The sequence below is a fragment of the Oncorhynchus nerka genome, linkage group LG12 (assembly GCF_034236695.1).
Source record: "Oncorhynchus nerka isolate Pitt River linkage group LG12, Oner_Uvic_2.0, whole genome shotgun sequence".
Taxonomy (NCBI): domain Eukaryota; kingdom Metazoa; phylum Chordata; class Actinopteri; order Salmoniformes; family Salmonidae; genus Oncorhynchus; species Oncorhynchus nerka.
Genome location: NC_088407.1, coordinates 65,964,413 through 66,108,591, shown reverse-complemented (window position 1 = coordinate 66,108,591; position 144,179 = coordinate 65,964,413). Strand labels below are relative to the sequence as shown.

At 43.1% G+C, this 144,179-nt stretch overlaps 3 protein-coding genes, 1 long non-coding RNA gene and 2 pseudogenes across 8 annotated transcripts; 4 read left to right on the top strand and 2 right to left on the bottom strand.

Annotated features, from left to right (window-relative positions):
* The first annotated feature begins 19,941 nt into the window (after positions 1 to 19,941).
* Positions 19,942 to 20,861, top strand: LOC135574122 (lysocardiolipin acyltransferase 1-like; annotated as a pseudogene).
* A 5,740-nt stretch (positions 20,862 to 26,601) lies between these two features.
* Positions 26,602 to 29,156, bottom strand: LOC115138630 (protein yippee-like 5). Of its 2 annotated transcripts, none has more exons than XM_029675687.2 (3): positions 28,819 to 29,156; positions 28,333 to 28,525; positions 26,602 to 28,040 (listed from the first exon to the last, which is right to left on the bottom strand). In XM_029675687.2, the coding sequence occupies exons 2-3, from the start codon at positions 28,471 to 28,473 to the stop codon at positions 27,816 to 27,818; spliced, it is 366 nt and encodes a 121-aa protein (XP_029531547.1). In that variant the 5' UTR covers positions 28,474 to 28,525; positions 28,819 to 29,156; the 3' UTR covers positions 26,602 to 27,815. The 2 variants fall into 2 exon arrangements, with proteins under 2 accessions (XP_029531547.1, XP_029531546.1); XM_029675686.2 differs by having other exon boundaries at positions 28,333 to 28,491.
* A 2,978-nt stretch (positions 29,157 to 32,134) lies between these two features.
* LOC115138627 (b(0,+)-type amino acid transporter 1-like) lies at positions 32,135 to 39,044 on the top strand (annotated as a pseudogene).
* A 3-nt stretch (positions 39,045 to 39,047) lies between these two features.
* Positions 39,048 to 42,358, bottom strand: hs1bp3 (HCLS1 binding protein 3). Of its 2 annotated transcripts, none has more exons than XM_029675685.2 (7): positions 42,220 to 42,358; positions 41,677 to 41,842; positions 41,144 to 41,351; positions 40,509 to 40,719; positions 40,188 to 40,309; positions 39,844 to 39,904; positions 39,048 to 39,757 (listed from the first exon to the last, which is right to left on the bottom strand). In XM_029675685.2, exons 1-7 carry the CDS (start codon positions 42,243 to 42,245, stop codon positions 39,508 to 39,510), a joined length of 1,044 nt encoding a protein of 347 aa, XP_029531545.1. In that variant the 5' UTR covers positions 42,246 to 42,358; the 3' UTR covers positions 39,048 to 39,507. The 2 variants fall into 2 exon arrangements, with proteins under 2 accessions (XP_029531545.1, XP_029531544.1); XM_029675684.2 differs by having other exon boundaries at positions 39,844 to 39,979; positions 42,220 to 42,356.
* A 12,187-nt stretch (positions 42,359 to 54,545) lies between these two features.
* Positions 54,546 to 97,889, top strand: apoba (apolipoprotein Ba). 2 transcript variants are annotated; one of them, XM_029675682.2, is made up of 29 exons: positions 54,546 to 54,681; positions 56,110 to 56,154; positions 58,230 to 58,342; positions 58,476 to 58,621; positions 58,857 to 59,001; positions 59,089 to 59,241; positions 59,773 to 59,897; positions 64,629 to 64,705; positions 65,022 to 65,478; positions 65,885 to 65,993; positions 66,122 to 66,274; positions 66,446 to 66,657; positions 66,993 to 67,197; positions 67,399 to 67,578; positions 67,670 to 67,873; positions 71,548 to 71,715; positions 71,871 to 72,073; positions 72,347 to 72,529; positions 72,640 to 72,770; positions 72,884 to 73,094; positions 73,187 to 73,359; positions 73,470 to 73,645; positions 76,957 to 77,054; positions 83,887 to 84,260; positions 87,725 to 95,314; positions 95,398 to 95,509; positions 95,624 to 95,653; positions 95,926 to 96,112; positions 96,325 to 97,889. In XM_029675682.2, exons 1-29 carry the CDS (start codon positions 54,627 to 54,629, stop codon positions 97,414 to 97,416), a joined length of 13,107 nt encoding a protein of 4,368 aa, XP_029531542.2. In that variant the 5' UTR covers positions 54,546 to 54,626; the 3' UTR covers positions 97,417 to 97,889. The 2 variants fall into 2 exon arrangements, with proteins under 2 accessions (XP_029531542.2, XP_029531541.2); XM_029675681.2 differs by having other exon boundaries at positions 71,868 to 72,073.
* Positions 97,890 to 107,240: 9,351 nt separating this feature from the next.
* Positions 107,241 to 143,357, top strand: LOC115138625 (uncharacterized). 2 transcript variants are annotated; one of them, XR_003864976.2, is made up of 5 exons: positions 107,241 to 107,366; positions 108,020 to 108,172; positions 122,336 to 122,705; positions 137,374 to 137,543; positions 142,466 to 143,357. It is a non-coding gene; the product is annotated as an uncharacterized LOC115138625 (long non-coding RNA). The 2 variants fall into 2 exon arrangements; XR_003864975.2 differs by lacking the exon at positions 122,336 to 122,705.
* Positions 143,358 to 144,179: the final 822 nt, after the last annotated feature.

The following is a 144,179-nucleotide window of genomic DNA, read 5'->3' as shown; positions in this document are numbered from 1 at the left end:
CCGGTGCCACCACCCCGCTGACCAGAAGCTCTCGGGGTGTGCGAGCACGTGGGCGGACGAAGAGAGAGCAGTAGGAGTAGCGGTGTTGTCTGTGGTGATCCATGTTTCCGTCAGAGCCAAGAAGTCGAGGGACTGGAGGGAGGCATAGGCTGAGATGAACTCTGCCTTGTTGGCCGCAGATCGGCAGTTCCAGAGGCTACCGGAGACCTGGAACTCCACGTGGGTCGTGCGCGCTGGGACCACCAGATTAGGGTGGCTGCGGCCACGCGGTGTGGAGCGTTTGTATGGTCTGTGCAGAGAGGAGAGAACAGGGATAGACAGACACATAGTTGACAGGCTAGAGAAGAGGCTACGCTAATGCAGAGGAGATTGGAATGACAAGTGGACTACACGTCTCGAATGTTCAGAAAGTTAAGCTTACGTAGCAAGAATCTAATTGACTAAAATGATTAAAATGATAGAGTACTGCTGGGGTAGGCTAGCTGCGTTGTTGACACTACCCTAATCAAGTCGTACCGTTGAGTGTGAAGTTTCTACAATGCTGCTTATCGGGAGCTAGCTGGCTAGCTAGCAGTGTTGGTTACGTTACGTTGCGTTAGGAGAACGACAATAGCTGGCTAGCTAACCTAGAAAATCGCTCTAGACTACACAATTATCTTTGAAACAAAGACGGCTATGTAGCTAGCTATGTAGCTAGCTACGATCAAACAAATCACACCGTTGGGACTGTAATGAAATGAAATGAAAAAGTGATACTACCTGTGGAGCGACGCGGAATGCGACCGGAATGCGAAAGTTCTATTCAGTAGACGTTGGCTGGCTATTGGCTGGCTAGCTAGGAGTGTCTCCTACGTTAAGGACGACAAAATAGCTGGCTAGCTAACCTCGGTGAATTAAGATAATCACTCTAAGACTACACACTCTAAACTACACAATTATCTTGGATACGAAGACAGCAAAGACAACTATGTAGCTATCTAATACTACACTAATCAAGTCGTTCGGTTGAGTGTGATAGTTACTACAGTGCTACGGTAGCCGGTGAACGTATGCTAGCTGGCTAGCTGCTAGGCAGATAGGAGGGCGACGAAATACGATAATAACGCAATTATCACTCTAAGACTCCACACTCTAAGCTACACAATTATCTTGGATACGAAGACAGCAAAGACAACTATGTAGCTAGCTATGTAGCTAGCTAACACTACACTAATCAAGACGTTCAGTTGAGTGTGATAGTTACTACAGTGCTACGGTAGACGGTGAACGTGTTGGACAGATAGGAGACGACGAAATACGATAATTATGCAATTATCTTTGATACAACGACGACTATGTAGCTAGCTAAGAGGAAATTCATCATGATGTAACACTTCTCATCCTTCCCAGACGATGCAACCCCAGCTTTAGCTAATGCTCTCTTCATCTCAGCCAATGGAAAAGGGGCATTCAATGTTCTCCTCTGACCCTCTCTCTCCCACTCTGCTCCTCTTCTGTCAGATTATTTGAGCTGTGCACCTTCACATATTCCTGTGCTAACATCTCTGCCATCTCTCACTACAAGAATTCCCAACTTTTCAGCTCAGGGAGATCCCAATATTGTCTGACCCCACTCTTAATCCTCTTAATCATCCCCCATACCTCTCCCACAGGAGTGGTCCTACCTATGTTTCCACAAAAGCGGCACCAACTTAGCTGCCTGAATGATCCTCCTTACTGCTGCTTGTGCCTGTTTATACTGAATCAGGTGCTGGTAATTATGGGACCTTTTCAACATTCTGAAAGCCCTGTTCCTACTCTTCACAGCTTCTCTACTCTCTTCAGTCCACTAGCGTTACTGCATTACTCTTTCTCCCCCTGTACCCATAGGAATGACCTGCCTTGCTCCTTCTCCCCCCTGTACCCATAGGAATGACCTGCCTTGCTCCTTCTCCCCCCTGTACCCATAGGAATGACCTGCCTTGCTCCTTCTCCCCCCTGTACCCATAGGAATGACCTGCCTTGCTCCCCTTCCGCCTCTTCTCCCCCTGTACCCATAGGAATGACCTGCCTTGCCTTCTCCCCCTGTACCCATAGGAATGACCTGCCTTGCTCCTTCTCCCCCTGTACCCATAGGAATGACCTGCCTTGCTCCTTCTCCCCCTGTACCCATAGGAATGACCCTTCTCCCCCTGTACCCATAGGAATGACCCTTCTCCCCCTGTACCCATAGGAATGACCTGCCTTGCTCCTTCTCCCCCTGTACCCATAGGAATGACCTGCCTTGCTCCTTCTCCCCCTGTACCCATAGGAATGACCTGCCTTGCTCCTTCTCCCCCTGTACCCATAGGAATGACCTGCCTTGCTCCTTCTCCCCCTGTACCCATAGGAATGACCTGCCTTGCTCCTTCTCCCCCTGTACCCATAGGAATGACCTGCCTTGCTCCTTCTCCCCCCCTGTACCCATAGGAATGACCCGCCTTGCTCCTTCTCCCCTGTACCCATAGGAATGACCTGCCTTGCTCCTTCTCCCCCTGTACCCATAGGAATGACCCTTGCCTTGCTCCTTCTCCCCCCCCCTGTACCCATATGGATCACCTGCCTTGCTCCTTCTCCCCCTGTACCCATAGGAATGACCTGCCTTGCTCCTTCTCCCCCTGTACCCATAGGAATGACCCGCCTTGCCTTCTCCCCCTGTACCCATAGGAATGACCTGCCTCTCCTTCTCCCCCTGTACCCATAGGAATGACCTGCCTTGCTCCTTCTCCCCCTGTACCCATAGGAATGACCTGCCTTGCTCCTTCTCCCCCTGTACCCATAGGAATGACCTGCCTTGCTCCTTCTCCCCCTGTACCCATAGGAATGACCTGCCTTGCTCCTTCTCCCCCTGTACCCATAGGAATGACCTGCCTTGCTCCTTCTCCCCCTGTACCCATAGGAATGACCTGCCTTGCTCCTTCTCCCCCTGTACCCATAGGAATGACCTGCCTTGCTCCTTCTCCCCCTGTACCCATAGGAATGACCTGCCTTGCTCCTTCTCCCCCCCATATGGATCACCTGCCTTGCTCCTTCTCCCCCTGTACTCATAGGAATGACCTGCCTTGCTCCTTCTCCCCCTGTACCCATCCTGCCTTGCTCCTTCTCCCCCTGTACCCATAGGAATGACCTGCCTTGCTCCTTCTCCCCCCTGTACCCATAGGAATGACCCGCCTTGCTCCTTCTCCCCCTGTACCCATAGGAATGACCTGCCTTGCTCCTTCTCCCCCTGTACCCATAGGATCACCTGCCTTGCTCCTTCTCCCCCTGTACCCATAGGAATGACCTGCCTTGCTCCTTCTCCCCCTGTACCCATAGGAATGACCTGCCTTGCTCCTTCTCCCCCTGTACCCATAGGAATGACCTGCCTTGCTCCTTCTCCCCCTGTACCCATAGGAATGACCTGCCTTGCTCCTTCTCCCCCTGTACCCATGGAATGACCCATAGGAATGACCTGCCTTGCTCCTTCTCCCCCTGTACCCATAGGAATGACCCGCCTTGCTCCTTCTCCCCCTGTACCCATATGGATCACCTGCCTTGCTCCTTCTCCCCCTGTACCCATAGGAATGACCTGCCTTGCTCCTTCTCCCCCCTCTACCCATAGGAATGACCCGCCTTGCTCCTTCTCCCCCTGTACCCATAGGAATGACCTGCCTTGCTCCTTCTCCCCCTGTACCCATAGGAATGACCTGCCTTGCTCCTTCTCCCCCTGTACCCATAGGAATGACCTGCCTTGCTCCTTCTCCCCCTGTACCCATAGGAATGACCTGCCTTGCTCCTTCTCCCCCTGTACCCATATGGATCACCTGCCTTGCTCCTTCTCCCCCTGTACTCATAGGAATGACCTGCCTTGCTCCTTCTCCCCCTGTACCCATAGGAATGACCTGCCTTGCTCCTTCTCCCCCTGTACCCATAGGAATGACCTGCCTTGCTCCTTCTCTCCCCTGTACCCATAGGAATGACCCGCCTTGCTCCTTCTCCCCCCTGTACCCATAGGAATGACCTGCCTTGCTCCTTCTCCCCCCTGTACCCATATGGATCACCTGCCTTGCTCCTTCTCCCCCCTGTACCCATAGGAATGACCTGCCTTGCTCCTTCTCCCCCTGTACCCATAGGAATGACCTGCCTTGCTCCTTCTCCCCCCTGTACCCATAGGAATGACCTGCCTTGCTCCTTCTCCCCCTGTACCCATAGGAATGACCCGCCTTGCTCCTTCTCCCCCTGTACCCATAGGAATGACCTGCCTTGCTCCTTCTCCCCCTGTACCCATAGGAATGACCCGCCTTGCTCCTTCTCCCCCTGTACCCATATGGATCACCTGCCTTGCTCCTTCTCCCCCTGTACCCATAGGAATGACCTGCCTTGCTCCTTCTCCCCTGTACCCATAGGAATGACCTGCCTTGCTCCTTCTCCCCCTGTACCCATAGGAATGACCTGCCTTGCTCCTTCTCCCCCTGTACCCATAGGAATGACCTGCCTTGCTCCTTCTCCCCCTGTACCCATAGGAATGACCCGCCTTGCTCCTTCTCCCCCTGTACCCATAGGAATGACCTGCCTTGCTCCTTCTCCCCCTGTACCCATAGGAATGACCCGCCTTGCTCCTTCTCCCCCTGTACCCATATGGATCACCTGCCTTGCTCCTTCTCCCCTGTACCCATAGGAATGACCTGCCTTGCTCCTTCTCCCCCTGTACCCATAGGAATGACCTGCCTTGCTCCTTCTCCCCCTGTACCCATAGGAATGACCTGCCTTGCTCCTTCTCCCCCCTGTACCCATAGGAATGACCTGCCTTGCTCCTTCTCCCCCCTGTACCCATATGAATCACCTGCCTTGAGGCCCCTACTATTGCTCCTCTTATTCTATCATTCACTGTTTCTATATCTGAACTGATATCAACCTGAAACAGCTCCTGTTCACTCAACTCCTGAAACTGACCCCTCTCTGCTTTCCCAAATATCCATCTCCTACTGAAACTTCCACCTTCATTCCTACAGTACACATGATAGGATAGTGATCACTACCCCCTGTAGATTCCTCCAAAACCTCCCAACTACATCTGCCTGCCATTGAACTTGAGATCAGAGCAAGATCCAGTGCAGATTTATTTCCAGTTCCTGGGTCAATCCTTGTTCCCCGGCTGTCATTAAGACTCACAAGCCCTTTCTCATACAGTAGGTCCTCCAACGATTGTCCATTTACATCAGTCTGTACCCCTCCCCAGAGCGTACTATGAGCATTAAAATCTCCACACCACATTACCCGTCTTCTATCTTGACCTTCTACATTCCCAAGGGTAATCAACTCCAGTCTCTCACACAGGTTGGAAAAAATCACTATTACCATATTCCTCCCTCCCAACCACACCTCTACACTGACATACATTTGTTCAACTCCCTCTCATACACACCTATATGGGATCCCCCACATTATAACGGTAGCACACCCTCCCCCTGCCAGCCAATCTCTAAGGTCTGCAACATAACCTTGTATTACAAAATCTAGAGTAGGTTTAAGCCATGTCTCCTGGAAACATATCACATCAGGTTAGAATGGTAACACCTCAAGAAACTGTTTGAACTCTTGCCCATTAGTCATCAAACTTCTTGCATTCCATTTAAGGATTAACACCATAATGCAAATTAACGAGTACATAATTCGTCTCTGGACTGATTCTCAATCTTATTGAGGTCATCCTGTGCATTTTCCCATGTCAGTCCTGTGATCCCAAGATACTTCAATGGCTGTTCCACTATTATCTGTATCTTCTTATTTTTAGATTTAAATTGTTCTTTGCAATTGATTGCTGCTATCACAAATGTAACAACCTTTCTCATGTCTACTATCAGTCTTGTGTTCTCCCCCAATCTCAAATCAAGTCAAATCAAATTGGATTTATCACATACACATGGTTAGCAGATGTTAATGCGAGTGTAGCGAAATGCTTGTGCTTCTAGCTCCGACCATGGAGTATATATCTAACAAGTAATCTAACATAACAAATTCACAGCAACTACCTTATACACACAAGTGTAAAGGAATTAATAATAAAATATAAAACTTATTGAATGAGTGATGGCCGAACGGCATAAGCAAGATGCATTAGATGGTATAGAGTACAGTATATAAAGTACATATGAGACGAGTAGTGTAGGGTATGAAAACATTATATAACGTGGCATTGTTTAAAGTGGCTAGTGATACATTTATTACATCAAGATGGCAAGATGCAGTAGATGGTATAGAGTACAGTATATACATATGAGATGAGTAATGTAGGGTATGTAAACATTACATAAAGTGGCATTGTTTAAAGTGGCTAGTGATACATTTATTGCATCAATTTTTCTATTATTAAATCAGTTGAGTCAGTATGTTGGCAGCAGCCACTCAATGTTAGTGATGGCTGTTTAACAGTCTGATGGCCTTGAGATAGAAGCTATTTTTCAGTCTCTCAGTCCCTGCTTTGATGCACCTGTACTGACCTCGCCTTCTGGATGATAGCGGGGTGAACAGAGTGGTTGTTGTCCTTGATGATGTTTTTGGCCTTCCTGTGACATCGGGTGGTGTAGTTGTTCTGGAGGGCAGGTCTTTTGTCCCCGGTGATGCGTTGTGCAGACCTCACTACCCTCTGGAGAGCCTTACGGTTATGGGCGGAGCAGTGCTGCTGACACTGCTGCACCTTCTTCACCACGCTGTCTGTGTGGGTGGACCATTTCAGTTTGTCCGTGATGTGTACGCCGAGGAACTTAAAACTTTCCACCCTCTCCACTACTGTCCCGTCGATGTGGATAGGGGGCTGCTCCCTCTGCTGTTTCCTGAAGTCCACGATCATCTCCTTTGTTTTGTTGACATTGAGTGTGAGGTTATTTTCCTGACACCACACTCTGAGGGCCCTCACCTCCTCCCTGTGGGGCGTCTCATCATTGTTGGTAATCAAGCCACTGTAGGGTCGTCTGCAAATTTGATGATTGAGTAGGAGGCGTACATGTCGTGGGTGAACAGGGAGTACAGGAGAGGGCTGAGAACGCACCCTTGTGGGGCCCCAGTGTTGAGAATCAGCAGGGTGGAGATGTTGTTACCTACTCTCACCACCTGGGGGCGGCCCGTCAGGAAGTCTAGGACCCAGTTGCACAGGGCGGGGTCGAGACCCAGGCTTAATGACTAGTTTAGAGGGAACTATGGTGTTAAATGCTGAGCTGTAGTCGATGAACAGCATTCTTACATAGGTATTTCTCTTGTCCAGTTGGGTTAGGGCCGTGTGCAGTGTGATTGCGATTGTGTCGTCTGTGGACCTGTTGGGGCGGTAAGCAAATTGGAGTGAGTCTAGGGTGTCAGGTAGGGTGGAGGTGATATGGTCTTTGACTAGTCTCTCAAACACTTAATGATGACGGAAGTGAGTGCTACAGGGTGGTAGTCATTTAGCTCAGTTACCTTAGCTTTCTTGAGAACAGGAACAATGGTGGCCCTCTTGAAGCATGTGGGAACAGCAGTCTGGGATAACGATTGATTGAATATGTCCGTAAACACACCAGCCAGCTGGTCTGCGAATGCTCTGATGACGCGGCTGGGGATGCCGTCTGAGCCTGCAGCCTTGCGAGGGTTAACACGTTTAAATGTTTGCTCCCAATCTGCTCCCTACATCATGCCCAACCTGCATCCCTATCTGCTCTTCTAGGTGCCCCAATTGTTTCTGCGTGAACTGCCTTCACTGCTTCTGCATACTACTGCACTGTTGGAGCTAGGAACACAAGTATTTCGCTACACCCGCAATAACATCTTCTAAATATGTGTATGTGACCAATACATTTTGATTTGATTTGACATGAGATTTTACACTCACTCCACACCTGCTGCACTTCCACCTGTATTTTTATCACTGCACATATCCCCATATGCAATACTGTGGGCACCCCCACAATTAAAGCACTTTACTTGGACTCATCTTCACATTCCCCTTATGCATTACATTTACATTACATTTAAGTCATTTAGCAGACGCTCTTATCCAGAGCGACTTACAAATTGGTGCTTTCACCTTATGACATCCAGTGGAACAGCCACTTTACAATAGTGAATCTAGGTCTTTTAAGGGGGGAGGGGAGAAGGATTACTTTATCCTATCCTAGGTATTCCTTAAAGAGGTGGGGTTTCAGGTGTCTCCGGAAGGTGGTGATTGACTCCGCTGTCCTGGCGTCGTGAGGGAGTTTGTTCCACCATTGGGGGGCCAGAGCAGCGAACAGTTTTGACTGGGCTGAGCGGGAACTGTACTTCCTCAGTGGTAGGGAGGCGAGCAGGCCAGAGGTGGATGAACGCAGTGCCCTTGTTTGGGTGTAGGGCCTGATCAGAGCCTGGAGGTAGTGAGGTGCCGTTCCCCTCACAGCTCCGTAGGCAAGCACCATGGTCTTGTAGCGGATGCGAGCTTCAACTGGAAGCCAGTGGAGAGAGCGGAGGAGCGGGGTGACGTGAGAGAACTTGGGAAGGTTGAACACCAGACGGGCTGCGGCGTTCTGGATGAGTTGTAGGGGTTTAATGGCACAGGCAGGGAGCCCAGCCAACAGCGAGTTGCAGTAATCCAGACGGGAGATGACAAGTGCCTGGATTAGGACCTGCGCCGCTTCCTGTGTGAGGCAGGGTCGTACTCTGCGGATGTTGTAGAGCATGAACCTACAGGAACGGGCCACCGCCTTGATGTTATTTGAGAACGACAGGGTGTTGTCCAGGATCACGCCAAGGTTCTTAGCGCTCTGGGACGAGGACACAATGGAGTTGTCAACCGTGATGGCGAGATCATGGAACGGGCAGTCCTTCCCCGGGAGGAAGAGCAGCTCCGTCTTGCCGAGGTTCAGCTTGAGGTGATGATCCGTCATCCACACTGATATGTCTGCCAGACATGCAGAGATGCGATTCGCCACCTGGTCGTCAGAAGGGGGAAAGGAGAAGATTAATTGTGTGTCGTCTGCATAGCAATGATAGGAGAGACCATGTGAGGTTATGACAGAGCCAAGTGACTTGGTGTATAGCGAGAATAGGAGAGGGCCTAGAACAGAGCCCTGGGGACACCAGTGGTGAGAGCACGTGGTGAGGAGACGGATTCTCGCCACGACACCTGGTAGGAGCGACCTGTCAGGTAGGACGCAATCCAAGCGTGGGCCGCGCCGAGATGCCCAACTCGGAGAGGGTGGAGAGGAGGATCTGATGGTTCACAGTATCGAAGGCAGCCGATAGGTCTAGAAGGATGAGAGCAGAGGAGAGAGAGTTAGCTTTAGCAGTGCGGAGCGCCTCCGTGATACAGAGAAGAGCAGTCTCAGTTGAATGACTAGTCTTGAAACCTGACTGATTTGGATCAAGAAGGTCATTCTGAGAGAGATAGCGGGAGAGCTGGCCAAGGACGGCACGTTCAAGGGTTTTGGAGAGAAAAGAAAGAAGGGATACTGGTCTGTAGTTGTTGACATCGGAGGGATCGAGTGTAGGTTTTTCAGAAGGGGTGCAACTCTCGCTCTCTTGAAGACGGGAGGGACGTAGCCAGCGGTCAGGGATGAGTTGATGAGCGAGGTGAGGTAAGGAGAAGGTCACCGGAGATGGTCTGGAGAAGAGAGGAGGGGATAGGGTCAAGCGGGCAGGTTGTTGGGCGGCCGGCCGTCACAAGACGCGAGATGTCATCTGGAGAGAGAGGGGAGAAAGAGGTCAGAGCACAGGGTAGGGCAGTGTGAGCAGAACCAGCGGTGTCGTTTGACTTAGCAAACGAGGATCGGATGTCGTCGACCTTCTTTTCAAAATGGTTGACGAAGTCATCTGCAGAGAGGGAGGAGGGGGAGGGGGAGGAGGATTCAAGAGGGAGGAGAAGGTGGCAAAGAGCTTCCTAGGGTTAGAGGCAGATGCTTGGAATTTAGAGTGGTAGAAAGTGGCTTTAGCAGCAGAGACAGAGGAGGAAAATGTAGAGAGGAGGGAGTGAAAGGATGCCAGGTCTGCAGGGAGGCGAGTTTTCCTCCATTTCCGCTCGGCTGCCCGGAGCCCTGTTCTGTGAGCTCGCAATGAGTCGTCGAGCCACGGAGCGGGAGGGGAGGACCGAGCCGGCCTGGAGGATAGGGGACATAGAGAGTCAAAGGATGCAGAAAGGGAGGAGAGGAGGGTTGAGGAGGCAGAATCAGGAGATAGGTTGGAGAAGGTTTGAGCAGAGGGAAGAGATGATAGGATGGAAGAGGAGAGAGTAGCGGGGGAGAGAGAGCGAAGGTTGGGACGGCGCGATACCATCCGAGTAGGGGCAGTGTGGGAAGTGTTGGATGAGAGCGAGAGGGAAAAGGATACAAGGTAGTGGTCGGAGACTTGGAGGGGAGTTGCAATGAGGTTAGTGGAGGAACAGCATCTAGTAAAGATGAGGTCGAGCGTATTGCCTGCCTTGTGAGTAGGGGGAAGGTGAGAGGGTGAGGTCAAAAGAGGAGAGGAGTGGAAAGAAGGAGGCAGAGAGGAATGAGTCAAAGGTAGACGTGGGGAGGTTAAAGTCGCCCAGAACTGTGAGAGGTGAGCCGTCCTCAGGAAAGGAGCTTATCAAGGCATCAAGCTCATTGATGAACTCTCCGAGGGAACCTGGAGGGCGATAAATGATAAGGATGTTAAGCTTGAAAGGGCTGGTAACTGTGACAGCATGGAATTCAAAGGAGGCGATAGACAGATGGGTAAGGGAGAAAGAGAGAATGACCACTTGGGAGAGATGAGGATCCCGGTGCCACCACCCCGCTGACCAGAAGCTCTCGGGTGTGCGAGAGCACGTGGGCGGACGAAGAGAGAGCAGTAGGAGTAGCGGTGTTGTCTGTGGTGATCCATGTTTCCGTCAGAGCCAAGAAGTCGAGGGACTGGAGGGAGACATAGGCTGAGATGAACTCTGCCTTGTTGGCCGCAGATCGGCAGTTCCAGAGGCTACCGGAGACCTGGAACTCCACGTGGGTCGTGCGCGCTGGGACCACCAGATTAGGGTGGCTGCGGCCATGCGGTGTGGAGCGTTTGTATGGTCTGTGCAGAGAGGAGAGAACAGGGATAGACAGACACATAGTTGACAGGCTAGAGAAGAGGCTACGCTAATGCAGAGGAGATTGGAATGACAAGTGGACTACACGTCTCGAATGTTCAGAAAGTTAAGCTTACGTAGCAAGAATCTAATTGACTAAAATGATTAAAATGATAGAGTACTGCTATCATGTTCTGCCCCAAACTTTGGACATACAGTTGAAGTCGGAAGTTTAAACCCAAATGTGGAACTGATTCTAGTTGGGGACAGTACATTGAAAGATAATTTGTGTTGAGTGTAGGGGTCAATTTAGCCTGTGCCATCTTGTCCTCAGAATATTTTGTTATCAGTTTAATTTATCTGGTCTTTCACAATAGCTGATGTAAGGCATTAGAATAATTATCATCCCCTACATTGGGCTAAAATTACACAATAAGGCCCTAGGGGATGTGGTATATGTTCAATATACCACAGCTAAGGGCTGTTCTTAGGCAAGAGTCAAAGCGGAGTACCTGGACATAGCCCTTAGCCGTGGTATATTGGCCATTAATCACAAACTCCAGAGGTGTCTTATTGCTATTATAAACTGGTTCCCAATGTAATTAGAGCAGTAAAAATAAATGTTTTGTCATACCTGTGGTATACAGTCTGATATACCACGCCTGTCAACCAATCAGCATTCAGGGCTTGAATCACCCGGTTTATAATATAGAATGATTACTTAGTGTGGTTATTGCAGCAAAAACACTGTCATTCCCAATATTTTATTATTTCACTTCTTACCAATTAAATGATGACAGGCTATATTGAAATGGCCCTTCCTTTTTACCTTTATTTAACTAGGCAAGTCAGTTAAGAACAAATTCTTATTTTCAATGACAACCTGGGAACAGTGGGTTAACTGCCTGTTCAGGGGTAGAACGACAGATTTGTACCTTGTCAGCTCGGGGAATTGAACTTGCAACCTTCCGTTTACTAGCCCAACACTCTAACCACTAGGCTACCCTGCCGCTTCAAATATCCTGTTTTGTCATTTTAGTATTGTGCACAAGCTGCTAGGCAGAAACGGTAAGTGCAATTGCAAAAGATCTCGCCTATGTAGAGTAAGATGATGGCAAGGTTTTGAAAATCAGCCTCAAACACCTGAAGATTGATTTTTGGGATCATTTGTATAATGTCAAATGTCACATGAACATATTCAAGCCCGTAGTATTTGGGAAACATAGATAAGAGATGGGCAGCCAACCCTTTTGGAGAGTTACCTCTAGGCAGGATTTTTAATGGTCCTATTTAGAGGGATCGTTCACCCAAATGTATTAATTGTTTTGCCTGTTGGTTTCTTATGGACAAGGAGAAACTGCAATCTGTCCTATGGTTAGCCACTGCCACCTAATATCAATATTAGCTTATTCTAACCAAAAACAAATAGAATTAAATGTCCCCCAGTTAGCATTCTCTAAATTCCATGCCCAAATAATCTTCACACCAAGTCATCGAGTTTTGAGCGTGAATTCAACTTCAGAAATCCTGAATACACCTGACCTGTGATTTTTTTTAAATTCCACTCTGGGCCTAAGCCATGTGACAATATGTAACATTTCTGCAAATTAGCTTTAAAACAGATTTTTTTTTAATTGGGGGAGAGATACCGCACATAGGGGCATAATGATGGGAATGGGTAGAGACATAAAGGAGGGGTGGATGAGATCAGAGTAGTGCCAGGCCAAGAGAGAGTATAGCGAGAGGTACGTTGGCCAAAGGGAGCGAGCATAGCAATGAAGTACATTGGGCCAAGGGGTTCATCAACAGTCACGTGAATGATTTGGTGACGTACAAAGTAGGCCAACAAAGATAACATAAAGTCAATATAGGATAAGATAAGGAAGGTGAAGATTTGAAAAGATTACAGCACAGCAAAGGAGCTTTGTCACTGTATATTCAATCACTCTATGTTTGTATATTGTGACACATGATGATGTGATTTCCCCCCCAAAACATAATCCTTATTGACTGGAGCCCAGAGTAGAATAAACAGCCTCACCTCACCATTCAGAGAGAGAGAGAGGGAGAAAGAGAAAGAAAGAAAAGAAAGAAAGAAAGAGAGAGAGAGAGAGAGAGAGATGTGTAATGTTTAATGTTTTTTTCTCATTGTGTATTTCACTTTGGTTTATTATCTATTTCACTTGCTTTAGCAATGTAAACATATGTTTCCCATGCCAATAAAGCCCTTTGAATTGAATTGACATGCGGTAGAGAGAGAGAGATGAGGTAGAGAGGTGAGCGAGAGAGTTTAGATATAGAGAGGAAGGTAAAGAGAGAGAAATATGGGGGAGAGAGATGAGGTAGAGAGAGAGATGGAGAGAGAGTTAGAGAGCGATGGGGTAGAGAGAGAGAGATGTGGTAGAGAGAGAAAGAGTAACAAGAGAAAGACAGGAGATAAGGAAATTAGACAATTATGCAAGACCCAGTAAAAGGGGTGGGGTGAAAGGGAAGAAGACTTGAGTTAAATCATCCCTGTCTCTTTTCTGAACCCCATGCACCCCTTTCTCCTCCCCTCTCTTTTCTCCTGTGAAGCTGTCAGGGGCCCTCCAACCACGACCAGCACTACAAGTCAGGCGGTCAGCCTGAAATTCAGCTATCAGCGTGAATCCTTGGGATGGGTCATCATTGGTCCCCTGACGGCTTCCCTTGTGAGAAGAAAGGACTATGGCACCATGAGGGTCATCCACCTAATGTCCATGTCCTCACCAGCACCACAAACCAATCAGTCAGCCGGGAATGCGTACACTGGCTTGAAGATGAACAGGCATGGCTGACTTCAATAAACTCGTTAAGGGTGTGGCTGGCTACTCAGTCAGGCGCCACACTTATCAGCTGCTGATTTCCCTTCACGGGGAAGAGGACTGAGAGAGCAGGTAGCTCTAGTTGCAAGTTTTATTTGCTGAACATTTCTTGATTCTTGAAGAGATCGTTTAGGTTGGAACCTTATAAAATCTATTTTGTTTTGAATTTACCCTGCCTCATGAGCCTCTGTACTAGAAACCTAGCCTAGCTCTGGTCAGTGACATCACACCTCGCCACTGGCTGCCACATCTCCCGAAAAGTACAAGGGGTCAGAAGGGACAAGAATGTTTAAAAACAACAAACCAGAAGAAATGTTTTCTCTCCAATAAAGTCTTGTTAAAGCGCTATCTATAGACTCCTTTGAAAATAAACCCAAGACACAATGTCCAATGCCCGACAAAGACATCCTCTGTCTCTCTCACAGTCCGAGTCCGTCGCAGACAAAGTGAAATGACAATGTTCTTACACTGTTATGTGTTGAGTGTTTTCACCCTATTTTTTCACCCAGGTTCTTTCATTATGAATCTCTTATGAGAAATGGAAGCATTGAGTGTCGCATTGACATGTTTAATTAAAAGCCAAGTAGGCTATTTCAAGAGGGACTTGTAGTGTCACCTCTTCACGTGCTCCATTAACTTAAATACTCTTGTCAAAAATTATATGGTATCAAATCAAATCAAATGTTATTTGTCACATACACATGGTTAGCAGATGTTAATGTGAGTGTAGCGAAATGCTTGTGCTTCTAGTTCCGACAATGCAGTAATAACCAACGAGTAATCTAACCTAACAATTCTACAACTACTACCTTATACACACAAGTGTAAAGGGATAAAGAATATGTACATAAAGATATATGAATGAGTGATGGTACAGAACGGCATAAGCAAGATGCAGTAGATGGTATAGAGTACAGTATATACATATGAGATGAGTAATGTAGGGTATATAAACATAAAGTGGCATAGTTTAAAGTGGTTAGTGATACATGTATTACATAGAGATGGCAAGATGCAGTAGATGCAGCAAGATGCAGCAGTTTAAATGAGTACAGTATAGACATATACATATGAGATGAGTAATGTAGGGCATGTAAACATTATATTAAGTGGCATTGTTTAAAGTGGCTAGTGATACATTTTTACATCCATTTCTATCAATTTCCATTATTAAAGTGGCTGGAGGTGAGTCAGTATGTTGGCAGCAGCCACTCAATGTTAGTGGTGGCTGTTTAACAGTCTGATGGCCTTGAGAGAGAAGCTGTTTTTCAGTCTCTCGGTCCCTGCTTTGATGCACCTGTACTGACCTCGCCTTCTGGATGATAGCGGGGTGAACAGGCAGTGGCTCGGGTGGTTGTTGTCCTTGATGATCTTTTTGGCCTTCCTGTGACATCGGGTGATGTAGGTGTCCTGGAGGGCAGGTAGTTTTCCCCCGGTGATGCATTGATGCGTTGTGCGTTGTGAGGTGGTACTGATGATGGATAAGGTCATCACGTGTTTTCTTCTTCAGTTTGAGCTTGCAGGCACCATTCAACAGGAAGGATGCAGCAACGGCCGGGTGTGTGTGCTCATCTCATCTGTGTCTTTCTCTGTTGTCAAAAGTGAACTAGCAATGAAACAGAACTCGTTGAGGTTGTTTCACAGCATAGCTTTCAGTATCCTTCTGAAGTGATGTGCTGACCCTGGATATGTTAACTGATAAACCCATACAGCCCACTCAGACACTCAGATAATGTGCATGACACAGGGAGCAGGCCATGGAAAGTTGCTGAGAGAGAGAGAAATAAACACTTCACTGACTGCTGTGGTAATTTAGTAACAGAGGAACTGGTCACAACTTTGGGTAAAATAACAAAATGACACCAGCTTGATCTTTGTCATTCCTTTAAAAGGCTTGGAGCAGAGATTCCAGATCACAATCATTATGACATACAGTTGATTGCTAATTATATGCATCACAAATACACATAATCACCAACACTATCTTCTTCTCTCTTGTGCACTTGATTAGAGAAGGAAGTCTGATAAAGCTGTTCGAGTCCCCTTAAAGCCTTCAACACAGCAGGCCTGCTGTCCACTTTTCCTCACCCAGCCCACATAAACAGGGTCCCCTGATGGCATGTGCTTGGTGAGAGTAAAGAGTTGAGAGGTCATTTGAGTTAAAAGGTTAGCTAGCTAGCTATGGCGGCAGCAAAGCATGCATCCATCTCACATTTAACTTTCATAAATGCAATGTTAATATACAAAAATAGTATTTGTGCATCTACCAAGCATGCGTTCACAACAACCAGCGTGTCCGCAAAAGAGGTTTCGCTTCAGCAACTGGTTTTATGCTAGCTTGCTAATGCTAGCTGGCTAGTAGCTATGTTGCAACCAAGTTGTTGACATTTCGTCTTGCCCCACCCGACAGACAGGTGCTCATTTGTAGTGAAGCAAGCTCGCTAGCTTGCTAACGTTAGGCTAACTGTCTACCAGGACTGGCAAAGCTGAAGTAGCAAGCGAATCTTGCGTGCTAACTAAGCAGCTAAGATAAAAGCATATAACTAGTTAGTAAAGAGTATATTACATTTCAGTTAAAGCATTGCTTTAGTTTTTTGGGGGGGAAACTAGCTAGCTAGCAATTATGTTTACAGCTGACACTACTATTTTACAGGAACACACATTAAGACCTTTTTTATTTGTTTAGGGGTGGAGAACTAGCCTAGGTATTGCATGTGAAGGTGGAAAAGTTTTAAGTTTTAATGTCACGTACACCACCTAATTTAGAGGTCCTGGATGATGTACTGGTTCTGTCCGCACCACCCTATGTAGTGGCATGCGATCGAGGGCGGTGCTGTTGCCATACCAAGCAGTGATGCTTTCCACACTGCCAGGTCATTGCAGTAGCTAAAAAGGATTTAGCTGGTAACTTATATAATCCCTGTCATTGAGTTGAAATGAAGGTGTGCTGTTGGAATGTGAAAATGGCTCAGCTCATGATGAATAAATGAAGTCTACTAACTACTATGCTTTTCTTCCAGTTTAGACTGCAGCATCAACCTCATTAAACTGCATTCTCTCTGTCAAATTTAGTTATTTTCCAATAAGCCCATTTGCCCTCTATGTGTTCTGACACCAACACAAATCCTCACAGTGGTGATGTCCATTAGCAAAATGAGCAGGCTACCTCCTGGTCACATTCCAAACACTTCTAGGCCTTATCATTCTTGATGAGATTTTTAGAAAGCTTTACACACACTCGCACACACATTCTGCACAAGGTGTTTCTTTCTGGAGGAGGGATGGCATTGCTTTATGTGGGCCTCTGTGGGCACTTATCTTTCATATCATCGAGAAAGAATCTTTCAAATAAAAAGTATACACTTACTGTAGCCGGTTTGCACAGATCCATACAGTTGTGTCCCTAAAACCGACGAACTACACTTTCACTACAATTCCTCCCCAGTTACACTTACACAAAGGTGTTCGAGCACGCTAGATAGCTAATTAGCACAGGTGGTCGCCTCTGTTTCCTCTGTCTGTCTTCCGTAAACAAACGCTGTAAAATGGAGATATGGCTGTGTGGGAACACTAACCCCAACCTTATAAAGGTGTGTAGTAATTGAACCTTTTTATTGTTATTATTACTTGCTGATATGAAAAATATGTTCCTTATGTTTCCAAAACTGTGCCGCAAGAGATAAGTGTTAACAGAACTTCCCAGGCCAGAAGATACCTTTACTCATAGACGCTAAAGGTGGTTAGCATCTATGAATGGGTTACACTGGCCCCATTGTCCTATTCAAGTGCAATCAGTGTGCCCTGTCTATTACAGGCACAGTTCATATTGAAAGTAGGCTAACCTTACAGTATGTACTGACTAGGTCCACAGGCTGTGTATTGATCATTGGCACAACTAAGCCTTTTTACTGGTGTGAGTGTGTGTGTGTATCTGGGTGTGTGTTTGTGTTCTGGCTTTTGTTGTACTCTCCCTGATCTTTATCAGAGATCCAATGGGTAAAAGTTATTAAAGCGTTGTTCTTTTCCCCACTGACTAACCCTCACCCTCCCCTCCCTGCAAACTGCACCACTCATCACAGACAGCAGGCAGCAATTAGCTGTGAGCACAGTGGAGATGGAACCCAGGGGTTGAAGTCCTCTCTCTTTTTCCACTGCAACAAAGAGGGCTGTTCACCTAGCCTAACTCAGAAGTTGAATTACTCTGCCTAATGGTTTTGAGAGCAGAGAACCAAGAATGGGCACGACTCGGCTTGCTGTTTAGACATGGTTGACCTCTCATTTCCATTTCCTCTATGGTGACATTTGGTCTCCACTCAAAATGATTTCCAGATTATGCAGGGTCAGACTACGAGCAGATATATATGTATCATTGCAGTTGGGCTAGATCATATTTTGCTATGGTGATTGAATAAACATTTAATCAACCCTTGTTATATGGATTTAATCACATTTTCTATGATTTTATTAGTCCTACACCATTGAACATCGAAAGAAAATGTTTTCCGTGAGCGGGTGAATAGCCTACATCCCTTGTGTCCTGGGGGTTGGAAAAAATCATGATGTGATGACTTTATCACTTTTCACCTCTCATCCTCTGGGGACCATAAAGGTGTGTGTGCTCTAGCATGTTCCTGCCGACACGTGTGTGTGTGTGTGTGTTATGGGGGAGAGCAGTAACAGGGGAGGCGTAATTGTGACAATTGTGCTGAGCCAGCGTGTTCCTCACCTCTTCCGTGCTTCATATTTTCCATTGCTAAAAAACAACAACCCTTAAACCCCCATCCAAGCTCTGTATGACACACACACCTGAGTTGTTATTCCATCAACCACTTTGAATGCTGCTACCGGGAGACCTGCCGTGTAATGGTAGTGCTGTTGCTAAGCGTGGTGGTAATTACGTGAGGGGGATGGAACCGGGAGACTTGTGCGATTACAGCGGTAATGGAGGTGGAGGAGTGTGAACCACAGTTCAAAACCCCTGCTTGGTAGAGCAGAACTCCCTGTAGCCGAGCTCAGGTTCACTGCGTCAGCAAGACCAAGCAATAAAGACTAACAGCAAGAATAAAGCCATATGTTCTACTGATTTAGTGTTATGATTTGTTTTTTCTTCATAGGCTTATACCTTTATCCAAAGCCACATGCATAGCATACGTAGCCAAGATCCCCATTTTTAGGGTAATAGGTGACACTGACAGTAGTTCTGGGAAAGTTTGTCCTACCTGCTGGGTTTATACTTTTTGTTAGGATATGCTCATTGGTTCATGCTTGGCAATACTGAGCTGTTAAGGCCCAATAAACCTAAATACGATACACTCCTCCACTCAGCAACTGATTTCTATGAACACTAGTAGACACAAAGGGTCCCTGTGGGGCAAGACTAGATATCATCTGACATGATCATATGCAGATCACATGAGCTGTCAAAGTCTCTGTACACCTACTGTAATACAGTAGTAGCTTTGAAAAAAAAATGGGATATAGGCCAAGGCGTATGACAGTATTGAGTGGGCCCCAGATGGCATCATTCTCGAAAGCATGATCCAACAAAAGACAACTGTAGGCTGAGTTATATGCAAAAATATTTAGGCTATTCAGTGGAAATGTGAAATGTTCAGGTCTAAAAAAAGGTTGTCAGGCGAGCTGCATAAAATCCAGTCTCCCTGCTCACAGCATTTTAACAGTAAGAAACTCCTGGCTCCAACCCCTATTTACATTCCACAATAGGAATGTCTGCCTTGGTTTTTCCACTGTTTGTGTGGAAGTGTTTAGGAAGATGAACAGAACAGGAGGGTTTACTAGTTATGAGGACATTGATAACTCCATTTGTCTTACATTAGGCAACTCCATGATTCATCAAATCTTTCCTCGTTACTCCTAAGCTTGCAGTTCCATATCCGCCGAGAATTCTTGACAATTGATTAGCTTACTTTGGAAGTGTTAATGTCCTATGTAAAGTATATCTGCTTCATGATCAGTTTAACTGTTTTTACTGTAGTGAACTAACAAGTTCACTGACGCATTAATAAGAGAGTCCAAATATAAATGTGAAATCATCTCTCGCTCTCCCTCTCTCTTCCAGGTATGGCGGTGTCGGTGCAGGGGCTTTACTTTGTGGTGACCCTGTTTCTGGGTTGTTTCCTTGACAGCATGTTAATGCTAGTCCCTGTGCTTCCTCTCATGCTGATGTCACCCGCCTGGTACCCTGGATCACAGACTCTATCTTGGCCACCTGGCTCACCCTGCATGTGGTTCATATATTTACACCAATCTGTTTCTGTCTCTGTCTGTGTTCCTTATCTCTGCATCTTCTTACTTATGTCTGTCTTTTTTATCACCTTTGTTTGACCACTGTGGTTCAACTGCTGTGCCTTTTTGGTTTTGACCTCCTAACCTTCTTTGATGTGTTCCCTAGACCTTTCTTGATCTCTTGCCCTGATGTTTTTTGACCTCTCACTGACCTTGTTTTTTGTACTATTCTTGGCCTTTTTGTTTTTGTCGAGAGATGATGAAATGTATACGGGTGCTCTTGTGAATAAGAATGCAAATACATTGGAATACAGTAGGACCAAATTAAATGACAGTCTTCCTGTTCCTTCCTTCCTTCCCTCCCTCCCTCCCTCCCTCCCTCTGTGCAGGCCTTGCTGGAGCTGGTGTTTGGGGTAATGGTGGTGATCACGGGTGATGGCTTCATCCCAGGGGAGCATAGTGTGATCATCATGAACCACTGGACCCACCTGGACTGGATGTTCCTGTGGTACTGCCTGCTGAGGTATAGCTACCTGTGCCTGGAGAATATCTACCTCAAGGTGGGTATAGGCAACATACGCACACACACACATAAACATGTGCGCACAGACACACACACCTCAGCATGGGTTACACAGTGCTTCATCTTCATCAAGCGTCAGTGGGAGGAGGACCACAGCCACAAAGAGAACATGCTGGAATACTTGTGTAACATCAGAGAGCCCCTGCAGCTCCTCCTCTTCCCTGACCGGTAACAGCTTTTAATGACATCAGCCAATCAGGGCAATGATTGTTGAATAGGACATGAGCACCCTGCATCAACCGTTTCCAGCTCTCATCCCCAAGCCTGTTAACATCGGTTTTATAATGTAACTCCCTGAGTATGTATGTGGTCTATGTGTATGTGCATACAATGTTCTTAAAATTAGTTTGACTTACAGACCCAGGGCCAGATATATGACACATTAGGGTCAGCATCCACACAAACAGTGGGTTAACTTCCTGTTCAGGGGCAGAACGAGGATTTGAACTTGCAACCTTTCAGTTACGAGTCCAACGCTCTAACCTCTAACGCTCTAACCACTAGGCTACCCTGCCACCTCTTGTTCTTGTGTACCCCATTATCTCTACTTGCAAATCATCATCTGCACATCCATCACTCCAGTGTTAATGCTAAATCGTAATTATTTCGCCTCTATGGCTTATTTATTGCCTACCTCCCTACTCTTCTACATTTGCACACACTGTACATAGATTTTTTTTATTGTATTATTGACTGTACGTTTGTTTATATGTAACTCTGTGCTGTTTGATTTTGTTGAACTGCTTTGCTTTATCTTGGCCAGGTCGCAGTTGTAAATGAGAACCTGTTCTCAACTGGCCAACCTGAAATAAAAAATGTCAAATAAAATGACCCAGGAGCACTGGGCTAAAAGGGAGGTCCGCCTGAGTGACCTCTACACCGCTGAGCCCCTGGGCCCTCCACAGGGAGTGTGCCGCGTGCCCCCCTGGAAGACGTAGCTCCACATGGCTCTGATCAAAACAGCCTCTCTGTTCTACTGGAGCTCCTTCCTCACCTAACTTCACAGACCTCTGGCTCTGGGCCTTATCTGATTTGATTTCATATCATTCTTGAACCAGAGTGTCATAATAATAGCCAGAATACTAGTTCTTAGTTCAGTTATAGCTATGTGTTTTAAATGGATTGTATTATTGTTTTGTATGTTGTCCATTGGTTATGTATTTATTTATTTTAAGTGATGGAACAGAGCCATAGTATACAGCACTCATACATTAGATGTGTGTATTTTTGCCATTATTGTTCTGTGTTTAGCCAATGTAGATGATCCATTAGTCAAGCCAAATTAATCACTGTTTCTGCAAGCAATCATTAGCCAACAAAAAGTGATTACCGGTAGAACTGATTGCTTTCAGTCGAAGTGATGAGTCAATCGTGCACTAAAGTGTTTGCTGGCAGGGAATCTGAACAGTGTCTAACACATTAAGGCTACTGTCAATCCATTTACATTGAGCCTTTATAGACGAGGTAAGTTGTTTTCTTTGCTTACCTCTCGATAAACCTGTAAACCTGATCATTTTTGTATACATGCTGGAAGTAGCTTTTGCACCAGGAAATCCAAAGGCAAAAATCAGCCATGTAATATAAAAAGGAATCAAACGGAATGTAGTAGTCTGCCAAAACTGGGCAGGGCAGTTCCACCACGCATCGCTGCTAAGGTTCTTGTGGAATGCAGCAACACTTTCATGCACTCTTTATTGGAATGGGCGACTGTTCAGGAATCGAGATCTGAGACTGAGCAACTGCAAAGCAGCTTACAAAGAGAGGGTGGAGGGTGGAAGAATGTAATTTAGACAACACCCACAACATCCGAGTGGGACACAGAGGACCAGACTTGGAGTGGAAAGTTGGCCTTGAAGTCGCCCTAATCCAAAAAAGCCTCATGCCCACCTCTTTCTCTTCCCAGCAAACTTGCATCGATGCTCTCAGCGAGCTAAACTCAATTAGCGAATGACAGCTGAGAAAGCTCTACCGATTATGACAAAAAAAAACAAATCCAACCTTGCCATATGTAGAGTTCTGCCAATCCAGAACCATTTTTATGAAGGACACTGTTTGATCTACCGACCACCTCAATGCTGCAGGTCAAATTATAATTTTTGTAAGAAAAGAATGAGTCCTATGTATAAAGTCATAGATGGTTATCGATGTGTTTTTGATTCTTGAAATACGAGGCCCTGTGGTTCAGGTGTAATGGGCTGGTTCCAGTCACTGTGATTAGACTGCGTTAACAATTCTCTCATCAGGATGTCAATGGCTTACCAAATTACTACTCATCTCTCTATTACTAGAATCTCTGAAACAGCTGGAATTGACATATTTCACCCATCTCTCTCCATCTCTCTCTTATCTGTTCTCTTTGTTTTCCTTTCTCTATCTTTCTTGGTTTCTCAAAATTCTCTATTTCTCTGTTGGGTTGTCTCTGTGTTTTGTTATTATCCATAATAACGCTGGACTCATTTACAATCACTGTCCTCAGATAAATCTTTACTGGCCAATGTTGTCAGTTATCACGCTGTTCAATAAATATAACATTTCATCCCATGCAGATACCCTGCTCTGTGTGTCTTGTTTGAAAATGTGCAATGTAAAACTCATTCTTCACTGATTGGCGTTCAAGATGCTGACCCAACATTATATCAGCTCACTACCATTAGAATATTGTAGTTGTGGTCTCTTGGAGCAGTCCTAGTAAACATTTTAGTGAATGAATCAATAAGACCGTGCACGCTCATGTTACAGCCATAGTGAGCTCACACCATAGACCATATATATATAAACACACTCACCACACCAGTCTGCTGTGGCACTGACAGACAGAGGGCAAGAGATTTGAAGGTGAAGCAGTGTTGCCGTGGCAACCAATGTTGACTCATCCGTTCCCTAGCAACGTGATGCAGAATGATGTCAATGGAAGCATGCTATTTTTTCCTCTACTGCTAACGGTATGATGCCAGTTGTGTATGTGTCAGTGTGTGTGCAGTGCATGGGTGTTGGGTCTATGAGTTGTGTCTGCAAGCATGAGTCTCTGCTCTGATTTTAAATTCCAGCTGCTCATTAATGCTGGAGGTAGAGAGGGAGGGAGTGATGCTGACATCCTTGGCAATAAATGAGGGCGAATGCAGGCCAGGTTGATACAGGACTTTTAGAAATAGTCACTCCAGGGCAATTATGCATATGGCTCTAATTATTACCTTAATAACTGTTTTTTTCATCATCCTTGTGCTGTGGCCGAAATGATGTCCACACCCACTATGATAGATATTACAGTGGGTTGAAGGATGATGATACAGCTTCCAACATTCTGTTGGCTGGTTGCAATGACACATCACAAGACATGTTCCTATTCCTTCTCATCCCTGGAGGAACATGAAACCAGGAGCTATTTTTAGCATAACTTTCTTAATCCACAGATAAAAGGGGAAACCTAGTTAGTTTCTAGTAATCTCTTCCTTCAGTCTTCTTCTTCTTTTGTGGACTTTATATGGCGGTTGGCAACCAACTTTAAGGTGCATTACCGCTACCAACTGGACGGGAGTGTGGACCTCAGTTAAATCTTTCAATCACCCACGTGGTATATGCTTCTAAAAACCAATGAGGAGATGGGAGAGGTGGGACTTGCTGCACGTCATGCGTCAAAAATTTAACCACGTTCTATTTTAGCACCTGGCTACACAGTCGTGCGCAAGTGATTTGGATGAAATGATTGAATAACATGTATGTGTAAATGTATTTTGCAACGCTTGCACACGCAACACGGGCGATGTTGTCAGCATATCAGAGGGGAAAAGGATAACCAATACAATACATATTGGGGACAAGAAACTTGTTTGTTCATCTGATTGTTTCGTCTAACTTGAGTATTGGTGGAGCTGGTTATGTCTGGCACTCAACACGTTGCTATTTTAATCCACGCTCCTTTAACACCCTGACCCTCATCCTCTTTATTTCAATCACCTGAGATGCCTCACAAGTACACTACTGTGCACAAACCCCAGCTAGTTCTAACAAAATGGATCACACAGGGTAACCCATTCTGTCCCGCCAAACTTGTGCAGTTAATCAGGATTTGTTAGAGCCTGCCTGGTAAGTGATTGGTAGCACTCTTGCTTGAGTGATTGCAGACCCCTGCTGATTCTACCATCCATAACACATAAACACACTCAGACTACCACCCACAGACAACGATGGCTTCCAACAGGATCAACTCTAAAAATAACCCCCGTGTTCGGCTCTGTAATATGTATGGGTGGATTAGGAATGCTTTGTCACTGCCTGTTAATAAGCCAATTTCACACACCACCAAACCCCTTTATAGTGGTGATATTTGTGGCCTGTGTTGTCACAGAACAAATTATTGTGGTTGCTTGGTCTGTGTTCAGACAGCTGTGCCTGTTTGACTCCTTATCTGGGTGGACTTGGTTCCCATTCTCACATTTTCCACTACTCTTTGTACCCACCTTGACGTTCTCCACTATCAGTTCGATGTGAGTTAGTAGTTTTATATTGTAACGGTATTCTTCCTCCTCTTCTGAGGAGGAGTAGTGAGAAGGATCGGAGGACCAATGCGCAGCGTGGTAGGTGTCCATAACGTTTATTTAAAGACATAAACTGAACACTACAAAACAATAAACGTGAAACTAACAAAACCGAAACAGTACCGTGTGGCAACAAACACTCACACGGAAACAAACACCCACAACTCAAAAGTCAAACCCAGGCTACCTATGTATGATTCTCAATCAGAGACAACTAACGACATCTGCCTCTGATTGAGAACCATACTAGGCTGAACTCAAAATTCAGAACGTGAAATATAGGCTATATAGAAGTAATGACATTCAAATTGAAAATCATTCTACGAAATAAAAGTATCTAATAGATTACAACACATTCCTGTGTTCGAACCTGTAACAAGGCTGCATGGGATTATTACTAATGCGACTCGGCGCATCCAATGACAATGTCCGCAATATGTATACCGCCAAAGCCACTTGCTGATTTGACAACCCCAATGCAGTTACACCTCCAAACATCACTTTAATAAAAACAATCAATCTGCTATGCCGTTTTCGGTTATTGCAGGTTAAGGCAGATGTGATTGAATCTAGCCCTCATTCTATTAAAAAAACGATTAAAAAGACATTGGCCGTGTTAGAGCATCAAAACCCTGATGCATCTTGGGTAAATTGTGACTGACTCACTGATCTCCAAATACTATTGAGGTTATTTATAATGCAAGGCGATTTGTAGATCACTCAGTCTCGACCCAGCTGCAATGTCAAACGCTTCCACTGTCTAAACTCTTCCACTGGGTTCACAAACCTTTTTACTTGGGGCCCCCCTTCCAGCATTGGGGAAACTCCTGCGCACCCCCTGCGCCACATCTATTTCTACGGGCACAAGCACTGTTCGTGACACAAAATGTCACCCCTCTTGTTTGCAGAGAGAATTGTGCAGGTTTAAAGCTTATTTCCTGCAATTCTACACATATTGTCATGGGGTGCAAAGAACATTTTGCAGTTTAACTAAAGCAAATGTTCTTTAAATTCTATACATTTGGCCATGTCTAATGTGTTTTCATGTGATATTTGAGTGACAAAATAGTACAACAATATCTCTGGGCTAATAAACCTAAATTAAAAAACCTTAGCTGACATAGGCTAGTTGATCTGGACATTTCTGACAGGTTATAAATAGCTCTCTACGGTATGCAATGACTAACATGACAATAGGAACTGATGATGCACTACCCAATTTCGAAATTGCACGTTGTGCATTCTACTATTACAGTTTGGAAACCACTGGTCTATAGGATAACCATAGTCACATCACAACACGCATTGTATTTTTAGTATGTAATCAGTTTTCTGGTGCCATCTAGTGATCTAAAGCTAAAACTGTACCAAACAACATTTGGAAACATTACTTTTTATTCAGAAATCATCACTACAGAGGAAAAATTGCCCAAGCAGGATAACTGGAAAAAGAGACAATCTTACTCTTTTTTTATACCTCATATCAAGAAAAAATACATAAAGAAAACCAATAATCATAATAAAAGCAACATATTTTTGTACTCATTCTGTAATTTCTTGGTTAATTAAAAAAAAAATATTTGTATTGTATTCTACTGTGACATTCTAATGACTCATCTGAGAATAAAAATACAATAATGATACTAACCATTAATACAATTATAATAATTTCTGATGATCATGTGTTATTTCTATCTATTGAAAATGGCTGTCGAAACGTTGGTATTAAATTTTTGCATCTGAGCTCCTAGTGTGCGGCTCTCTTTTATTTTCAAGTTTCTACTCCGCTAGCCAGCACCTCGTCTTAATAGGTGTGCGTTTCTTTTTCTTCTAGATTTCTATCTATTGTACATTAACCTGGGCAGGGATTGGAAACAAAGAACAGCATGACAGAGAACACAGATCCCTTCATTCCAACTGGCTGGGAATTGTCAGAAATTGGGAGGAACAGCAACAGTTCATATGAAGGCCAGCCCAGCAGGCCACGAGTCTTTGGGCATGATACTACCCTGCTCAGCTCCTCACTTACTAAGAGGCAATAGGCTGCTCGCACTCCTCACACACAGAAGGAGGGACTTGTGGGGATGTGCATGACAACAAGCAGGTCCTCACAATGCATGCACAGGCACAGCAGCCAGATAGAGGATAAGGATACACAGTACACACAACACTGGGAGGGAGTTATAGTGACTGCAGCTGTAACGTTGACAAAATATCCAGTCAGTGAATACATCTACTAATCATGCATGTGAGCATGTCAAGTATGTAAATATGAGTCTGTGTGCCTTGCAGTGTGTGTAGTTGCCTTCAAAATCCTGTGTTTGCACGTGTGCATGGAGTCCATAGCTATGTGAAAGCGGGCCCGTCGATGTCTCCTGTTGACAGAAGGTGGTCTTTGAAAGAGAGAGGGGTTTAGGAGAGGCCAACAACGCATCAAGAGATCCAGCCAATCAGGAGAGGTCAAAAAGTCCTAGCTAGGTCAAAGCTGTGGGTGGAGCCTAGACTATTGACCAGTGTCTGGAATAATGAGCTTGGGGCTATGGAGGGTTAGGGCAGGGGCGTAGGGATGAGCGAGTACTTTGAGCATCAGCTCAGGAATTGTCAGAGGGGACATGTTCTTCGAAGCCCTCGCTCTCCCTGACGAGTGCTCTCTCCAGGATGACGCGGCCCTCCTTGTAGCGCTGGCTGTCCTCGGTGGCAAACTCATAGATCCAGCCCAGCTTGCTGTTACAGTTCTTACAGCTGACATCTCGCACCATGTGTCTGCCCGTCAGCATCACGCGGTCCTGCACCTCGCTGTACTGCAGGTTCACCACCTTACAGATAATGAATAATAATGCAGAGGTTAATACACAGTCGTAACATGGTAATAAACATGTATGTGTTTGCGAGGTGTTACTTCTGTCTTTTGTGGAAGTGGGTTTTCTAGGTGTCACGTGTAGTGTAACTTGCTGTGTAAATAATGTGAGTACACTTGTGTGTTATACATAGCTAAGTATAGTGATAGTGAGCCTGGAATAAAATATATTAGTTTGAGTGTTTATGCATAAAATGAGTTTTCACATTGGGCTATTTCAATCAAGGGATAAAAGTACTCATGTCGCTTGCCTTGTTGAAGAGGAAGGCTCTGCCGGTGGCTCCGGTGAAGCGGGTGGAGATGAGTTCTGAGCGGTTGGTCAAGATAGTGTCACAGTTGGCGCAGGAGAAGAGGCGTGTGCCCCCAATGTGGTCCAGGAAGATCCGCCCCATGGTTCAGTACACACTCACCTGCAGGACCAAACGGAAGGTTAAACGCTGCTCTCTGAAAGACAGAGAGATCATTTAAATTACATCTCTATACTCTGTTAAAAAACTGTTCAATGAAGAACACAAATCCCTGACAACTGTCATAATAAAGTCCCTAACAATAATACAGTCAGTCCCTAACAATAATACAGTCAGTCCCTAACGACGCTGTGTCTCGCGCACGCACTCTCTCTTTCATGTCGGGTTTGTCAAACTCAGTAACGCCATATTTAGCAAACGACTTCGATGGCATCAAGAGAAAGTCGGAAAAATATTACGTGTTGTTGCCTAAACACAACCCAGTCTTACCGTTTAAAGACTTTTCGACTAGTTGGGTTTTAGCTATTTGTAGCTAAGCCGTCCTTTTCCACGTGAATAATTTTATTCCCCAAAGTCTGTTGGGTTCGTTGTCGCTTTGTTGTTCTCTCCCAGCTGTTCCTGCGGATTCTGTATCAACATCCGGTACGATGACGTGACGTAGAACGTCGCACTGGCACTTAGATCGAACAGCATTCCAGCTATGAACACAGTATTCTGCTCTCTAGTGGGTAGAGTTAGTAAGATTTTTCAACCAAATCGTTTGAGAAGGAGGTAGCTACAGCTCAATATGGAAACCGGAATATGGGCGAGTGGGTGTGTTGAAAGGAAAGTAGCAAGCATGTGGAAGGAAGTGGTTGTGTCCAAAGGAAAGTAGTAGGCGTGTGTAAAGGGGGGTCGAAGTGCTCTCCTATAGGTTAGAACAGTTCTCAACTGATTCAGAGAGGGGAAGGAAGAGGCCCAACTCGATCAAAAAATAATACGGAAATATGGCTCCCTCCAGCAGGTGGCATTTTTGCGTTGTTTTACCAAGGAATGTGTTTTAGTATTGAGGTCAATGAGAGAGTGTCGAATTTGGGTAACCGAAATGGCTATTTTGCTACATGAGGTTTATATTATGGAATATACGTTTCGTAATGCTTACATTGTTTCGAGTGTACTGATATAGGACACGTGACATCCCAGCAGCTTTGATTAAAAAAAACACTATATCGGAGTTGTCTCGAGATGGCTATATGCATATTCATGTCATGAGGCTAGTAGCATAGCATCTATCTCCATTGAATACAGGTGGTTGACATCAACAACTCTCATAGAATATTCAAAAATAAATTACAATAATGATCTCTATCCACCAATCCAAAGAAAGGATAGGCGGGAGCTAGGCCTCTACAGGATCGGTGTCCACTGCGGGACCGTTGAGCAGACTTTTTCCACATTTTGTTATGTTACAGCCTTATTCTAAAATTGATTAAATAATTCGTTTTTTCTCATCATTCTGCACACAATACCTCATAATGACAAAGCAAAAACAGGTTTTTAAAATGTATTGCAATTGTATATAATTGTTTTGAACTGAAATATCACATTTACATAAGTATTCAGACCCTTTACTCAGAACTTTGTTGAAGCACCTTTGGCAGCGATTACAGCCTCAAGTATTCTTGGGTATGATGCTATAAGCTTGGCACACCTGTATTTGGGGAGTGTCTCCCATTCTTCTCTGCAGATCCTCTCAAGCTCTGTCAGGTTGAATGTGGAGCGTCACTGCACAGCTATTTTCAGGTCTCTCCAGAGATGTTCGATCGGGTTCAACTCCAGGCTCTGGCTGGGCCACTCAAGGACATTCAGAGATTTGTCCCGAAGCCACTCTAGGGTTTTCTTGACTGTGTGCTTAGGGTCGTTGTCCTGGTGGAAGGTGAACCTTCACCCCAGGATGAGGCCCTGAGCGCTCTGGAGCAGGTTTTCATCAAAGATCTCTCTTTACTTTGCTCCGTTCATCTTTCCTTTGATCCTGACTAGTCTCCCAGTCCCTGCCGGACTGCTGCTGCCACCACCATGTTTCAACGTAGGGATGGTGCCAGGCGTGACGCTTGGCATTCAGGCCAGAGTTCAATCTTGGTTACCTCAGACCAGAGAATACTGTTTCTCATCATCTGAGAGTCTTTAGGTGCCTTTTGGCAAACTCCAAGCGGGCTGTCAAGTGCCTTTTACTGAACAGTGGCTTTCGTCGGGCCACTCTATCATAATTGATTCATGGATTCATGGAGCGCTGCAGAGATGGTTCTTCCATTTCTTCCCCTTGCTGTCTCTGCCTGGCCGGTTCCCCTCTCTCCACTGGGATTCTACTCTATTATGGGGGCTGAGTCACTGGCTTACTGGTGCTCTTTCATGCCGTCCCTAGGAGCGGTGCGTCACTTGAGTGGGTTGAGTCACTGACGTGATCTTCCTGTCTGGGTTGGCGCCCAACCTTGGGTTGTGCCGTGGCGGAGATCTTTGTGGCCTATACTCGGCCTTGTCTCAGGATGGTAAGTTTGTGGTAGAAGATATCCCTCTAGTGGTGTGGGGGCTGTGCTTTGGCAAAGTGGGTGGGGTTATATCCTTCCTCTTTGGCCCTGTCTGGGGGTATCATCGGATGGGGCCACAGTGTCTCCTGATCCCTCCTGTCTCAGCCTCCAGTAATTATGCTGCAGTAGTTTATGTGTCGGGGGGCTAGGGTCAGTTTGTTTTATCTGGAGTACTTCTCCTGTCTTATCTGGTGTCCTGTGTGAATTTAAGTATGCTCTCTCTAATTCTCTCTTTCTCTCTTTCTTTCTCTCTCTCGGAAGACCTGAGCCCTAGGACCATGCCTCAGGACTACCTGGCATGATGACTCCTTGCTGTCCCCAGTCCACCTGATCGTGCTGCTGCTCCAGTTTCAACTGTTCTGCCTGCGACTATGGAATCCTGACCTGTTCACCGGACGTGCTACCTGTCCCAGACCTGTTGTTTTCAACTCTCTAGAGACAGCAGGAGTGGTAGAGATACTCTTAATGATCGTCTATGAAAAGCCAACTGACATTTCATGTCCAATCAATTTAATTTACCACAGATGGACTCCAATCAAGTTGTAGAAACATTTCAAGCATGATCAATGGAAACAGGAGGCACCTGAGTTCAACTTCTAGTCTCATAGAAAAGGGTCTAAATCAGGTATTTCTGTTTTAATATTTTTTTATTTTACCTTTATTTAACTAGGCAAGTCAGTTTAAGAACAAATTCTTATTTTCAATGACAACCTAGGAACAGAGGGTCAACTGCCTGTTCTGGGGTAGAACGACAGATTTGTACCTTGTTAGCTCAGGGGTTTGAACTTGCAACCTTCCAGTTACTAGTCCAACACTCTAACCACTAGGCTACCCTGCCGCCCCATAATGCATTTGCAAAAATTTCTAACAACCTGTTTTCACATTGTCATTATGGGGTATTGTGTGTAGATTGCAGAGGATTTGTATTTATTTAAGCAATTTTGGAATAAAGCTATATCGTAACAAATGTGTAAAAGTCAAGGTGTCTTGAATACTTTCCGAAGGCAATGTACACACATTCATTTTACAGAAATGCCAGGGGGAAAAACCTGTCAGACATTGGTGCAAAATAAAGTTATTTATTTTCGTTTGTGTACTTATTTACTCCCCCAGTGACCTCAACCCCCCCTTCAAAAATCTATCTCTATCTAATCTGTAACAATCCCTTGGCACTGAAATGTGGTTGTAAAATAGTCATACTCACTCTTCCTTCTGTAATTATTAACCCACTCAATGGTGGTACAAGTGACTTGGACACAGACTTTAAAGCTTACTTCAGAAAATATCTTGTTGGTCTATGGTAAAACATGACTGGTGAGGACAAATGTCCAGCAGTTGAAGTTCTGGATGGCACATCACACAAAATCAGCCTGAAACGGGAAGTGGGACTGGTTGGCGCTGTGTCGCTCGTGGCTGGCACTATGATTGGATCTGGGATTTTTATGTCCCCTCAATTCGTTCTGGTCAACATAGGAAGCCCAGGAGGAAGCCTGGTGGTCTGGGCTGCTTGTGGCCTGCTGGCTGTGCTTGGCTCTCTCTGCTATGCTGAACTGGGGACAGTCATCCGAGAGTCGGGGGGAGAGTACATCTATATCCTACGGACGTCAGGCCCAGTATTGGCCTTCATTTTAATTTTCAGCTCAGTCATATTTGTGAGACCTGCCAGTGTGGCTGGGATCTCACTGAGCTTTGCTGAATATGCATTGGCACCTTTCTACCAGGACTGTCCATGCCCACAGCTGTTGGTGAAGTGTGTGGCTGCAGCAGGGATTGTGGTGACAGCCATTGTTAACTGTCTGAATGTACGATTTGCCATGTCAATGCAAGTGTTCTTCATGGTGGCCAAGGTGCTGGCTCTTTCAGTAATAATTATTGGAGGAGTGGTGTTGCTCGTCAGAGGGGAAACAGAAAGTTTTGAGGATTCTTTTAATGGGACCAACTTGGGCATCAATCCGATAGGTATTGCTTTCTACCAGGGACTGTGGTCCTACGATGGATGGAATAACTTGAATTATGTGACAGAAGAGCTGAAACGTCCTGAGGTAAAGAGATGCATTCACTTCCATTGTAGAAACTGTACATTGAATTTATATTAGTGCTGATTTTGAGTACATAATACATTATATTTCTTATCTCATACAGGTTGATTACAAAGGAACACTAACACTGGTTTACACATTCTGAATGTCACTGACCCTGGCAAAAAGTGTTTTCAATAGGTAGTGATCTCAATTTTGTTTTATTCCGGATGGATTCTCCTCGGGTTTTCTCCTGCCATATCAGTTCTGTTATATTCACAGACATTATTCTAACAGTCTTAGAAACTTCAAAGTGTTTTCTATCCAATACTGCCAATACAGTCCAAGGACTGTTGACATCTCCTGGAAGCCATAGGAACTGCAATCTGGGAGGTATTCCATTCATTTTCCCATAGATAGCCATTACAATGAGTGGTGAGCTCCAAAAAATTACTTTGGATGGATTCTCCTCGGGTTTTCGCATGTCATACCAGTTCTGTTATACTCACAGACATTATTTTAACAGTTTTCAAAACTTTAGAGTGTTTCCAATACTTCCAATTACTTCCAAGTATATGCATATCCTAGCTTCTGGGCCTGAGTAACAGGCAGTTTACTTTGGGCACCACAGTCACTCGAACGTCCGAATACTGCCCCCTATCCCTAAGAAAGCCACGGGGCCAGATGGATTGCCAGGATGTGTACGCAAAGCATGCACGGACCAACTGGCAAGTGTCTTCACTGACATTTTCAACATCTCCCTGACTGAGTCTGTAATACCTACATGTTTCAAGCAGACCACCATAGTCCCTGTGCCCAAGGAAGTGAAGGTAACCTGCCTAAATGATTACAGGCCCGTAGCACTCACATCAGTAGCCATGAAGTGCTTTGAAAGGCTGGTCATGGCTCACGTCAACAGCGTGAGCCGTTTTCTTTTTTGTACTACTGAGGTTATAGCTCACAGGAAATAAACCAAAAATACAGAGTATAGGATATACAGGCAAATCACCTGAGACAATACCTGACAAGTCTACTCTATCGCATCCTCCTAAATGGTTTTGATCTTTGGACCACCCCACCAACAGAGATATAGTGTGCCCTTATCAATTTTTTTAATTGCATCTGATACACTAATCAGGATGGTAATATGGTTGAAAATGTATGCAGAACTACGTCATTAGCTAGAGGGCAAGTCTACACTAAAAAGACCTCGGCTGTCATTTTTACATTTACGTGGCTTTTGACAGCAATTGCATGTGGCTTTATGACCAACACATATAACAATGGTGAGATACTGTAGGTCAACCTTGGCCTTAACCTTTCCGACCTTCAGGGGAAGGAATTATCCAAGTGTACAATGACATACAGTAGCATCCATTTTCTCACTATTCTAGTCAATCGGACCTCCTTTTTTTTGTTACAGTAATAATTTGGTGAATCTTTAACAAACACTTTGGGGGGGTAATCTGTATGGGCACCATACACCATACTGTATGGGCACTATAAACAAAGACACAACAATATACATTTTGCAACCTGAGAAGTTAATATTAACTACTAAGTACTTTGCACCCAGCATCAAAGATTTGCCAGGTCTTTGTATGTATTTGTCTTGCTTAAGAAGAAAGGATTGACCATTGACAACATTTTCTCATGTTTGAATCAGTAAGCTGGCCATGGCAAAAACAGAAACAGAAGGGCTTCAACTGAAGTGCAAGTTGGGTTTAGTTGGTGCTGTTTCACTGGTAGCAGGAATCATGATTGGATGGGGTATATTCATGTCCCCTCAGTTTATGCTGTCCTACATTGGAAGTCCAAAGGCAAGCCTGATCATTTGGGCCCTGTTTGGCCTAGTAGCAATGCTGGGAGGAATCTCGTAAGCTGAGCTAGGATCCATTATTAAAGAATCAGGTGGGGACTTCATCTACATCCTTCAAATCTATGGACCTTTCCCTGCCTTCTTTGAGGCCTTTAACTTCCTACTAGTGGTGAAGCCAGCGAGCATCGCACCAATACCCCTCAGCTTTTCAGAATACACTGTGGCACCTTTCTATCAAGACTGTTCTCCTTTCAGCTAATAGTGAAATGTGCTGCTGTTGCAGCCATCATGGTTGTAGCCATGGCCAGAATCTTGAATGTACATTTATCCATGAGAATTCAGGTGGTCTTCTTGGTGGCTAAGCTACTTATTTGCCCTGATGGTTATAGTAATTGGAGGAGTAGTGAAAATTGCACAGGGGAATGTTACTGTACAAAAAAATGCTTTTGATAGTATGAACTTGGGTGTGAGCTCCATAGGGATGGCTTTTTACTAAGGCCTCTGGTCCGTCACTGGCTTGTACAACTTAAACTATGTGAAAGAAGAATTGAAAAGACCTGAGGTAAGAATGCACCGCTCTCTCTCCCCCGCTGCACCGCTCTCTCTCCCCCGCTACTCTCTCCTCTTCCATCCTATCATCTCTTCCCTCTGCTCAAACCTTCTCCAACCTATCTCCTGATTCTGCCTCCTCAACCCTCCTCTCCTCCCTTTCTGCATCCTTTGACTCTCTATGTCCCCTATCCTCCAGGCCGGCTCGGTCCTCCCCTCCCGCTCCGTGGCTCGACGACTCATTGCGAGCTCACAGAACAGGGCTCCGGGCAGCCGAGCGGAAATGGAGGAAAACTCGCCTCCCTGCGGACCTGGCATCCTTTCACTCCCTCCTCTCTACATTTTCCTCTTCTGTCTCTGCTGCTAAAGCCACTTTCTACCACTCTAAATTCCAAGCATCTGCCTCTAACCCTAGGAAGCTCTTTGCCACCTTCTCCTCCCTCCTGAATCCTCCTCTCCCTCCCCCCCTCCTCCCTCTCTGCAGATGACTTCATCAACCATTTTGAAAAGAAGGTCGACGACATCCGATCCTCGTTTGCTAAGTCAAACGACACCGCTGGTTCTGCTCACACTGCCCTACCCTGTGCTCTGACCTCTTTCTCCCCTCTCTCTCCAGATGAAATCTCGCGTCTTGTGACGGCCGGCTGCCCAACAACCTGCCCGCTTGACCCTATCCCATCCTCTCTTCTCCAGACCATTTCCGGAGACCTTCTCCCTTACCTCACCTCGCTCATCAACTCATCCCTGACCGCTGGCTACGTCCCTTCCGTCTTCAAGAGAGCGAGAGTTGCACCCCTTCTGAAAAAACCTACACTCGATCCCTCCGATGTCAACAACTACAGACCAGTATCCCTTCTTTCTTTTCTCTCCAAAACTCTTGAACGTGCCGTCCTTGGCCAGCTCTCCCGCTATCTCTCTCAGAATTACCTTCTTGATCCAAATCAGTCAGGTTTCAAGACTAGTCATTCAACTGAGACTGCTCTTCTCTGTATCACGGAGGCGCTCCGCACTGCTAAAGCTAACTCTCTCTCCTCTGCTCTCATCCTTCTAGACCTATCGGCTGCCTTCGATACTGTGAACCATCAGATCCTCCTCTCCACCCTCTCCGAGTTGGGCATCTCCGGCGCGGCCCACGCTTGGATTGCGTCCTACCTGACAGGTCGCTCCTACCAGGTGGCGTGGCGAGAATCTGTCTCCTCACCACGCGCTCTCACCACTGGTGTCCCCAGGGCTCTGTTCTAGGCCCTCTCCTATTCTCGCTATACACCAAGTCACTTGGCTCTGTCATAACCTCACATGGTCTCTCCTATCATTGCTATGCAGACGACACACAATTAATCTTCTCCTTTCCCCCTTCTGACGACCAGGTGGCGAATCGCATCTCTGCATGTCTGGCAGACATATCAGTGTGGATGACGGATCATCACCTCAAGCTGAACCTCGGCAAGACGGAGCTGCTCTTCCTCCCGGGGAAGGACTGCCCGTTCCATGATCTCGCCATCACGGTTGACAACTCCATTGTGTCCTCCTCCCAGAGCGCTAAGAACCTTGGCGTGATCCTGGACAACACCCTGTCGTTCTCAAATAACATCAAGGCGGTGGCCCGTTCCTGTAGGTTCATGCTCTACAACATCCGCAGAGTACGACCCTGCCTCACACAGGAAGCGGCGCAGGTCCTAATCCAGGCACTTGTCATCTCCCGTCTGGATTACTGCAACTCGCTGTTGGCTGGGCTCCCTGCCTGTGCCATTAAACCCCTACAGCTCATCCAGAACGCCGCAGCCCGTCTGGTGTTCAACCTTCCCAAGTTCTCTCACGTCACCCCGCTCCTCCGCTCTCTCCACTGGCTTCCAGTTGAAGCTCGCATCCGCTACAAGACCATGGTGCTTGCCTACGGAGCTGTGAGGGGAACGGCACCTCAGTACCTCCAGGCTCTGATCAGGCCCTACACCCAAACAAGGGCACTGCGTTCATCCACCTCTAGCCTGCTCGCCTCCCTACCACTGAGGAAGTACAGTTCCCGCTCAGCCCAGTCAAAACTGTTCGCTGCTCTGGCCCCCCAATGGTGGAACAAACTCCCTCACGACGCCAGGACAGCGGAGTCAATCACCACCTTCCGGAGACACCTGAAACCCCACCTCTTTAAGGAATACCTAGGATAGGATAAAGTAATCCTTCTCACCCCCCTTAAAAGATTTAGATGCACTATTGTAAAGTGGCAGTTCCACTGGATGTCATAAGGTGAACGCACCAATTTGTAAGTCGCTCTGGATAAGAGCGTCTGCTAAATGACTTAAATGTAAATGTAAATGTATAAGTAATGTCCTTTGTTCCATGATCTTAAGGACTTAACATATTTTTATCCATCTTGCACCCTCTCAGGTAAATCTGCCCAGGGCAGTTATGATTGCCATCCCCATGGTAACCATGCTCTATCTACTGGTCAATGTGAGCTACTTGGCTGCCATGACGCCCAGAGAACTGATGTTGTCGAGTGCAGTGGCTGTCACCTGGGGGTGAGAGAGCTTAACTCCATCCACACACCTCTCTCAAAAAAAAATTCAATGTGTGATGAGATGACAAATTACATTGTTGTCTTTAACAGGAATAAGGTGCTCGGGAGCTGGGGATGGGTGATGTCCATTGCAGCTGCTTTGTCTGCTTTTGGCTCCCTGAATGGAACATTCTTTAGTGGTGGCCGGGTGTGCTTTGTGGCTGCAAGAGAGGGACACATGGTGAGAAACACATGCAAGAGACAGGCAATTTTAACTGACATTTTTCAAAAGGAAACTTTGGCATAGTCTGATGTAGGTGTTGAGTTAGATAGTTTTGTAGTTTTTATGTCAACATTTGTGTTGTCTTTGTCTCCAGCCTGATATTCTTGCCATGGCCCATGTGAATCGACTGACCCCCTCTCCAGCCCTGATCTTCACCACGGCTATCTCACTTCTGGTTCTCATCCCTGGAGACTTCCAGAGCATTGTCAACTTCTTCAGGTAGTTTATGCTTTGACTTCAAAATGTCTCAATACATTTATCAAATTGTTGCTTTATTTATCTTCCATCCCTCTGCATTGATATTACCAGTTTTACAGCCTGGTTCTTCTATACAATCACTCTGTCTGGGCTTCTCTACCTCAAGATCAAGAAACCTGAACTTCCCAGGACATATAGTGTGAGTCTCATAGGATATCTAATTTCTTATTTTATTTATAAAGGTCTGAGTCCTTTTGAACAACACAAGATTGATTTATTAAAATTCAATTGGTCAAATGGACCCATCTGCTTTCTCAACTCTTGTGACAGTACCACTGTTTTTGTTTATTCACCCAGGTTCCCATTGTAATCCCCATCTTGGTCATCATGGCAGCGATTTTCCTTGTGATGGCACCTATCATTGACAACCCTGCAATAGAGTACCTCTACGTCACCATATTCATCTTCAGTGGTGTATTGGTTTATGTGCCATTCATTCACTACAAACTCTGCCTGGACTGTTGGGGAAAGTCACAGTGTTCCTGCAGCTCTTCCTAGAGGTGGCCCCAGCAGACAAAAATCTATGACAATGCTTTCTTCTGAGTAATACCTGGACCAAAATAATTTACATCTCGGATGGGCACCACCATAACCTGATTTTCAATAGTATTTAAGATGGAACGTTAAAAAAAAATTGAAATTGTTATCAAATTCGGTAAATATCAGACTTAATTTGTACTGATTGTACTGCAATATAGGATGCTTTCAATAAATAATGCAAGTAAACATACCATTTTGTAAAATTGTAGACTTTATTTGGTGAAAAAAAAGAAAAGAGAATTTGTTGTTTAATTGTTTTTTTTACATTAATATGTTCCGACAAGACATTTAATATGATAAATCCAAAATTACTGTGCAGGTATTACAAAAATGAGTTAGATTTCTTTGTGAAGTCATTGCATTTGGAGCCACTCAATCATGGTAATGTATACAGTATTTTCAGTATAAAAAGTAGGAAAGCAATATTGGTAAAAATAAATAACACCACACAGGCCCATTTCCAGCACTGATTGTAACTATACATGTTCAGTAGACTTTTTATTAGAATCAGACTTCCAAAAGTCATCCTTGATGGAATAATCCTGGGTAATGTCAAAATATAATCATAGGCATAATTTTAGGCTGTTATTTTCCTGTGTAGCCTACTAACAACTTCATGAGTCCTTAATCAGTTACTATCATTTAGTTGGCAATTAAAACAGATCCAGATCATCAATAGATGTAGACTCATTTTGTTGGATATACTTGAGAATGTCGATTTGATCCTTCACCTCATTTGCAACTGGAAGAACACCCACAACTGGGCCCCTACCACCTGAGACTAGAGAGGAGGGCTTCACAGGCAGTTTTGGCTTTGGGGCCAGTTTGGGTTTGGGGGCAGGAACTGGCCTTGCCTTGATACTTTTCTTCACCTGGAGGAGCTTGTCAAAGTTGTCTTCTATCCTGAAAAGGGAAACAAGGACAATGTTGAATGGCTAATACAATGTTGTAATAACCCCTTTGTCTCGCAAATAACTGTGACTGTATACCTGAAAAGTTCATCTGTATCCTCATCCAGTCCTAAATCTGCAGATGCCACATCCTTGTATGCTGTTGGAAGTAGTAAAGGGTCACCCAACTTCACTTTCCACATCAAGTCTGGCTCCTTAAACAGCTTAACGTTGCCTGTTAGCACAATGAAGATATGAGTTGAACTTAAATTGGACAAGAGGCAAGCTTCCTTGGGAACAGATCTGATATCTTCATTTACGGGATGTCAGTCTGGAATCTCTGACACTGACACTGTTTGTAGAAAGCTAATGACATTGTTATTGCAGTTCCTATGGAAGCAATAAATGGAACACAGAATCTGTATTTAAATATTTATACTAACTGTCTTTGGCTGCAGGTTGAAACAAGTCGTCATCTATATCCTCAGCCTCATCAAACAGAGATAACTTAGGTTGGGTAGCCACTTTAGCCTGTGGAGGCTTTTTCTTCTTCTGCCTCGTGCACCTGGGGGAAAGGGTGACAGAAGGCATTAAATACCATACAGTGCCTGTAGAAAGTATACCAATTTTCAAATGTTGTTGATTTACAGCCTGAAATTATATTTTCCCTTCAACCATTTGATCCAGAATACAGATATTTGAGAAGATGCCAAAACCATTGAGAAAAACATCTAAAATGAACACAACCTCAGCAAGGCTCTTACTTTAAATTGCCTAGAGGTCCAAGGTACTGATCATCATCGTCATGTTCCTGCTCCTCTTCCCTAGGTTTCACTGGTGGAACATGTTTGGTTACTTTTGAAGCAGCAGCAGGGGTCTCCTCACTTTCAAAGAAATTGTAGCCTTCTTCTTTATCCTGGTCCTGCCAATCTGCAACGTTCCTGGTTTTCGAATCTGCCATTGTGGACTTCGCCCCTACAGAAATATGAACTGTGAGCCAAATATTCTTTTTGACATTATATTCTTGATTAAATAAGGCAACTTCTACACTACAGGGAAGTACTGTTTATTTATTCTGTTTGGTTAATAATTCATACTTTTCTTAAATAACTAGCCAGGCAGATACATGTTAATTTGAACCCCTGACTGCCTTGATATACAGTAACCTCATTGTTCAAATAATAATATCACAGTTTGGTGCAGTAGTATTAGTACTAATCCCCAAGGTTGAACATTTTCTGACCTATGTAGTTTGCATTAAGATAGAGGGGCGGCATTAATGTAGGTGAATGAGTTAGAAAGTGCAAGTTTCAGTCAGAGACAAGCAAATCAAACAAGTTATTTACCAAAACTCTATAGAAAAAAATACTATTTACTGTAGTGCTTTGTGGTACATTACCTAAGAGCTCCAACACCTCTGGGCAAGTAGCAAGTGTAGAATTCTTGGAGATGAACTTGACCAGTTCGTCAAAGGCCACCCTACGCTCCCGGATGTCTGCCTCGCCTACAAACAGGGCCTTGCGAGGCATGGCTGGTAAGGTGATCTTCGGATATTGACCCATGAGTCTGTAGTAAAACTCATCAATTTCACTGTATTTCTTTGAAACCTGCAAAACACATGTAAAACATGCAGGGTCTAGGTATGCCTGTAGCTTTTATAGCAATGTTTTGGGGTTCAAATCTAACCTTTAGAATTGTATATTTGGTTGTTGTTCAAAATCTTAATGTCATTATGCAGCTGTTATAAAGGGTTTAGGAATGCATACTGTACATACTGAATGCTACAGTGAAGTGTTACCACAATTTCAGACCAAGCAGTAGCTGCAACACCATCACTTTCAATTTGAGGTGATTAGGGGCACAGGGGCAGGATGCTAATACTTATGTTTCCACCTAACTTACATGGGACTACGACTACCTGTGACTACCTACCACCAGCTGTACAATGTCTTCAGGTTTGTGCTTGGCGGATTTGAAGGCAGCCAGCCGAGTCACCACAATTATCTGGTACTCCACATGACCTGTCATCATGGTACCACGGATCTCCTGGTAAAGAGGCACCTGCAGATCTATGCCTGTCACCTCATTCTGCAACAGCCTGGGATGGAAAACATTGTGACATTGACCAAAAGTAATTGCACAAAGTGCAAGATTCATACAAGAACAGAACTGTGGAGTGACATCGTGAATAAACATCATTCCACACTGTCCCAACGGTAAACAGCAAGAAAGGAATCCAGCAAACATGTCAATGGCACCTTTTATTTCACTACATGCTGGTATTAATTCATATGCGCACAATAGTTTGGTGAATAGTTGCAACTAAGTCAAAGGGACCCCTGAGTTGGTACAGGGAAAAACAAGGACTGGCTTCAACAAGTAAACAACGATGGGGATGTGTTTCACACGTGTTAATGTTATCAGGCAACCTCGAAACGTCAAAGAAAGATAGCTACGAAATGTTATTTATTTTACCTGCTTGTAATAAGTCCGTCTGGCATTGTTTGTAAGATTTCTGTCCTGTCTTTGTTTAGCTGTAATCAAGCTGACCACCCCCATTCCCTACTGTTATGATACAAGTCATGGGATGGGAACTAGATACTGTTTCGGCTGCAGGCACACAAAGCAGGAACTTCCGGTTTTAGCCTTCAAAATAAAAGCGCGCTGCTGCACTCGTTCTGCACAGCACGAACCGTGAGTTGTGAATATTTTACAGTTGCCTGTGGTCTGGGAAGGAGGCACATCGACTCCGTGATAGTAAGTCGAGGCATATGTCAGTAGCAGAACAAGCTCAAATCAAGTAAAAACTAGCTTCTTTCGACAGCAAAGCTAGGTAACTAGGTCATCATCTACATTGGCTATGATCAGCTGATAGCCCATCCGTCTTTGCCTTTATGGCTTTTGCGTGCAGCCCTGCTACACTAATAGCAATCGGGCACCCGTGTGAGAACTCTTTGGGCTAGAATACGGCCATACCAGCTCTCATTTCATAGAACTCTCCATGAACTACGCCCAGTGGGAAGATCTAGGCATGTTGTCTAGAAGAAAACACATTTACAATGTGTCCGCTGTGGTTCTGTGTAGCCTAGTAATGCTAATATATTTCAGACCAGTGTATTGTAGTTAATTTCGTCTTTGAATAAGTTCAATATATTTGAGTAGTAAACAGGGAAACAACAACGAAGTGAAATGAGATACCAAGTCAGTTTCACAGCTGAATGCTTTCAACCAAAATGTGTTTGCCTCATTTAACCTTAACCCCCTAGGATCCAGGTAGTTCGCAAAAGAATATACCAGAGGGGGGCATCGTTTTACTAGGCTGCCTACTAGGCTACATTGGGATCATATGGTTACCACCAGTGTTCGAATACATTGAGTTCGTTGACAAAACAGCAGTGGTGGAAAAAGTACCCAATTGTCATACTTGAGTAAAAATAAAGATACCTTTTTTTTTATAGAAAATGACTCAAGTGAAAGTCACCCTGTAAAAAAGTACTTGAGTAAAAGTCTAAAGTATTTGGTTTTAAATATAATTAAGTATCAAAAGTAAATGTGTAAATCTTTTCAAATTCCTTATTAAGTAAACCAGAAGGCACCATTGTCTTTGAATTTTAAATGTACCTATAGCCACGGGCATGCTCCAACCCTCAGACATACTTTACAAACGAAGCATGTGTGTTTAGTGAGTCTGCCAGATCAGAGGCAATCGGGAAGACCAGGGATGTTCTCTTGATAAGTGTGTGAATTACACAATCGTTCTGTCCTGCTAATCATTCAAAATGCAACGAGTACTTTTGAGTGTCAGGGAAAATGTATGGAGTAAAAATTACATACTTTTCTTTAGTAATATAGTGAAGTAAAAGTTGTCAAAAATATAAATAGTAAAGTACAGATACCCCCCCCAAAAAAACTACTTAAAACACACATGCTTCGGTGTACTTTCAAGTAATTTTAATTAAGTACTTTATACCACTGCAAAACAGACTATTGGACGGAGATGTATTTGTCAAGGTCCACGGTGGGTCTGTGTAAACTATGCAATTATATTGGAGACTGCCTCATAGCAGTGAATGTCATCTATTCATTTACTGTTATATTATTTGTAAGTAGCAGCCATATCAGCCAAGGAAACGAATTGTTCTCACTCTATAATAGAACAATCAGATTTTTCTGCATGACTGTGGCACTCTTTTCTTGTATCCTCAACAAATCAGCTTATTTAGCTGAAATAGAGATAATTTCAATGTTTTCTTTGAAGATGGCCCTGTCTGAGAATAGAACATTCCGTTTTCTGCCTGATTGTGGAGCTGTTTATTGTAATTTTCTGGATTATCTTGTGACCAGAACAAAACTACTTAAATAAATGGTGTTTCTTTAAAATGATGGGCCTGAGGGCCTTCCGAGTTGCGCAGCGGTCTAAGGCACTGCATCTTATTGCTAGAGGCGTCACTACAGACCTGGGTTTAATCCCAGGCTGTATCAAAACCGGTCGTGATCGGTAATCCCATAGGGCAGCGCACAATCGTCCCAGCGTCATCCGGGTTTGGTCGGGGGGGACCTTACTTGGCTCATCGTGCTCTTAGCAACTCCTTGTTGCAGGCCGCGGGCGCCTGCAGGCTGACCTCAGTCGTAAGATGACCAGAGGAATCTGATGCATTGGTGTGGCTGTCTTCCGGGTTAAGCGGGCGGGTTTCGGAGGACGTATGACTCTGCCTTTTGCCTCCCAAGCCCGTTTGGGAGTTGCAGCGGTGAGACTAGATCGAAATAAGGGGAGAAAAATCAGGATGAGCCTGGCTGACATGGACAGTTTCCTCACCTTGTTCTTGTGGTTATCCATGGTTGTTGCTTATTTTACCAGGTAACAAGAAGTGATAAAACAAAAGGACTGAAAAAATAGGCTCCTTATTTTACTAAACTAGAGATTTAAATAAATGGTGTTTCTTTGAAAAGATGGGCCTAGCTGACATGAAAAATAAATTAAGGGGGAAGGATCCAGAGACACAGAGGCTCATTATCTTTCTGCACGTATTTTTATTTACAATGCTGGCTGCCATGATTAACAAAAAACGCAGGACATTGAAGGCTACCTGAATTGATTCAGAAACTAACATAAGTAGTCCTGAAGTATCACAAGGTCAAACAAGTGTGTGTGTGTGTTAGTCAGATTATCCAGTATCCTCAGCAACACTATTGATTGTTCTCTACCCCCAGTGCATGTGGTGTACAGTACTATGGTCTTAGTCATGCTCTCACTAACCCTAATCTTTTCTCTTTCTCTGTCTCCCCATCCGGAGGGCCTGAGGCTCTTGGACCACAACTTAGGACACCCTGGCCTGATACCTGGATGTGCCTGTCCATACCCCCCCTCTACCTGCCTGTTACTTTAAAGTCCATATTTAACCTATACAGCTCTGGATCCATTGTCTTACCTATTACTGCAACAAATTGTCAGTTATTTGCCCTTTTTAAATAATTTGTCATTTTATTTTTTACTAATGACTGAAAGCTGTGTGACCATTAACAATTGCTGCATATACATTGTCCTTCTCCCAAAGTATTGACTTTCACATTTCTTCTCATCTCAGGGATTTAACAATGGTGTAAAGTAGCTCAAACCAATGCTTACACCTAGCCAATGCTTGGATAACCATGAGGAGAGAGATGGACAATTGGTATGCAGCCACTAATTTCAGGTGGCTTCATCAACAGATGGAATGTGTTCCAAATGGCACCCTATTCCGTATACATAGTGCACATTCCGCCTGTTGAGCACCACCCTGCTTATTGTTATCCATTTATCCATCCCATTCCCCCAGTTAAGCAAACAAAGGGGAGAGGCTCTGACTATAATTTATGTAGTAAATTGCTTTTCCTATCAATTACTTTATTTTATTAACTTCCTATGTTGTGTATGCATGTCCCTTTTTAATAAAACCTTAATTGTCTCCCGAGTGGCGCAGCGGTCTAAGGCACAGCATCTCGGTGTAAGAGGCATCACTGCAGTCCCTCGTTTGAATCCAGGCTGCATCACATCTGGCCGTGATTTGGAGTCCCATAGGGTGACGCACAACTGGCCCGGGTTTGGCCTGGCTAGGCGGTCATTGTAAATTAGAATTAGTTCTTAACTGACTTGCCTAGTTAAATAAAACATTTAGTTTTTTAAATTAATTCAAACAAGAAATCCATATTTTCACTGGTGGATATTCATGATTGACATTATACTGAACAGTCATGTACCAATGAGATTCACAAGTATTGCAGTTGTGTGTGTGTTGTTGCCATTCAGCCTCATCTAGAATAACTGCTAACTGACAAAATAACCATAAGAAATCATTGGGGAAAGAAGTCACACGTCCGGTTGGCACAAATCTTTATTTTACTTTCTGTAATAGAGCTACAGACCGTATAAAAGCATACATTCAAAACCTTATGGTCAAATGTAATGGAATCCAAGTTTCTGGGTGTGTGGGGTTCAGTGACTTGAGGGGGAAAAAGAACCAGTGGAGGCAGGTAGATGGGGGCCAGGCACGTCCAGGTGTCAGGCCAGGATGTACTCGGTAACGGTCCAAGAGCCTTAGGCCCTCCGGAAGAGGAGACGGAGAGAAGATGAGGGTTGCGAGCATGCACTGGGGGCAAAGAATGATCAATCGTGCTGTTGTGGACACTGGATAATCTGACTAATACACACACACACACCTGTATGACCTCGCTGTGGTACTGTAGGCCTATTTGTGTTACTTTTCAATTCAGGTAGCATTCAATGTCCTGCGTTTGTGTTAACCATTGCATCCAGCATTGTAAATAAAGAGATGTGCAGATTGTTAATCAGCCTGTGGTGTGTGTGGATCCTTTCCACTTAATGTATTTTTCATGTCAGCCAGGCCCATCTTCTCAAAGAAACACCATTTAATTCAATCTCTAGTTGAGTAAAATAAGTAGTATTACTTCAGTTTTGTTTTCACTTGTTACCTGGTAAATAACCAACAAATAAGGTGAGGAAACAGTCCATGTTCGCCAGGCCCATCTTTTTAAATAAAACATTTATTTCAATCTCTAGTTGAATAAACTATACTGAACAAAAATATAAAGGCAACATGTAAAGTGTTGGTCCCATGTTTCATTTTGTGCAGATATTTGTTTACAGCCATGTTAGTGAGCATTTATCCTTTGCCAAGACAATCCATCCACCTGACAGGTGTGGCACATCAAGAAGCTGATTAAACAGCATGATCATTACACAGGTGCACATTGTACTGGGGACAATAAAAGGCCACTACAATGTGCAGTTTTGTCACACAACACAATGACACAGATGTCTCAAGTTTTGAGGGAGCGTGCAATTGGCATGCTGACTGCCGGAATGTCCACCAGAGCTGTTGCCAGAGAATTGAATGCTCATTTCTCTACCATTTTTTATTTTACCTTTATTTAACCAGGCAAGTCAGTTAAGAACAAATTCTTATTTTCAATGACTGCCTAGGAACAGTGGGTTAACTGCCTGTTCAGGGGCAGAACGACAGATTTGTACCTTGTCAGCTCGGGGATTTGAACTTGCAACCTTCCGGTTACTAGCCCAACGCCGGTTACGGCACTCTAACCACTAGGCCTCCACTAAGCCTCCTACAATGTCGTTTTAGAGAATTTGGCAGTACGTCCAACCGGCCTCGCAACTGCAGACCACGTGTAACCATGCCAGCCCAGGACCTCCACATCCAGCTTCATCACCTGCGGGATAGTCTCAGACCAGCCACCAGGACAGCTGATGAAACTGAGGAGCATTTCTGTCTGTAATAAAGCCCTTTTGTGGAGAAAAGCTTATTCTGATTGGCTGGGCCTGGCTCCCTAGTGTGTGGGACTATGCCCAAATATGTGAAATCCATAGATTAGGGTCTAATTCATTCATTTACAAGTAACTGATTTCCTTATATGAACTGTAATTACGTAAAATTGTTGAAATTCATGCATGTTGCATTTATGTTTTTGTTCAGTCAATATTGTAGCCTCCAAAATTCCAAAAGTATTCCATTTAAGAATGATGGAGGCCACTGTGTTCTTGGGGACCTTCAATGCTGCAGAAATGTTTATGTACCCTTCCCCAGATCTGTGTCTCGACACAATCCTGTCTCGGAGCTCTATGGCCAATTCCTTCGAACTCATGGCTTGGTTTTTGGTCAGACATACAATGTCAACTGTGGGACCTTATATAGACAGGTGTCTGCCTTTCCAAATCATTTCCAATCAATTGAATTTACCACAGATGGACTCCAATCAAGTTGTAGAAACATCTCAAGAATGATCAATGGAAACAGGATGTACCTGAGCATAATTTTACGTCTCAAAGCAAAGGGTCTGAAAGGTATTTCTGTTCAAATTTTTTTATACATTTACAAACATTTCTTAAAACCTGTTTTCACATTGTCATTATGGGTATTGTGTAGGGAAAATGTGTATCTTTTTTATTTATTTTTAATTAAGGTCTGTAACGTAACAAAATGTGGAAAAATAACATTTTCCGAATGCACTGTAAATTTGGTATCTGCATTTGATGTAAATCTGATTTCCAGGTCTCACTCATCAATTACATCCCTCAATTTAGAACGAACAAGGTTGACTTGACTATAATTCCACGGTAACAGAGTGACACTGAGACTATTTAAAGTGTATTTAAATCAAAAACGATGATTGAAAAGTTCAAGAAATCCTACAACTATTTATTTTATTTCACCTTTATTTAACCAGGTAGGCTAGTTGAGAACAAGTTCTCGTTTACAACTGCGACTTGGCAAAGATAAAGCATAGCAGTGTGAACAGACAACAACACAGAGTTACACATGGAGTAAACAATAAACAAGTCAGTGACACAGTAGAATTTTTTTTTTAAAATAGTCTATATTCATTGTGTGCAAAAGGCATGAGGAGGTAGGTGAATAATTGCAATTTTGCAGATTAACACTGGAGTGATAAATGATCAGATGGTCATGTGCAGGTAGGGATACTGGTGTGCAAAAGAGCAGAAAAGTAAATAAATAAAAACAGTATGGGGATGAGGTAGGTAAATTGGGTGGGCTATTTACCGATGGACTATGTACAGCTACAGCGATCAGTTAGCTGCTCAGATAGCAGATGTTTAAAGTTGGTGAGGGAGATAAAAGTCTCCAACTTCAGCGATTTTTGCAATTCGTTCCAGTCACAGGCAGCAGAGAACTGGAAGGAAAGGCGGCCAAATGAGGTGTTGGCTTTAGGGATGATCAGTGAGATACACCTGCTGGAGCGCGTGCTACGGGTGGGTGTTGCCATCGTTACCAGTGAACTGAGATAAGCATGGACTTGTAGATGACCTGGAGCCAGTAGGTCTGGCGACTAATATGTAGCGAGGGCCAGCCGACTAGAGCATACAGGTCGCAGTGGTGGGTGGTATAAGGTGCTTTAGTAACAAAACGGATGGCACTGTGATAAACTGCATCCAGTTTGCTGAGTAGAGTATTGGAAGCTATTTTGTAGATGACATCGCCGAAGTCGAGTATCGGTAGGATAGTCAGTTTTACTAGGGTAAGTTTGGCGGCGTGAGTGAACGAGGCTTTGTTGCGCAAGGACTTCTAACAATGTCCACTGAACATTTACAGTTGAAGTCGGAAGTGTACATACTTTTAGGTTGGAGACATTAAAAAAAAAATTCAACCACTCCACAGATTTCTTGTTAATAAACTATAGTTTTGGCAAGTCGGTTAGGACATCTACTTTGTGCATGCCACAAGTAATTTTTCCAACAATTGTTTACAGACAGATTATTTCACTTATAATTCACTGTATCACAATTCCAGTGGGTCAGAAGTTTACATACACTAAGTTGACTTTGCCTTTAGACCTCAGAAAGAATATTGTAGACCTCCACAAATCTGGTTCATCTTTGGGAGCAATTTCCAAACGTCTGAAGGTACCACGTTCATCTGTACAAACAATAGTACGCAAGTATAAACACCATGGGACCACACAGCCGTCATACCACTCAGGAAGGAGATGCGTTCTGTCTCCTAGAGATTAACATACTTTGGTGTGAAAAGTGCAAATCAATCCCAGATCAACAGCAAAGGACCTTGTGAAGATGCTGGAGGAAACAGGTACAAAAGTATCTAGATCCACAGTAAAATGAGTCCTATATCGACATAACCTGAAAGGCCGCTCAGCAAGGAAGAAGCCACTGCTCCAAAACCACCATAAAAAAGCCAGACTACGGTTTGCAACTGCACATGGGGACAAAGATTGTACTTTTTGTAGAAATGTCCTCTGGTCTGATTAAACAAAAATAGAACTGTTTGGCCATAATGACCATTGTTATGTTTGGAGGAAAAAGGGGGAGGCTTGCACGCCGAAGAACACCATCCCAACCGTGATGCACGGGGGTGGCAGCATTGTGTTGTGCGGGTGCTTTGCTGCAAGAGGGTCAGGTGCACATCACAAAATAGATGGCATCATGACGTAGGAAATTATGTGGATATATTGAAGCAACATTTCAAGACATCAGTCAGGAATTTGAAGCTTGGTCGCAAAGGGGTCTTCCAAATGGACAATGATCCCAAGCATACTTCCAAAGTTGTGGCAAAATGGCTTAATGACAACAAAGTTAACGTATTGGAGGGGCCATCACAAAGCCCTGACCTCAATCCTATAGAAAATGTGTGGGCAGAACTGAAAAAGCTTGTGCGAGCAAGGAAGCCTACAAACCTGACTCAGTTACACGAGCTCTGTCAGGAGGAATGGGCCAAGTTATACAATTTAAAGGCAATGCTACCAAATACTAATTGAGTGTATGTAAACTTCTGACCCACTGGGAATGTGATGAAAGAAATAAAAGCTGAAATAAATCATTATCTCTACTATTATTCTGACATTTCACATTCTTACAATAAAGTGGTGATCCTAACAGACCTAAGATGGGGAATTTTTTCTAGGATTAAATGTCAGGAATTGTGAAAAGCTGAGTTTAAATGTATTTGCCTAAGGTGTATGTAAACTTCCGACTTCAACTGTACAAAAACTAATGTACATGAACAACAGTGCAAAATGTTGTAACATTTTCAAATGACATTGTTTAAAGTAGTGACTGTGCACAGAGTTGTGTGGTTTGTTTAACATTGCAATTATTGGATTTGGTTTGACATACATTTTAAAAGGAAAAATCTGAGTCTCAGCATCTTGTTATCATGGAATTGACCCTATGGCAACAGTTTTGCTTAGGAATTCCTCATCTCAAAGCCTATACCATCTGACTTGATAGTGATACTCCAACTACATGCCTGCTTCCCCTGTGTCATATATTGAATGGCTGTAGTTGGCTATTGCCCAACCAGGTGAACTATACATTCATTATTTACAGTTTATCAGGGGTCACTAAACGTCAGGCTCTTGTGCTCTCACTGTACAATCAGCATTTTAAAGCTACTGTGCCGTTTGAAAAAGCTTAGAAAGCTTTTTTATTATCTTTAGCGAGTTTAGTGACCCGATTTTTATTTAGGCATAGTAATTGTTGGGAAACCCATTTGCTACTTGTTTAAAGGCAGGCTTACACTGGGGATGTGAGTAGACTAGGTACAGCCAAAAAACAAAGACATAGCCTACAGTTCATGCCAGAAAAAGTGCCATTTTTGCTTGTTGAAAAAACTGGTACTTTCATACTTATATATTTTCTCACCACCAAGGTTAAGCTAAATTCAAACAGTAAAAGGTCTCGCACCTCCAGGAAAACAAATGTATGGTGACCAATCAGCACACACGCCTCAACATCCGACTATGGGGTTAATTGAAAGATACAACATTTTAAAAAGTGCTTTGGCAGACCATGTCAGCTACCTCAGAGGTTATATTCAAATAACACTGTTTACTGAAAAACAAACATTACTTTGCATCTCAGGTGTGCATTAACTGGTGTGTTTGCTTTAAAAAAATACAATGTTATCCTTATGTTTGATATCAAGTTACACCTTGTGCCATTTAACCTATGTTCTTTGCCAAGAATAGAATCCTTACATTTTTGTTGACAGGTTGTAGTTTGGCATAAGGTTTTAAACTTCGGCAAAAAAGCAGAGAAAATAGGTTGAGTCTGATGGGTCACGCGGCTCCCGCCAAAACTACACTTCAAGCATTGAATGTCTGTTTCTTTAATGTCCACCAGCTGTAGTTGAAACACCCCCACTGTAATCAATGAGGCACACTACATACACCAGCCGCAGAAGCAGCATGTCATGTTTCAGGCCGCCTATATAGCAGTAGGGTTGCACAGGTTATCAGATCGTTAAGTCAAACTGATAGGGTTCTTGGAATGTTAAACAGATATTAAACTGAAAGTTTATCAGACCTGTATCAGATCTCTGCAAGTTCCAAAATCTTAAAAATATAAATACAGAGTACCAGTCAAAAGTTTTCTACATTGTAGAATAATAGTGAAGACATCACATTTATTAAATAACACATACGGAATCATGTAGTAACCAAAAAAGTGTTAAACAAATCCAAATATATGTTATATTTGAGATTCATCAAAGTAGCCACCCTTTGCCTTGATGACAGCTTTGCACATTCTTGGACTTCTTTCAACCAGCTTCACCTGGAATGTTTTTCCAACAGTCTTGAAGGAGTTCCCACATGCTGAGCACTTGTTGGCTGCTTTTCCTTCACTCTGCGGTCCAACTCATCCCAAGCCGTCTCAGTTGGGTTGAAGTCAGGTGATTGTGGAGGCCAGGTCTTCTAATGCAGCATTCCATCACTCTCCTTCTTGGTTAAATAGCCCTTGCACAGCCTGGAGGTGTGCTGGGTCATTGTCCTGTTGAAAAACAAAAGATAGTCCGACTATAGTCCGTCACCCCGCTCCTCCGCTCTCTCCACTGGCTTCCAGTTGAAGCTCGCATCCGCTACAAGACCATGGTGCTTGCCTACGGAGCTGTGAGGGGAACGGCACCTCAGTACCTCCAGGCTCTGATCAGGCCCTACACCCAAACAAGGGCACTGCGTTCATCCACCTCTGGCCTGCTCGCCTCCCTACCACTGAGGAAGTACAGTTCCCGCTCAGCCCAGTCAAAACTGTTCGCTGCTCTGGCCCCCCAATGGTGGAACAAACTCCCTCACGACGCCAGGACAGCGGAGTCAATCACCACCTTCCGGAGACACCTGAAACCCCACCTCTTTAAGGAATACCTAGGATAGGATAAAGTAATCCTTCTCACCCCCCTTAAAAGACCTAGATGCACTATTGTAAAGTGGCTGTTCCACTGGATGTCATAAGGTGAAAGCACCAATTTGTAAGTCGCTCTGGATAAGAGCGTCTGCTAAATGACTTAAATGTAATGTAAATGTAAGAGCAAACCAGATGGGATGGTGTATTGCTGAAGAATGCTGTGGTAGCCATGCTGGTTAAGTGTGCCTTGAATTCTAAATAAATCACTGACAGTGTCACCAGCAAAGCACACACACACCATCACACCTCCTCCTCTGTGCTTCACGGTGGGAACCACACATGCAGAGATCATCCGTTCACCTACTCTGCATCTCACAAAGATACGCCGGTTGGAACCAAAAATCTCAAGACCAAAGGACAGATTTACACCGGTCTAATGTCCATTGCTCGTGCTTCTTGGCCCAAGCAAGTCTCTTCTTCTTATTGATGTTCTTTAGTAGTGGTTTCTTTGCAGCAATTCGACCATGAAGGTCTGATTCAAGCAGTCTCCTCTGAACAGTTGATGTTGAGATGTGTCTGCTATTTGAATTCTGTGAAGCATTTATTTGTGCTGCAATTTCTGAGGCTGGTAACTCTAATGAACTTATCCTCTGCAGCAGAGGTAACTCTTGGTCTTTCTTTCCTGTGGGGGTCCTCATGAGAGCCAGTTTCATCATTGTGCTTGGTGGTTTTTGGGCCAACACTTGAAGAAACTTTCAATGTTCTTGAAATTTACAGCATTGACTAACCTTCATCTCTTGAAGTAATCATTTCTCTTTGCTTATTTGAGCTGTTCTTGCCATAATATGGACTTGGTCTTTAACCAAATAGGGCTATCTTCTGTATATCACTCCTACCTTGTCACAACACAACTGATTGGCTCAAACACATTAAGAAGGAAAGAAATTCCACAAATTAACTTTTAACAAGGCACACCTGTTAATTGAAGGGTGGCTACATTGAAAAATCTCAAATATACAATTTATTTAGATTTATTTAACACTTATTTGGTTACTACATGATTCCATGTGTGTTATTTCAGTTTTGATATCTTCACTATTATTCTACAATGTAGAAAATAGTAAAATAAAGAGAAACTGTGGAATGAGTGAGTGTGTCCAAACCTTTAACTGATACTGTATATACCAAATCCTACTGTTCAGCGTGCATCTCTATATTAGACTTTTGTGTAATTTAAATCATGTACGAAAACCTTCTCCAACTTTTCTAAAAGCTATACATGGATTAGGGCATATCTATAATTCCTCATACAGTATACTGACCTACATAATGTGCAACTGGTAGTTGTTGCAAGTTGCTACAGGACAGTAAATCCCTGAGAAACAAAACAGGAGACAATGATATTTTGATCCAAAACAATTGCTAAACGGGAGACTCAATACTGACAAATGTGCAATTCACATATTCTAGAATAGTGACAATTTTCTCCTTTGTTCAACTAATCAAAGTTGATGACCTTTGGATTGGCCACAACATTTGCAACATTGATTTATCTACCATAGCTCTCAGTTGGGCTGTCTTTGGGAGGGACTAGGAGAGATATGGGGAGACATTATAAACCATCTAGGTCCTGTGGTTAGTGAATCAGTTACGGTTGAGAGAGAGCTCAACCCAACATAAGGGACAGAGCTTTTTTTGTTGTTGAGCGCCCATCATGGGGGACCCCAAGATCTGGCTATTACTTCTTCTGAGCACCAATGTCTTTGCTCGTAAGTTTTTATATTTTATTACTCTCCGATTTTCATAAGATAGTGAAAACTATTCATCACTTGCATTTTATTTAGTCAATATAGGAAGATACATATTTTAGTAATGTATTAGGAATATAATTATATTCTATACTACAATCTACTTTAATTAATGACATTAAATAATTTTGGATAGTTTGAAAAATATATGTCTAAAAATGTATGCTCAACTGCATGTCTGACATTTACACAGATTCAATGTAGCAAAGTATACTGAACAAAAATATAAAAACAACATGTCAAGTGTTGGTCCCATGTTTCATGAGCTGAAATAAAAGATCCCAGAAATTGTAAATACGCACAAAACGCTTATTTCTCTCAAATGTTGTGCATCCATGTTAGTGAGCATTTCTCCTTTGCCAAGATAATCCATCCACCTGACAGGTGTGGCACATTAAAAAGCTTATTAAACAGCATGATCATTACGCAGGTGCGCCTTGTGATGGGGACAATAAAAGGCTGCTCTACAATGTGCAGGATTGTCACACAACACAATGACACAGATGTCTCAAGTTTTGAGGGAGCGTGCAATTGGCATGCTGACTGCAGGAATGTCCACCAGAGCTGTTGCTAGAGAATTAAATGTTAATGTCTCTACCATAAGCCCCCTCCAACGTCATCTTAAAGAATTTGGCAGTATGTCCGACCGGCATCACAACCGCAGACCACTTGTTTGGCATTGTTCGAGTGAGCGGTTTGCTGATGTCAATCTTGTGAACAGAGTGCCCCATGGTGGCGGTGGGGTTATCGTATAGGCTGGCATAAGCTACGGACAACGAACACAATTGCATTTTATCAATGGCAATTTGAACGTATAGAGATACCGCAACGATATCCTGAGGCCCATTGTCATGCCATTCATCCACCACCATCACCTCATGTTTCAGCATGATAATGCATGGCCCCGTGTTGCAAGATCTATACACAATTCCTGGAAGCTGAAAATGTCCCAGTTCTTCCATGGCCTGCATACTCACCAGACATGTCACCCATTGAGCATTTTGGGGATGCTCTGGATCGACATGTTCGACATCGTGTTCCAGTATCCGCCAATATCCAGCAACTTCGCATAGCCATCGAAGAGGAGTGGGACAACATTCCACAGGCCACAATCAACAGCCTGATCAACTCTATGCGAATGAGATGTGTCACACAACATGAGGCAAATGGTGGTCACACAGATGCATATCTATATTCCCAGTCATGTGAAATCTGTAGATTAGTGCCTAATGAATTTATTTTCATTGACTGATATCCTTGTATGAAATGTAACTTAGTCACATTTTTTTAATTGTTGCATGTTGCATTTATATTTTGTTCAGTATAAATAAATGCTACACCAATGTAACATTTTTCACAAAAATCAGGACTCTTTTATTTGCTTTTTAGAGAAAGCCAGTGAAAATGCTGATGAACAGATGTCATCATGCCCATGTAAGTCTCTAAGAATTTACTTGAACTGTTAATCTTACATTCAGTAAATAAATGCTTTTAGATCGATGCCTGTCCTGGTTTTTGAGTTTTAGTGGAACTGGAGATAACAGAGATAACATGGCTGGATCTGAACTCTTGCGCCATGATGTTCATGATTTGTACAATTGATGTTATTCACTAAGAGAATTTCCATTTACTCAGTAAAGGTCCAGAGTTCAAGTGGTGACTTGGAACTTCGACTGTGAACCCAGGATGTTGTGTAAAAAATATTGACTTAATTAAGGGAAAACCCTTCTCTTTTTTTTTTCTTCATTTAAAAAAATGATGTTTTGTTTTGCATTATGTAGAAGTACAGTACCAGTGAAAAGTTTGGACACACATACTCATTCAAACTTTTTATTTGTATTTTTTTACTATATTCTACATTGTAGAATAATAGTGAAGACATCACAACTATGAAATAACACATATGGAATTATGTAGTAACCAAAAAAGTGTTAAACCAATCAAAATATATTTTAGATTTGAGATTCTTAAAAGAAGCCACCCTTTGCCTTGATGACAGCTTTGAACAGCCTTGGCATTCTCTCAACCAGCATCACGATAAATGCTTTTCCAACAGTCTTGAAGGAGTTCCCATATTTGCTGAGCACTTGATAGCTGTTTTTCGTTCACGCTGCAGTCCAACTCATCCAATACCATCTCAATTGGGTTGACGTCGGGTGATTGTGGAGGCCAGGTCATCTAATGCAGCACTTCATCACTCTCCTTGGTCAAATAGTCCTTACACAGCCTGGAGGTGTGTTTTGGGTCACTATTCTGTTGAAAAACAAATGATAGCCCCACTAAGCACAAACCAGATGGGATGGTGTATCACAGTAGAATGATGTGCTAGCCATGCTGGTTAAGTTTGCTTTGATTTCTAAATAAATCCTAGACAGTGTCACCAGCGAGGCACCGCCACATTATCACACCTCCTCCATGCTTCACGGTGGGAACCACACATGGAGAGATCATCCGTTCACCTACTCTACGTCTCACAAAGACACGGCGGTTGGATCCAAAGATCTCAAATTTGGACTCATCTAACCAAAGGACAGATTTACACCGATCTAATGTCCATTGCTTGTGTTTCTTTGTCCAAGCAAGTCTATCTTATTATTGGTGTCCTTTAGTAGTGGTTTCTTTGCAGAAATTCGACCATGAAGGCCTGATTTACGAAGTGCCCTCTGAACAGTTGATGTTGAGATGTGTCTGTTACTTGAACTCTGTGAAGCATTTATTTGTGCTGCAATTTCTGAGGCTGGTAACTCTAATGAATGTATCCTCTGCAGCAGAGGTAACTCTGGGTCTTCCTTTCCTGTGGCGGTCCTCATGAGAGCCAATGCGCTTGATGTTTTTTGGGACTGCACTTGAAGAAACTTTCAAAGTTTTTGAAACTTTCCACATTGACTGACCTACATGTCTTAAAGTAATGATGGACTGTCATTTTGCTTTGCTTATTTGAGCTTATTTGATTCTTTCCATAGTATGGACTTGGTCATTTACCAATTAAGGCTATCTTCTGTATACCACCCCTACATTATCATAACACAACTGATTGGCTCAAATGGATTAAGAAGGAAAGAAATTCCACAAATTAACTTTTACCAGGGCACACCAGTTAATTTAAATGCATTCCAGGCGACTACCTCATAATGCTGGTTGAGAGAATGCCAGGAGTGTGTGAAGCTGTCATTAAAGCAAAGGGTGGCTACTTTGAAGAATCTCAAATATAAAATATATTTTGATTTGTTTAACACTTTCTTGGTTACTACATGATTACATATGTGTCATTTTATAGTTTTGATGTCTTCACTGTTATTTTATAGTGTAGAAAATAGTAAAATAGAGAAAAACCCTGGAATGTGTAGGTGAGTTCAACATTTTGATTGGTACTGTACATCTAAAACGTGGCCAGTGGCTAGTAGCTAGTATATTAGAAGTATTGATATAAATTATATAATACTTGATATAATACTTGTACATTCAGTGACACTATTCAAATTGATTTGCCCATTATTTGTGATCTCCAGTGTCAGCAAGGTTTAAGACCTTTAAGAAATATGTGTACCAATACACAACAGAGAGCAAAAATGGTGTGACTGGTACATCCAAACTCAGGAATGGCCCCAAAGTCACATGTCAGGTAAGCCTATGTCTGTTTGTTTTTGTGGCTCCACTTTTTATTGTTTCTCCTGGTAAACGGGGGAGCTCTTATCTTACTGGCCCTCCCTCTCTCTGTTTGCTTCACCTCTCTTGTTATTATCCTCCTCGTTTAGGTTGAACTCGAAGTCCCACAAGAATGCAGCTTCGTTCTTCACACAGCGAACTGTGCTCTCAGTGAGGTGTCGGTCATCGACCCTCAGGGAGAGTCTGTGTATAGACAGGCCGCAGGAGCTGATGCCTTCCAGGCTGCTATGGAGAAGTCAGTGGAAACATTTACTATAAAGATAAAACATGTATTGTCAATTTGATGATTTGAACATAAAATGTTCTCCTTCACTTTCCATCATCTTTTATTCACCATTTCAATCATTTTTCACTTGTAAAATTAATAACACTATTTATTAGTCTATTATTATTAGTCCAGTGAAAGAACAGATCAACTATAATTCATTTGACAATGTTGACTTATTGTCTGGTGTGTCGTTTGTATTCAGGAACCCTCTGAAAATCACATGGGAGCCGGTCGTCGGGATACGCCTCTACCCAGAGCCAGATGAGCCTGTCAACATCCTGAACATCAAGAGAGGCATCATCTCCGCACTCAACGTCCCTGTCATGGAGGAGAGCAACAACATTATGGTAGGTCAGGTGTTTCTTAGAAGTGCACTATTGCACTGAGGGAAAGTGAGGGAAATATTGATGTATATTTTTCCCTTTCCTCATTAGAACACTGTGCATGGCCTGTGCAAGACTGACTACACAGTCAACTCCAGGAAGGACATTGATACAGATGTGACCCTCACCAGAGATCTGTCTCAGTGTGATCAGTTCCGCAGAATGAAGCTCCCCAGCAGCCCCCTGGCCCTCCTCCCAAGCCTGGTGAGACCTGACTTCAAAAACATTAAACCTGTACAACTTCACTGTGTTGAAAATGTTGTGGGTTCCCTCTGGGTCCACCCATACAGATATAGGATCTTAATTTGACCAGTTTCTCACAGTAGAAAAATAATCCTACAGCAACAGGAAATGTGAAATATTGTGTGGATTATAATGAATGGACATTTTTGTAGGGGTTGATACAAAAGTGAAAATTACAAACTTTAGAAGCCTTTTTTACCTTGAATACACTACAAATTTCAGGTTGATCAAATTAAAATCCTACACCTGTACAAAAATGTTTGCTCTCAAAGTGACTGCTAAAAGTGACATATAATATGATATTATATGATGTCATGTTATTTTAGAGCAATTATAGTCTATAAAATATATTACATTTCAAGGAAGTCCTGAACAAATCATACAGCCATTTTGATAGATATATGTGTCTTTTCTTATAACTTCAAAAGTGAGATTTTCAGGAAATTTAAAAAAGGTAATAATGTCATTATATGGCTATCACTCTTTCTTCAGCATGGTCCTTTGTCCAAGCTCATCAGTAGTACTCAGGACTGCAACTATCAGTTTGACAACAGGAGAAAGCATATGACCAATGCTGTGTGCACAGAAAAGCACATCTTTCTGCCCTTCTCACATGAGTAAGTCACCGACAAACATTTATGTGTATGTGCAAGTGTGCGTGTGTGTGCTAGGGTTTAATTGCGGGAACTGGGTTACCATGATTTCCCGCCCAAACCCATTCTCGTTTCCCGAGATAAATAATGGCATGATCAATCAACACAGTGTGTGTGTGTGTGTGTGTGTGTGTGTGTGTGTGTGTGTGTGTGTGTGTGTGTGTGTGTGTGTGTGTGTGTGTGTGTGTGTGTGTGTGTGTGTGTGTGTGTGCTGTTGTAGCCTACTGTGGGCCTATTATGCAAAGTCGCCATTAATTCAAAGCGCTACGGGTTCTTCTACCATGCCATTGGAAACACCAAGTAGGCCTACATTCTACATCAGATCAGCACTAAAAAAAGATGGCCATAGCCTACCCTCCCCAAGAATCCCCCAACATATCACAACTGGTGAGAGAATATGCAGAGAACGAGAAGGGCATATTAGCCTAGATGCAGAAATACAAACTATGCACTTGAAACATATCAACTCGCTTGCTTCATTCATACATTAGTCCAGTCATCACAATGCTAGCAGCTAACCATATTTACTCAAAATGAAGTCCCCAATAGAAAACATCCCTTACAAACTAAGAAAAGAGTGTTCCTCAAGGGTTCTTTGAAAAGGGTGAGGGTTCTGTGTGGAACTATAATGACTCAAAGAACCCTTTGAGCCTTTCAATGGTTCTTTGCGGTTCACAGTGGTGGTTTGCTCACAGCTCTTTTTGTGCAACAGTGAATGAGTGTCATTCCAGTTTATCTAATCTGTTGTGCTATGCCATTACATGTTAAATGTGATTATGTCCAGTGATGGTGTCTTGTGAAAGACTCATATATGGCCTTGCGTCAATTGAGAACTGATGTCTAAATCAGGTTCTCAAACCTCTCCTCAGGGACCCCCAGCCATTCCAGAGCTAGCACACCTGGACCCGTATAAATCAGCTGGGCTTGACAATCTGGACCCTCTATTTCTGAAACTATCCGCCGCCATTGTCGCAACCCCTATTACCAGCCTGTTCAACCTCTCTTTCATATCGTCTGAGATCCCCAAGGATTGGAAAGCTGCCGCAGTCATCCCCCTCTTCAAAGGGGGAGACACCCTGGACCCAAACTGTTACAGACCTATATCCATTCTGCCCTGCCTATCTAAGGTCTTCGAAAGCCAAGTCAACAAACAGGTCACTGACCATCTCGAATCCCACCGTACCTTCTCCGCTATGCATTCTGGTTTCCGAGCCGGTCACGGGTGCACCTCAGCCACACTCAAGGTACTAAACGACATCATAACCGCCGTCGATAAAAGACAGTACTGTGCAGCCGTCTTCATCGACCTTGCCAAGGCTTTCGACTCTGTCAATCACCATATTCTTATCGGCAGACTCAGTAGCCTCAGTTTTTCGGATGACTGCCTTGCCTGGTTCACCAATTACTTTGCAGACAGAGTTCAGTGTGTCAAATCGGAGGGCATGCTGTCCGGTCCTCTGGCAGTCTCTATGGGGGTGCCACAGGGTTCAATTCTCGGGCCGACTCTTTTCTCTGTATATATCAATGATGTTGCTCTTGCTGCGGGCGATTCCCTGATCCACCTCTACGCAGACGACACCATTCTATATACTTTCGGCCCGTCATTGGACACTGTGCTATCTAACCTCCAAACGAGCTTCAATGCCATACAGCACTCCTTCCGTGGCCTCCAACTGCTCTTAAACGCGAGTAAAACCAAATGCATGCTTTTCAACCGATCGCTGCCTGCACCCGCATGCCCGACTAGCATCACCACCCTGGATGGTTCCGACCTTGAATATGTGGACATCTATAAGTACCTAGGTGTCTGGCTAGACTGCAAACTCTCCTTCCAGACTCACATCAAACATCTCCAATCGAAAATCAAATCAAGAGTCGGCTTTCTATTCCGCAACAAAGCCTCCTTCACTCACGCCGCCAAGCTTACCCTAGTAAAACTGACTATCCTACCGATCCTCGACTTCGGCGATGTCATCTACAAAATGGCTTCCAACACTCTACTCAGCAAACTGGATGCAGTCTATCACAGTGCCATCCGTTTTGTCACCAAAGCACCTTATACCACCCACCACTGCGACTTGTATGCTCTAGTCGGCTGGCCCTCGCTACATATTCGTCGCCAGACCCACTGGCTCCAGGTCATCTACAAGTCCATGCTAGGTAAAGCTCCGCCTTATCTCAGTTCACTGGTCACGATGGCAACACCCATCCGTAGCACGCGCCCCAGCAGGTGTATCTCACTGATCATCCCTAAAGCCAACACCTCACTTGGCCGCCTTTCGTTCCAGTACTCTGCTGCCTGTGACTGGAACGAACTGCAAAAATCGCTGAAGTTGGAGACTCTTATCTCCCTCACCAACTTCAAACATCAGCTATCCGAGCAGCTAACCGATCGCTGCAGCTGTACATAGTCTATTGGTAAATAGCCCACCCATTTTCACCTACCTCATTCCCATACTGTCGCACTTAAGACTTATTTTTCTTAAAACTGCATTGTTGGTTAAGGGCTTGTGAGTAAGCATTTCACTGTAGGGTCTACCTACACCTGTTGTATTCGGCGCATGTGACAAATAACATTTGATTTGATAAAGAACATTTGAAAAGGGTTCTGTACAGCGGAAAAAATGGATGTAGCGATAGCGGAACCCTTTTTGGTGATAAATATAACCTTTTTTTAATAGTTATTTTTTGGGAAGAGGTTCTCTATAGCACCATCACGGTTCCATTTAGAACTGCATGAGCATGGTTCTTTATAGAAGCTTCAAAAAGGGTTCAATATAGCACCTAAAAGGATATGCCATCTTTACAAGTCAAATAACCCTTATTTGGCACTATATAGAAAAATGTTTTTTTAGTGTGATAGCTACTTGCATGGTTTCTGTAAATATAATTGCTTACTAAGTGTGCAGGCTACACTCGACCTCTCGTCGCAGTTACAGTAGACAATGTCCAATCTCAATATCCATACATTCAAATTTCCAAACTAACGTGTGGCACTGGCAGAGACTCAAAATATAAACTGTTGCTAATCACAAAATGGCGGATACACTGTGTCCACAAATGCGCTTGAGGAAATAGACATTTGCAATTTTGTTTCATGATGTTAGGCCTATGCTAACAAAAGTGAGCTCACGGTGGGATACTGGTCAGATTCACGGGCAATTTATCAACTGCAATATCCATGATTCTCCTCTGCTACCCTAGGCTTGCTTAGCTTATCTGTTTGTATAGCAGAGAATCTCATGACCCCTGGGACAAAGTTACCACAATAAGTGCATTATCATCAAGTAAAAACAGCCACAACCTCCCCCAACTCCCCATTTGCCAGGTGCAAGCCAGGGGAGAGAAAATGGACAACAAGCTGTCTGACATCTTTCAGTCAAAGATATACTAAAACAAATGTAATTTTCACTAGACCTCATAATATTTTACCAATCGGCCATCAGTGCTTCATAAGACTACATTAAAACTAGGCTACATCGCCTCCTGAGTGGCACAGCGGTCTAAGACAGTGCTGGAGGCGTCACTACAGACCCGGGTTCGATCCCAGGCTGTGTCGCAGCCAGCCGCAATCGGGAGACCAATGATGCAGCGCACAATTGTCCCAGCGTTGCCCTGGTTAGTGGAGGTTTTAACTGGCCGGGATGTCCTTGTCCCATCATGCTCTAGTGACTCCTTTCCTTGTGGCGGGCCGGACACATGCACGCTGACTTCAAATGCTAGTTGTACGGCGTTTCCTCCAACACATTGGTGCGGCTGGCTACCAGGTTAAGTGAGCAGTGTGTCAAGAAGCAGTGCTACTTGGCAGGGTCGTGTTTCATGGACACATGGCTCTCGACCTTCGCCTCTCCTGATTCCATAGGGGAGTTGCAGCAATGGGACTAGACTGTAATTACAAATTGGGGAGAAAAAAAGTTTTTAAATTTAAAAAAACAACAACTAGGCTACATCAACAAAATAGTGTGGTGACTTTGAGAGAACTTTGAGTTGATTAAATTGCATCAAACAAATTCAACAACAATGTTAAATTCCTGTGTATATTTCTCCATTTACAGTGGCATAATCATGTCAGTATGGCTGATATTTTATGTTTAAAATGGCACTTCTGATTTGAACCGTGTCACGAACCGGCTCAAAGCCCGTAACAAAAGGGAGACAACGTGGAGATAAGGAGGAACGCACCAATTTGTAAGTCGCTCTGGATAAGAGCGTCTGCTAAATGACTTAAATGTAAAACATATATTTATTAAATAAGTAACTAAGTACAATGGTGTGTGTAATCAGTAATCAGTAGTGTAAGTGAGTGTTTTGCATGCATGAATGTGATAATGCAGGGTGTTGAAAGATGCCAAAGCAAACAATCAAAAAACCACCAAGAAACAAACTCTAGAAAGGTGTCTGCATGGAGAGTCTCTTCCATGAATGGGGAATTGGTGTATTTATCCTGGGAGACACCGGGCCCAGGTGTTTCCCATGTAGCTGACGACCCTCCCAACTCCGCCCACCGGCATCCTAATAAGGAAACAAGAACAAAGAGAGAATACGGCAGACAGAGTGGGAGGGTCGTCACAACGGGAATAACTGAATCCCGGTCATTTCTTGTAATTATCACTGGAAAATATTCAACCTTAAATTGTGCGTGTTACAAAAATGTTTGAATTGATTTCAATAAAGCCAATTTTTACCCATCTGCAGGAATAGTGGAATATCATCTGTGGTGACACAGAGCCTGACCTTGAAAGACTCAGCAAAGATCAACAACAGAGTTGTTGGTAAGGAACATGAAGGCATGTACTGTACTATCAGGAAGTGTGAGTGTTGTGTTTGTTGCGATCTGTGATGGCTCTTGCTAAAAATATCCCCTTGTTATAAGAGCTGCATAGCATTGTGTTAACAATTACATACTGATACCATGAAAGCTGTCAGTTTATAACATTAAATTCAGCTCATTTGGCTTGGGTCATGACCCTGTCATTTGGCCATTATATGTCAAGTAAAGTGTCAATTATTAAGCAGATAACATGAGTTGAAGGGAACTTCTTGAAGGATTTTCCATACCTGTTCTTTTCTCCCTGTACGTTGACGTAGAGGTTGAAACCAGCCGCATTCAACCCCTTCACATGGAGTACCCAGAGGACAAGGCTCCTACTCAGACCAAAGAAGCTGTGCTGAGCACGCTGCGAGACCTCAGCGGTCTGTCGAGCACTGACCAGGGCCAGAGGAGGCCAGGTCTCTTCCAGAAACTGGTCTCCGAGCTCCGTGCCCTTAAGAACGAGACACTGAGCCCGGCTGTGGAAGAGATGATGGTGGAGGGTGGTATGCTGACCTGGCAGGCCCTGGCCCAGTGTGGAACACCAGAGTGCACCAGTGCCATCCTCCAAGTCATCAGGACGATGGACAGCAACGCTGTGGAGGGGGATGCCTTTGTATACGCCCTTAGCCTCCAGTCGAGCCCTGATTCCCACCGGGTCAGAGATATGCTCAGTGTGGCCCAACACAAGCAGAGCAAAGCCATTATGTACGCTCTGGCAAACACAGTCAGGAAGTAAGTGAAATTACACTCTTTACTATTTTTACTCTACCTCAAAATAACTAAAATCATCTATCTCATCAATTGCCTTTTTTTGGGAGGGGGGAATATCGTTGAAGTTTATTTGACTGTAACCATAACAGCTTTGTAACTTTTTAGATTTTTTTATTCAATTAATTGTTGAAGCTAACCACCATAGGGCAATAATTACCATCACAACTAGGGTTGCAAAACTTTCAATAAATTCTCTGGTTTTCCCGAAATCCTGGTTGGAGAATTACAGATTTCCTGCTTAATGCTTATACTCCTCCAACCGGGATTTCAAGACAACCAGGGAATTTATTGAAAGTGCCCAGAATTTTGCAAACCTAGTCACAACACAATTCAGCACTGTTAACATATTCCCAACACTCATCTGCAGGTTCCACCCAGGACATCCCACCGCTGAGGTCAAAGATGTGAAAGAGTTCATGGATACCATGTTGGGAGACTGCTCAGGGAATGAGGATATGACTTTCCTGACACTAAGGGTATACAACCCCTTATACGCAATATTAAAAGTATTGTTTTAAGTATTGTGTTGTTGTATACCTAACATACATATACAGCTAGTCAGTATTGCACCTTGCAACTTAATTCTTTCACAAACATATTCCAGGTAGTAGGTGTTATGGGTAAAGCTATGGAATCTACCGGTGATGTCGGTCTGGGCTTGAAGAAGTCCCTCATGAACTGTGTGCAGAAGGGGGCTTCTCTATCTGTCCAGAAGGCAGCAATTCAGGCCTTCAGACTCATGGACATCGACCAGGAGGTGATTCAATGCCCACCACCATACCCACCACCTAAACCTACTCAATAAATTCTCAACGTTCTTCTTTGAGTTCTCTTCAGTTATATACTTTTATTACTTAGCACACTGTTCATAATCCTATCAATAACAATCTGTACTAATAAGCTAAAAGGTTTGTGCTGTGAATGACAGGTCAGAGAAAGTCTCTTGGAGGTATACCAGGATGCTGAGAACCCCGTCCAGAAACGTGTGGCAGCTTATCTGATGCTTATGAAGAGACCTGATGATGCACTCCTTAGCAAGGTGATCACCACGCTGAATGACGAGCAGGACCCACAGGTCAGGAGCTTTGTGGCCTCCCACCTTGACAACATCCGGCACTCTGATGATCCCAAAACGCAGCAGTAAGTGACTGTTTTCTGTATGATATGTTCAATCACTCCCTATTCGTTTATATACGTAGTTTACAAGGTTAACTTAATGTGTGATCACAGTGGTAGAAGGTGTCGTTGTTTTCTGCATCTCCTACTGTATATGTTTTTGACACCTGTGTAAGAAAATCATCTTCATTTAGTTATATTTTTCATCTGTCTGTCCAGCTACAAAATCATGGACATGATTGTGTTCAATAGAATCACAGCAACAAAATAATACCCTTTATTTTCCCAATCCCCATAATCACTTGTGCAACACAAACAAGTTGTGGGTTTTGAAAAGCGCTCTTTCTCTTTTCCTCAAGAATAAGACAGTATATCGAGGAGGCATTGCAAGACCATCAGAATCCTGCTAACCCCTTCACCACAATGTCCCGCAACTACAAAATGGACACTGCCATGGGCTCCATGAAGGGCAACATTATCTTTGATTCCATTGAGTCCCTGCCAAAGGAAGTCCTGCTGGAGACCACCCTCAAAGCCTTTGGGTACAATAGTGACATGTTAGAGGTAATGTTTGAAAAGACTTTAGAAATGTATTTGGTAAATATGATACAAAAAGTGTATTTATCTAATGAATTAAACATTTGATTTAAATGCATATTATTTCAAAGAATAATTGCATCTATATTGGTGTGATTACATTGATATCTTGTCTCCCCTTTATGTGTTTTTTAAGTTTTATAACGTATTCTCACTTCTTTTTTTAAGGTTGGTATTGAAGGTAATGGATTTGAAGCGAGACTTGAGGCCCTTTTTGGAGAGCAGGGTTTCTTCCCTGACTCGGTCTCCAAGGCCATGTACTGGGCGGGTCACAAGATGCCAGACTCGGTCAAGCAGGTGCTGGAGAACTGGATCCCCCCCTTGAGGAGTGACAGAAGGAAAAGACAGGTAAAAGTGTATGATTTTATGTATTGATGTTCAAGGAATAGTTTTTTGGTTTGGCCTTTTAAGGACATGTTTAATCCTCCATATCTTACAGGTCCCACAGGACCTCATGAGAGACATTGGACAGAACTTCCAAAAGCTTGTCAGGGAACTTCGCTCTCAAGACTCCCCTGAGGCTATGGCATACCTAAGGATTCTTGAAAATGAAGTTGGATACATCAAGTCCAGTGAGATTGAACACATGGCCCAGAACCTAGCCATGTACTCTGAGGTGTTCTTCAAGATCATGCCTCTTAAGGTAAATCATGGTTGACTGAACAGGTCATTCTGAAGGAAAAAACATACAATCCCATTGAAAAATGGTGCTATTGTTTTTGGTATGTGAACTAAGTGCGAACTAGATAACAAAACAGGAAATTACAAACAGAGCTAACCCACTGGACTGGTTGAATCAACATTGTTTCCACGTCATTTCAATGAAAGTACACTGAACAAAAATATAAACGCAACATGTAAAGTGTTGATCCAATGATTCAGGCTAAAATAAAGGATTGTAGAAATGTTCCATAAGCACAGAAAGCTTTTTTCTCTCAAATATTGTGCACACATTTGTTTACATCCCTGTTAGTGAGCATTTCTCCTTTGCCAAGATAATCCATCCACCTGACAGGTGTGGCATATCAAGAAACTGATTGAAGGCCTCCCGGGTGGCGCAGTGGTTAAGGGCGCTGTACTGCAGCGCCAGCTGCGCCATCAGAGACTCTGGGTTCGCGCCCAGGCTCTGTCGTAACCGGCTGCGACCGGGAGGTCCATGGGGCGACGCACAATTGGCCTAGCGTTGTCCGGGTTAGGGAGGGCTCGGTCGGTAGGGATGCCAGCGTTCAATTGGCATGCTGACTGCAGGAATGTGCACCAGAGCTGTTGCCAGATAATTTAATGTTCATTTCTCTACCATAAGCCACCTCCAACATTGTTTTAGAGAATTTGGCAGTACGTCCAACCGGCCTCACAACCTCGCCCAGGACCTCCACATCGGGCTTCTTCACCTGCTGGATCGTTTAATATCAGCCACCAGGACAGCTGATGAAACTGTGGGTTTGCACAACCGAAGAATTTGTTTGCACAACTCTCAGAAACCATTTCAGGGAAGCTCTACTGGGTGCTTGTCGTCCTCACGAGAGTGTTGACCTGACTGTAGTTCAGCCTCATAACCGACTTCAAGTGGGCAAATGCTCACCTTCGATGGCCACTGACACGTTGGAATCCCAGGTTTGAACTGTACCAGGCAGATAGCGTGCATGGCGTCGTGTGGGCAAGCGGTCTGTTGATGTCAAAGTTGTGACCAGAGTCCCTCATGGTGGTGGTGTTGCAGGCATAAGCGACGGACAATGAACACAATTGCATTTTATCAATGGCAATTTGAATGCACAGAGATACCGTGACGAGATCCTGAGGCCCATTGTCGTGCCATTCATCCGACGCCATCACCTAATGTGTAACGGCTTTCTTCCTGGGAAGGAGAGGCGGACCAAAACGCAGTGTGGTTAGGGTTAAACATCTTTAATAAAGACGAATACAGAGAAAACACTACAAATATACAAAACAATAACTGTGAAAACCGAAACCAGTCCTGTGTGGTGAAACAGACACGGAAATAACCACCCACAAATCCCAACACAAAACAGGCTACCTAAATATGGTTCCCAATCAGAGACAATGACTAACACCTGCCTCTGATTGAGAACCATATCAGGCCAAACATAGAAATAGACAAACCAGACACACAACATAGAATGCCCACCCAGCTCCCGTCCTGACCAACACGAAAACAAGGAAAACACACAAGAACTATGGTCAGAACGTGACATAATGTTTCAGCATGATAATGCACAGCCCCATGTCGCAGGGATCTGTACACAATTCCTGGTAGCTGAAAATGTCCCAATTCCATGGCCTGCATACTCACCAGACATGTCACCTATTGAGCATGTTTGATGTTTGGGATGCTCTGAATGGACGTGTACGACAGCGTGTTCCAGTTCCCACCAATATCCAGCAACTTCGCACAGACATTGAAGAGGAGTGGGACAACATTCCTCAGGCCACAATCAACAGCCTGATCAACTCTATTCAAAGGAGATGTGTCATGCTGCATGATGGTGGTCACACCAGATACTGACTGGTTTTCTGATCCATGCCCCTGCTTTTTTTTAAGGTATCTGTGACCAACAGATGCATATCTGTATTCTCAGTCATGGGAAATCCATAGATTAGGGCCTAATTGATTAATTTAAATTAACTGATTTCCATATATGAACTGTAACTCAGTAAAATCATAGAAATGGTTGCATTTGTATTTTTATTCAGTGTACGTAGAACCATTGTGGAATAGACGTTGAATTTATGTCTGTGCCCAGTGGGAAATATGATTTCAATTATCTCTATACACTAATTGAGTTAAAGTGAACTTACCCACACCAAAAGCAGTGTTGGTGATGTTTAAGATGAGGGAGGACGATTTTTTTTGTTATGAGTATACCTTATTTCTATTACAGCATATTGGCTGACTGTCATTCATATTCCATTCACCCAGCTCAACGTAACGTCGATAGGTTTAGGCTACTACATGATACTCTAATTTTCCCTATACCTATCATGAGTTTGCTACGACTTGGCCTATGAATGAAAGTTTACAACTTAGGTGCAAAATTAGAGTAATCAAGGTGACATTCAATACTGTCTTTCACACTCTTGCCTGCATCTAGATGATCTAGGTGTAATCATTAGTCCAACAGTTGCAAACGAGAGTTTCAATTGGATAAATTCAGGTATGTTTATCACACGCAAACAAAGCTCACAGCATGATAATTTTGCTCATTTTACAATTACTTCTCGCATCTACGCGTTCTCCTCCTCTCACCTTTTCCCTTCGCTTGTGGACTTCAGTGCACAACACATCAGCTGTCTGTGACCAGGCGAAAAAACCTTTCCAAGCCAAACCTTCATATCATAACCGCTAACTGCTACACACAGCTTACATCATTGTCACCATATTAGCTAATGTCATAGCTAGTCAACATACCTACTAGAACGAACGTGTTAGTAAACCCTCTACAGTCATGTGGTACAGTGTACAGTCAGCAAGCAGTTTAGCACTTACACCGGCAGGCCTCGATGGCAATGAATTAATAAATCCAAAATCTTACCTTGACTTGGAAGAGTTCCAGTGTTGGATAGCCATAGCCAGCTAGCTAACATAGCATCCCTCTCTGTTTGAGCCGGCTATTTGAGTAGGCTAAACTAGCTAGATGCATTCGCTAGCTAAGTAAAAATGCAAGTGAAAAAAATACAACTAAATATGTCTCTCTCTCTCTCTCTCTCTCTCGCTTCTCCTTCATTTTTAATGAAATTAATTTGTTCAAAACTGTTCAACTATTGTCTTTCTTTCTTTTTGAGTAAACTACTCACCACATTGCATGCACTGCAGTGCTAGTTAGCTGTAGCTTATCATTCAGTAGTAAATTGAGTCTCTGATCCTTTGATTGGGTGGACAACATGTCAATTCATGCTGCATGAGCCCTGATAGGTTGGAGGACATCCTTGGAAAGTTGTCATAATTACTGTGCAAGTCTATGGAAGGGGCTAAGAACCATGAGCCTCCTAGGTTTTGTGTACCCAGAGGAGGATGAAAACTAGCTGTCTTCCGGCTACACCATGGTACTACCCTACAGTAGGCTGTTGAGGCTACTGTAGACCTTCATTGCAAAACAGTGTGTTTTAATCAATTATTTGGTGACGTGAATATGTTTGGTATAGTTATATCTAAAAAGGATAACTTTTTAAATGTTTCACTATTTTAATTTGTATGAAATTCACTGAGGAGAATGTTCCTCCCCTTCCTCTTTTGAGGAGCCTCCACTGACCCAAATTCCTTATGTTTCAATTAACCTTATTCTCTTTATTTTTGCACAGGTCATGCAGTCTCTAATGTCGAGCACTGACAACGAGCTTTATGCCCACTATATCTTCCTGGATGAGAGCTTTTCTCTGCCCTCCGCATCTGGCTTACCCCTGAAATTCTCCTTGTCTGGTGTCTTTGCCCCTGGAGCCAAGGGAGGTCTGAGCTTCTCCCCTGGCATGGTAAGCTGCCTGCTCTTTTGTTTCTATTCAATTAAATGTATATGCCTTATAGAAGACTTTGAATGAATTCCAACCCTATTTGAACAAATTTTATGATTCATTTAGGATCCTAGGTTATTTTTAAGTGTGAATTATGCCTTTCTTACCTGTAGCAGCAGCTGTCTTTCATGCCATCTGTCGGTGTGGAGTTTATTACGCAAATGGGCATCCAAATTCCTGAGTTTGTGGTGGCTGGCATTGAGATGCACACCAACATGTACCATGAGAGTTCCCTGAACGCCAAAGTCACCATTAGCAGAAATGAGATCAAACTCTCCATCCCTGCACCCAAGGGAACCACCCAGCTATTCAGTGTCAGGTGGGAATTACTCTAACTTCTACTTAACATATTTCTACTTAAAATAATTGTTTTTAAATATAATTGGAACGTTAAGGGTATCTCACATACTGTTGTCAGTGTGAATCGCAGTACAGACTTAAGAATCCAGTTGTATCAAATGCCATCATCTTTTAACATAGAAAAACTTTACATAAACCAGCCTCAACTTGAATCAGTTATATTAAGCATTACTATGTAAAAAGTCATATTAAAGATTTTGTCATTATTTTCCTGCATCTCTTCAAAATCCAGCAACAAGCTGATGTCATTGTCCTCCACCCAGACTAAGATGGTGCCGTCGATAGGGGAGGGTATGACAGACTCCACTGAATGCCAGCCCCTGTTTACTGGTATGAATATCTGCACAACACTGCGTTACACCAATGCAAGCTCAACAGATGATGCTCCGTACTACCCCCTTACAGGGGAGAGCAGGTGAGAGTTGAGTCCATCGCCAGAATTTCCAAACACATTTGAGTTCAACTGCATCATTTTATTGATTCAAAAGATAGTCTTTAAGAGACACATGTCTATCAATTCATTAGGCTTGCTGTGGAGATCCAACCAACAGAGGAGGTAACAGAATACACTGCTGCCATTACTTCTGAAACTCTCAGAGAGGGTAAGGAGGGACGCCAGAAAGTGGACTCTCTGAAGCTAACCCTGAGGGCGTCAGGTATGTGTGTCCAAATTTTTTTTTAAGAACAAATTAAGACTGGCAAATTATATAGCTACCCCAATAGAATGTACATAACATGAATTGAGGCACATCTGTCCTCTTCGTATTAGGTTCTGAGCCCACAGAGGCGACCGCAACACTGAAGTACAACCGGAACAAGAACACTCTGACCACTGAAGTCCATGTCCCTGATTATGACATTGAGGCAGGGATTAAGCTGGCAGTCACAGACAGCAATGTGAATGGGAAGAAGATACGTGGCATCACCTTAGATGTGACCAACCACAATATTCCACAGTTGTCTCTAGTTGGTCGTGCCAGGTAAAAGAAGACCCAGAATTATATTTTACCAATTTGGCAAGGTTGGTAATACTGTAACTAACATGCTTTTCTTTGAATGTTTATTAACTTAGACTTGAGTCCATGGAAAATGGAATGCTGCAAGTCCAGATGACCATCCCGGCCCTGAGTTCAGATGCCTCTGCTACTGCAACCCTGAAGAACACAGATGGTCTAGTCATGCGATTAGAGACAGCAGTCAATATTCCAGAGACTTCCTCCATGCAAACAGTCATTGTGAGATATGGTAAGTGTCATACAGCTTTTTCTCTGTACTGTGTGACCTGACAAAGGCAATTGCTAAATGTAACTACAAACAGAAATGATTAAAGTCTTACATGTGGTTTTCCCGTACAGATGACAACAAGTTTGAGGTGGAGATGAAGTCTGACCTGAACTCTGAGATCCCAAAACTCATCCCAAACACAGAAGATTACCAGAGGGAGCTACAAAAGTTAATTGATGACATACTAGATCAGAAGGTGGCTAAGACTGATATGAAAGTGCGGCACATTGTTACCAAAGCCATTGAGGTAAGAGTTGTGTTTTTAAAATACAGTGAGTTCCAGAGTAATGGGAATAATCACTTCTATATTAATAAGGATGCTACCATGATTACAGCTAGTTCCGAATGAATTGTGAATAATGATGAGTGAGAAAGTTACAGACGCATAAATATCATACCCCAAGACATGCTCACCATTACAATAACTGGGGAGGTTAGAATTTATTTTATTTTGAGGGGAGGTATGATATTTGTGTGTCTGTAACTTTCTCACTTATCATTATTCATGATTCATTCAGGACTATCCGTAATCATGGTAGCATCAACATTCATGTAGAAGTGTTTAGAAATATATTACATTTTTATTTACAATAAAAGTCACTCCAATTACACAATACATTATTTATCCTTAATTTCTATTGGGCACAAAATAATCTGAAACACAACCAAAATAAATAGAAAATGGATCTGTAATGGCCGTTGTTGGTGGAAGAAGGTGAGGACCAAGGCGTGGTGTGTGTCCATATTTATTCAAATGAACACGGAAATAACAAAAATACCAAAGAGAAGCGACCGAAAACAGTTCTGGCTGGTGCAGACACACAACAGAAAACAATCACCCACGAAACACAATAGAAAACAGGCTCCCTAAATATGGTTCTCAATCAGGGACAACGATTGACAGCTGCCTCTGATTGAGAACCATACCAGGCCAAACACAGAAATAGCAAACCATAGAAAAACTACCATAGACAACCCACCCAACTCACGCCCTGACCATACTAAAACAAAGACATAACAAAAGAACTAAGGTCAGAACGTGACAATACCCCCCCCCAAAGGTGCGGACTCCGGCCGAAAAAACCTATAGGGGAGGGTCTGGGTGGATGTCTGTCCGCGGTGGCGGCTCTGGCGTGGCAAGTGGACCCCACTCCACCATAGTCCTTGTCCGCCTCTTAGCCCGCCTCCGTGGCCTCTTTAGAGCAGCGACCCTCGCCGCCGACCTCGGACTGGGGACCCTAGCCACGGGTCCCGAATGGACAGGAGACTCCGGCAGCACCGGACGGACGGGAGACTCCGGCAGCACCGGACGGACGGGAGACTCCGGCAGCACCAGACGGACGGGAGACTCCGGCAGCACCGGACAGGCGGGAGACTCCGGCAGCTCCGGAGAGAAGGGCGATTCCGGCAGCACCGGACGGACGGGAGTCTCCGGCAGCACCGGACAGGCGGGAGACTCCGGCAGCTCCGGAGAGAAGGGCGATTCCGGCAGCACCGGCGTGACGGGTGATTCCGGCAGCTCCTGGCTGAAGGACAGCTCCAGTAGCTCCTGGCTGACGAGCGGCACCTGACTGACGGACGGCTCCGGCAGCTCCTGACTGACGGACGGCTCCGGCAGCTCCTGACTGACGGGCGGCTCCGGCAGCTCCTGACTGACGGGTGGCTCCGGCAGCTCCTGACTGACGGGCGGCTCTGGCAGCTCCTGACTGACGGGCGGCTCTGGCAGCTCAGGCCAGACAGGAGACTCTGGCAGCTCAGGACAGAGGGGAGACTCTGGCAGCTCAGGACAGACGGGAGACTCTGGCAGCTCAGGACAGACGGGAGACTCTGGCAGCTCAGGACAGACGGGAGACTCTGGCAGATCCGGACTGGAGGGAGACTCTGGCAGATCCGGACTGGAGGGAGACTCTGGCAGATCCGGACTGGAGGGAGACTCTGGCAGATCCGGACTGGAGGGAGACTCTGGCAGCGCTAGACAGGCGGGAGCATCAGTAGGGAGGAGACGGAGAGACAGCCTGATGTGGGGGGCTGCCACCGGATTCTGGTGCGTGGAGGTGGCACCGGATAGACCGGACCGTGAAGGCGCACTGGAGCTCTCGAGCACCGAGCCTGCCCAACCCTACCTGGCTGAATGCTTCCCGTAGCCAGGCCAGTGCGTCGAGGTGGAATAGCCCGCACTGGGCTGTGCTGGCGAACCGGGGACACCATGCGTAGGGCTGGTGCCATGTACCCCGGCCCGAGGAGACGCACTGGAGATCAGATGTGCTGAGCCGGCTTCATGGCACCTGGCTCGATGCCCACTCTAGCCCGGGCAATACGAGGCACTGCTATGTACCGCACCGGGCTATGCCTGCACACCGGGGACACCGTGCGCCTCACGGCATAACACGGTGTCTGCCCGGTCCACCTCTATCCACGGTAAGCATGGGGAGTTGGCTCAGGTCTCGAGTGTGCCACACTCCCCGTGTGCGCCCCCAATACATTTTTGGGGCTGCCTCTCGGGCTTCCTTGACCGCCGTGCCAACTCCATTCTCCGGTATCCCTCCTCACATTGTTCCAGAGAATCCCAGGCGGGCTCCGGGACTCTCCCTGGGTCGACCGACCACCTCTCGATTTCGTCCCATGTTGTAACCTCCTCCAGATAGCGCTGCTCCTTACCACGCTGCTTGGTCCTTTGGTGGTGGGTGATTCTGTAACGTTCGTCGTCTTCGTCTGATGAGGAGTAAGAGAGGTCGGACCAATTTACAGCGTGGTAAGTGTCCATTTTAATAAGACAAACTGAACACTACAAAAATACAAAATAACAAAGTGAAACAAACGAAACGGTCCCGTGTGGTAACAAACACTAACACGGAAAATAATCACCCACAACTCAAAAGTGAAACCAGGCTACCTAAATATGGTTCTCAATCAGGGACAACGATAAACAGCTGCCTCTGATTGAGAACCATACCAGGCCAAACACAGAAATCCCAAAACATAGAAAAAGGAACATAGACAACCCACCCAACTCACGCCCTGACCATACTAAAACAAAGACATAATAAAAGAACTAAGGTCAGAACGTGACAGGATCAAACAAGTTTCTAGAGTCTCATGCTTTATGTACTCATTCTGTGCTATGAATATGGGAACAAATATTAAAATGTTCACTACTTTAATACACAATGCAAATTTGCCCCAATACTTTTGGTCCCCTAAAATGGGGGACTATATACAAAAAGTGCTGTAATTTCTAAACAGTTCACACGATATGATTTCAAATACCCTCAAATTAAAGCTGACAGTCTGCACTTTAACCTCATTGTATCAAATCCAAAGTGCTGGAGTACAGAGCAAAACAACAAAAAATTGTCACTGTCCCAATACTTTGAGCTGACTGTATCTTTTGATTAATGGCATCGGCAGTAATTTTTCAAATGTTCTCCTCCCAATTGACATGCCTAGTTAAATAAAGTTAAGATAAATACAAAATGTTAACAAATTGCAACAATTTTGTTTCCATTGATAACATTTCTCTACAACAATTCTCAACCTAAAAAGTACATCTCATTTTAGGCATGCAACATTTGGCTGGACAAAGTTGCTGGAAGAAACAAGAGGATCCTTGCAGAACTCACTCTACCCACCGTGCCTGAGAAACTGTTCCTTCAATCGTAACTATCTGACAATTCACATATTAAGTGGGGTTGGGATTACAGTGCATTCGGAAAAGTATTCAGACCCCTTCCCTTTTACACATTTTGTTATGTTACAGCCTTATTCTAAAATATATTAAATAGTTTCACCCCCTCATCAATCTACACACAATACCAGACCCTTTCTCAGTACATTGTTGAAGCACCTTTGTCAGCAACTACAGAATTGAGTCTGGGTATGACGCTACAAGCTTGGCACACCTGTATTTTGGGAGTTTCTCCCATTCTCCTCTGCAGATCCTCTCAAGCTCTGTCAGGTTGGATGGGGAGCGTTGCTGCATAACAATTTTCAGATCTCTCCAGAGATGTTCGATCGGGTTCAAGTCCGTGCTCTGGCTGGGCCACTCAAGGACATTCAGAGACTTGTCCCAAAGCCACTCCTGTGTTGTCTTGGCTGTGTGCTTAGGTTCGTTGTCCTGTGGGAAGGTGAACCTTCTCTTCAGTTTGAGGTCCTCAGTACCGTGGGGCAGGTTTTCATCAAGGATCGCTCCGTACTTTGCTCCATTCATCTTTGCCTCAATCCTGACTAGCCAAATCAAATCAAATGTATTTATAAAGCCGTTCTTACATCAGCTGATGTCACAAAGTGCTGTACAGAAACCCAGCCTAATACCCCAAACAGCAAGCAATGCAGGTGTAGAAGCACGGTGGCTAGGAAAAACTCCCTAGAAATGCCAGAACCTAGGAAGAAACCTAGAGAGGAACCAGGCTATGAGGGGTGACCAGTCCTCTTCTGGCTGTGCTGGGTGGAGATTATAACAGAACATGGCCAAGATGTTCAAATGTTCATAGATGACCAGCAGGGTCAAATAATAATAATCACAGTGGTTGTCGAGGGTGCAACGGGTCAGCACCTCAGGAGTAAATGTCAGTTGGCTTTTCGTAGCCGATCATTTAGAGTATCTCTACCGCTCCTGCTGTCTCTAGAGAGATGAAACAGCAGGTCTGGGAGAGGTAGCACGTCCGGTGAACAGGTCAGGATTCCATAGCCGCAGGCAGAACAGTTGAAACTGGAGCAGCAGCACAGCCAGGTGGACTGGGTCAGCAAGGAGTCATCAGGCCAGGTAGTCCTGAGGCATGGTCCTAGGGCTCAGGTCCTCCGAGAGAGAGAGAGAGAGAGAAAGAAAGAAAGAAAGAAAGAAAGAAAGAAAGAAAGAAAGAAAGAAAGAAAGAAAGAAAGAAAGAAAGAAAGAAAGAAAGAAAGAAAGAAAGAAAGAAAGAAAGAAAAAGAGAGAAAGAGAGAGAATTAGAGAGAGCATACTAAAATTCACACAGGACACCGGATAAGACAGGAGAAATACTCCAGATATAACAGACTGACCCTAGCCCCCTGACACATAAACTACTGCAGCGTAACTACTGGAGGCTGTGACAAGAGGGCTCGGGAGACACTGTGGCCCCATCTGACGATACCCCTGGACAGGGTCAAACAGGCACGATATAACCCCACCCACTTTTCCAAAGCACAGCCCCCACACCACTAGAGGGATATCTTCAACCACCAACTTACCATCCTGAGACAAGACCGAGTATAGCCCACAAAGATCTCCGCCACTGCACATCCCAAGAGGGGCGCCAACCCGGACAGGAAGATCACGTCAGTGACTCAACCCACTCAAGTGACGCACCCCTCCTAGGGCCTCATGGAAGAGCACTAGTAAGCCAGTGATTCAGTCCCTGTAATAGGGTAAGAGGCAGAGAATCCCAGTGGAGAGAGTGGAACCCGCCAGGCAGAGACAGCAAGGGCGGTGCGTTGCTCCAGTGCCTTTCCGTTCACCTTCCCACTCCTGGGCCAGACTACACTCAATCATAGGACCTACTGATGAGATGAGTCTTCAATAAAGACTTAAAAGTTGAGACCGAGTCTGCGTCTCTCACATGGGTAGGCAGACCATTCCATAAAAATGGAGCTCTATAGGAGAAAGCCCTGCCTCCAGCTATTTGCTTAGAAATTCTAGGGACAGTTAGGAGGCCTGCGTCTAGTGACCGTAGCGTACGTGTAGGTATGTACGGCAGGACCAAATCAAAGAGATAGGTAGGAGCAAGCCCATGTAATGCTTTGTAGGTTAGCAGTAAAATCTTGAAATCAGCCATTGCCTTAACAGGAAGCCAGTGTAGAGAGGCTAGCACTGGAGTAATATGATCAAATGTTTTGGTTCTAGTCAAGATTCTAGCAGCCGTGTTTAGCACTAACTGAGGTTTATTTAATGCTTTATCCAGGTAGCCGGAAAGTAGAGCATTGCAGTAGTCTAACCTAGAAGTGACAAATGAATGGATACATTTTTCTGCATCATTTTTGGACAAAACGTTTCTGATTTTTTTAATGATGCGTAGATGGAAAAAAGCTGTCCTTGAAACAGTCTTGATATGTTCGTCAAAAGAGAGATCGGTAACGCCGAGGTCCTTCACAGTTTTATTTGAGACGACTGTACAACCATCAAGATTAATTGTCAGATTCAACAGAAGATCTCTTTGTTTCTTGGGACCTAGAACAAGCATCTCTATTTTGTCCGAGTCTAAAAGTAGAACATTTGCAGCCATCCACTTCCTTATATCTGAAACACAGGCTTCCAGGGAGGGTAATTTTGGGGCTTCGAAATGTACAGCTGTGTGTCATCCGCATAGCAGTGAAAGTTAACATTATGTTTCCGAATGACATCACCAAGAGGTAAAATATATAGTGAAAACAATTGTGGTCCTAAAACAGAACCTTGAGGAACACTGACATTTACAGTTGATTTGTCAGAGGACAAACCATCCACAGAGACAAACTGATATCTTTCCAACAGATAAGATCTAAACCAGGCCAGAACTTGTCCGTGTAGACCAATTTGGGTTTTAGCACTATGATGGGGTCTAAAACCAGACTGAAGCATTTAATATACATTGTTTGTCTTCAGGAAGGCAGCGAGTTACTGCGCAACCGCTTTTTCATTTTTTTTTAGAGGAATGGGAGATTCTATATAGGTCGATAGTTTTTAATATTTTCTGGGTCAAGGTTTGGCTTTTTCAAGAAAGGCTTTATTACTGCTAGCCTCCCAGTCCCTGCCGCTGAAAAACATCCCCACAGCATGATGCTGCCACCATCATGGTTTACCGTAGGGATGGTTCCAGGTTTCCTCCAGATGTGACGCTGGACGTTGGTTTCATCATTAGACCAGAGAATCTTGTTTCTCATGGTCTGAGAGTCTTTAGGTACCTTTTGGCAAACTCCAAGCGGGCTGAAATGTGCCTTTTACTGAGGAGTGGCTTCTGTCTGGCCACTCTACCATAAAGACCTGATTGGTGGAGTGCAGCAGAGATGGTTGTCTTTCTGGAAGGTTCTCCCATCTCCACAGAGGAACTCTAGAGCTCTGTTAGAGTCACCATTGGGTTTTTGGTCACCTCCCTGGTGGCCACCTCTAGGAAGAGTCTTGGTGGTTCCAAACGTCTTCCATTTAAGAATGATGGAGGCCACAGTGTTCTTGGCGACCTTCAATGCTGCAGAAATGTTTTGGTACACACCCCCAGATCTGTGCCTCGACCTCATGGCTTGATTTTTGCTCTGACATGCACTGTCAACTGTGGGACCTTAAATAGACAGGTGAATGCCTTTCCAAATCATGTCCAATCAAATGAATTTACCACAGGTGGAATCCAATCAAGTTGAAGAAACATCCCAAGGATGATCAATGGAAACAGGATGCACCTGAGCTCAACTTTGAGTCTCATAGCAAAGGATCTGAATACTTATGTACATAAGGTATTTATTTTTATAATTTTTTATACATTTGGGGTCTGAATACCTTCCGAAGGCACTGTATTTCCATGTCAATCCTTTCATTTACATTTACATTTAAGTCATTTAGCAGACGCTCTTATCCAGAGCGACTTACAAATTGGTGCGTTCACCTTATGACATCCAGTGGAACAGCCACTTTACAATAGTGCATCTAAATCTTTTAAGGGGGGGGGTGAGAAGGATTACTTTATCCTATCCTAGGTATTCCTTAAAGAGGTGGGGTTTCAGGTTCCGGAAGGTGGTGATTGACTCCGCTGTCCTGGCGTCGTGAGGGAGTTTGTTCCACCATTGGGGGGCCAGAGCAGCGAACAGTTTTGACTGGGCTGAGCGGGAACTGTACTTCCTCAGTGGTAGGGAGGCGAGCAGGCCAGAGGTGGATGAACGCAGTGCCCTTGTTTGGGTGTAGGGCCTGATCAGAGCCTGGAGGTACTGAGGTGCCGTTCCCCTCACAGCTCCGTAGGCAAGCACCATGGTCTTGTAGCGGATGCGAGCTTCAACTGGAAGCCAGTGGAGGGAGCGGAGGAGCAGGGTGACGTGAGAGAACTTGGGAAGGTTGAACACCAGACGGGCTGCGGCGTTCTGGATGAGTTGTAGGGGTTTAATGGCACAGGCAGGGAGCCCAGCCAACAGCGAGTTGCAGTAATCCAGACGGGAGATGACAAGTGCCTGGATTAGGACCTGCGCCGCTTCCTGTGTGAGGCAGGGTCGTACTCTGCGGATGTTGTAGAGCATGAACCTACAGGAACGGGCCACCGCCTTGATGTTAGTTGAGAACGACAGGGTGTTGTCCAGGATCACGCCAAGGTTCTTAGCGCTCTGGGAGGAGGACACAATGGAGTTGTCAACCGTGATGGCGAGATCATGGAACGGGCAGTCCTTCCCCGGGAGGAAGAGCAGCTCCGTCTTGCCGAGGTTCAGCTTGAGGTGGTGATCCGTCATCCACACTGATATGTCTGCCAGACATGCAGAGATGCGATTCGCCACCTGGTCATCAGAAGGGGGAAAGGAGAAGATTAATTGTGTGTCGTCTGCATAGCAATGATAGGAGAGACCATGTGAGGTTATGACAGAGCCAAGTGACTTGGTGTATAGCGTGAATAGGAGAGGGCCTAGAACAGAGCCCTGGGGGACGCCAGTGGTGAGAGCGCGTGGTGAGGAGACAGATTCTCGCCACGCCACCTGGTAGGAGCGACCTGTCAGTTAGGACGCAATCCAAGCATGGGCCGCGCCGGAGATGCCCAACTCGGAGAGGGTGGAGAGGAGGATCTGATGGTTCACAGTATCGAAGGCAGCCGATAGGTCTAGAAGGATGAGAGCAGAGGAGAGAGAGTTAGCTTTAGCAGTGCGGAGCGCCTCCGTGATACAGAGAAGAGCAGTCTCAGTTGAATGACTAGTCTTGAAACCTGACTGATTTGGATCAAGAAGGTCATTCTGAGAGAGATAGCGGAGAGCTGGCCAAGGACGGCACGTTCAAGAGTTTTGGAGAGAAAAGAAAGAAGGGATACTGGTCTGTAGTTGTTGACATCGGAGGGATCGAGTGTAGGTTTTTTCAGAAGGGGTGCAACTCTCGCTCTCTTGAAGACGGAAGGGACGTAGCCAGAGGTCAGGGATGAGTTGATGAGCGAGGTGAGGTAAGGGAGAAGGTCTCCGGAAATGGTCTGGAGAAGAGAGGAGGGGATAGGGTCAAGCGGGCAGGTTGTTGGGCGGCCGGCCGTCACAAGACGCGAGATTTCATCTGGAGAGAGAGGGGAGAAAGAGGTCAGAGCACAGGGTAGGGCAGTGTGAGCAGAACCAGCGGTGTCGTTTGACTTAGCAAACGAGGATCGGATGTCGTCGACCTTCTTTTCAAAATGGTTGACGAAGTCATCTGCAGAGAGGGAGGAGGGGGGGGGGATTCAGGAGGGAGGAGAAGGTGGCAAAGAGCTTCCTAGGGTTAGAGGCAGATGCTTGGAATTTAGAGTGGTAGAAAGTGGCTTTAGCAGCAGAGACAGAAGAGGAAAATGTAGAGAGGAGGGAGTGAAAGGATGCCAGGTCCGCAGGGAGGCGAGTTTTCCTCCATTTCCGCTCGGCTGCCCGGAGCCCTGTTCTGTGAGCTCGCAATGAGTCGTCGAGCCACGGAGCGGGAGGGGAGGACCGAGCCGGCCTGGAGGATAGGGGACATAGAGAGTCAAAGGATGCAGAAAGGGAGGAGAGGAGGGTTGAGGAGGCAGAATCAGGAGATAGGTTGGAGAAGGTTTGAGCAGAGGGAAGAGATGATAGGATGGAAGAGGAGAGAGTAGCGGGGGAGAGAGCGAAGGTTGGGACGGCGCGATACCATCCGAGTAGGGGCAGTGTGGGAAGTGTTGGATGAGAGCGAGAGGGAAAAGGATACAAGGTAGTGGTCGGAGACTTGGAGGGGAGTTGCAATGAGGTTAGTGGAAGAACAGCATCTAGTAAAGATGAGGTCGAGCGTATTTCCTGCCTTGTGAGTAGGGGGGGGAAGGTGAGAGGGTGAGGTCAAAAGAGGAGAGGAGTGGAAAGAAGGAGGCAGAGAGGAATGAGTCAAAGGTAGACGTGGGGAGGTTAAAGTCGCCCAGAACTGTGAGAGGTGAGCCGTCCTCAGGAAAGGAGCTTATCAAGGCATCAAGCTCATTGATGAACTCTCCGAGGGAACCATATCTACATGTACATGCTACCTCAATCAGCCTGACTAACCGGTATCTGTATATAGCCTCGCTACTTTTATAGCCTCGTATATAGCCTGTCTTACTGTTGTTTTATTTCTTTACCTACCTATTGTTCACCTAACACCTTTTTTGCACTATTGGTTAGAGCCTGTAAGTAAGCAATTCACTGTAAGGTCTACTACACCTGTTGTATTCGGCGCACGTGACAAATAAACTTTGATTTGATTCAATTCAGGAGATAAAATGAAATGTAATAATGGCAAAGTGTAAGGGGAAATCAGGATAAATTCTTCGCTAATAGCAATTAATTAATTTGTCACTTTCTTTTTTGTTTTTACAACAGTGACAGTTTATTCAGATACGAGTTCAACCAGAACAAAATGGCAATCTCCCTTGTTTTGCCTTTGGGAGGAAAATCTTCTGAGGAGTTAAACATTCCCGCTACCCTGTCCATTCCTGCCATTGATGTTCCTGAAATAGGTTGGATGGTTCCTGCCAATGAGATCCAAATCCCAACTTTCACCATACCTCGCTCTTTTGACATCGTGCTGCCCTTGCTTGGCCTTGCTGAGGTGGCCTCCAAAGTTAACAGCAACTTCTACAACTGGGAAGGATCCATCTCCGGGGGCAACAACACTGTTGATGTTCCCAGCTATATTGCTCATTTTAAAGTCAAGGCTCAGTCTCCTGTCAGCCCACTCGCCTACAGACTTGAAGGTAAACTTTGCTGATCTTTCCATGTTTCATTAGGGGTTCATAGTGAAGCTCTGTAACCTATTGTTATTCTTACATTTTGTTTTTCCTTGACATGGTCAAATAACTCAAGCATAGATTGGTAATTGTTTTTTTTGGGGGGGAGGGGATACAGAAACTAGAGGCCATGAGCAACTTTGTTAAAAATGACTGAACTGATTGGCCTATAGATGACGCTGGTATGATGTACTTTGCATCATATGATGCAAAACGCAGCATTTTATGATGTAAAATGCATTATTCCGCCTATATTTCGGTATTTTGGAAGTTATATATCTTGAGAACTTGATTGCTGACATGCAAAACATTTTGGGTCTATATCAACAATGGACTTACGCAACAAATACCAAAAGATCATTTTTGGGTGTAGTTTTCCTTTAAACTCTCCTATCCCCTGCCATTTGACCTAGAGTCTTGAAACTTTGTATGTAGTTGTCTGTCATCATGCTGAACAAATTTTCCTCAAGGACCCATAAGGTCCATCAGGATCGATTTTCCTCCATCTTGGACAAAAATAAATAAACATCTTCTCACAAACCAAGTCCGAATTACACCAAATGACACCAAATGTAGAATGTAGGTCCATTGTACATGTTTTAACTTAGTCTTAAGTTTGAGAAAAGCTAAGTGATTGATTAAGAGATGGCTGAGTTATTGATAAATCAGGAAATCGGAGACGTTACCTTGATGAACTATGTTACATTTTGGCATTGATATCTTAAAAAATAAGAAAACTATTAACAATTAACTTTTTTTAATATGTAATGCTAATGCTTAAATTAATCAGAAAAAAAAACTTCTTCTCATGGACTAAACTTAAGATTCACTCAAAATGTGGGCCTTGGACTCATCACAAAAGTCCCTAAAGAGTTTAAGAAAATAACGTTGATGCATTCAAAGATGTACACAGTATACCATTAGATGCATATTAGCACATATGTTAAAATATGCTACAAATACTTTGAAAATCTTCTTCTCATGAACCATACGACCAAATGACACCAAATGTAGAATGTAGGCCCATGGTACATGTCTTAACTTTGTCTTAAGTTTGAGAAAAGCTAAGGCATTGATCAAAATATGCTTATGTTATTGACAAATCTGATTTTATGTGTCCATTTAAACCACAGTAAATCAACTCCACAGTGGCTGTTGAACTTGAAACTTGTCATCGCTATTATGGACGTCCCTAAGATGAACTACAATGAATTTGGTATTGATATCTCAAAAAACAAGGAAACCATTAACAACAAATTCTTTGCATATGCAACGCTAATGCTCAAAATCATCTGCAATCATCTTCTCCTCATGAACCAAGATTCACTCCAGATTTTGTATTTTATGCTGTCATATAAGATATACAGTATTTCAAATTATATTTGTGTAGTGTTTTCTTGACCACACCTACAGTCTTGCTTCGGTACTTCGGTGCTGCAGTTTAACTCATAGACCGCACAATAGAGAAGTCGGATTTGAAAATTCCTAATAAGACACTTTAGTCTTCACCTTTGTACGCAAAACCATATTTGGTACATAGACTTACCACATTAATCTCTAATGAGTTTAACAAAATAAAGTCCCAGAATACAAAGATGACCGCAATATACCCATACACTAAGGCTGAAACTATTTCACAAGTCTTAACATTAACCATTAGTCAAATTGACTCCAGAATTGATATATAAACTCAGTACATTAAGTAATGACTTTAAGAATGATTACCTGCTGCAATCAAAGATAACAACCTACAGCGCTAGACTAAACTTCACTTTTGTCATTCTTGTGGTATTGAGAGATAAACATGGTAATGTTTCACTGATTGCACATAAAGGAAGATAGTTCCTACATGATAGAGTTTGCAGTTTGCTGTGTTATCCAACTGATCTTGTGTCCTTTCTGTCACCCCGTGAACCCCGTTCATTGCTGGTCGCTGCTATATTTTAATGTACAGTGCATTCAGAAAGTATTCAGACCACTTAACTTTTTCCACATTTTGATCTGTTTCAGCCTTATTCTAAAATGGATTAAATGGTTTGTTTTCCCTCATCAATCTACACACAATACCCCATAATGACAAAGTGAAAACAGGTTTTTAGAAATGTTTGCAAATGTATTCATAATAAAAACAGAAATACCTTATTTATATAAGTATTCAGAAACGTTGCACTCAAGGACTTGTCCCGAAGCCACTCCTGCATTGTCTTGGCTGTGTGCTCAGGGTCGTTGTCCTGTTGGAAGGTGAACCGTCGACCCAGTCTGTGGTCCTGAGCGCTCTGGAGCAGGTTTTCATCAAGGATCTCTTTGTACATTGCTCCGTTCATCTTTCGCTCGATCCTGATTAGTTTCCCAGACCCTGCCGCTGAAAAACATCCCCACAGCATGATGCTGCCACCAACATGCTTCACCGTAGGGATGGTGCCAGGTTTCTTGCATACGTGATGCTTGGCATTCAGGCCAAAGAGTTAAATCTTGGTTTCATCAGACCAGAGAATCTTGTTTCTCATGATCTGAGAGTCCTTTAGGTGCCTTTTGGCAAACTCCAAGCGGACTGTCATGTGTCTTTTACTGAGGAGTGGCTTCAGTCTGGCCACTCTGCCATAAAGGCCTGATTGGTGTAGTGCTGCAGAGATGGTTGTCTTTCTGGAAAGTTCTCCCATCTCCACAGAGGAACTCTGGAGCTCTGTCAAAGTTACCATTGGGTTTTTGGTCACCTCCCTGACCAAGGCCCTTCTCCCCAGATTGATCAGTTTGGCTGGGTGACCAGCTCTAGGAAGAGTATTGGTGCTTCCAAACTTCTTCCATTTAACAATGACGGAGGCTGCTGTGTTCTTGGGGACCTTGAATGATGCAGAAATGTTTTGGTACCCTTCCCCATATCTGTGCTTCTACACAATCCTGTCTCAGAGCTCTACGGACAATTTCTTCAACCTCATGGCTTGGTTTTTGCTCTGGCATGCACTGCCAACTGTAGGACCTTATATAGACAGGTGTGTGTCTTTCCAAATCATGTCCAATCAATTGTATTTACCACAGAGGAACTCCAATCAAGTTGTAGCATCATCTCAAGTATGATCAATGGAAAAGGATGCACCTGAGCTCAATTTTGAGTCTCATAGCAGAGGGTCTTAATACTTATTTAAATCATGTATTTCTGTTTTTTATTTGTAATACATTTGCAACAATTTTTTTTAAACTGTTTTTGCTTTGTCATTATGGGGTAGTGTGTGTAGATTGATGAGGAAAATTGTTTATTTAATCTATTTTAGAATAAGGCTGTAACTTAACAAAATGTGGAAAAAGTGAAGGGGTCTGAACACTTTCCGAATGCACTGTATATTTTCCACACATACATTTAAGTACATAGAAGATCACCATATTTCAATGTTTATATAATGACAATGGTTTAATCTCCTTTTGTCTTCATAAAGGCACAGGCATGATTTCAGGAACAGTGGAAGATAATCTGAAGTACCTAGTCAACGGGTCCCTGAGCCACAGTTTCATCGATGCCAGCTTCAGTGTCTTTGAAACCTTGAGCGTTACAGACAAACTGAATGCTAAGGCCAACTACAAAATTGAAGCCTCAAGTCCTCTGGGCCTGCAGACCTCTCTGTACTACTCAGCAATGTCAGAATCCACTTCTGAAGAGGTCACAGGGGATGGTAGCTTGGATGGAACCATCAGAGTGGGCTCATGGAAAGCCGACTCCACCTACAGACATAACTATGCCATTCGCCCCCTCGATAGAGAAGGAAGAGGAGAGTCCAATCTGCGGGTGAACTCCCCACTTATCCAGGCTCAGAACATGATCAAGGGAGTGTATGCCAATGACGAGTTGTCCATTGTGTCCAAAACCAATGTGCAGGACGATGCTCTCAAGCATGTGGCAGAGCTCAAGTACAAGGATGGCCAACTATCTCTAAAATGTGATGCTGTTTCCAATGCCCTGGGCAATATACTTAAGAACAAAGTTGAACTTGGAATCTCCAGTGAGGTAATCATTCTGAGAGTTGAGTCCCAGGCTGATGATGCAACAAACCAGGCTTACTCCCTTCTCACAGGTTCCCTGAACATGGACGGTCTTGAAGTCAACTCTGAAGGCTCCCTTACCGTTAAAGGAGGCCGTGGATTGCATAAGGCCACTGTGTCAGTGAACAGAAATGGCCTGGTTACCAGTGGCACCAACAGCCTGCAGTGCAGTCCCTTGACGTTTGAGAACATCTACAATGGGGGCATAGATAGTAGTGGAGCGTCCCTGACCTCCACGACCAAAGGAATGGCTGAAGACAGCAGAGCCGAGCTAAGCTTTGAGGGCAGAATATCAAGTACTGAGGTTTCTCTAGGCAGTGCCTTTAGAGGCAACGCCTATGATTCAAATGCAAGAAGTACAACAAACCTGGTATTGAACAGGCAGGGTTTCATCTTCTCCAACAACATGAAGGGATCTCTGCAGAACATGAAGACAGAAAACACCCATAGTCTGACTCTCACATTATGGACCCTGGCCTTCCGCTCTAAGACAGATAACTCCATCTGTGAGGACGCCTCCTACAAGCATGATATAAAGGTTGACGTGAAGCCTTTTGTTACCTCCATTGACATGAAAAATTATCTCAAGCTCTTTGATGTCCGTATGAACAATGAAGGCCAGTTAAAAATGGAGCCTACCAAGCTGGACCTGAGTGGAAGTTTAAGAGGAGCCTACAGAGACGAACATGAGCTCAGACACACTTATGAACTAAACTATGCTGACCTAGCTGGTGCTCTGAAGTGTAGTACAACTGGGAAGATAATGGATGCACAGATGAGCCACAACTGTGAAATTGAGATTGCAGGACTGACCTCCAAGTCTAACTGTGAGGCAAGGATAAACTCAGAATCATTACGTTTTGTCAGCACTATTCGCACCTTGGCACTGCCATTTAGTGTCACTGTCAATGCCATAATCAACAGTGATGGTGAGGTGGACCTGTTTGGGAAGCACACTGGGCAGCTCTACAGCAAATTGCTTGTTAAAGCAGAGCCTCTTGCACTTGCTTACTCACATGACTGCCGGGCCACAACCACACATATGCTGGGGAGTTGGGAATCTGCTGCTCACCTGGATAACAAGTTTGATGGTCTTCTAACACCCAGTGAACAGTCATTAACCTGGAAAACTAAATCCAAGTTTGACAACCACGCTTATAATCAAGACGTCAGCACTTACAACAATGCTCAGATGCTTGGAATTGAGTTTGAGGGAATAATATCTACAAACCTTTTAAATGAGGCTGGAGTGTGTGGAGACCAAAGGTCAGAGAAGGAAAACCAAGAATTCAGTGTATCTGGTTTCCTGAAGTATGACAAGAACAGTAACTCACATATCATCGAGCTTCCCTTCATTAAAAGCCTTCCTGCTGCTTTTGATCTCCTCAAGACTGCTGTTGTCAGTGCTCTGGAGGCCATGCAACATTATATCATCAGCTTAGACATTAACCAGCTAATTGGTGAGCTAAGAGTCCATTTGGACAATCTGCCGCAGCAAGTCAGTGACATCATGACAGAGATTGATTTGGAAAACAAAGTGACTGATGTCAAAGAGAAACTGATTATTTTGACACAAGAGTATGCTGTGACACTGGAAGACTTGGAAGCCTCTGTGGAGAATCTTAAGGTGAACATTGAAAAAACACTATTTGATATTGCAACCAAAATCAGAGACCTGATTGCGACAGTCAGGGGCAGCATTGAGAGGGGAGACTTGTCAGACGCCATTTCAAATGTCCTCTCACAAATTAGAAATATGCTTAAGGATGTTGATTACCATTTTAATATCAGAGAAACAATTGTCATAGTCATTGATGCAATTGAGGATGTCATCAGACAGATTGATCTACAGAAGCTAGGAGACAGCAGTGTTGCCTGGTTGGGGGACATTGATAGTAGATTTAGAATCAAAGAAAAACTTCAAGATAAAATTAGTGAATTGAAACAGGTTATTGAGACCTTTGATGTCACAATGTTTTTCCAGAATCTGAGGGACTACACCCTCTCAATCAACTTTGACTTTACTAAATATGTGGAGCAGCTAACTGCTAAGATTCCCACTGAGCAGATGGCCAGGGTCCTTGAATCTATAAAGGATGTCATTGTCAACTGGATTGAAGAATATGAAATTGCAGACAAAATCAATGCTATGTATTCTTATATCAGAGATCTGCTTCTCAGGTATGAGTTTGACAAGAGATTTGAAATATTCATGGATCAGACTGTAGTACTCATCAAGGAATTCCGAATCCAAGAAACTGTGCAGTCACTGGTTGATGCTTTGAAATCTATAGAAGTTGAAGTCATATATGACAACGTTATGCAACTACTGGATGGGTCTGTAAATCAGTTCAAATCAATTGACTTCAAGCAAAGTATTGATGAGCTAAAGGAATACATTTGCTCAGTCATCAAGATTATAAAGGAATTTGATTACAATGTGTTTGTTGATGATGCTAACCAGAAGATCAGTGAACTAACAAGTTATGTTAATAATCAGATTGAAGCCTATGGAATTGCACAAAAAATAGAGGCCTCCAGAGAATTTGTTAGAAAGATCCAGGGTTCTATCTTCAAATACTTGGAACAACTCAAAGAGACAAGAATTGCAGAAGTCGTGAAGATGATGAAAGATGTGATTGACACTACAGCCTTCAACGATATAAAGACGATTGTACAGCAAGCCCTTCAAGACATGAGAGATAGAGTTGATGGCATGAACATTAGAGAGGAGATACTCATATATCTGAAAAGGGCAAGTGACTCCTATACGAACATGGTTGCCTACATTTCTGTTCAGTTCAACAAACTGATTGAGGAAATCCGCAGGGTGGCTGAGGACCAAGATATATTAAACCAGATCAGTCAGGCTGTGGATGGTATTCTGGATGCACTGAAGACAGCAGATGTTGAGATTCCCTCTTTTGTAGTGCCTCTCACTGACCTCGTAATTCCCGCCATCCAAATCAACCTGAACAGGCTGCAGGACATAAGCATTCCGGCTCAAATCTCAGTCCCTGAGTTCACCATCCTGAGTTCTTACACTGTCCCAGCCATGAACATAGATTTTGAGGAAATCAAACAACAAATAATTGCATTCATCGACCAAGTAAGAGAATATGAGGTTCCAATGCCTCCACCCGAGGCCATCTTTGGAGACTTGAGAGCACTTTACTTATCCGACCTCCCAGACTTGACCTTCCCAGAAATAACTATTTTAGAGATCAAGCTTCCAGCCATCAACCTCCCTAAGTTGAATCTGGAGAACTTTGAAATCACAATGCTTCCAATTCCGGAGTTAAAGTTCCCTCAGGTCCACAGTGAAGTTCAAATTCCTGCTTTTGGCAAGCTCTATGGCGAGTTTAGAGTGAACTCCCCCCATTACACTCTTGTGACAGTAGCCTCATTAGAGAATTCAACAACAATTAATTTGAATAGAGATGCACCAGAGACTTCCAAGTTCACAGCCACGCTTACTTCTCAGGCCAAATCAGCCTGTGAATTCCTTGACTACTCCTTGGATGCCACTGCTCGTCTAGAAGCTTCTCAGATGGAAACATTGGTGTTTACTGAGACTGTGAATGTCACCCACATGGTCTTCTCTATAGATCACGAGGGATCACTGACTTTCAGCGCACCCTCTGCAGAAGCAACAGCAAAGACCACTGCTAAGGCCACTACTGAGATGTACACAGCTGATCTGGTGAACAACATTGCACTGTCCCTAAAGAGTGGAATTTCTGCATCAATAGACACTACCTACAGCCACAACTTCAACATCCCAGCTGTTGAAACTTCAAGCCAAGCCACCATGACCCAGACTGCAGCAGCCAGTCTTGAATCTGGTATTATTTCTGTGACTGTTCGAAATGAAGGAAGTGGAAAGTGGTCCATTCAAGACTACTCAGATGAAGGCACACAGAAAAACAATCTAGAATTCAACATCAATGTTATCACTGCGAAATTAACCTTTGTTGGAGAAACTGAAAGCAAGGTCTTGAAAATGAAACAAACCATGAATGCTGAATCTGTCATTTTCAGCCACTTCACTGTTGATGCCAGGGCTGAGACAGAACTTCCTTTCGTCAAGAGCAGTATTGTGGTTTTAAATGGAGATGCCCATGTGGGAGACCTAAAGATTGCACTGACAGCCTCCCACAATGCAGAGCTTATGGGAAGAATGAGTGGAACCATATCTAACACTTTGGTATTTTTGGCCCGTCCTTTTGAGATTGTCCTAGATTGCAAAAACGAAGGAAATTCAAAGGTTATCTTCCCATTGAAACTCACAGGAAAGTTTGATCTCCAAAATGAATTTGGTGTGATACTTAACTCTGAAATGCAGCGCGCCTGCTGGGCTGGCTTAGCTCGATTCAATCAGTACAAGTACTATCATAATTTCACCATGGACAACAATCAGAAAGACATTGGAATCTATGCAGCAATGAACGGTGAAGCCAATGTTGACTTTTTGACCGTTCCCCTCACCATCCCTGAGATGACAGTGCCTTATCTTAGATTGAAAACACCTCACATTCAAGAACTTTCTCTTTGGGAGCATGCTGGCCTCAAGGAACTTCTAACCACCCCTAGGCAATCATTTGAAATGAACCTAAAGCTTCAGTATCAGAAGAACCCTGACATGAACACCATTGATTATGACCTACAACCCTTCTACAATGCAATTAGTAATTTAGACATTTTTAGGGCTCACTTTGAGTTAGGGAGAAACAAACTTGTAAACCTTCTGACAACCTCTTACAATGAAGCCAAGACACATTTTGACAAATATAAGATTGACACATCCAACCAACCTCCCAGGTTTGTCACAGTCCCCGGATACAAAATACCCATCCTGCATATTGAAGTCTCTAGCTTCAGAGCAGAGTTACCTGCATTTGGCTTTTTCATCCCTAAGGAGGTCAGTACACCAGGTTTTAAAGTTCCAACAATGGGTTTTTCTGTGCCATCTTATACCCTGGTGCTGCCATCTCTGGAGCTGCCAGTCTTACATATTCCTGAGACATTGAGTGAGCTGACCCTTCCCTCATTCACACTACCTGCCATTCAGAACAACATCATGATCCCTGCCATGGGCAACATGACATGCGATTTCTCTTTCAAGTCCACTGTGATTACCCTGACTGCTAATGTAGGCCTCTATAACCAGTCTGACATTGTTGCCCGATTTGGAGCTTCCTCAACTTCTATGTTTGATATTCTAAAAGGTAAACTTGACGGGTCTACCAGCCTGACAAGGTCAAGGGGTTTAAAACTTGCCACTGCTCTGTCCTGGGAGCACAAGAACATAGAAGGCAGCCACGAATGTACTGTTAGTCTCTCTAAAAGGAACATGGAAGCTATTCTGGCAACTGTTGCAAGAGTCAACCTTCCCTTTGTGAGTCTGGAATTGAGTCAGGAACTTCTTGGAAATACCAAGACAAAACCAAATGTAGCCTCCAAGATGAAACTAAAATACATGCTTAATATGCCACTGATTGAGGCTGTAGGCAAGGGGAACATTGATCAAAACTTGGCATTGGAGGGACTTACATCTTATGTCTCACTGGAGACCTCTACCAAAGGAAAAACTGACATAACAGTAAAAAGGATTGTTTACTATGGAGCTATAGACAACGAGGCTAACATTTACCTAAACGCAAATGGCTTGCGATCCACAGTGAAAACTGACCTAGACTCCAACCTTGTTCACGATAAGGTTACCATATTGAATCTGAACATCAATAACAACCTAGCTCTTGAGGCATTTCTGAGGCGTGTGTATGCAACTTTGAATTACACCTGCAACAATATGGTTAACATTGTTTGGGCAGGGTTTGATACAAATGGGAAGCACTCTGTTAAAGCAAACTTAGACTTTGTTCCTCTAACAACGGTGACAGCTAAGGTAGACATTGGTGCAACCCAGCCATTCAATTACATGGATCTTCCAGGTGACGCAGGAGTGGATCAGAAATGTTATCTTTCCATCACTGCAGATAAGCAGACATTCAGCTGGAGTGGCAGAGAGCAACTTGCCTCTGTTGTACATTCCTTTGACTTACTTCTGTCAAATGATGAGGCTGAAGTGAAGATAGATATTGCTGAATCTGTGGAAGGATCTCTTGCTTTCCTGAAGTCTGTCTGGCTCCCTGTCTACCAGAAGACTATTTGGGATGTGCTTAAGTTAGAGCAGGTCTCCAGAATGGATGAAATGCAATTCCTCAATCTGTCCACTACTGTAGTTTACACAAAGAACAAAGAGGGACTAATTTTCACTTTACCATCCAAATTATTTGAGAATGGGGTCACCTTCAATATCCCAGAATTGACACTAGCAGTGCCTAGCTGGGTGAAAGAGATCCCAAAGGCTGTAAGGACGATTGACATGCGATTCCAAAATATTGATCTCCCAGATCAGGTCTCAGTGCCACCTGTCATCGATGTTCCAGCTTTTGATGTACCCTTCACCACTCTCCATGTGCCAGCCTTCTCAATTGATTTGAAGAATTTGGAGATCCCTACGATGATAAGCACCACTGGCTTTGACATCATGCTGCCTGGTCTGCCAAAGGTGGAAATTCCCAGTTTTGATATTGATATAGAGTTGCTACAGAACAGAATGTCCTTCCTGTCAGTGAAGCTGCCACAGTATGAAATCATTATCTCATCATTTACCTTCTCCAAGTCCATTACCATTGGTGAGCACACCATTAATTTGGATGAGATTGCTAGTCAGATTTCCAACTTTGAAATGCCAACCATTACCATCCCAGAACAGAAGATTGAAATCCCTGAAATCTCCCTGAACTTGCCTGTAAGTGTGTTTATCCCAGCCTTCGGTGCCCTTTCCACCACTGTGAAGGTGTTATCCCCAATTTACAATGTGACATCAACTGCAAACCTGGAAAACAAGGAGTCCAACGTTGTCACTTCACTGAAGTCCATCTGTACCTCCACTATGATCTTCCTGGAGTATGACCTCGATGGTAAGATTTTAAAAATGTACTTTGGATTACTTCCTCCAAGTACTTTCAGGTTTACATTTATTTTTGTATATTTGTCCCTGCAGCCACCGCCACTCTTCGTTTTGAGAACGGAGCAGTCCGCATGAATGGGAAATGCAACTTGGTTCACAGTGACATAAATGTCAACTGGCAGCATGTCTTCTCACAAAATCTCAGGTAAAATATGTTATGAAAGTAAGACTGATGCTTTCGAAAATACAACGCTACCAAATAATAAGATAACAACATATTTTTCTGATTTAAATGTAATATGTAATGTAATTTTCTTAGGATGAAACGGCAAGTCTCTCCTGATGCTATGTAAGTACCACAAGATAATTTGATTTTTTTTACTTTACTAGGCAAGTGAGTTAAGAAATTCTTATTTACAATGATGGCCTACCGGGGAACAGCCTTGTTCGGGGGCAGAACGGGGAACCTGGGCAACCTTTCGGTTACTGGCTCAACACTCTAACCACTAGGCTACCTGCCGCCCCAGACATCCTGTACATTTATACCTTTCAGCCCAGATTTTCCCCAACAGACAGATCATAATCGCATAAAAATCTAACCAAGTGTCCTTTATCTTTCAGTGTATCTCGTCATACTTTGATTGTGGATATCACCAGCCCAACCTTTGTTGATGTGAGCTTCCGCTATGCTTCCCGCAAGGATGGCATCACCACTTCCATGGCTTCCCCATCGATTGGTTTCCTCGGATTCCTTTTTACTTGGAGGTCACCTTCACAAGTGTACGGAAAAGTGTTCAGTCGCTACCTGGTAAGACACATCTGAATTACTGGAACTTGTTTTATATGCATACTACACACCTCTGCCTATAAATTGTCAAACTGAAAGCTTAGAGTTTTCAAGATGTTATTTTCTATGGACACAATACATAGCTTTTTTTGTTGTTGCCTTAATCAGTGTTTATACTGAAGGAATGAGACAAACAATTCTAATCCCCTCTTACTTGTTCCTTATCCATCCAGTCTAGCCCTGATAAGGATACGGACATTGTGAGTGTCAAAGCCACTCTGAAGAACTCTGAGAAGTTAAGTTTCCAGGTTGCCTGGAACATGAATACCATGCATTACACCATCGAAGGGCTCAAAGAGCGGATGCCTGCCATCACAGATGCGCTGCTTAAGTTCATAAACAAGTATCACACAGCTCACTTTGGCTTCAGTGTAAACCGTGCCTCCATTAAGCTAAAGAACTCTGTCTCCAACATCATTGAGAGAGCCTATCATGAGGTCCCATTGGGTTTTGATACACTACAGAATTCTATGAGAGAGATGTTTAGGATTGCAGCTGACAGTATACCGTCTATCGACATCACTGAACTGCTTAACAGTGTTCTTACGTTCTTGCGTGAGACTAATTTTGCTCTGCCCGGAATAGAGGAGAGACTTTCTGGACAGGAGCTCTACGAGATGGCCAGTCGCTCTGTGTCTGCAACCATTGACTGGGCTGCCCAAAGGTTCTCAAATCTCATGGAGACCATAACTGATATAATTGAAAGTTTAATTAAAGGCGTTCAGTTCACAATCCCTGGTAGCAATGTAGTTGTCAACGGAAACAAGGTTGTTGCCAACCTGAGGTCTGTCATGAGTGCCATCCAGGATGAGATGACCAAGGTAGTGAGACACTTGGAGGACGTGAGTCTGGAGGACCTGATCCAGAAAGTTCATAACCTCCTGCAGCTATGTTTCCAGAGGGCAGCAGAGTTCATCGCCTCTCTGAAGACACAAGACCTGAAGAAAATGTTGCGTTCTCTTGAGCGTGACATGTACGTAACAAAATCTAAAGCTGGTGAGTACAAAGATACTGCCAAAATAAAGATCCAGGAAATCTATAACGAGGTTACAGTGGATCGTGTGAACAATGACCTCAAGGAGCTTGTCGATTTTTTCCAGTCTCACTTTTATGGGGGATTCAATGAATTGATCTACCTAATGGAGCAGGCATCGCAAAGCACAGCTCCATACATAAGAGTAACATTGAAAAAGATGGACATTGATGTTCCCCTTCCCTTCTTTTGGAAGTCTTTCAGTGAGTGGCCAACACAGATAAGGCAGTGAGTGAGCGAGCAATGCTTATTACCACCACTTGAATAAGAACAGCTAACTAAATGTACTTTTCTATATGAAAAGAAAACACTATACTAAGCACAGGAGGTTGGTGGCACCTTTATTGAGGAGAACGGGCTTGTGGTAATGGCTGGAGTGGAATCATTGGAATGGTAACAAATACATCAAACACATGGTTTCTGTAATTGATGCTATTCCATATGCTCCATTCCGGCCGTTCTCCCCTCCGCAGCCTCCTGTGATACTAACATATACTTTATGTTTGAGCTGTGACTTTGCTATGTGGAAAACCCAAAAATATTATACTAACAAATATACATTATATTTGAGCTGTTATTATATATCACTGTGTTTCATTTTTTTTTAAAGCTAGTGGGTTTTTTTTAATGCCTGAACAATCATCTTTTTGATGACCATGTTAATTGAGACAATAAAGGGAATTTTTACAGTTATGGTCAACAACACATTTAATATGAGTTATTTCAAGTGAGATTCTTACATCCCAACAAATTAAGGAAGATGGTTCACACACATAAAGTACAGACTCCAAGACTCTTCTTTTGTTCTAGCTCAAGTTAAAATCGTGTGGCCTTTAGATGGCAGGGTAGTCCAACTCATTGGAATACTTCTGGTTATAGAATTCTAACTGTCTACATAGAAAGCTAAAAACCTTTGTTTGCTACAGATTTTGGATCTTAATTTGATCACTCTTCGGTTGCTGAAAAACTTCCTGCACTGTAGGAAATGCAGATGAGTTTTGTGATTTACATAAATTAACTGAAAACCTGCACTAATACACGGCTATATTAACAGTATTGCACTTTTCATGTCGTCTAATTTTGGCCAGCTTATAGCCTAACCACCGATCAAGCAACCTTATGGACTAAACGTTCAACTCCTGTTGCTGCGGGATTATTTCACTGAGACAATACAGGTCAAATTAAGATCCTACATCTGTAGGTCCAGTTATTCACCCTTCACCCTGCCTCTTCTCTCCTTTTTGCCCTCCCTTCTTTCTCACTCCCAATATCTCATACAGCCTCTTGCTCTCTTTCATAATGTGTGCCACATTCCCCCTGCTTATTTCCCCTGGTTACCTGGTTGGACACTTAATGCCCCCCACTGCTATTTCATATACTCTATCAAAGAGGGGCCCATAACAAATGTTGCTAAGCTTGGTGGCTGTCATCTGTTTGGAATTCAGGGCTGTGATGGTTGCAAGAGAAAACAGTTTTCCCACAGTAGTCTTTCAAAAAGTGTTGTGTTTGAGCTTTGCTCAAAACATATATAAAATATCAAAATGTAGAAATGCATTATATAAATAACTAACATAAGAATAAAAAAGATTAAAGATCATTGTTGGAACGTGGAGTCAGAAAGGACGTTGGCTTCATGTATTACTTCATTATGAGCAATCTCCTTCAGATTAAAGTGACTAAGTCACATGTCCAATTTGGTCAAGTATCTGTATGAGTTTCATGTTAATTTCAGAAAATGTAAAAAATGAAAAGTTCAGTGTGGCTTTATTTTTAGGAGCAATCATACATCATATTTCTTTAAATATTCATAGCAGTCAACAAATGAGGATGTGTTCTGGTGTTGGACGGTAGTAAATTCATTTTTTTGTCAGTTATTTCTATGAAGACATAAGGATGAACAGTCAAATGTGGAGTTATACAGTTGTACACAATTTTTTTTTAAATTTTCAATCCCACCCGCTGCTCTCTCCACCTGACCCCAAAAATGAAAGAAAAAAACATAACACCCTCATCCTTGCCATCCAATACCTAATTTATTTTTACATTGTCATACAAACACGATCACACACGATTAAGTCTCTGACAAATCAAATCAAATTGTATTAGTCACATGCGCCGAATACAACAGGTAGACCTTACAGTGAAATGCTTACTTACGAGCCCCTAACCAACAGTGCAGTTTCAAAAAATACAGATACGAATAAGAGATTACAAGTAATTACAGAGCAGCAGTAAAAAAATAACAATATATACAGGGGGGTACCGGTACAGAGTCAATGTGCAGAGGCACCGGTTAGTTGAGGTAGTATGTACAGGTAGGTATCAGACAATCATGGAACTGAATCATACTGTATGTCCGCAGGTTACCTGGGCATCTACTGGCCTGCCAAGATGGTGCCACTGTAGGCTGCAGGTAGCCAAACTTAACTGACAAGATAGTCTCTATAACACAAACCATTGCTCAGATGTTAAAGTGACTTCAGAGGTAATTAATAAGATTTCCTATTGTTGAATACCCCTGAATTGGATTACTGCCAGCCATGAGTAATCTGATCTCTGTGAAGAAGTAACAAGGTTGCGAAAGAAAACAAAATGTCTGTGATTTACGAGGTGCGTAAAAGGCAATAAAACATCCACTGTGAAACCCCCACCCCTTTCCCATAATATTCCTCATGCACATTGCCAGCTGTGTGTTGAGCTGGACAGTGATAAAACTCATATGACTTATTGTAAATTCTTGCAATGTTTCATCTCTGACCTTCAAGATCAGATGCAGCCTTGCTCTTGAGAGACTTTGTCATTAGCACATTGCATCAGGATTGTATTAGTCAAAAGGTCCGTTTTCTTTCCATTAGGGCCTTGATGAAGACACACTGGCTACTTAAAAAAGACACCAACGCCAGCCAGTAGCTTTCCTCTCGCACCTGTTGACACCCTTCGCTCTTTGAAATGAAAAGGTTTTCCTTAAGTCAATCTGAGTTGACCTAACATAAACTTCACATAAAGGCAAATAAACACAATATTATGCCACTCTGAAATATTATGTCATGATACTCATGATAATTGTGTGCAACTGTAAAGTACCGCCTACCTTATTAAGAAGAATGCCCCCAAGAACAAATCTGCAAATGGAAGAGAGGCCCCACTGGACACACCACGTCATTTCAACGTGGACATTTGGGTATTATTTGGAGACGTTGATCAATGACATTTCAACCTTTATTCACCCGCTCAAAAAGACAGACAGAAGTTTGTTGAATTACCAATGTGTTACTACTATTTTTTCAACCATCTAAAAGCACAACCAAATTCCAATAAAAACATGTCGGATTATGGTTTAGTTGTTATCAACATGTGCTATCATTGCATTTTCAACCATTTAAAAGCACAACAAAGCCCTGGATCAGATCAAGCGTTAACAAGAAATAGCTGATGCTTGGCAGTGTCGGAGGTGGAGCTGTCAAATCAAAGTGGTTGCTCGTGTGATCATAGTTACAAAGCCACACCCGTCCCACTCATGTTAGGAGTTCAGAATAAGAAAGTGTAGGCTATATAGAAATAAGGACACTTAAATCTCAAAATCTTCAAAATAGAGGAATTCTATCAGTCTAATTGAGGTGTAGATTACATCTCATGTGCTAGTGTTCGAACTTGTAAATAAAGCTGATTTCTCTTAATGTCACACTTTATGTATAATGCCGGGAGCCGCTTGTGGATTTGACAGCTCTAACGTAGGTCCACCTCAGACACTGCCAAAAAAAACACTATTCAGGTGTCGGCTAGTGCGGATCTGATACAATCTAGCCCAAGGTTCAAATGGGAATACAATGTCAGATATTTTGTATTTTACAACAATTTAATGTCATTGTACTTTGCCTAATAGCACAACCAAAATGGCCTGGATTGCAACTGAAATGACGTTAAAAGTACATAGTGCAAGGGATTCTGCTCGTATTATTAAAGCAGTTGTGAAGATCTCCACAGACCTGTGACCTTTGTGTGAGCATGTACACTTTCTATTATTACATAAGAAGATATTTACAGTTGAAGTCGGAAGTTTACATACACCTTAGCCAAATACATTTAACATTAAAAAAAAAACCTGTCTTAGGTCAGTTACGATCACCACTTTATTTTAAGAATGTGAAATGTCAGAATAATAGTAGAGAGAATTATTTATTTCAGCTTTTATTTCTTTCATCACATTCCCAGTGGGTCAGAAGTTTACATACATTCAATTAGTATTTGGTAGCACTGCCTTTAATTGTTTAACTTGGGTCAAATGTTTCGGGTAACCTTCCACAAGCTTCCCACAATAAGTTGGGTGAGTTTTGGCCCATTCCTCCTGACAGAGCTGGTGTAAATGAGTCAGGTTTGTAGGCCTCCTTGCTCACACAGGCTTTTTCAGATCTGCACAAAATGTTCTATAGGATTGATGTCAGGGCTTTGTGATAGCCACTTCAGTACCTTGACTTTGTTGTCCTTAAGCCATTTTGCCACAACAAGTATGCTTGGGGTCATTGTCCATTTGGAAGACCCATTTGCGACCAGGCTTTAACTTTATGACTGATGTCTTGAAATGTTGCTTCAATATATCCACATATTTTCCTTCCTCATGAATGCCATCTATTTTGTGAAGTACACCAGTCCCTCCTGCAGCAAAGCACCCCCACAACATGATTATTCCACCCCCGTGCTTTACGGTTGGGATGGTGTTCTTCGACTTGCAAGCGTCCCCCTTTTTCCTCCAAACATAACGATGGTCATTATGGCCAAACAGTTCTATTTTTGTTTCATCAGACCAGAGGACATCCAAAAAGTAGGATATTTGTCCCCATGTGCAGTTGCAAACCGTAGTCTGGCTTTTTTATGCTGGTTTTGGAGCAGTGGCTTCTTCCTTGCTGAGCGGCCTTTCAGGTTATGTCGATATCGGACTCGTTTTACTGTGGATATAGATACTTTTGTACCCGTTTCCTCCAGCATCTTCACAAGGTCCTTTGCTGTTGTTCTGGGATTGATTTGCACTTTTCGCACCAAAGTAGGTACTTGTCTAGGAGACAGAACGCGTCTCCTTCCTGAGCGGTATGACGGCTGCGTGGTCCCATGGTGTTTATACTTGCGTACTATTGTTTGTACAGATGAACGTGGTAAGGATGCCCCAAGGATCCCAAAGATGAACCAGACTTGTAGAGGTCCACAATTTTTTTTCTGAGGTCTTGGCTGATTTCTTTTGATTTTCCCATGATGTCAAGAAAAGAGGTACTGGGTTTGAAGGTAGGCCTTGAAATAAATCCACAGGTACACCTCCAATTGACTCAAATCATGTCAATTAGCCTATCAGAAGCTTCGCAAGCCATGACATCATTTTCTGGAATTTTCCAAGCTGTTTAATGGCACACTCAACTTAGTGCATGTAAACTTCTAACCCACTGGAATTGTGATACAGTGAAGTGATAATCTGTCTGTAAACAATTGTTGGAAAATGTACTTGTGTCATGCACAAAGTAGCTGTCCTAACTGACTTGCCAAAACTATAGTTTGTTTACAAGACATTTGTGGAGTGGTTGAAAAATGAGTTTTAATGACTCCAACCTAAGTGTATGTAAACTTCCGATTTCAACTGTATCGTTACAGCAACCTCAAAATGTGGCCATGGATGTGTTACTAATTTTAAGGTTGAGTAAATGAAGAGTTTCATTCAAAAATGCTATATATCCATTTTCAGAAGTATTGGTAAATTAGCTTTTATTGTTTAAAGAAATGATGAAAGAGATTGGTGTGTTTTATCACGATCTAATCATGGCATGGGGTTGTTCAATCACAGACATGCATTTGTTTCAAATCTATCACTTGATTGTTTCATTTGAGTTGAAAACAATAGCTGTTAATGACTTCACAAATGCTACATATGCCTAGTATCATTGACGATATATGACGTATTGCCATGTATACTCCCTCTCTTCCTTGATTATCTTCCCTATATCTTTCACTCACCTTGGCTCTTTCCTCAGGTGTTATTGATTCTGTTTCATGTCGTTGCGTTATTTGTGTTTTCGTGTTTATTATTTTATTTATTAAAACACTCACTCCCTGTACTTGCTTCCCAACTCTCAATGCACACGTTACACGTATAAAGTATGATTACATTTATTTTGCTCTGTTAAGCTGACTCTTTAAATGATTTCAATAAGCAACAGTGAATCTATTTAGTTATTAAGAGATAACGACTTCGATAAGATTCGATAAGATTTCGACTCTGTCAATCACAACATTCTTATTGGCAGACTCGACAGCCTTGGTTTCTCAAATGATTGCCTCGCCTGGTTGACCAACTACTTCTCTGATAGAGTTCAGTGTGTCAAATCGGAGGGCCTGATGTCTGGACCTCTGACAGTCTCTATGGGTGTGCCACATGGTTCAATTCTCGGGCCGACTCTCTTTTCTGTATACATCAATGATGTTGCTCTTGCTGCTGGTGATTCTCTGATCCACCTCTACGCAGACGACACCATTCTGTATACTTCTGGCTCCTCTTTGGAAACTGTGTTAACTAACCTCCAGACGAGCTTCAATGCCATACAACTCTCCGTGGCCTCCAACTGCTCTTAAATGCAAGTAAAACTAAATGCATGCTTTTCAATCGATCGCTGCCCGCACCTGCTCGCCCGTCCAGCATCACTACTCTGGACGGCTCTGACTTAGAATACGTAGACAACTACAAATACCTGGGTGTCTGGTTAGACTGTAAACTCTCCTTCCAGACTCACATTAAGCATCTCCAATCCAAAATTAAATCTAGAATCGGCTTCCTATATCGCAACAAAGCATCCTTCACTCATGCTGCCAAACATACCCTCGTAAAACTGACCATCCTACCGATCCTCGACTTCGGTGATGTCTTCTATAAAATAGCCTCCAACACTCTACTCAACAAATTGGATACAGTCTATCACAGTGCCATCCGTTTTGTCACCAAAGCCCCATACACTACCCACCATTGCGACCTCGTTGGTTGGCCCTCGCTTCACACTCGTCGCCAAACCCACTGGCTACAGGTTATCTACAAGTCTTTGCTAGGTAAAGCCCCACCTTATCTCAGCTCACTGGTCACCATAGCAGCACCCACTTGTAGCACGCGCTCCAGCAGGTATATCTCACTGGTCACCCCCAAAGCCAATTCCTCCTTTGGTCGTCTTTCCTTCCAGTTCTCTGCTGCCCATGACTGGAACGAATTGCAAACATTTCTGAAGCTGGAGACTCACATCTCCCTCACTAGCTTTAAGCCCCAGCTGTCAGAGCATTTTACAGATCACTGCATCTGTACTTAGCCTAGCTGTAAACAGCCCATCTATCTACCTACCTCATCCCCATACTGGTATTTATTTATTTATTTTGCTCCTTTGCACCCCAGTATCTCTACCTGCACATTCATCTTCTGCCGATCTACCATTCCAGTGTTTAATTGCTATATTGTAATTACTTCTCCACCATGGCCTATTTATTTCCTTAACTTACCTCATTTGCACTCACTGTATATAGACTTTTTGTTTTATTTTGTTCTACTGTATTATTGACTGTATGTTTTGTTTATTCCATGTGTAACTCTGTGTTGTTGTATGTGTCGAATTGCTACACTTTATCTTGGCCAGGTCGCAGTTGCAAATGAGAACTTGTTCTCAACTAGTCTACCTGGCTAAATAGAGGTGAAATAAATCAAAATTTTAAAAAATCTCTCAATAATAATTCTCACAATAGCACATTGGTAGTAGTCAGTGACAAATATCAAAGCCAAGCACGGATGGCCTTAGATACAACCCTGGATGGGAGACCAAAAAGATAACTGTAGATAGTTCAACTCTCCAGGAGGTTCTGCCCATCATTGATTTTTTTCTGATACTGAATATAACGTTGAAAAATCTTATGTTGTTTCAAAGCTACAAATTCAACAACATTTATCTACGTTTAAAATGGGTTACCATTATGACATAATCCTGTGGTTGAAATATTAGCCTCTAAACAACATTTTCCGTTGATGACTTTTTGCATATCCAACGTATTTTCCACATAGATTCTACGTCACAATACGTTGACAAATTATGTTGAAACAACGTTTATTCAACCAGTTTGTGCTCAGTGGGGCACCTCTGGCAACAGGAGAGGGACATCCACCTCCTGGGAGGAGGAGGGATTTTATTGCTACACACAAGTTGCTGATGTCCTCTCTCCCTTTAGCCCTGGAGCTTTATCAGCACCCAGCTTGTGGCTCCTAAATAATGAGGTCAGGTCTGAGAACTTTTCAGCCATCCCATCACAACACACATCATACCACATAACATAACATCACACCACACCACAACACATCACACCACACCACATCAGACTACATCGCATCACGTCACATTCCGCTGGAAACAGCAGCAGCAACATCACCACCCCTTTTGCCTCCCACAGGCTGCATGTTGCCCCGCAGTCCTCCTCCTCACCCCCTGCACCCTTCCATCCTGCTCTCCCTCCCTGCAGGTTTGGGAGCACATCCAAATCTATTACGCACAGGGCCAAGCCTAGCTACTCTCTGAATGAACTCTTCACAGCTGGACCCAAATGACTTGCAGGTGTCTCTGTAGGCTGCACATCACTGGCTCTCTACTCACGGTCAAAGGGGGCATCACCTTTGCTACATTGGGGATCACAGCTGGTGCAGCGTAACACTCGGCAGGAAATGTCTGACAGCAGCCCGCCAGCGTGAATCTGGGAAGTGCCCATAGAGAGAGAGAGGAGAGTGCGATAGAGAGACAGAGCAAGGGTTGGAAGTGGGGGGATTGGTGTTTCGTGAATGCGAAGGCCAAACAGGAAATGCTGACCAACTTTTGAATGTGCTGCTGCCCCATCTGACAATGTGCAAGTGCAACAGCGAGTAACACACTGTGATAGTGAGCAATTTTGCTGGACTATGGATGTGATGCACGGTAGTTGTAAGCATGCTATGGTTTTTATAAGTTTCTCAATCATTGCCCAGCTGCTGTTTTATGGACCTGGTCAGGCATATATCAGTCCCTACATAGTTAAGGCTCTGAAATGTTCCTAAGTGATTTAGGTGTAGCGTGTTGGCCAGATCCAACGGGTTGAGGAGAGTTTTATCTCCTCTCCCCAGAGAGAGGCTCTCTCAGTCCTGCGTGTTAACTTGTTTCCTGAAATCAAAACACACACAGGAGCACTCACTGGAACACACACACAGACACACACAAGGCACAGACACACACACAAGGCATAGACACACACACAAGGCATAGACACACACACAAGGCATGATAATTAACCAGCATAAAATATGCTAGAAGAATGTTTGTTTATACTCCAGCTCAGAAGGTGGCGGTAATGCACCTAAACATTGTTTTGTGCACTGGCATTAAATCTCAATGAGAAAGAAGAAGACAAAGAAGGAGGTTGTGTTCCAGACCGCCTACATTGCAGTCATGTTGCTTAGATTATCAAAATGCTAAATCATACGGATGGGATTCCTGCCATATTAAACACTTCTTGCATGTTTACAGAGATCTAAAACAGATGTAAATAGTCTTGGATCCATTCACATGCGATAGTAGTTTTTTTATGATCTGATTATTATGGGTGCCAGGTAGCCTAGCAGGTAAAGCTTTGGGCAAGAATCTGAAAAGGTCGCTAGTTCGAATCCCTGAGCAGACAAAGTGAGAAATCAGTGGATGTGCCCTTGAGCAAGGCACTTAATCCTAATTGCTCCAGGGGCGCTGGACAATAGAGCTCGCCAGCTTGTAGGCTAGTCCTAAAAAACAGAAATGGTTCATTGGCCATTCCTATGGGGGAATGAATGTGGAAAGAATGGGGTTTTGGGATAAAAGCCTGAAATAAGGTTTTAGGTTAACACAGGCTAATGAGATCTTATAAGTGTTGTTCTATGATATAATATTATTCAGTTAACATCAATTATGAAGCCTGTATGTGCTTGTTTTGATGAAATAAATACTTAAACATTTATAAAAAGTTACGTTATCTGGTGAAGATTATCTGGAACGCCACCAATACTATCAGACTGGACCAGCTAGAAGCCGGGTGAGCACAAACCACTCGTGCCCCTTCAGTGTCCGTTGGTACTAGGGCATGACCGTCATCAACGTAGCAAAACATTTCATTTCGACAAAGCATTTGGTATGTAATCGTCGCAGTGAAAATCTTAGGAGTAATAGCTAGCTAATTAGGTAGCTAGCTGGCTATCCGATTTCCAAAACATTAGCAACATAATTAGCGTAGCAGCTCAGTCAGGTATGTTCTATCCAATGATATAGCTAGCTGCCCAGGCTGTGACTAAAAATGTACATGTTGTCAACCAACCTAAAAACGATTCCCTAGTCAGCTAATTTATTACACTAACTGGGTCGGTGTCAAAGGGAATAAAACGTTAAACTGATAACAAGTAGGTGAACGGTTCAGTGGCCTGTGTTCCAACATGCAATCACACAGAATTTGAATCTCAGTCAAATTGGACAATTTTCTAAAGAAGAACCTCTAGGTACAATAGATGGATGGCAAATATTAGGCTAGTTCTCTAAATAAATGAATAGGCTATTTCATATGGAGCATGTCTGATTATTAATTAATTATTAATATCTTTGCCACAGCCATGTTATAATCAGGGCTCATGAGGTGGCAATAGCCTTGAGGTTAGTGACAGCAGCCAATAATGAATTGTCTGTTCAAATCCCCGCAGTTGTATCTTTGAGCATGGCGCTAACCTCAACAAACAACATTGCATATCCAAATGAATGAAATAACTAACATTTCATGCCTCACTCTTTTGCTAGCCATTGACATGGGATCCTCAGCAATGGAGGATAGAGATGAGGCCTTCACAGAGCACCTATACAGCTGTGGGGCTGTCACAGAGGTCCTCAAATTCGTCACCTGTAACCTACACTCTGGTAATCCCCCTAAAGTGCTTTTTCTCATCATTTCAGGTGAGTCTCTTTAAAGCATTTTCTTAATTAATGGACAATGCATTATGTTATTCCTGGTTAGATTATTGTGAGATGCCTGTAGTTTTCATCCAAAAACTGTATTGGTAAATCGACTACAGCCAAGGTATGTGTATTTTGAGTGGGCTATCCCTTTAGAGTAGAGTCTTTATTATTCCCAGGGGGCATTTAATTTTGCAGCACATAGTAAAAGCACATGACAATAAATATACACCAAAACAATATATACTGCAATAAGTTCACAACTACCAGTGCTACTACAGCTTATTGAGAAAGCTGATAGCAGCTGGCATGAAGGAGAGTTTAGACCTATTTGTTTTGAGGGAAGCAACATAAAATCATCAAACAAGGGATGCTGGGAGTCCCTCAGAATGGATGGCTCCTTACGTATGACTAGTGTCTGATACAGGTGAGAAAGGTCAGTAAAGCTCATGATCTTGCTACTTTGTTTCACATTCCGTTCTTACTTTTTAAGTTGAATATTTCTAAAACAGCAGATCGTATTGAATGGTAAAATGGATTCAATGAACGATCGGTGAAAGATGGTCATCGGCGTCTTATCCACCCCGAAACGGCAGTTTCCTCAGAAAGAACAAATGCTGATCTCTCTCAACTCAATTTGCTGTCGAGGAAAGTTCCAAGATATTTGTATCGATCGACGGCCTCTCACCATCTATCAGTCTGTATTGGCGGCAGTGAGCTCCTCCAGAAATCAATAGCCATATCCTTGGTTTTCTTGACATGAATTTCTAAGTAGGAGTGGTCACACCATCCAACACTCTCCTCCATCACTGGGCCATGGCTCACCTCAACTTCCTGTCACACTCATGATAACCTTAGTCATCTGCAAACTTAACGGTATGTCTTGTTGTGATTACTCTGACAATCATTAGTGTACAGTACAAACAGAGGGGAAAGGACGCAACCTTGTGGTGAACCAGTGGAGGAAGATATTGTAGGGAACCATTGAATCTCACTGAGTTATTTTGATTTTAAAAATCTGTCAACCAGACTGTTAAAATCAAGAACAAAATTGGACAATAGCCTCTCTGTTAAGATGTGGTTGTATACAATTAAAAGTGGAAGAGAAGTCAACAAATAGTAGTCTGGCATGGGTTTTACTGTACTTCCCTCGAGATGTTTAAGGACATAGTTAAGAAGAGTGACAGTTGCATCTTCCATCCCTCTCCCAATCCCATAAGCAAACTGCAATGGGTTTAATCAATCCTCAACCTTGGCCATAATCTCACCCTTAACAATATGTTCAAAGGCTTTTTAAACTGCAGTTTTTAAAAGTGGTGTCGTTCATACAACACGTTTCATCGTGTTCCTGACAGAGCAGTTTGCTTTAATTGACCCTTAGTGTCTCATCATCATATCATGTGATGTTGATATTAAACGTCCTATCCTGTGACTATGTTCTCACCACGTCCGGACCAAATAGCACACAAACATATTTTGGGTCTCGTGTGCCTCGATACTACTCTGCCTATGTCACCCCACTTCTTTGTGTTTAAATATGGGAGCTTTGAGAAAGATGAGCCATAGAGTCAGGGGGAGAATCTCAGTCATGCCAGTGACCTTTGAAAGGTCGCAGTGACTGGAGCTCGTTCATTGCCCTCTAAATATCACTCAGTATATGGCTCAATGGACCCATTATGGCTGACAGAGACACCGTGAAGGCCCAGTTATTGTAGACCAGCTGCCCTTTTCTCAGTGATCAGAGTAATGATCTTTGTGTCCAATCTTATGGACAAGCAGTGTTTCATACTCTAAAGCACTCACAGGTGTATCTGTATTCTCTGTAGGTGTGTTTTGATTGATGAATGGAAACCATGACGACTTGAATAGAGGTTGACCTCCTCCAATTAAACTTGTGTTTTTTTGACTGTTTTGATAGAGCACAGATGCCACAGCCAATCATTCTAAAATCTCAAAGCGTGTAGCCTACTACAATCATAGACATTCGGTATTCCTTGGTGAAAAAAATGGGTTAGTGAAAAGTTTGATGTTTTAAAACCAGCACCTGATATGTTTTGTCATGTGTAGGCCTATGCTCTTCTCTGTCTGATGGTGTTGTGTGTGCGCCTGTGACATCTTAATTTCCTCCTGAGGATCAATAATGGTCAATTCATCGGATGAAAAAGTAACCAGGAGGAACTCGCTTTAGCCTCTAGGGTAAATGGATAGGATAGTCTACTTGATACATAGGCCACCCTCTATCGATACATCCCTCCACCCTCCCTCCAGGCCACCCTCTATTCTCAACAGATGGAGGAGAGGCAAAAAGGTCAGCAAGACCAAGGGAGGGAATAGCAATCAAATGTTACCTCCAGGTTACATTCCACCAAATATTTCAGCAATGCATGAAAATAATCATAACCAATAACTTGGGCTGACATTCCAGTCTTAGCCCTCAATCCACCTGCCGCAATGCTATTAGCAGTACCAGGCATGTCACTATTAGGTAAACATCTGAATTGAGCCCCTGTAATACCGCTGTGATTAAAGTGAGTTAAAATACATACTTTAAGGTGTGGTGACTGCAGTCCGTAAAATGTACCACTGATCATTTCAACCACTTAATTTTTGCAGAATAGGCCTAAAAGGCAAATGTGTTTTGGGAAGTCTAACTCAATCTTTGGAAGTGCAGTGGTAGCTCAAAGTGGGCTGCAGGTGCGGGACTACGTCAGTGCTGCGGTACTTCAGGCACGCAGCCGAGAGATCAAAGATGCTAGGGAGGGAGGTCTCCACAGTGTTCAGTTCAGCAGACCCACATTCATAGACACTAGAAATGCACCCTTTCTAGTGAAGGAAGAAGGGAGGAAAGACAACAAGTGGGGAAGACTGGGAGGGTTGTTTGACTTTCTTGAATGAATCAAGCCTGGAGTGATTCAGGAGTTGTCCTCTTCCAAAAATGAGACATTTGGTCATGAGACATCTGTATTTAAATAATTAACATATATCCAATGTGCTATTGTGCTTCTTTTAGCTAAGAGTTGAGTCAGTCTCTTATTAAGGCACTTATGTCACTACATTAATAGTGCATCATCATTTGTCACTCTCTTATTGCCAGTGCATGCTCTATGCCTCCAGAAGCACTTGCACAACTGCTGTTGCCAATACTAAAGTGATGTATGATCTGAACTGTGGCTAAAATGGAATTCCCTTAGTGACAGACACACAAGAACAATAATGTATTTTTTATTGAGTTATATCTTAGCCATTCTTAAATTAAAATATAATTTGTTGTTATTTCCAACTGTAGCCTACACTGAGTATACCAAACATTAGGAACGCCTTCCTAATACTGAGGTGTTGAAAGTGTTTCACAGGGATGCTGGCTCATGTTGACGCCAATGCTTTCCACAGTTGTTTCAAGTTGGCTGGGTCTCCTTTGGGTGGTGAACCATTCTTGATACACACTGGAAACTGTTGCGTGTGAAAAACCCAGCAGCATTGCAGTTCTTGACACAAACCTACCACCATACCTTGTTCAAAGGCATTTTTTGTCATTCCCATTCACCCTCTGAATGGCACACATACACAATCCATGTCACAATTGTCTCAAGGCTTAAACTTCATTCTTTTACCTGTCTCCTCCCCTTCATTTACACTGATTGAAGTGTATTTAATAAGTTACATCATTAAGGGATCATAGCTTTCACCATAGCTTTCATAGTAATGGCGCGAGAGGAGATGGCTGCCGTTTTACAGGCTCCTAACCAATTGTGCTATTGTGTGTTTTTTTTGCATTATTTGTTACTTATTTTGTACATAATGTTTCTGCCACCGTCTCTTATGACTGAAAAGAGCTTCTGGATATCAGAACAGCTATTACTAATCTCATACTGGACAAAGATTTTTTCTTTAACGAGTCGGACACAAAGGATTTACTTCAGACACCGAACAAGGCCTAAATCCCCGTCATTCACATGAAGATGAGATAGAGATATAGGGGACGTAGGTCGAGGTGCCTTGTAAGAACCCGACGGCGAGCAGTTAACCCACCTCTACCAACGTGCAATCATTGGATAATAAACTGGATGAGCTCCGATCAAGACTATCCTACCAAATAAATATCTTATTTTTCACAGAGCCGTGGCTGAACAACGACATGGATAACATACAGCTGGCTGGGTTTTCCGTGCATTGGCAAGAGAGAACAGCTGCTAGGACTAGGGATGGCAGTCTGTCTATTTGTCAGTAACAGCTGGTGCACGAAATCTAATATTAAGGATGTCTCAATTTTGCTCGCCTGAGGTAGAGTATCTCATGATAAGCTGAAGACCACACTATTTACCAATAGCGTTATCATCTATATTTTCTATAGCTGTCTATTTACCAACACAAACCGATGCTGGCACTAAGACCTAACTCAACAAGCTGTATAAGGCCATAAGCAAACAAGAAAATGCTCAGAGACTGCGCTCCTAGTGGCCGGGGACTTTAATGCAGGGAAACTTAAATCCGTTTTACCTCATTTCTACCAACATGTTACATGTGCAACCAGGGGGGAAAAAAACTCTAGACCACCTTTACTCCATACATAGAGACCCGTACAAAGCTCGGCCTCCATTTGGCAAATCTGACCATAACGCTATCCTCCTGATTTCTGCTTACAAGCTAAAACTAAGGCAGGAAGCACCAGTGACTCGCTCAATACGGAAGTGGTCAGATGACGCAGGTGCTAAGCTACAGGACTGTTTTGCTAGCACACACTGTATTATGTTCTGGGATTCTTCCGATGGCATTGAGGAGTACACCATATCAGTCACTGGCTTCATCAATAAGTGTATTGTGCATCCCCACAGTGACCGTACGTACATACCCCAACCAGAAGCCATGGGTTGCAGGCAACATCCTCACTTAGCTAAAGGGTAGTGATGCTGCTTTTAAGGAGTGGGACTCTAACCAGGACACTTATAAGAAATCCTGTTATGCCCTCTGACGAACCATCAAACAGGCAAAGCATCAATACAGGACTAAGATTGAATCCTTCTACACCGGCTTCCGATGCTCATCGGATGTGGCGGGGCTTGCAAACTATTACGGACTGCAAAGGGAAGCACAGCCGCGGACTAGCCTACATCTGGTGTGGCCTTTGTTGTTGCTGTAGACGGTGTAACTTCGTCGGAATTTCCAGTCGCTGTCTCATTGAATACAATGGCATCTGAATTCATCGGGCTATTGTGCTTTGCCTAACAGAGTACAACAATAGGAAACCCTCTTTGCTCCCCCTACTCAAATACCTCTGTCATGAATCATTCAGTTCTCATGTGTTTACCACCACCACTCCTGAAGAGTCTTATTGTGGAGTTAAGGCGTTTCCCTCTGTCACTGACTTGACTCAGTAAGACCTCAATCATCTCTCTCCATCAGCTCAGTCATCTCTCTCCATCAGCTCAATCCTAACCCCTTGTTAATTCAGGTTTCTTTCTACAGTATGTGCTATCACTCTCTTTCAGCCCACAGACTTAACATTGTGGCTTTTTTCATGTCCTAATTTTAAAAATTCTCTCTTAATTACGTTTTTTTGTCCACTTTATTTACCGGATAAAGGGGGACCTGTGCAGTCACCTTCATGACCTCTCTTGAGTGAGCGGTACACTCCTCACGAAATAGTACCTGCGTAACCCGCCCCTCAATTGGCTGTGAACACCAGATACAGTAGATGTATCCTCCAGCGAATCACATTCCAAACTCCTCTTTGCTGATAGAGACAGATGTTGGTGACAAAACTCATACAAATACTGAAGCTTATCTTCATGAAGGCCAAGTATCCGTTGAAAGTTTATTTGTTCACATCCTAATAATGTGTTCAGTTTTGGGTACCTGTCTACTCCTTACAAATGGGTGGTCTGAGGAGTGATCCCAGACTGCTAAAGTATCAAGCGGTTTTCTTTTCTACACTTGCCTCGAGTTCAAAACGGTTCAAGCTGTGTGACAGTGGGATTCGGGGCCTTTATTACATCTTCTCTTGGGAGTGCAAGCCACCAGCGGGAGAGTGGGGGTGTCTTTATTGTTGTGCCTAGCAAAAATAGCACTGTCATTTCCAATGGCACATCTCTGGTATGGGTCGGGTTTCTGAAAGCCCACTTCTTGAGCATGTCTGGGGCCATCTGGGAGAGATTTGGAAACCCAGCGTGAATAAAAACATACAAATGTATTTCATCAGTAGGCTAGGAGGGGCTGCGGACAGAGTCTAGAAAAGGGTGCTGCATTTAAGGACAGCCCATCCCCTGCACACTCCCCACTGTCTGGGAGAAAGAGGGAGTTTACTGTTTACTCAGCTTGTGGAGAGCAGGAGACACAATGTTCAGTTGCGGGAGTCTAGCAGATATAGAGAGAGGCGGAGGTTGCCATTCGATGAGAGAAAAGAGGGGGCCTTATCTGTCATGGTTGGTTACAAAAGGTAAAAACAAAGTGACCAGGAAGCTCTCCTAGATAGTGAGATGGACATGGTGTCCATTCTAATGGATATTTGTCTCCCATATTTATTTTATATGCACTCTGCTCAGCAGAGAAGCTTGCTCTCCCACAAAGAGTTGCGCAACGTCTTCAGCTGCGCTCGGTTCTTGATTAATGACTCAGGATATGTGAATGAAAATATGAAAACACTAGCGAGAACTGCAACAAGTGTTCTGAACTCGGGCCCACGGTAGTGAGAGTTCAATCTCAGACTACAGGTTTCATGCCATATCCCTCCCCCTCAAACCACTGTTTGTCCTTATTTCCCACAAAATCCTCATCTAGTTCCATGTACTTTATGGTTGCCATCACCCACCCTAGAAAAATAGAGTTGAACTCATAGTAAATGTTTTTGATTGTTTCAAGATCACATTAGCTTTCACAAGGAATCCAAGCCCTTCTGCCAGGCAAAATAAGACAAGTTAATTATTTTTAGGACATTAACTATGTGTGATTGTTACTTATTAGCTTGTTGATGGGGGCATGTGGTTAGATGCTTTCACAATGCAATAATTGTGGGTTCAACTCCAAGACTTTAGAGCTCCTAAATACAAAAACATCTAGATTCCATATCTTGCAATGGGTTTAATTCATCTTGAGGACAGATGTAGGATCTTAATTTGGCCTGTATTGTGGCAGGAAAATAATCCTGCAGAAACAGGATTTGAATGCTTAGTTCAGGGCGGCAGGGTAGCCTAGTGGTTAGAGTGTTGGACTAGTAACCAAAAGGTTGCAAGTTCGAATCCCTGAGCTGACATGGTACAAATCTGTCGTTCTGCCCCTTAACAGGCAGTTAACCCACTGTTCCTAGGCCATCATTGAAAATAAGAATTTGTTCTTAACTGCCTAGTAAAATAAAGGTAACATTTTTAAAATGTTGCTTGATCGGTGGTTAGGCAATTATCCGGTCAAAATTAGGCTGCATGAAAAGTGGAATACAGTTTATCTAACCTTCTGTCAGTGTGGATTTTCAGTGAATTTGTAAATCCTGAAGCTCATCTGCATTTCCTGCAGCACAGGAAAATTCTCAGCAACAAAGGATCCTACAGCAAATTAAGATCCTACATCTGTACTAAGTGATACATTTATAGTATGCGGTCTGCGTGTTGCCAGATATTTATTTGTGTTTTATATGTACCCAATTGGATGTATTTTGGGGATAATGGATTAAAAGGAATAACAGAAGCAGTGAGTACACTCCTTTACTGCATTTTTAACAGTGGCATATGAACTATCCAACCAACAAACCAATGCCATTTTAACCAGCATGTGGTCATGTAAAATCGCCCAGGTGAATTTTATGAACTTAATAATGTCCACTATTAACCAAATTGTTAGATGGCTTTAACTTATTGTTCCAAATGCTTTAGCCTAAATGTGGCATGAGCGATGATTGGCAATGTATTGTTATAACAGTCCACGGCCTAATGGAAAGAAAGCTTTATGTTCCTCCATAGATTGGACCTGCAGCTCTCTCTCAGCACCCTGTCACTGAGGCAGTTATACATGGAAAGAGCTTCGTCTCATTTCAAAACAGAGAGCATTACCAATCCCATGGCCTGAAATTACACATGTAGGCAAAAGTTACTTCTACTTTTCAGCTGGCCAGGACGCCAGGATATGGCTACATCATTGTAAGCATGCCAATAAAACCTTGTGTCCCTGTGTTGCAGTCATAAACTTACTGCAACATAGTGTACACCCTGATTCTCATCCACACTTATACACGTGACTTGCACAATACAAAACACCTACTGTATGAATATATACAGATTACTCTCAAATAATGTCACTCGTCACACGCTACTGATACACACTCAGAATGCCACACTTCAGCTTCTCTCCTATTGGACGGACAGACAGACCACACAGAGTAGCCTTTACTCTTAAACATCTGCTATTCAGCTTTTTGCCCTTTTATCTCACCCTGACAGAAATAAACCCCAACCAGGATAAACTCAATTTTTTTACCTGTAGGAAGATATTACTCAACCGTACTATAAGCTAAATAAAGTTCCTAGCTAGCAGCGGAGTTGACAGTGGGGGCTGATGAGATTGATGGCAAAGGTCAGGGAATGACAGGACGACCATAACGTGGCCACCGCTTTGTCATCATACGCGATGTTCTTCAAGAGTACAGTGGAAAATGTATTGACATAATAAGAAACTGGTACAGTTGACTGTGAAAATAGGTGACCCCAGTGTGATTGGCTTTTACATGACCTTTATGCAGACGCTTCACCAGACGTTGGGCTGGTGCTACCCTGTGTGGGCAGTGACCCATGCTGGACACTGTGTGCCTCCTGATACTATGGATGTGATTGATGGTATATACCGTAATTGCTGGACTATTAAGCGCACCTGTATATAAACCGCACCCACTGAATTATAAAAAAATATGTATTTTGTACATAAATAAGCCGCACATGTCTATAAGCCGCAGGTGCCTACCGGTACATTGAAAGAAATTAACTTTACACAGCCTTTAAACGAAACACGGCTTGTAACAAAAATTAAACAGTAGCCTACCAAGAAAGTCATTGGTCACTATCTTCCTCCTCCTGTGCACTGAAACCACTGAAGTCATCTCCTTCGGTGTCGGAGTTGAATAGCCTCAGAATTGCTTCATCCGATGTTGGATCGCTGCCCTCTTCAACACGCAGCAGTCCAGCCTTTCGAAACCCGTTGATGATAGTGGATTTTTTTGACAATGCTCCATGCTGTCAGCAGCTCTATTTCCTTTTCCAACAGCCAGATCGATCGCCTTCAACTTGAAAGCTGCATCATATGCATTTCTCCGTTTCTTTGCCATGATGAGGGTGACAAAATGACTACCGTAATCAGAATGATGGGAGGTTTGAGTGCGCTCGATTTACGTCACATTATGTGACGGTGCTCAGTTTTTTGGCGGCATGAATCTTGTGAAAGCGGGAAAAATCCATAAATTAGCACGTCATTGTAGAAACAGCAAGGTTCAAAGCGTGGGGAAAAAGTAGCGGCTTATAGCCCGGAAATTACGGTAACTAATTCATATCTCTTATTGAAAGTGGTTTGTGCAGCAGGACATTCTATGAGGCTTTATTGCATATCAGCAGCACATCTCCTGACCACTGATGACTGACTAGCTAGCTTTGAAATGTGTACCTCCTTGTAAGCTCACTCTCCAATACTAAAGACAATACTAAGGATGGCGCAGGAGAAGAGGAATGTTAGGTGAGCTGGACGAGTTAGCTTGAGCCAAGAGGCCTCTCCCTCTCCAGCCCGCACCAGCATATGAGCCCTGTAATATTCATTCATAAAGCGGTGAGGACGTTTTTATTGTGCCTGATACGTGGGAAAGACATTACCAAGGCCTCACCTGTAATAAATTCAATCCCAACCAGATGGAAGCAACAGCTTTTCTGAGGGCCATGAGATGGATGGGACGGTCTAGTTTGGATCTGTCCATCTTGAGAATGACAAAAGACATATCCATCTTGAGGATTTTAAAGAACCACTAGTAACACTTTACTTTGCACCCAGTGTCATAACATGTTATGACATGGTCATAACCATGTCATAATGTATCTTAACAGCTGACATAACGTGTCATAACCTGTCATAATATGGTCATAACACTGTCATGACGCATATATTTACACCTGTTCTGACATAGATTGTGTTTTATGGCTGGTTATGACACCTACATAAGAGAAAAAAAAAATTTAAATTTGTTTTTTCCCTGCCAAGATGTTTCCTTTCATTTGAAAGTTTGTTTCTTAAATCCTTTGTTGCAGTAATGAGTTCTTTACAGTTTTTTTTTTCATATTTTAAATTACTTGTAAAAAATACATTTTATGACACTGTCATGAAGCATTATGACCATCACTTTACTTGAACTAAGAAAATTCAGTTTTGACACTGTCAAGAAGCATTATGACCATCATAGGCTTATCTGGCTTATATGATTATCACGTACATGCCCTTATGTACGTCATCAGTCAAAAAGAGGGTGACTTATCCTGCTCCTGAAATCTGCTTCTGCATTCATCCCAGTCATCAGCAACAGAGCATTGGGGTAGGTGCATGTCTAATATCAATGTTTGCGCAATTACAATCATAATTGAATATGGTCATTTAAAAAATATATTTACAACGTGAACATACTGTTGACACTTAGGCTATAGTGTAATGGAATGTTTTGCCCTGTGTGGTAGGTTTTGGGGGTTTTGACACTCTTATGTAGGTGTCGTAACAAGCCATAAAATAACACAATATATGTCATGACAGTGTTATGACTGTATTATAACAGGTTATAACACGTTATGTCAGCTGATATAAGTTATTATGATATGGTTATGACCGTGTCATGTCGTTATGACGTGTTAAATAAGTGTCAGTAAGTGTAACCTTCTGTCAGAGTTTCCCCCTGTATGCCTCGCATGGGATGTGCGATAACTAGCATGAGTTCTGAAGAAAACTTGAATGAAGCCTTGGTTTCCAGGCATCTCTTCACAAAGCTCAAACGCCTGGAGACAACGTGACTTTGTCAGGTCAATCAGATAAACTATTTTGACCATATAGATGTCAGATTATGGTCATGAACCTAACCCTATCACAATTTTATGGGGGGGAATTATCAAATGATGTAATACTGTACCAGAGGTAGATGGTCTTGATTATATAGACATTCATGTAACAAAGTGAAGCATTGAACCGTTTCTGTTTTATCCTGAATACTTGTCAACTCTCAACTCATAAATTATTCATGGGACACAAGGCAAATTCTAGAGATATTCAGTAGATACAGTTAACACATTTTCAGACACCCATGCCAATTTGTAGCATGTCATTTGATCATCAGAGGGAATAAATCAAAACCACTCTGTTCAGACTGGTATTCCAAGGGTGTTTTAAGGGTGCTAGGGGTGGGGGTGTCACCCCTATCTCAAGATCGACAGAGAACTCATCTTTTGTCCCAAAACCTGATCTGATCTTAACTACGGTCCTGATTTAAGATGAAAGGTTCGAATTGTTCAGCCGCAAGTCCTATGTTTATCTCAATAGTCATGCATCATGCCTTTTCATTTGAGATGGCCTTATCCAGGGAAATCTAATTACTGTTAATACTATTTGCCGATCTGGAAAGCCATAGCCAATCAATAAATAATATAATAATACTCATAGGAAAGGTTTTCATCTTTAGCTCACAATCTGTGGATAATATATGATTAGAAAGATTAAAACATTTTGTAAAACATCACAGTACAATTGAAAAATATATGGCACAAAACAAACAAGGGTGGTCTATGGTGATAGGTGGGATGGACTGAGTGTGGCTGAGGGTTGGGATTAAAGTGTTTGTTTGGTAATGTATTGTTGTTATATATAAAAGTACCATGTATGTAAAAGGTATAGGTAAAATGTATGGATATGTAGTAAAAAAGCTGTACCAAAAAAACGTTATTTGTCCTTTTTTTGTTGTTTTTTAATACTATTTGCCAGGCTAGACCTGCACGCTCATGTGGTCATGCATTATGGCTAGTATTACTTACGAGGTGTTTGGATGACACTTTCCACATCCACTCGACTCTTACCCTCATCCAACACAGAAACACAAACACGTCTGACATATCGGCTACCTTTCCACCCCTCTTCTGCGGTTTCAATCCAAGCCTTTGGTGACGGACCTCCCTGGTCAACCCTTGAATACCATTGATTTACACCTCGTCAGAGCATTACATTTGCTGAGGGTCAGGGTGGCATCGTAGAGCAGCAGCCTCTGAAACCTCTGGGACGTCCAGGGAAAGGCCTGGCCGATACAGAGAAACAGTATTGATTGGGCCTCCTCTAAAAATATCTGTTAATGCAAGCACAGGGAACATTCTCCCTCTGCCAACATCAATAAGCCATCCCTGGGTCATGGGATCCTCCAGGAGCCCCAGATCTCATTCATTTAGTCAGAATGAGTTTGCAATGCTACTTTTCACCAGCAGCTTTCCTTCTTTTGATATAACAAAGTTGTACACTGTTAGTGTCCAGAGTATTAAACTATTCATTTCCCTCTATATTTCTGGGTCGAACAGCTAAGGTCTAATATCAGGGTTATGGATTTTAACGAGAGGTTTTTATGGTGCGTCTGATTCCAATTACGCTCCCTCCACTATCGTTGGTCACGTCTACAGATTTGCGTGATTTGTGCATAGGAGACAAATGGCACGAAGCAGTAGAAATTTCAATAATGACATAATGAATGTCAGGAATTCAACTTTTTAGTTTACTACCACTTTGTGACATTTTGGTCTGATGCCCAGCTTCTCAATCTGATCAAATAACTTCAAGACAACGTTCACTTTATCTTGTTACTTGATCCCTCGTTTTTATATGCAAGGTCGACAACTGTTGGCTACCACTGTGGTACAGATGTTGAACCAGCTTCACAAACACTTTTTGAGGAGGAAGTTTGTGAGCTGAGAGGAAGTATGCACAGTGAAATACAGGACGGAGGCTGTTGCTAATCTCCTTCTCATCTCTTTCTCTCAAAACTACACTGAGATGTGTTCATACCGTGTCCACACCATTGCCGTTGTTGGCATTTGTCACATTATTCAGAGGTCCTGAAGTTTTGCAAATGTAACCACACCCAAATATTGAGGAGAGAGTTTTAAAAAAGAGCCTCCACCTCCCATGTTGCAATCAGTAACACCACAAGTGAGGGTCTTTTGACACATAGGAAATCAGTTACCTTTCCCATGGAGGAAAAATGCACCACACATTTATTGCACATTTGTGCAAAGGCTTTAATCGCTTAACGGGCCGCCCCAGCCTCCTGCCTCTCTCTTGCCAAGAGGATCATTAGGTTGTGTGGGGGAATTTATTTTTTCCATATGTTATTCTTTACTGACCCATTAATCACAATTTGTACTCATTTAGTTTTTTTTCCATTATATTTAAACATATCCTCAACCCCCACAACCTTCCCCACCCTATCCCTATGCTGTCTGCACAGAACGTCTTCGCCAAATTCCGCTCTGAAAGAATAAAACGTCAATCCCTCATCAAATTTTTAAAATGGGGATTAATTTGTTCATTCTTAAATTAATTGGAATTTGTATTTTTCCTCCCGCTAAATCCCGACCACCATCACCATAGGTAGACACATTCTACACATTCTACACTTCCTTCAGCTCTTTCTTGCCCTCTCATCATCTCGCCATTTCCTCGCTCATACCCTCTCTTTAATCATAAAAGGTTATTGTATTTGACTGCTCGGCGCAAGTAGGGAAATGTTAACCTCTTTCTTCGAAACTTTGTTCTGGGGCTAGATTTACAGGATTATTTCAATAAAGTAGAGCTAAATAGCTTTCCAAAAAGATTACAGAAATGAGATCAAGATGTTTTTGGAATACTTCCCAACTTCGATTTCCCTTTGGATGGTCTTGTTTTAATTTTGTTTTCAAAGGGTCCTGAGTACTGCTAATTTGAGGATATCAGCAAAATGAAACCGTGAATATTACCATAACATGTTGTCCCTACATATGTTGGGATGATCCATGTGCTGGTGCTGACGAATGTACATGTGTACAGAGACATTGATGAACAATGCTGCTCTCATGTCCTTGATCAGGGTGATGGTGAAATAGATGTCATACTGATGTAATACTGAATACTAATGATGAACCTTGATCTTTGCAGACTGAATGGAAGGATGAAGCACAAGCTGGTCTTCCTCAGTGAGCACATTCCCAGGGACACTTGCCTGGTCCTAATGGGCCACTCCGTCGGCTGCTACATCATCCTGGAGATGTTGACGTTGGATCCTGAGCTGCAGTTGAGACCCTACTTTGGATTAAATACTATGGTAGAAGTGAAATTGTAGTGTAACGTCTATCATATCGAGATTTGTCAGGCTTTAAAGCGGCAATCAGCAGTTGAAACAACAACAAATCGAACTACCCACCACCTTTTCCCTAAAACGACCCAGTCGGGGGAGAAGGGCCTTGGTGTAACGGCAGATCTCTTCTTCGTCTGAAGAGGAGTAAGGATCGGACCAAGATGTAGCGTGGTAAGTGTTCATGATGATTACTTTAATAAACAAACTGAACACTATAAAATACAAAACAATAAATGTGAACATGAACGAAACCGAAACAGTACCGTGTGGCGACAAACACTCACACGGAAACAAACACCCACACGGAAACAAACACCCACAAACCAACAGTGAAACCCAGGCTACCTAAGTATGATTCTCAATCAGAGACAACTAACGGCAACTGCCATACTAGGCCGAAACAGAAACCAAACATAGAAAAACAAACATAGACTGCCCACCCCAACTCACGCCCTGACCATACTAAATAAAGACAAAACAAAGGAAATAAAGGCCAGAACGTGACACTTGGTCACTCTGACAGAGCTCTAGAGTCCCTATGTGGAGATGGGAGAACCTTCCAGAAGGACAACCATCTCTGCAGCACTCGACCAATGAGGCCAGATGGAAGCCATTCCTCAGTAAAAGACACATGACAGCCTGCTTGGAGTTTACCAAAAGGAACCTAAAGGACTCTCAGACCATGAGAAACAAGATTCTCTGGTCTGATGAAACCAAGGTTGAACTCTTTGGCCTGAATGCCAAGCGTCACATCTGGAGGAAACCTGGCACCATCACTACGGTGCAGCATGGTGGTGGCAGCATCATGCTGTGGGAAGGTTTTTCAGCGGCAGAGACTGGGAGACTAGTCAGGGTTGAGGGAAAGATGAACTGAGGAAAGTACAGAGAGATCCTTGGTGACAACCTGCTCCAGAGCACTCAGGACCTCAGACTGGGGCGAAGGTTCACCTTTCAACAGGACAACGACCCTAAGCACACAGCCAGGACAACGCAGGAGTTGCTTCGGGACAAGTCTATGAATGTCCTTGAGTGGCCCAGCCAGAGCACGGACTTGAACCCGACCGAACATCTCTGGAGAGATCTGAAAATAGCTGTGCAGCGACGCTCCCCATCCAACCTGACAGAGCTTGAGCGGATCGGCAGAGGAAAATGGGAGAAACTCCCCAAATACAGGTGTGCCAAGCTTGTAGCGTCATACCCAAGAAGACTCAAGGCTGTAATCGCTGCCAAAGGTGTCTGAACAAAGTACTGAGTAAATGGTCTAAATACTTATGTAAATGTGATATTTCAGTTTTTATTTCTTTTTGAAGTACAATTGCCAAGAAAAATCCTAAAACCTGTTTTTGCTTTGTTATTATGGGGTATTGTGGGTAGATTAATGAGGGGAAAAACTATGTTTGGTGTATATGGGCCCTCTGAGCATTGATGTCCATCTAGTTGCCTCTGCTCTATGGCACCCTACTGTCCCGTGAGGGGATAGGCTGGTCCCAGGGTGGTAGCTTGGCATGTTACAAAGTGCAGTGAGAACACTGCCTCAGCATGGGAGAGGTGCATGTTCGAGAAGGCATGTGAAAACATCCTAAGCCGAGATTGGACCCTTGTAACCCTCCCATTTCGGACGCCACGTTAAAGATTAACGGATTGAATAACAAGAGAACTCGTCGTATTTTTCTGGGAGGCATTTCCTCTCTCACTCAAACAAGCTTTTCATCATTTTTACTTTCTAGCTCTTATTTTATAATATGGCCTTTTCACTGTTTTTTGTGTTTCTCTTCTTGTTGGCAGTTCCTCCTCTCTGTGGGGTTCCTTCCTCTGTTCTATGTGTAGAGATCAAAATATAGAAGCATCGGCAACCGCTCTGTGTAATCTTAATTGCTATCTTTAACATTTTCCTCACAGAAATAGAGCTTAATGATATGTAGGCCTACAGTAGATCTGTAATAGTCAAGGCATGATCACTTATTTGCTGTCAAAGTGCTCAGTCTGAACACATTCAATACATAAAAAGCTAATTCTATCAGATTAATTTATTGGATCTCATGTTACCCAAATAGGCTAACATTTATGCATCAACTTTGAGCTGCATTAATCTCCCTTTCCATCTCTCCTTGAGCTGGTACAGATGTAGGATATTAATTTGAGCCAGTTTGCTACAGCAGGAAAATAATCCTGCAGCAACAGGACATGTTCATTATTATGTAGATTATAATTAATGGACATTTTTGTTGGTTTTGATATATTTTTCATCCGGTCAAATCAAGTCTGGAAATTACAGACTTTTCAGAAATAAAAGAGTGAGGGCCTCCCGGGTGGCGCAGTGCTTAAGGGCCTGTACTGCAGCGCCAGCTGTGCCACCAGAGACTCTGGGTTCGTGCCCAGGCTCTGTCGTAACTGGCCTTGACCAGGAGGTCCATGGGGCGACGCACAATTGGCCTAGCGTCATCCGGGTTAGGGAGGGCTTGGCCGGTAGGGATATCCTTGTCTCATCGCGCACCAGCGACTCCTGTGGCGGGCTGGGCGCAGTGCGTGCCAACCAAGGTTTCCAGGTGCACGGTGTGGCTGGCTTCCGGGTTGGATGCGCGCTATGTTAAGAAGCAGTGCGGCTTGGTTGGGTTGTGTATCGGAGGACGCATGACCTTCAACCTTTGTCTCTCCCGAGCCCGTACTGGAGTTGTAGTGATGAGACTAGATAGTAGCTACTAAACAATTGGATACCATGAAATTGGGGAGAAAAAGGGGTACAAATTTCAAATATATATATATTATATAAAAAAGAAATAAAGAGTGATCAAATTAAGATTTTACATCTGTATCTCCTCAGCCCATTCTGTGGTCCAGCCGGCTCTGCCATATTATTTTCTGCAAAAAAAGAATGAGCAGAAAAATACTTCCTTTCCCACTGAAGATTACAGGCTGCCAAGAAGCAAACACAAGTGATTATGTCCTGTAACGTATGATGTGTGATAATCAGAAACTCCTGTTCCGTTGTGCCTCAGGTATTTGTGTTGGAATAATGGCTTGCCTTATGGGTTGGGGCACCGGCACGGCCTAGGTAAGCGGTGGCAGAGTTTTTAGTGTACTTACTACTTACCAACGGAAAAGGAGGCTGAGTTGAGCTTGTAGCAGGGACCAGTCTAGGGTGAGTTTGTGTACTTCCAGAGCACAGCATCTGGCACGCTGCTTGTCCCTGAAAAGGACATTGGGTGTAAGGGCTGATAAGACTGTCTAGGTTATGCCCTGGGTTCTCTCCAGGTTCACTAGGCTATAGGTTTGGCCTTGTGTTTTTAACGTCATGTTCATAGAGGCTTTGTTTGGCATCTGACACAATATGAAGTATAAATACTGTTTGTGTGCTAATATAATGCGTCATATACACACTTAGTGTTCAAAACATTAGAAACACCTTCCTAATATTGAGTTGCACCCCTCATTTTGTCATCAGCCTCAATTCGTCGGGGCATTGACACTACAGGGTGTCGTAAGCGTTCCACAGGGATGCTGGGCCATGTTGACTCCAATGCTTCCTACAGTTGTGTCAAGTTGACTGTACAATTGAAGTTGGAAGTTTACATACACCTTATCCAACTACATTTCAAGTTTTTTCACAATTCCTGACATTTAATCCTAGTAAAAATTCCCTGTTTTATGTCAGTTAGGCTCACCACTTCATTTTAAGAAAGTGAAATGTCAGAATAATTGTAGAGTGATTTATTTCAGCTTTTTTCTTTCATCACATTCCCAGTGGGTCAGAAGTTTACATACACTCAATTAGTATTTGGTAGCATTGCCTTTACATTTTTTAACTTGGGTCAAAAGTTTTGGGTAGGCTTCCACAAGCTTCCCACAATAAGTTGGATGAATTTTGGCCATTCTTCCTGACAGAGCTCGTGTAACTGAGTCAGGTTTGTAGGCCTACTTGCTCGCACACGCTTTTTCAGTTCTGCCCACAAATGTTCTATAGGATGGAGGTCAGGGCTTTGTGATGGTCACTCTAATACCTTGACTTTGTTGTCCTTAAACCATTTTGCTTTGGAACTTTGGAAGTATGCTTGGGGTCATTGCAAATGGGCCTTCCAAATGGACAACCAAGCTTTAACTTCCTGACTGATGTCTTGAGATGTTGCTTCAATATATACACATATTTTCCTACCTCATGATGCCATCTATTTTGTGAAGTGCACCTGACCCTCATGCAGCAAAGCACCCCCACAACATGATGCTGCCACCCCCGTGCTTCATGGATGGGATGGTGTTCTTCGGCTTACAAGCCTCCCCCTTTTTCCGCCAAACATAACGATGGTCATTATGGCCAAACAGTTCTATTTTTGTTTCATCAAACCAGAGGACATTTCTCCAAAAAGTACAATCTTTGTCCCCATGTGCAGTTGCAAACCGTAGCCTGGCTTTTTTATGGCGGTTTTGGAGCAGTGGCTTCTTCCTTGCAGAGTGGCCTTTCAGGTTATGTTGATATAGGACTCCTTTTACTGTGGATATAGATACTTTTGCACCTGTTTCCTCCAGCATCTTCCCAAGGTCCTTTGCTTTGGTCCTTCTGGGATTGATTTGCTCTTTTCGCATCAAAGTACGTTCATCTCTAGGAGACAGAATGCGTCTCCTTCCTGAGCGGTATGACGGCTGCGTGGTCCCATGGTGTTTATACTTGCGTAGTATTGTTTGTACAGATGAACGTGGTAACTTCAGGCATTTGGAAATTGCTCCCAAGGATTAACCAGACTTGTAGAGGTCTACAATTTTTTTTTCTCTGTCTTCGCTGATTTCTTTTGATTTTCCCATGATGTCAAGCAAAGAGGTACTGAGTTTGAAGGTAGGCCTTGAAATACATCCACATGTACACCTCCGATTGACTCAGGCTAATTGACATCATTTATCAGAAGCTGTTTAAAGGCACAGTCAGCTTAGTGTATGTAAACTTCTGACCCACCAGAATTGTGATACAGTGAATTACAAGTGAAATAATCTGTCTGTAAACAATTGTTGTATAAATTCCTTGTGTCATGCACAAAGTTGATTTCCTAACCGACTTGCCAAAACTATAGTTTGTTAAAAGACATTTGTGGAGTGGTTGAAAAAACTAGTTTTAATGACTCCAACCTAAGTGTATGTAAACTTCTGACTATATCTGTATGTCCTTTGGGTGATGGACCATTTCTTGATGCACATGGGAAACTGTAGAGTGTGAAAAACCCAGCAGTTCTTGATACACACAAACTCGTGTGCCTGTTACCTACTACCATACTACATTCAAAGGCACTTCAATCTTTTGTCTTGCCCATTCACCCTCTGGATGGCACACATACACAATCCATGTCTCAATTGTCTCAAGGCTTAAACATATTCTTTAACTTCTTGCGTCGAGCCATCCCGGATCCGGTATCGTGACTACAGCCTCAAGCTCATTACCATAACGCAACGTTAACTATTCATGAAAATCGCAAATTAAATTAAATTAATCTATTTGCTCTCAAGCTTAGCCTTTTGTTAACAACACTGTCATCTCAGATTTTCAAAATATGCTTCTCAACCATTGCAAAACAAGCATTTGTGTAACAGTATTGATGGCTAACGTAGCATTTAGCGTAGCATTTAGCGTTAGCATTCAGCATGCAACATTTTCCACAAAAACCATAAAAGCATTCAAATAAAATCATTTACCTTTGAAGAACTTCAGATGTTTTCAATGAGGAGACTCTCAGATAGCAAATGTTCAGTTTTTCCTGAAAGATTATTTGTTTAGGACAAATCGCTCCGTTTTCTGCGTCACGTTTAGCTACGAAAAAAAACCTGTATCCAGGATTGTGTAAATCTATCAGCAAGCTCATTAGCATAACACAACGTTAACTATTCATGAAAATCGCAAATGAAATGAAATTAATCTATTTGCTCTCAAGCTTAGCCTTTTGTTAACAACACTGTCATCTCAGATTTTCAAAATATGCTTCTCAACCATTGCAAAACAAGCATTTGTGTAACAGTAATGATGGCTAACGTACCATTTAGCATTAGCATTCAGCATGCAACATTTTCCACAAAAACCATAAAAGCATTCAAATAAATTAATTTACCTTTGAAGAACTTCAGATGTTTTCAATGAGGAGACTCTGTTAAATAGCAAATGTTCCGTTTTTACAAAAAATATTATTTGTGTCGACTAATCGCTCCGTTTTGTTCATTGCGTTTGGGTAAGGAAAAAATAATAATAATAAGTCATTAAAACGCGAACTTTTTTCCAAATTAACTCCATAATATCGACAGAAACATGGCAAACCGATGTTTAGAATCAATCCTCAAGGTGTTTTTCACATATCTATCGACGATAAAATCCATCGTGGCATTTTACTTTCTGTTCTGAAGAAATGGAACGCGCATGGACCTACAGATTACGCACACAGGACACCGGGCGGGACACCAGGTAAATGTAGTCTCTTATGGTCAATCTTCCAATGATATGCCTACAAACACGTCACAATGCTGCAGACACCTCGGGAATAGACAGAAAGCACGGGCTCATTCCTGGCGCATTCACAGCCATATAAGGAGACATTGGAACACAGCGCCTTCAGAATCTGGGGCATTTCCTGTATGAAACTTCATCTTGGTTTCGCCTGTTGCATTAGTTCTGGGGCACTCACAGATAATATCTTTGCAGTTTTGGAGACGTCAGAGTTGTGTCTTTCCAAGGCTGTCAATTCCATGCATAGTCGAGCATCTTTTCGTGACAAAATATTGCGCTTAAAACGGGCACGTCTTTTTATCCAATAATGACACAGCACCCCCATAGGTTCAACAGGTTAACCTGTCTTCTCCCCTTCATCTACACGTATTTGAAGTGGATTTAACAAGATTGAAGTGGATTCAATGAGGATCATGACTTTCACCTGGTTAGTCTGTCATTGAAAGTGTACGTGTTCCTAATGTTTTGTACACTCAGTGTACATGCCCCAGGTAAATCATTTTCCTACATTTATTTACATTTGAAATATTTAAGTTGGACAAAAGTCACTTTCATTTTTAAAAAATAATGTTTTTCTGACAATTACTAAATGTTTAATAAATACAGAGTAGAGTACATAATTATTAGTTATTTCACCCCTTGCAAAGTAATATAATCTGAAATCATGTAAAACCAAATTGACACATGAGCACAACTCACAAACATATGTTCAGTAGAGGATTAACAGTATAATAAACACACAACTTTACTGCCCCACAAATTGGTTTGTGTAATGAATTTCTAATTTAGTCTCTGTTTCTGAATTCTAATTTAGTCTCTGTTTCTGAAATGACAAGGAAGAACGAAACCCCATCTAGCCTGTAACTCTCTCACCCTCTCAGCCCAGATCTCATCCATCACAATGGTATAAACACATTAGTCTCAGTGTGTATTCAACAGGAGCCTAAGCTTCAGATAACACTAAGCCTTCCATATTCATTTGCAGTTCAACATGGCAGATATGGAATATATCCAGCCAACTAATAAACCAAGGTTTGCAGATGGTAGCTTTCACCTGTATTCACCTGGTCGGGTTGTCATGGAAACACTCAGTATGATCTTCCTGGCAGCACCATCCGGTTCTCCTTACAGGCACAGAGAGTAACAAACAAAGCACTTTAGAAGCCAACTCACTTAACCCTATCTCTTTCCAATCTCTGTACCTGTCATTTAGACACATGCACCATCTCACATTGACTCGACAACAGATGGCTTTCCGTATTGCTTATACAGTAAGTATGTAAGTAAGGAGTCTCTGGTGATTCTCGAGTCAGAGGAGCCTTCTTAATCTAAATCATTTTCAGCTTTGGGGCTGGCAGGTCTAACTGGAATTCCATTGATGTGAAAGACAGGTTAGACCCTGTTGGCTCGAGAAAGCCATCAGATCATGTTGTATACATACAATATGACTCTAAAGAAACCAGCTGCCTCAAAATGTGTTTAGCATGGCAGCTCTCTCTTCCTACCACCTTTGACCACAAGGGTTGTTGTAGTCATAACATTGACTTTAAATGGCAGAAATGGAGAGGGTTTTATCCTGACACTGGGCACAGCACAGCAGGTTACAATGAGCCAAGCCTGTCTTGTTTGAAGTGGCAAACCTCACACTGTTTCCACAGTGGCACGTTGGTTCAATAGAGTGTGTCCTACGCTGGCTCTTTCTGGCTGCCCCTCACTGGAGTTAAAGTAGTAATTCACGTTAGAATGATGCCTGCCACCTGTCAGAAGACCATGATCTCTACTGTACTTTGACATCGGTCTCCCCCGAGATCGTTGTCCAAGGCCAAGACTAAGAGCACCGCTGCCAAGAGACGGCATCTTTGAATGGCAGGGAAGGCCAGATTCAAACCGGCCTGTTGAGTATGTATGCATTTGTTTACTGCCTGCCTCCATGTTGAAGGTTTATGCTACTGTGCAAGTACTACTGGGGTTTTGGTTGCCCAAGATTCAGAAGCAGACAGTGGGGTGCAGTAGCAGGGAATAGCTGGAACACTGCTGGAGTGCAGGCATGAAGAGCTAAATGCCTGAGGGGTCAGGGGAAATATGCCACAGGAATGTAGCCTTGCAACCCACTGCAACAGGGGGTGCTAGAAGCTGTGAAAACAGTGGACACAAGTAGTTCAGGGGCCATATCAGTGGAATAGAGTGTATATTTTAGTCTACATTTATGTGGGTTATTACCTGCAATAGATCAATACTGTGTGTTCTGTGTGCATGGGGTTAAACTTCCTCTTCACTGCGACGGATTTCTGTCATATGGATTCTGGAGAGGTCGTTTTTGAGATCAGTGTAGATCCACAATAATACTTTCCTGTGGGTTGGGGCTGCTTTGGAGATTACATAGCCTAATACAGAAGCATGTCTGTACTACGAAATACATTCCCAAAGAGATTTATTCTCAAATATTTTATTTTCTCTGTTAAGCTGTGTGCAATGAACTGACATGCATGATTGTTGCTGACACTTTGATGTTCAGATGAAAGGAATTAAATAAATCTATCATGTGCACTACTGCTGCTCAACTTAAAAAGCTATGTGTAGCCTGCTGTAGCTGCTGGCAAAGTAATTCAAAGCCTATACTTGATCAATCGGATGAGGATACAACTTTCCATTGCTACGAGTTTTGCTATGTAATGTTGTCATTCAAACAATCAGACAACCACATAGTAGAGTAGTTTACCTATTTACCTAGTCGGCTTGTTGCTGTGTTCTATGCAAGATAAATATGCCTCTCAAGCCGCATTAATGTTGCAAGAGTCATAAGGAGCGAAACATGTATTCTGACAAGCAACAATTCATAATTCAATCCCTGGAAAGCACTTTTGAATGCATTTTTGGCCTTTGTAAAAAAAGAGGGTGGTCCCAGTTTTCCATTGCTATCACTTTTTCCTTTACTCCTTCAAATCTTTACTCCTTCAATTCTTTACTCCTTCAATTGCGCGAGTGGCATCATTTACAAACGCAGTTACACCCGGAGTTTCAACCATGGTTTAGAAGCAGCTGCGCAACAGCAGTAATGGTTTGTTCGGGAACCAACGACCCTTTTTGAACAAGACTTTTTTGGTGAAAGAGCCTTTTTATTTGCCTCCCTGATTTGCATACTGTTACTATTGCTTTTTGAGCTCCGGACATTGATTAGTCGCAGATGAGTTATAAAAACATTTTCTGAAGATGGTAATTCCTCAGTGCAGGAACAATATAGGGAGGAGAGAGCCTCATTCTAGTCCACGCAATTTTTTTTCAGTGGGTTAAATTTAGTCTTAATTTTTTTTTGCAGGCCATCTAATAATTTGGTTAGGTACAAATATATTTGGACTCACATTTCATGACCTGACATAATAGCTTATGGGAGAGAAATTACTATCCAATTCTCTAGCAACAGCTCTGGTGGACATTCCTGCAGTCAGCATGCCAATTGCACGCTCCCTCAAAACTTGAGACATCTGTGGCATTTTGTTATGTGACAACTGCACATTTTAGAGTAGCCTTTTTTTGTGTGTCCCCAGCACAAGGTGCAACTGTGTAATTCATGGTCATGCTGTTTAAAAGGCTTATTGATATGCCACACCTGTCAGGTGGATGGATTATCTTGGCAAAGGAGAAATGTTCACTAACAGGAATGTAAAGAAATTTGTGCACAACATTTTAGCAAAATAAACTTTTTGTACTTATGGAACATTTCTGGGATCTTTTATTTCAACACTTTACATGTTGTGTTTATATTTTTGTTCAGTATATTAAAAAAAGCACGAGCTGGCACACACCCAATAAATTTACTGTGAACTTGTATATAGAGTGGCACTCTCTTTATTTATATTTATAGTGTTTAGTGTGTAAATAAATGTTTTCCCAAGAGAACTAAGCAAGGGGACTGGAATTGGCGAAGCTCGCAGTTTAATAGATGTACAGAATGATCTTCTTTCCCTAAAAGTATTATAGTCGTGACTTTCTTACGTGAAAAGGGAGATTCATTTGGACCCAGACAATCGATCTGAGGTCGACTTAAGTTTCAGTCATGGGATTTATTTGAGCTTTAACCCCTGTTTTTGCTTACAGTATGTACATTCTAAATTCTATTTAGACTGAACTGTGTTTTTAATAGGCTACATTGTTATTTGTGATTTAGCACTGTTTGGAAGAACATTGGATATGATATGCCAAAACGGTGATTTCACTGGTGCCCCCCACTGACTTTATGTTCCTCTCCAGGGGTCCATTATCAGGCCAGGCAGACAAAAGCAGATTGGCAGAGAAATAAAGATGGACACAGTGGAAAAGCACTTTTCATCTAAATAAACAGACAAGTGCGAGGGAAGATATGTTTATCTGAGGTGGGGGGGTTATTGGATCTCTGGACCTCATTTTATATGTCTGTAGAGGAAGAAGATGTATGACATCTAGCTTATAGGCTATGTGTTGTCAAGCAGGGTAACTGACACAACAACCTTCCTTTTCGTCTTCTGTATCCTCCGGAACTTGGAAATTGGAACTTGTTCTAATCAGAAGGAATCTGCTGCCCCCCTCTTTAATAATACCTTTCCTGATTACTTTAATCAGAATACTAAAGTAATGCATTTCCAGAAAACTGGCAAAATTCCCAAATTCTGGTGTAGTGAGGCTCCAGTTACGAGGAAGTTGATATTCCGGTCCACACAAAATGCCACATCCTTTTCTCTTCAGTGCTGGGCCCTAACCTGAGGCAATGATCACGCTGGTCTGCTGGTCCACATTCACTCTCTTTTAGCACCCTGCTTTGAACGACGGCATGAAAGAGGGAAAGAAAGGAAAACCAGCGTGTAATCAACGTTTCTAACTGTAGAGTAGAGTTTCCTGTTAAAGAGACTTTTAATATTTTACAGCCCTTAAATGTGTCTATAATGGTGTTAATAGCCACATTGTTTATTAACAGCCTTTTAGTGCAAGGGAGGCATTAAGCCAATAGTGAGGAGAAGGGGATGGGCGGTATACAGTACATAACCTGCATCCGACCCACACCTGGCACTATAATATTGGGACCGCAGCCCAACCCGCCGTAAGGAGAGACTGCTATCGCAAACCAACCATGTCGGCATAGAATTCAACAACGACCAAGTCGCTAACCACTAATATCATAAATATTATAACAGCCAGAAGCCTATACCTTCCCATGAATGTGCCTACTCTAGTTCGTGCCACTCTCAAATGGCAGTAAAATGACTTGATTTGAAAAAGGTTGAAAATCCCTGTGATAGCCTAAGCAGTTGTGATAAATCTCATGTGGTGATTAATAGTAATCCACAAGTATAATGCATCTTTGAATTTCCCTTAGAAACTATGGTGTGATGACAAATGTTGGCAAGGCGTCAACACAAGCTGCCTGGAAAGACGTCTGGTTTGGGATGCCCTATGGCTGGGGGGCAGTATTGAGTAGCTTGGATGAATAAGGTGACCAGAGTAAACTGCCTGCTACTCAGGCCCAGAAGCTAAGATATGCATATTATTATTAGTAGTAGATTTGGATAGAAACCACTCTGAAGTTTCTAAAACTGTTGGAATGATGTCTGTGAGTATAACAGAACTCATATGGCAGGCAAAAACCTGAGACAAAATCCAACCAGGAAGTGGGAAATCTGAGGTTTGTAGTTGTCAAGTCTTTGCCTATCCAAGATACAGTGTAAATTTGGTCCGATTGCACTTCCTAAGGCTTCCACTAGATGTCAACAGTCTTTAGAACCTTATTTCAGGCTTTTACTGTGAAGGGGGAGTGAATGAGAGCTGTTTCAATCAGGTGTCTGGCAGAAAGCCATGAGCTCAGTCTCGCGTGCGGCCATGAGAGCGACCTGCATTCCATTGCATTTCTAAAGACAAAGGAATGGTGTGCTTTTTCCGTTAAAGCTTTTTTGAAATCTGACACAGCGGTTGCATTAAGGAGAAGTATATCTATAATTCCATGCATAACACTTGTATCTTTTATCAATTTTTATTATGAGTATTTCTATAAATAGATGTGGCTCTCTGCAAAATCACTGGATGTTTTGGAAGCAAAACATTACTGAACATAACGCCAATGTAAACTGAGATTTTTGGATATAAATATGAACTTTATCAAACAAAACATACATGTATTGTGTAACATGAAGTCCTATGAGTGTCATCTGATGAAGATCATCAAAGATTAGTGATTCATTTTATCTCTTTCTGCTTTTTGTGACTCCTCTCTTTGGCTGGAAAAATGGCTGTGTTTTTCTGTGATTTGGCGCTGACCTAACATAATCGCATGGTATGCTTTCGTCGTAGAGCCTTTTTGCAATCGGACACTGTGGTGGGATTAACAACAAGTTTATCTTTAAATCTTTAAAATTATCTTTAAAATGGTGTATAATACTTATAATACTGAGATTTCTGTTGTTTGAATTTGGAGCCCTGCACTTTCACTGGCTGTTGTCATATCCCGTTAATGGGATTTCAGCCGTAAGAAGTTGTTTAACATCAATTTTTTCCTAGGTGCTCAAACTGCCCCAGGTGTTTTTCTTTGTATGGCAACATTTTATCACACTCATTATTCATGGTTTGACTTCTTCAAAGTCAGGCTCTACTACATCTTCACTAGGCTCAGAACATGTCACATGAAAAGATGAGGCGGTAGTTACAAATGGAAATGGGTTTTCCTATGGGACTGAGTTATCAGTACCATAGTACCCTACTAAGTCTTTGTCACCATTTTTTGGGTGGATGCTGAAACTAAGAGGGTAACGTGTTTTGTACCCCGTCTCAAACGTTGAGTGACTGGAGACATGGGTTGGACATGGATAGAAAGGTTTCTAATGCCTTTTAATGGATATGTGTATCATTAATGCAGCTCTGCATCTGTTCAGTGCCTTACAGCAGGAGTGTCTAAGTCAAATGTTAGGACAGCATATTGGTGATGGAAAAACATTGTTAAATGTTTATGTAGCCTATATATCGCTGCAACTCCCGTATGGACTCGAGAGAGGCGAAGGTTAGGAGCCGCTCGTCCTCCGAAACACAACCCAGCCAAGCCGCACTGCTTCTTGACACAAAAGCCAGCCGCACTAATGTGTCGGAAGAAACACCGTACACCTGGCGACCGTGTTAGCATGCATTGCGCCCGGCCCGCCACAGGAGTCGCTAGTGCATGATGGGACAAGAACATCCCTGCCAGCCAAACCCTCCCCTAAACCCGGACAAATTGTGCACCGCTCCATGGGTCTCCCGGTTGCGGCCAGCTGTGACAGACCCTAGACTCAAACCAGGAACTCTGGTAGCACAGCTAGCACTGCTTTAGACCACTGTGCCACTCGGGAGGCCCAACTATGCATATACAATAAACAGCGAGTAGCAGCAGTGTAAAAACAAAGGGGGGTCCATGTATGGTGCCTGCCACCGGTTATGAATTTTATGTATAATGACTAAATTATGTATACATTTAAAGTAATGATAGGACTATATCTAATAGAATTCTATCCTGTCTCTGTTTAATGATGAATGTTTGTCCATAAGAAAAAGGAACTGTGGCAGACAACTTGTGACCACTGTGGAACTGATAACAGGGAAGGAAGTCTCCCCATCCAGGGAGGGGAGAAACCTTGGGCTTGTAGTAGATTGTATAACAGGTGGCAGGATGGGATAAGCAATGTATGAGTAGGAGAAGACTTGTGAACTATATTGTTATTGTCTGAGAGGAGGGACATTTATGATGAAATGAGATGCAGGGTAGCCTAGTGGTTAGAGCGTTGGACTAGTAACCGGAAGGTTGCAAGTTCAAATCCCAGAGCTGACAAGGTACAAATCTGTCGTTCTGCCCCTGAACAGGCAGTTAACCCACTGTTCCTAGGCCGTCATTGAAAATAAGAATTTGTTCTTAACTGACTTGCCTAGTTAAATAAAGGTAACATTTTTAAAAATAAACCAATGTACAGGAAATGATAAGCAGAGCTCTCGTAAATAAATGTTGCTGACTATTGTAGACTGGCCTCTGTCTGTTTCATTTCAATAGGAATCTTACAAATTCTTGGTAACAGACCGACTAGTTTAATTGAAGTTCAGTTTATGATCATTGAGAACATAATTCTCTTAACACCAGTCTGCTCGCTTTTGCCAGTTATTGTCAGGTATGTGGATGATCAGGACTTTATTCAGAAACGTTTCTTGAGCTACTTATTTTTTTTTATTTAACCTTTCTTTAACTAGGCAAGTCAGTTAAGAATAAATTCTTATTTACAATGACGGCCTACCCCGGGTCAAACCCTAACTCATTCTTATGTCTTTTGTCTAACTGTTTTTTTTATTGTTTTTTGTCTTTCCTATCAAATCCTGTCCTGCCTTCAGTAGAAGAGTTCAGCTGTTCTCCAACACCATCCATCCAAGATGAGCCTGTCCTGTGCTGAAGCATATGAACACCTCAACCCCTGTCCTACACTTAAGTCAAGCCTCTGAACACCTTAACTCATGCCTCATACCCTCATTCAATCACTGCTGTGATCCTTTCCCAACACTTTGTAAGTAGCCCTCTCATTCCCATGCCCCATAATGTTGTACTATAAGTGTATTTATTAAATGCTTTAGGTTGAAATAATTAGTATTTGACGATTTGTGAAAGCACGCGTTGTCGTCTCAGTGCGGTCCTCTCTGTGGGTCTCTATACCGTGGGTCTCCCATCCTCCAATCAAGTCACCAGCCTCCACTGACTTACTTAACCCAATAATCTGGCAATTGCATTGACTGCATTAGCGAGCAAGTTATACCAGCGGGGGACTAAAATGTCCCTTGAGCCTCATGTTTGACCCCTGCTCTAGAGGTCCTAAATACAATGGAGAATATTGATGGCTTGTTGACTGCTTGGGTGGGCTCTGGCAAATTTTCTATCTGGATTGTTTTCATCTGCCTGATGGGAATATTACATTTACAAATGAATAAATAAATACATTGAGACATTTTCATATGCCTTTGTTGTTCATCTAGATGATGACGGTGTTTCTATAAAGCAATAAAAACCTCTCATTACCTTTCTCTGTCTTCAGGATTATAGATTAAATGGTGAATTTCACCATAAGTGTGCTGTCACCAATCTACCTGTCATCCCCACATGAGTTCAGCTGGTCCAGCTTTCCATAACTGTACTTTCCACCTGATGTCACTTCCCAGCCGAGACAGCTGACGCACGTAGACATGACACCATATGCCATGGAGACTGGAGAGTGAGCCCTAGGAAGGCTCTATCCTTCCCTATCTCCAGCCCCCTCTTTCCTAGTCAGAAAACCGACAGAGCAGGCGTATAGCAGAGAGTGTGGGCATACAGTATGAATGGATCCTGAGGAGTCCCCAGGCTATTGCTCTCTTATGAGGTGCAAGAGAGGTACGTGAGGAGAGCTTTAGTGCAGCTCTTAACCCACACTGTCACTTAACAACTGCGGCAGGGCTGCACAAGGCTGTCCACACGCTCCGTGGCCAGGTGGCTTGCACACCAACATTTTACGACCGGGGGAACACCTGCTTTCTAACAGTGCGCTGGGTCTGGCCTGGCACTGTGTGGCATGTCAGCCCATTGGACCTCGTTAAAGAGGGTGTTAGGGCGGGCTGGACGCCACTGACCAAGTTCCATGCTGTTCCCAGAACCTTCTGTGAACCTCCCTTCTCTCTTTCCTACTCCTTTCATTTCTCACCTCCAGAACAATTAAAAAGGAAGGTAATATATCTATAAAACGACTAAGGCTGGAAGGTTTAGTCGTTGACAAATTGTTCCTGTTTCGGAAAACCATTTGGTTTCCTTAGTTCCAGGGTAAAGCTGGTCATCTGAGCTTGTGTGTTCTTTACCAAATGTTTCACTGTGGCAGGAGTTTGACTTCAGGAGTTGACTTCAGTAAACACGTGTGTGTGCATGCGTGCGTGTTTTCTTTCACAGAACAGACTGAACATTCATTCACAAGTGAAGTGTACGTGTCATGTTGGTTCCATCTTTGGTGCAGAACATGTAAAACATTAACCTTCCTGCTCTGTCACATTTAGCACTCAGGTGTTTAGAAATCAGTCCCTTTCACTGTGACATCTTAAGTCCACTCTGTCCGTCCATCCTCTCTGTCCCCACAGCAAAGCAGGTTCAAGGACTGTCCTGACCTGTCCGCAGGGGCCGGCGGTCGTGTGTGTGTGTGTGTGTGTGTGTGTGTGTTGTGATTCTGGATGGCCAGAGAGCACCTGTGTCCCTTTCTAAGAAGCTGCCATCGTATGCGGCTCGTTTCAGCTAGTTCTGTCTTGTTCTTAATACCATGTCTTGTTTGGAGGTGTTTTGAATGAGTCACGTTAGCTAACCAACAACTGTAACAATGTATTTGAGAGACAACAAGTGCTCATTGTGGAAATGTATTTGTTTTCAATAGACATTGGAGACAAAATATTTGTATTTATTTCACCTTTATATAGATAACAATCTAAGCCAACCCTGTTTTGCCTCATAGTTGAGCACGTATCGGTTTGGTTACTAAACAACCAGCCCGTCTTTAAAAAGGTAATCTATAAATAAAAACTTGTGTAGGTGTGTTAGAGATAGATGAAGAGTAAAATGTGTGTCTGTGCATGCGTGTGGTTGTCTAGGTGTGTTTTTGTGTTTGTTTGCGTGTGTTATTAGTGGTTATGTCAGTTAGTATTTTTTCAGTGTTTAACAACCAGCCTCTTCCTTCCACATTCTTTAGAACATTCCTCTGTTCCTCTGGAAGAGGAGCTGCTTCCCATCAAAACTACCTCTTTACACATCAAAGCTCACCTGTGTCCCTCTGTGCACCTCTTTCTCTGTCTCTCTTTCACGCCCACACATACTTCATTTTCTGTCACACTCAGACTCACACTCACACATATTGGTATCTTTCAACAGCTTCATTAATCTATAGCTACAAGGCTACATTGGTAGGTAATACGTTTTAATCAGTCTACTGTAACTACATGTGATTTTTATTTAATCGTTCTTTAACTAGGCAAGTCAGTTAAGAACAAGTTATTCTTTACAATGAAGTCCTACCCCAACCTGGACGACGCTGGGCCAATTGTGCGCCGCCCTATGGGACTCCCAATCACGGCCTGTTGTGATACAGCTTGGAATTGAACCAGGGTCTGTAATGACGCCTCTAGAACGCTGCGTCACTCGGGAGCCCCTAAAGTAATCATTTATCATGGTAGGGCCATAAACAATAACTACTAATGCTGCATATTATAAGAAAGTTTCAAATCTCATCTTTCTGGTTAATATAGTTATAAATTGCTGAGGTGTAGTCACTTTTGAGGACACAATACAAATATGATAAAAAATATGAAGATTTTTATGATTAATTTCCTATTCAACAAAGTGGTATGAATAAGGCTTGAAATGACTTATATGCTTTCTAAATATAGTATAATCAAATAATAAATAAACTATACCATTTTACTTTCCTTATAATTGTAAAATACATATTTGGATGTTTGGTGTTTGGAAAAAAAGTGCATATTTTCAGAAGGTCTCTCTTGATCAAAACATCTGACCCCACTGCTGTAAACGTCAGACAGAGCTCTAGCTTGGCTCCGTGAACTCGTTAGGAACTTGCCTTTCGTCTCATATTAATCTTGTCCGTCTCTTTAAAAAAAAAAATGTTTTACCTTTATTTAAACCAGGCAAGTCAGTTAAGAACAAATTCTTAGTTTCAATGACGGTCTAGGAACAGTGGGTTAACTGCCTGTTCAGGGGCAGAACGACAGATTAGTACCTTGTCAGCTCGGGGGTTTGAACTTGCAACCTTCCGGTTCCTAGTCCAACTCTCTATCCACTAGGCTACCCTGCCGCCCCTATGACAAACTAAAAGTTTAAAATCTATTAATTATTTTAGATTACTTTGATAAAGTTAGATTTATAACTATCTTTGAACATGCTAGAGTGACGGAACCAATCTCGCCTGCTGGGCTATGATGTAAGGATTGCGGCCACATGTCAGTTGCAGTGACGCGGGGTTCATGCAGGAGTTGATGGTCCGTCAGAAGAGCGAATGAAATAGGAAGCTTCAAGTGTTAGATTTCACATCCTACTTCACACAGGCAAAAGTGTCCATGAGAACCAAGGCTACCGCTCAATGCAAGCTATTTTGATCTACGGTGTCCATAGATTGATTTCTAAGTGAAAATCAGTCGGAAGCGGTACCAGAACCACGCATGTCCCTTAAACAGGGGACTTTACATTAAAGTATTGCCGAAGCAGGCCATGAAAATGGAAGATTAATGTTAATTGTTTTTCAATGATAGGGAGAGCCTCTAATGAATGCCACAGGTTTCACAGCAGTAGATCACTGTTAAAGCACGCTATTATGTTATCTCTGAAGTACAACATGTGGTTGCTTCCCCCGTCCCCCTCCCCATGTCAAAACAGCAGCCTTTCTTCCTACTGCCCTGTCGTCAAGGGGATACCTAAGTATTTTAGTGAGTTTGTTTCACTCACGTTGGAGGACGGCATTTCTCTCTTCCTCTCTCTAACACTCTCACTCTCTCTTGGCCCCTTTTACCCCTAAATCTAGACATATCCCTCCTCCACCTCTCCCCCATCCATTCCCTATGTCCCCGATGTACTCCTTGAAAAGGTGTTAAACCTCTGGGTCCCCATAAGGATCTCTGGAGCTAGTTAATCAATCCCTGCTTTGAACTGGTAAGAAAAATACAATTCCAACAACCACAAAGGATGCATAGTAAGTCCACATCCAATCTGTGGGCCTTGCTCTCTCTGGGTCATTGACTGGCTGTTAGGTAGAGGTTTATCACTCTTCCAGCCTGCTGCTGGCCAAATGGGCAGGTGTTTCCTGTTTCCTAATACTGGTGTTCTGACACATGTATTTTCTCTCTTTCTCTCTTGTTCTCTCTCTTCTTTTATTTGTTCTCCATCTCATGTAATCACATGCATTGCCCATGTCACGCCCTCTCTTCCTGGACATCTCATCGCTTTTACCACTTTCACAAGCGTGCTCTCACCAACAGTATATTTCTGTCTCTCTCTCCAACTGTTTTGTCTTTAATGCCTTTGCTCCGCCACTCAAGCAACTCCTTCTTCACATAGTGCCCCCTGGCAGCAGTAATGTAGCATAACATAAGAGCTGCACACAACTTTTAACTCTAGTCTGAATGTTGGAATAATAGATACAGTACCTGCACATTGTCAACAAGTTTGGGAAAAGATCTAAAACCAAATTCATTGTATTTATTAAAACATGATGCCCTAAAAGTTCCATATTGCATCTTTAAACTGAAGTCATTAAAAATCTGAAGACAGATAATGGTCCATAAATGTCATGGAACATCTATGCTTCTAAATTTATTGTAAGACACACAGATTAACTGAATGCATAGGAGAATGTCCCAAGAAGGAGGTTTAAGTTGGGTATGACTAACATCCTTTCTTCTACATGTTCTTGTGCAGGTGGTGAAATCTGTGATGCTGTTCCCCACTATTGAGCGCATGGCGGTGACCCCTCAGGGCAGGCTGTTGACCCCGGTGCTGTGCCACCTGCGCCTATGTAGCTTACCTGCCCGTCTTCCTCCTCTCTCTGCTGCCTGAAGTATTCTCTTCTATCCAGTAATCACTTCCCCAATAAAACTGCATCTGAATCTCATATTGTGTTGCGGCACTGAATCAGTTGATACACGTCATAATTTATCCAGTCTTTTGAAAGAAATTAAATATCTCTGTTTTGGCAAAGGAAGCCCTACATTACTGTAGCATCAGGAAATACAATGTTTGAAATTAGGTTTACATAAAGCAAAGCTAGTCCCAGCCAGGTGTGGCTACCAAGAGGAGGATGGCATATTTTACTGTCAGAGATTAGATATTATTTATTACAACTTCTAGAATATATCCCCTCTTAATTTGCCAGATGATGGCTGGGGATTTGGGTATGAGTGGAAGGAATTAAGACAGCTTCTAGGAGAAGGAGAAGAGCCGGCCATCCCTCCTTCCTGCATAGAGCGGAGGAAAGCAAAGCCTGGCTCACTCGCTCTTTCTGTCGGATTTGAAGTGTGCTATGTTTTCCTCCTCAGTCTGTCCTGGGAGGGGAGAGATTGATGTTGTGGCGGCCCGAGGGCCTGTGCCAAAAAAAGCTCTCTCTAGCCAAGTAGCCATGCTGTGTCTCAGCCTCAGAAGCTTCTTCCTTCTTTCTCCCTCAGTCTCTTCTGTGAGGTCAGAAAGCATCTTATTTTTCTTGTCACTGCTGAGCATGTTTTTAATCATTAGCACTTCCCTTTAATTAGCTTTTGGAATTTCTTTATTCCCTCATGGTCCTTTTTTTTGCGTTTTCCTGCTCAATTAATTATACTCTGACTAGTTAAAGAAGACGTTAAACATCGTCAATTCTTAATAGTTGTATACCTTTTTTCTAAAATAAAAAAGTTACTTGATTTCTAAAGGCAAGTTGGAATAGAGTTGTTCCTTATTGGTTTTGCACTATTGAACATTGGCCCCTTTCTAAAGATGGAATGCTGTAGTGTTTCTCTGTCATGTGTGACATATATAATAAATGGCCAGTTGACAGGCCTAATTAACAAAACATGTTGCGATTAGATGGAACTTCCTGCGTACATTTCAGCGTTTATTTTTCCTGAAATCCCTTGCAAGGAAAGGGAAAACGTTGATGTGTTGGTGCTGAAGGAGGGTTCTGGGTGCTCAGTAGCAGGCAGTCACAGACCGCCACCATTCTTATACGGCTTTGAAGGGATAGCCTGAGCTCCATTTCCAAGCTTGTACTGCTCTAGACAATTGAGTCGACCACAGAGTGTATCCTAATGCTAGTTATTATACAATAAGAAATATATTGAATGTTATTCACATTTTCATTGAAATATTAATTTTATTTATAACAGTAGATTTCCTGTTTTGATGTAGTTTTTTGATGACAGCTTTGCACACTCTTGGCATTCTCTCAACCAGCTTCACCTGGAATGCTTTTCCAACAGTCTTGGAGTTCCGACATATGCTGAGCACTTGTTAGAAGATTTTTCTTTGACAAGTCAGACGCAAAGGATTTACTCCAGACAGCCGACAAAGCCCTCGTCCCTGTCATTCTCAGGAGAAAGAGACAGAGATATTGGGGAGGTAGGTCTGGGTGCCTTGTAAGGATCCGACATCGAGTAGGTAATCT

Excerpts from the sequence above, each read along its gene's own strand:
- LOC115138630 (XM_029675687.2), bottom strand. The coding sequence starts at position 28,473 with ATGGGGCGGATCTTCCTGGACCACATTGGGGGCACACGCCTCTTCTCC. Across the intron at positions 28,041-28,332 it reads GAGCCTTCCTCTTCAACAAG|GTGGTGAACCTGCAGTACAG; the intron begins GCAAGCGACATG and ends ATTATCTGTAAG.
- hs1bp3 (XM_029675684.2), bottom strand. The coding sequence starts at position 42,245 with ATGCCAGACGGACTTATTACAAGCAG. Across the intron at positions 41,352-41,676 it reads AAGACATTGTACAGCTGGTG|GTTTCAAAGAAATACAGTGA; the intron begins GTAGGTAGTCAC and ends TGTGTTTTGCAG. Across the intron at positions 40,310-40,508 it reads GGACCTCTAGGCAATTTAAA|GTGCACGAGGCAGAAGAAGA; the intron begins GTAAGAGCCTTG and ends CCTTTCCCCCAG.
- apoba (XM_029675681.2), top strand. The coding sequence starts at position 54,627 with ATGGGGGACCCCAAGATCTGGCTATTACTTCTTCTGAGCACCAATGTC. Across the intron at positions 59,898-64,628 it reads TTTCTGCCCTTCTCACATGA|GAATAGTGGAATATCATCTG; the intron begins GTAAGTCACCGA and ends ACCCATCTGCAG. Across the intron at positions 72,074-72,346 it reads ACCCAGCTATTCAGTGTCAG|CAACAAGCTGATGTCATTGT; the intron begins GTGGGAATTACT and ends TTCAAAATCCAG.